The 144179-nt window shown below is 43.6% G+C and overlaps 2 protein-coding genes and 2 pseudogenes across 2 annotated transcripts in view; 2 read left to right on the forward strand and 2 right to left on the reverse strand.

The window, feature by feature from the left end:
- Positions 1-1735: 1735 nt before the first annotated feature.
- LOC116908542 lies at positions 1736-4003 on the forward strand (annotated as a pseudogene).
- A 7920-nt stretch (positions 4004-11923) lies between these two features.
- LOC116908618 lies at positions 11924-16513 on the reverse strand (annotated as a pseudogene).
- A 142-nt stretch (positions 16514-16655) lies between these two features.
- LOC116908678 (ubiquitin-conjugating enzyme E2 R2-like) lies at positions 16656-73163 on the forward strand. Its single transcript, XM_032912024.1, has 5 exons — positions 16656-16718; positions 17784-17960; positions 50023-50130; positions 63630-63727; positions 73010-73163. The coding sequence occupies exons 1-5, from the start codon at positions 16656-16658 to the stop codon at positions 73146-73148; spliced, it is 585 nt and encodes a 194-aa protein (XP_032767915.1). The 3' UTR covers positions 73149-73163.
- Positions 73164-142969: 69806 nt separating this feature from the next.
- Positions 142970-144179, reverse strand: part of LOC116907156 (putative sperm motility kinase W) — a 2037-nt gene continuing 827 nt past the window's right edge. Inside the window, exon 1 of the mRNA XM_032910117.1 lies at positions 142970-144179. This exon is cut by the window's right edge and continues 827 nt beyond it. Coding sequence (XP_032766008.1) covers positions 143065-144179 — 1115 coding nt within the window. The 3' untranslated portion in view covers positions 142970-143064.

Below are 144179 nucleotides of genomic sequence, written 5' to 3' on the forward strand. Positions count from 1 at the left end.
TAAAAAGGCAAACATCTTTGCTACATCCCTATTCTTCCCTGCACAGTCTTCCCAGACTAACCCTCACCTTAGTCCTGAATTTGTCTTCTGTGACTAGGTCCAGAACCCTTTCATTTTATTTCCTTTTCTCTGCTGTTAATTTAGATCAAGCTGCACTCACCCCAAATTCGGAGGCCCCTGGCCTTTCTCATGTTCTCTTGATTTTCTAATTTGTTGTCTGTACGTTATAATGTATATTTTGTGATAATTCTACAATGCCCGAGACCTTTGTGGCACAGCACCGTTTTCAGAATGAAGCTTCTGATCTTTAATACTCTGTGAAGAGCTTGGCATGGTTGTCCCCTGTCTGCCTACTTCATGTGTCACATGCCTTTCTTCTCCATACTTGGACATCAGAGTTTTTAAAAAGTCCTTCTAACCAGCTGCCTCCTCTCTTCCATTCTGTATGTTTCTTCCTTCTGGTTATTTTTCCTTGGCTCATGCCTATCCAGTTTTCAGATTTCTACAATGTTTAAAGTTTCTTCTTAACCCACCATTCCTTGTTGGTTTTCGTTTTTTTTGTTTGTTTGTTTTGTTTTGTTTTGTTTGTTTTTGTTTTTTTTTGTCCTTTTGTTTTTTGTTTTACATCACTGTGTTTACAGTGTGTTTTGTCTACATGCCATCCACATATGTAAAAACTCAACTTTTTCCTTTGTGTTTGGCAGATGCCATGCCTGGTACACAGCCACTCACTCTTGTCTTATTTGGTAACAGAATTCCCTGTTTAACAAGATGCATGACTTACGTGTGTCTCAGAGCTAAATGCAATGTGAGGTAACTAATGACCAAAGATGTGAAAATGAGAGTATGTCCATTCACAAAAATGTCTTCCTTCAGCCATTTCTCCTTCCCCAGATAGAATGACAGACTCTACGGCTAGACACTAGCTGTCAGTCTGGACCATAAAGTGGAAACTGCACCCTGGGGACAGTTGCACAGTATGTAAGATAGAAGATGAGTGCTGCGGCTGCAGGTACTATATCATTTTAGATTGTCTACATTGACATCAGAAATGACTTCTGTAAAAGGCATAAGACATCTTCACTTTGGTTTATTTATTGTAACTTGCCTGTGAAACTCATCCAAACTGATTCTGTGTAATTAGTGTCTCTGCCATCAGAACAGAAACTGTAGTGAGGGCTGGGACCATCTGTTTGGATGGTCTCTTTGTTTTCGTTTGTTTTAGAGACCAGAACTCACTGTGTAGTCTTGCCTATCCCTCAAAACTTCTAGGGCCCAATAGAGGCAAACATCAGATCAACACTTACATGAACATTTCTAGAAAAGAAAAACCGGGGAGGGGAGACCAAATACAGATAGCCTCCAGAATAGTGTAGTAATATAGAGTCCTTTTAATAATGCATCTGGCAGCCTTTGCTCCATAATCTGCACCTACTGTGCACATACACCCTGTCTGAACAGTGCACCTGGCAACATAGACCTTCATCTCACTATACATACACCCTCTCTGTAAACAATAGTTGAAGTTACTGTCTTCAACAACAACTAAATCTAGATAATTCCCATTCAAATATTCAGTGTACCCAGTGTAGCCAGTATGTAGGATACAAAGACTCACCTGGTCTGAATTAGTTGGAGAAATATGCCCAGTAAGTCAAACTGTGTCCTTCATGGGAATTTTTAGGGAGAATCCTCTTGAGAATCCCGGGCCAGCCCTGCCAGGGGACCTGGAGGCATGGCGCTCCTGCAGACTCCTAGCCCGGCTGCTACCACAAAGCCACAGTCTAGGCTCTCTCTGTATTTTTATTTTCCTCTTGTGGTAAGAGCAGTTCATATGACACCTAGGTTAGCTGTGATGCTTTGTATGTGCTTGGTCCAGGGAATGACACTCTTAGGAGGTAAGATCTTACTGGAGTAGTTGTGGCCTTGCTGCAATAGGTATGGCCTTGCTGGAGTAGGTGTGTCACTGTGGGTGTGGGCTTTAAGACCTTTGTTCTAGCTGCCTGGAAGCCAGTCTTCTCCTAGCTCACTTCAGAGGAAGAGGTGGAACTCTGAGCTCCTCTGGCCTCACATCTGCCTGGATGCTGCCACGCTCCTACCTTGATGAACCTCTGAACCTGTAAGCCAGCTCCAATTAAATGTCATCCTTTATAAGAGTTGCCTTGGTCATGGTGTCTGTTCACAGCAGTAAAACCCTACCTAAGACACTAGTCCACTGATAGCTTTGGAGTGCACAAAACTCTATTGTCAATGATAAATGCTCTATTGCATTGCACTCTGAAATGTTATATGTGTTGAGTTTCTTTTCCCATTCCCCACCTGGGGACGATATTTTCATTGTGTTCTCTGTTTCTGGGTTGACTCTAACAGACATAGCTCATACAATCAGGACTGTTGCCAGCATACCTGATGGCCCAGAATAGAGAAAGGGAAGAATATTGGCTGGGGCCTGGACCTTTTCAGTGCACCAGTCCTGCAACCTGGTGGCTGGGCGCCCAGAGGAAGGCACAATGCTTCAGGAAGGCAAAAAAGGAATCTACTCTTTGTCAACTGACTTCTCCCTTCCTACTGGCAAGTTCCACACATTTGCTAAGTGTGCCTTGGGACTCAAATTTCTACCATGAGAACAGAAGTGTTTGTCACAGAATGCTTGCTAACATACCCACCTATGGAAGGCTCAGAGGATAATGAGAAAGCAACAGATATACCACTGTAAATGCCTCTTGCAAGGTTTCAGTTGGCTTAAAAGTACTCACAACTTCCCATTTCAGGGCAGACCTCCAATCATGCCTGCTCCTGCAGACCCCTAGCCGGGTCACCGGTCTGGTCCTCAGGGACAACAAGCCGGATGGCCTGCCCCGCCAGAGTAGCATCATCCAGGCAGGTAGGAGACCCGTACCCATCCTTGGGCTCATTCTCCCTGCCCAGGGGAAGCAGTAGCAGAAGAAAGCAATGCAAAGTGAGCCCATTGTGAAGGGAAAGTGAGGGTTCAAGGATGTTTGGAGTGCTGAAGCAGGGATTGGAAAGCCTATGGCATTGGGAAAGAATGGAGAGGTGATCTGGAGTTTGCATGAGAGCTGTGCTCTGCTCTGACATCCCCAGAGCAACTTAGGGCTGTCACCTCTCTCCAGATTGACTTGGAATTAAATGGCCTTGTACCTGCCTCAGAGGCAGCTTAGCCTGGGGGCATACTCCCTGTAATGTTTCTATCCTATGATAAAGGACAGGGATCCTGTGAAAATATTTTCTTAAAACTGCAGGCAATGAAGGTATATTATTTATTAGATTTCTTCTGATCTACTTGTAATTGGTTGCCCCTTGCAAGTGATTGTACTTGGAGGATGTAAAATACCCCTCCTTCAATTACTCGGAGAAAGAGAACATAAAAGAAAGGGAGACATAGACGAAAAGATCTCCTGGGAAGAATACAAGCAGGCCATCTATGGCTACTACCTGGGAAACCCTGCTGAATTCCAAGATAGCTCTGGTCATCACACCTTTTAAAAGATGCTTCAACAAAATAAGAGGAGGTTTAAGGCTTCAGACCTTGATGGTGACCTGAGAGCTCCTCAGGAGGAGTTCTCTTCCTTTCTGCACCTATAACAGTTGGAACATATGAAGGAGATTGTAGTTCTAGAAACCCTGGAGGATATCGACAAGAACGGGGATCATTTGTGGACCAGGATGAGTACATCGCAGACATGTTTTCCCAGGAGGACAGTTGCCCTGAGCCAGATGAGGCTTTGTCTGAACAGGAGCAGTTCAAGGATTTCTGATATCCTAGCAAGGATGGGAACCTGGACAAGGATGAGATTCCCACCAGATTCTCCCTCAGGACTACAACCATACACAGGCTGAGGCCCAGCATCTGGTGCATGAGTCAGACAAAAACAAGGATGAGATGCTAATCAAGGAGGAGATTCTAGACAACAAGTACATGCTTATGAGAAGCCAAGCCACCAATTATGGGGATGATATTATCAAAAATCATGATGAACTTTGAAAGACACTCATCGGCATGTGGCCAACAATCTTGGGCTTTCTGCAGATGTTCTGGGTGATTGCAACAGTTGTCAACTGTATAGCAATTGTGTCCCTAAACCGTGAGATTATACCTCAGATTGGGGTAAAAATTATTTTTTACTCCATACTTACTGGAAAATAACCATCACTATTTATTCCAGTAGAATTTCCCCTGAAGCACATTAAACTCTTGCCAAATTGTAGTTCTCTGAGGGGATGCATTGCATGATCTCCTAGACTCGTTCCCTACTTATTTAATTAATGGACAAGAAATCCTGAAGGGGTTCTATAATTTAATGTGAGTGGTGGGGACACTGTGCAGAATAATCACTATGTATTTCAACTATTAAATTTTGCGATTTCTTAGTTGCCACTGTTAAATGTAAAGGTAAAGGCTTGAAGGAGTCAATGTTATATTGTCCTATGTCAGCCAACCTTGGAGCAGGCATGGTATTTCAAATTCTTTATATTGGAAGCTGCTATTGTAAATGGTATATACTTTGTGAATTTTCCTGTTTGGACCTACTAATGTACACAATAAACCCCAACATCTTTGTGGTTTTGTTTTGCTTTATTTTTTATTAAGAAGCAGAGTTCCACAGCAACCCATGGGAGAGAGGCTGGACCCTGAGAAGTGGGAGACTTCGAGAAATCAGTGGTAACAACATTCCAAACATTCCCTCTGCCCAAGAGAGAATTGTATGCCAACTGTACCCCACTGGATGCAAGGGACCCAGGAGCAATCACAGGGATTCCCTTGATTCCTGTCTCTGCACCTAAAAAAAAGGTGGCCACCAGGAACACCTACACACTTGAGTCACAGCACCTGTTCTCAGAACAGGTTGAAAGAAAACAAGAGGGTCAAGCCACTCTCAGAAAAAGCAAGACAAGCAAACACCAGAGACAACCCAATGGCTAGAGGCAAGTGCAGGAACCTAAACAACAGAAAGCAAGACTACTTGCCACCATCAGAGCCAAGTTCTCCCAACAAAGAAAATACTGGATGTAAACACACCAAAAAAGCAAGATTTAGATTTAAAAATCACATTTTATGATAATGATGGAGGACAAATAACTCCCTTAAAGAAATATAGGACAACACAGGTAAACAAATAGAAGCCCTTACAGAGGAAACACAAAAATGCCTGAATGAATTACAGGAAAACACACAAAAACAGGTGAAGGAATTGAACAAATCCGTCCAGGATTTAAAAATGGAAATAGAAACAATAAAGAAAGCACAAAAGGAGACAACCCTGGAGATAAAAAACCTAAGGAAGCGACAAGGAGTCATAGATACAAGCATCACCAACAAAATACAAGAGATAGAAGAGAGAATCTCAGGGGCAGAAGATACCATAGAAAACATCGACACAACCATCAAAGATAATGTACAACACCAAAAGCTCCTAGCCCAAAATCTCCAGGAAATCCAGGACACAATGAGAAGATCAAACCTAAGGATAATAGGTACAGAAGAGAGTGAAGATTCCCAACATAAAGGGCCAGTAAATATAGTCAACAAATTATAGAAGAAAACTTCCCTAACCTAAAGAAAGAAATGCCCGTAAACATACAAGAAGCCCACAGAACTCCAAACAGATTGGACCAGAAGAGAAATTCTTCCTGTCACATAATAATTAAAACACCAAATGCACAAAACAAAGAAAGAATATTAAAAGCAGTAAGGGAAAGGGTCAATTGACACATAAAAGCAAGCCTATCAAAATTACACCAGACTTCTCACCAGAGACAATGAAAGACAGAAGTTCCTGGAAAGTATGTCAGCAGACCCCAGAGACTACAAATGCCAGGTTAGGCTATCATATCCACAAAAACTCCTCTAATAAACATAGAGGAGAAAGCAAGATATTCCATGACAAACCAAATTTACACAATATCTTTCTTTGGCAAATCCAGTTTCAAAAAAGGATAATAGATGAAACTCCAACAGAAGGAGAGAACTATGCCATAGAGAAAGCAAGAATATAACTTTGCGACAGAAATGAAAATAGGGCATACAAACCTAACATCACCTCAACAATGAAAATAACAAGAAGTTACAATCACTATTCCTTAAGATTCTCAATATCATGGAATAAATTCCCAATAAAAGACATAGACTTAAAGACTGGATACCAAAGAGGGACCAGCACTTTGCTACAGCAGAAACAAAAATCTCAGAGACCAAGACAGACACTACTTCAGTGTACATGACTGAAAACAACTTTTTCAAGAAAATGGCCCAAAAGAAAAAGCTAGAAGCTGCCATTCTAATATTTAATAAAATTGACTTTAAACCAAAAAGTCATAAAAATGGTAAGTGAAGGACAATTTAGTCATCAAAACAAAAAAGTCCAACAAGATGAACTCAATCCTAAATAGCTATGCCCAAATGCAATAGCACCCCAACGCTATAAAGAGACCTTACTATTGCTCAAATCACATTGCACCTCACACAATAATAGTAGATTTCAAGACCCCACTCTCATCAATGGACAGATCATCAAAACAGAAATTAAACAGAGACATAGAGAAATTAACAGAAGTTATGAACCAAATGGACTTAACAGATATTTATAGGACATTGCATCCTAAAACAAAAGAATGTACCTTCTTCTCAGCCTCTCATGGCACCTTCTCCAAAATTGACCATATAATCAGTAAAAACACAGGCCTCAACAGACACAAGAAGATAGAAATAATCCCATGCATCCTATCAGATCACTATGGACTAATGCTGGCGTCCCATAACAAGAAAATGACAGAAAGCCCACATATACAGGGAAGTTAAACAACACTCTACTCAATGATAACATGGTCAAGGAAAAAAATGAAGACATTAACAACTTCTTAGAATTCAATAAAAAAGAAGGCACAATATACCCACACTTATGCAACACAATGAAAGCGGTGCTGAGGAAAATTATAGCTTTGAGAGTCTCCAAAAATAAACAAGAGAGAGCACAGATCAGCAGCTTGACACATACCTAAAATGCTCTATGAAAAAAAAGAAGCAAATACACTGAGGAGGGGTAGAAGGCAGGAAATCATCAACCCTGTGACTGAAATCAACCAAGTAGGAACAAAAAGGACTATAAAAGAATCAACAAAACAAGGAGCTGGTTCTTTGAGGAAATCAAGATACATAAACCCTTAGCCAAACTGACCATAGGAGATAGAGAGTGTATCCAAATTAACAAAATCAGGAATGAAAAGCAAGGCATAACAGCAAGAATCTGAGGAAATTAGCAATAATCAAGATCCACTTTCACAAAACCATATTCAACAAAACTGGAAAATCTCGAGGAAATGGACAATTTTCTGGACAAATATGAGGTAACAAAGTTAAATCAGGAACAGATAAACCATGTAAAAAACCCCACGACTCCAAAGTAAATAGAAGCAGTTATTAAAAGTCTCCCAACAAAAAGGAGCCCAGGATCAGATTGATTTAGTGGAAAATTCTATCACACCTTCATAGAAGACCTCATACCAATACTGTCCTAACTATTTCACAAAATAGAAACAAATGGAGCACGATCGAATTCCTTCTATGAAGCCACAATTATGCTTATCCTACAGCACACAAAGACCTGGACAAAGAAAGAGAACTTAAGAACAAATTTCATTAATATCAACCCAAAAAACACTACCAAAATTTCTGTGTTAAATCCTGAACACATCAAAAACCATCATCCATCTGGATTGGTATGTTTCATCTCTGCCCAAGAAAAGGCTCACTGCCCTAAACCCCATGGGAGAGAGAGCTCACCACTCGGACAGGTGAGCACTCCTGAGACTGCAGAGCAGAAGAGACCACCAACACTACCCACCCCTGCCCACATCCCTGGCCCAAGAGGAAAATGTATGCCCCACCTCGGAGATAAGAGCACAGAGCAGCAGGTCCCCGCGCCTGAGACACGCCGAACCTGAAGGACCATCGATAAATAGCTCTTATCTCCAGGAACCCATGGAGGAGAGCATAATTTTCCTTTGGGCCGGGGATGACACGGCTAAATTTAGGTGGGTAGTGTTGGTGGTCTCTTCTGCTCTGCAGTCTCAGGAGTGCTCACCTGTCCGAGTGGTGAGCTCTCTCTCCCATGGGGTTTGGGAGCAGTGAGCTGCCTGCGGGCCGGGGGGATGAAGCATACTTGATCAAGATGGATGATCGTTTTGATGTGTTCTAGGATTTAACTTGCAAGAATTTCATTGAGTGTTTTTGGGTTGATATTAATAAGGGAATTTGGTCTGAAGTTCTCTTTCTTTGTCAGGTCTTTGTGTGCTGTAGGATAAGCATAATTGTGGCTTCATAGAAGGAATTCGATCGTGCTCCATTTGTTTCTATTTTGTGAAATAGTTAGGACAGTATTGGTATGAGGTCTTCTATGAAGGTGTGATAGAATTTTCCACTAAATCAATCTGATCCTGGGCTCCTTTTTGTTGGGAGACTTTTAATAACTGCTTCTATTTACTTTGGAGTCGTGGGGTTTTTTACATGGTTTATCTGTTCCTGATTTAACTTTGTTACCTCATATTTGTCCAGAAAATTGTCCATTTCCTCGAGATTTTCCAGTTTTGTTGAATATAGGGTTTTGTAGTTGGATCTGATTATTGTTTTTAATTTCCTCAGATTCTGTTGTTATGCCTTGCTTTTCATTCCTGATTTTGTTAATTTGGATACACTCTCTATCTCCTATGGTCAGTTTGGCTAAGGGTTTATGTATCTTGATTTCCTCAAAGAACCAGCTCCTTGTTTTGTTGATTCTTTTATAGTCCTTTTTGTTCCTACTTGGTTGATTTCAGTCACAGGGTTGATGATTTCCTGCCTTCTACCCCTCCTCAGTGTATTTGCTTCTTTTTTTTCATAGAGCATTTTAGGTATGTGTCAAGCTGCTGATCTGTGCTCTCTCTTGTTTATTTTTGGAGACTCTCAAAGCTATAATTTTCCTCAGCACCGCTTTCATTGTGTTGCATAAGTGTGGGTATATTGTGCCTTCTTTTTTATTGAATTCTAAGAAGTTGTTAATGTCTTCATTTTTTTCCTTGACCATGTTATCATTGAGTAGAGTGTTGTTTAACTTCCCTGTATATGTGGGCTTTCTGTCATTTTCTTGTTATGGGACGCCAGCATTAGTCCATAGTGATCTGATAGGATGCATGGGATTATTTCTATCTTCTTGTGTCTGTTGAGGCCTGTGTTTTTACTGATTATATGGTCAATTTTGGAGAAGGTGCCATGAGAGGCTGAGAAGAAGGTACATTCTTTTGTTTTAGGATGCAATGTCCTATAAATATCTGTTAAGTCCATTTGGTTCATAACTTCTGTTAATTTCTCTATGTCTCTGTTTAATTTCTGTTTTGATGATCTGTCCATTGATGAGAGTGGGGTCTTGAAATCTACTATTATTGTGTGAGGTGCAATGTGTGATTTGAGCTTAGTAAGGTCTCTTTTATGAATTTAGGTGCTGTTGCATTTGGAGCATAGCTATTTAGGATTGAGAGTTCATCTTGGTGGACTTTTTGTTTGATGACTATGAAGTGTCCTTCCTTACCATTTTTATGACTTTTGGTTTAAAGTCAATTTTATTCGATATTAGAATGGCAACTACAGCTTTTTTCTTTGGGCCATTTGCTTGAAAAGTTGTTTTCCAGTCATGTACACTGAAGTAGTGTCTGTCTTGGTCTCTGAGGTTTGTTTCCTGTATGCAGCAAAGTGCTGGGTCCTCTTTAGGTATCCAGTCTTTAAGTCTATGTCTTTTTATTGGGGAATTTATTCCGTTGATATTGAGAGATATTAAGGAATAGTGATTGTCGCTTCTTGTTATTTTCATTGTTAGAGGTGATGTTAGGTTTGTGTGTCCCTGTTTTCATTTCATCGCAAAGAGATTATATTCTTGCTTTCTCTATGGCATAGTTTCTCTCCTTCTGTTGGAGTTTCACATCTATTATCCTTTTTAGGGCTGGATTTGTAGAAAGATATTGTGTAAATTTGGTTTTGTCATGGAATATCTTGCTTTCTCCCTCTATGTTTATTGAGAGTTTTGCTGGATATAGTAGCCTAACCTGGCATTTGTAGTCTCTTAGGGTCTGTATGACATCTTTCCAGGAACTTCTGTCTTTCATTGTCTCTGGTGAGAAGTCTGGTGTAATTTTGATAGGCTTGCTTTTATGTGTCAATTGACCCTTTCCCTTACTGCTTTTAATATTCTTTCTTTGTTTTGTGCATTTGGTGTTTTAATTATTATGACAGGAAGAATTTCTCTTCCTGGTCCAATCTGTTTGAGAGTTCTGTGGGGCTTCTTGTATGTTTACGGCATTCTTTCTTTAGGTTAGGAAGTTTTTTCTTCTATAATTTGTTGACTATATTTACTGGCCCTTTATGTTGGGAATCTTCACTCTCTTCTGTACCTATTATCCTTAGGTTTGATCTTCTCATTGTGTCCTGGATTTCCTGGAGATTTTGGGCTAGGAGCTTTTGGTGTTGTACATTATCTTTGATGGTTGTGTCGATGTTTTCTATGGTATCTTCTGCCCCTGAGATTCTCTCTTCTATCTCTTGTATTTTGTTGGTGATGCTTGTATCTATGACTCCTTGTCGCTTCCTTAGGTTTTTTATCTCCAGGGTTGTCTCCTTTTGTGCTTTCTTTATTGTTTCTATTTCCATTTTTAAATCCTGGACGGATTTGTTCAATTCCTTCACCTGTTTTTGTGTGTTTTCCTGTAATTCATTCAGGCATTTTTGTGTTTCCTCTGTAAGGGCTTCTATTTGTTTACCTGTGTTGTCCTATATTTCTTTAAGGGAGTTATTTGTCCTCCATCATTATCATAAAATGTGATTTTTAAATCTAAAATCTTGCTTTTTTGGTGTGTTTACATGCAGTATTTTCTTTGTTGGGAGAACTTGGCTCTGATGGTGGCAAGTAGTCTTGCTTTCTGTTGTTTAGGTTCCTGCACTTGCCTCTAGCCATTGGGTTGTCTCTGGTGTTTGCTTGTCTTGCTTTTTCTGAGAGTGGCTTGACCCTCTTGTTTTCTTTCAACCTGTTCTGAGAACAGGTGCTGTGACTCAAGTGTGTAGGTGTTCCTGGTGACCGTCTTTGACCTTTAGGTGCAGACAGGAATCAGAAGGATCCTGTCTGTGATTGCTCCTGGGTCCTTGCATCCAGTGGGCACAGTTGGCACTAGGCAATTCTCTCTTGGGCAGAGGGAATGTTGGAATGTTGTCACCACTGATTTCTCAGAAGTCTCCACACTTCTCAGGGTCCAGCTCTCTCTCCCATGGGATTTAGCTGCAGGGAACTCTGCTTCTTAATATTAAAAATAAAGCAAAACAAAACCACAAAGATGTGGGTTTATTGTGCACATTAGCAGGTCCAAACAGGAAAATTCACAAAAGTATATATACCATTTACAATAGCAGCTCCCAATATAAAGAATTTGAAATACCATGCCTGCTCCAAGGTTGGCTGACATAGGACAATATAACATTGACTCCTTCAAGCCTTTACCTTTACATTTAACAGTGGCAACTAAGAAATCGCAAAATTTAATAGTTGAAATACATAGTGATTATTCTGCACAGTGTCCCCACCACTCACATTAAATTATAGAACCCCTTCAGGATTTCTTGTCCATTAATTAAATAAGTAGGGAACGAGTCTAGGAGATCATGCAATGCATCCCCTCAGAGAACTACAATTTTGGCAAGGATTTAATGTGCTTCTTAGGGAAATTCTCTGGAATAAATAGTGATGGTTATTTTCAGTAAGTATGGAATAAAAATAATTTTTGCCCCAATCTGAGGTATAATCTCGGTTTTAGGGACACACCGCTATACAGTTGGACAACTGTTGCAATCACCAGAACATCTGCAGAAAGCCAAGATTGTTGGGCCATGATGTCAAGGAGTGTCTTTCAGTTCATCATGATTTTTGATAATATCATCCCCATAATTGGTGGCTTCTTGGCTTCTCAACTGTACTTGTTGTCTAGAATCTCCTCCCTGATTAGCATCTCATCCTTGATTTTTTGTCTGACTCCTTTTTACCAGGATGGGCCCAGCCTGTAGTTGGTTGTAGTCCTGAGGAGAATCTTGGGAATCTCATCCTTGTCCAGGTTCCATCCTTGCTAGGATATCAAGGAAATCCTTGAACTGCTCCTGTTCAGACAAAGCCTCATCTGGCTCAGGGCAACTGTCCTCCTGGGAAAACATGTCTGCGATGTACTCATCCTGGTCCACAAATGATCCCCGTTCTTGTCGATATCCTCCAGGGTTTCTAGAACTACAATCTCCTTCATATGTTCCAACTGTTATAGGTGCAGAAAGGAAGAGAACTCCTCCTGAGGAGCTCTCAGGTCACCATCAAGGTCTGAAGCCTTAAACCTCCTCTTATTTTGTTGAAGCATCTTTTAAAAGGTGTGATGACCAGAGCTATCTTGGAATTCAGCAGGGTTTCCCAGGTAGTAGCCATAGATGGCCTGCTTGTATTCTTCCCAGGAGATCTTTTCGTCTATGTCTCCCTTTCTTTTATGTTCTCTTTCTCCGAGTAATTGAAGGAGGGGTATTTTACATCCTCCAAGTACAATCACTTGCAAGGGGCAACCAATTACAAGTAGATCAGAAGAAATCTAATAAATAATATACCTTCATTGCCTGCAGTTTTAAGAAAATATTTTCACAGGATCCCTGTCCTTTATCATAGGATAGAAACATTACAGGGAGTATGCCCCCAGGCTAAGCTGCCTCTGAGGCAGGTACAAGGCCATTTAATTCCAAGTCAATCTGGAGAGAGGTGACAGCCCTAAGTTGCTCTGGGGATGTCAGAGCAGAGCACAGCTCTCATGCAAACTCCAGATCACCTCTCCATTCTTTCCCAATGCCATAGGCTTTCCAATCCCTGCTTCAGCACTCCAAACATCCTTGAACCCTCACTTTCCCTTCACAATGGGCTCACTTTGCATTGCTTTCTTCTGCTACTGCTTCCCCTGGGCAGGGAGAATGAGCCCAAGGATGGGTACGGGTCTCCTACCTGCCTGGATGATGCTACTCTGGCGGGGCAGGCCATCCGGCTTGTTGTCCCTGAGGACCAGACCGGTGACCCGGCTAGGGGTCTGCAGGAGCAGGCATGATTGGAGGTCTGCCCTGAAATGGGAAGTTGTGAGTACTTTTAAGCCAACTGAAACCTTGCAAGAGGCATTTACAGTGGTATATCTGTTGCTTTCTCATTATCCTCTGAGCCTTCCATAGGTGGGTATGTTAGCAAGCATTCTGTGACAAACACTTCTGTTCTCATGGTAGAAATTTGAGTCCCAAGGCACACTTAGCAAATGTGTGGAACTTGCCAGTAGGAAGGGAGAAGTCAGTTGACAAAGAGTAGATTCCTTTTTTGCCTTCCTGAAGCATTGTGCCTTCCTCTGGACGCCAGCCACCAGGTTGCAGGACTGGTACTGAAAGGTCCAGGCCACCAGCCAATATTCTTCCCTTTCTCTATTCTGGGCCATCAGGTATGCTGGCAACAGTCCTGATTGTATGAGCTATGTCTGTTAGAGTCAACCCAGAAACAGAGAACACAATGAAAATATCGTCCCCAGGTGGGGAATGGGAAAAGAAACTCAACACATATAACATTTCAGAGTGCAATGCAATAGAGCATTTATCATTGACAATAGAGTTTTGTGCACTCCAAAGCTATCAGTGGACTAGTGTCTTAGGTAGGGTTTTACTGCTGTGAACAGACACCATGACCAAGGCAACTCTTATAAAGGATGACATTTAATTGGAGCTGGCTTACAGGTTCAGAGGTTCATCAAGGTAGGAGCGTGGCAGCATCCAGGCAGATGTGAGGCCAGAGGAGCTCAGAGTTCCACCTCTTCCTCTGAAGTGAGCTAGGAGAAGACTGGCTTCCAGGCAGCTAGAACAAAGGTCTTAAAGCCCACCCCACAGTGGACACACCTACTCCAGCAAGGCCTTACCCTATTGCAGCAAGGCCACAACTACCCCAGTAAGATCTTGCCTCCCTAAGAGGTCATTCCCTGGACCAAGCACATACAAAGCATCACAGCTAACCTAGGTGTCATATGAACTGCTCTTACCACAAGAGGAAAATAAAAATACAGAGAGAGCCTAGACTGTGGCTTTGTGGTAGCAGCCGGGCTAGGAGTCTGCAGGAGCGCCATGCCTCCAGGTCCCCTGGCAGGGCTGGCCCGGGATTCTCAAGAGGATTCTCCCTAAAAATTCCCATGAAGGACACAGTTTGACTTACTGGGCATATTTCTCCAACTAATTCAGACCAGGTGAGTCTTTGTATCCTACATACTGGCTACACTGGGTACACTGAATATTTGAATGGGAATTATCTAGATTTAGTTATTGTTAGAGGAACAGTAACTTCAACTATTGTTTAGAGAGGGGTGTATGTATAGTGAGATGCAGAGAGGAGTCCTATGTTGCCAGGTGCACTGTTCAGACAGGGTGTATGTGTGCACAGTAGGTGCAGATTATGGAGCAAGGCTGCCAGATGCATTATTAAAAGGGACTCCTATATTACTACACTATTCCCTGAGGCTATCTGCTTCATTTGGTCTCCCCTCCCCGGTTTTTTCTTTCTAGAAATGTTCATGTAAGTGTTGATCTGATATTTGCCTCTCTATTGGGCCCTAGAAGTTTGAGATAGGCAAGACTACACAGTGAGTTCTGGTCTCTAAAACAAACGAAAACAAAGAGACCATCCAAACAGATGGTCCCAGCCCTCACTACAGTTTCTGTTCTGATGGCAGAGACACTAATTACACAGAATCAGTTTGGATGAGTTTCACAGGCAAGTTACAATAAATAAAACCAAAGTGAAGATGTCTTATGCCTTACAGAAGTCATTTCTGATGTCAATGTAGACAATCTAAAATGATATAGTACCTGCAGCCGCAGCACTCATCTTCTATCTTACATACTGTGCAACTGTCCCCAGGGTTTAAGTTTCCACTTTATGGTCCAGACTGACAGCTAGTGTTCAGCCGAGAGTCTCATTCATCTGGGAAGGAGAAATGGCTAAGATATGCCTGTCTCAAATGGCTAAGTTCAAAAACTCAGATGACAGCATATGCTGGCGAGGATGTGGAGAAAGAGGAACACTCCTCCATTGTTGGTGGGATTGCAGACTGGTACAACCATTCTGGAAATCAGTCTGGAGGTTCCTCAGAAAATTGGACATTGAACTACCTGAGGACTCAGCTATACCTCTCTTGGGCATATACCCAAAAGATGCCCCAACATGTCTTTACACATGCTCCACTATTTCATAGTAGTCTTATTTATAATACCCAGAAGCTGGTAAGAACCCAGATGCCCTTCAACAGAGGAATGGATACAGAAAATGTGGTACATCTACACAATGGAATACTACTCAGCTATCAACTACAATGACTTTGTGAAATTCATAGGCAAATGGATGGAACTGGAAAATATCATCCTGAGTGAGGTAACCCAATCACAGAAAAACACACATGGTATGCACTCATTGATAAGTAGCTATTAGCCCAAATGCTTGAATTGCCCTAGATGCACAGAACACATGAAATTGAAGAAGGATGACCAAAATGTGAATGCTTTATTCCTTCTTTAAAAGCATAACAAGAATACACTTAGGAGGGAATAGAGAGGCAAAGTTTAGAACAGAGGCTGAAGGAACACCCACTCAGAGCCTGCCCCACATGTGGCCAATACATGTACAGCCACCAAACTAGATAGATGGATGAAGCAAAGAAGTGCAGGCTGACAGGAACCGGATGTAGATCTCTCCTGAGAGACACACCTAGAATACAGCAAATACATAGGCAAATGCCAGCAGCAAACCACTGAACTGAGAACAGGACCCCCATTGAAGGAATCAGAGAAAAGACTGAAAGAGCTTGAAGGAGCTTGAGACTCCGTGTGAACAGCAATGCCAAGCAACTAGAGCTTCCAGGGACTAAGCCACTACCCAAAGACTATACATGGACTGACCCTGGGCTCCAACCTCATAGGTAGCAATGAATAACCTAGTAAGAGCACCAGTGGAAGGGGAAGCCCTTGGCCCTGCCAAGACTGAACCCCAGTGAACGTGATTGTTGTGGGGAGGGCGGTAATGGGGGGAGGATGGGGAGGGGAACACCCATAGAGAATGGGAGGGGGAGGGGTTAGGGGGATGTTGGCCCAGAAACCGGGAAAAGTTATAACAATCGAAATGTAAATAAGAAATATCCAAGTTAATAAAAATGGAGGAAAAGAAAAAAAGATATGCCTGTATCCACTCTTCTGTGTGTAGCACTATGTAGCCCTGGTTTCCAGAGATAGACTTCAGGTCCTCAAAGCAAGAACTTTATTTATTGAGCTTTTTCTCCAGCCTCCTAATGCACACATGGTACTTCAGTGGTTAAATATATGACTGTGTGAGAATCTTCATACCTGGTGCCCTGCTATTGGAACCTCCATGGTCCTGCTGGCATTGCCAATCATGCTGCATGCTGTCCTAAGCCAGCAGCAACTGTGTCCCCTTTTCCATTGCCGTTTTCTCTCACATGTAGCTAAGGGCTGGCTCACCATGACACCCCATTCTCCCTAATAATTCCAGCTGTATTGTAACAGAGCAGAAACTGACATGGTCTGGATTATCACCTATGTGAACTTGTTCTCCAAAATTGATATTTACCTGATTTCTAAGGTAATGTGTTGAGCTGAGTTTATGAGCCATGAACCCCAGGTACATGAAGTCAGGATCTCCCACTCATAGGTATAATTGGTAATTGAGGCCTGGAAATTCTTGTGTGGACTGTGCTGTGCATTGTAGTTTAATTGACAATACTGTGTAACCGTTTCCTCTGTGTCGAATATAGTCGTTGCCATCTTGATTCAGTATCATGACTCACAGAGACCCCCATGTGCCCTGTTAGCATGCTCTCCAGAGAGAGGTGAGTTCTTGGGGCTCCTGTGAGATCTTCAGGAGTAGCCTTTCCCCCCTGTGATTCCAGTCCTCACTCCATAGGGGTAAACGTGTGACCAGAATAAGGCTTCTCTGGGGGCATAGCTACCCAGAAGTTCCCTCAGGGTCTTCCCAGCAGTGTCACTGCCTTTGGGTCACTTATACTTCTATAAGTATCTCCCATAATTGGCTCACCAAACTGGACCTGAAGAGAAAATTCTTTGGTCTGACAGCTTCTTAAAAATCACAACAAGCCATATCGCTTGCCTCTACTCTTTACCTGCTGACAGTAGTCTGTCCTCCAGCTATTATGAGCATACATACAAAAAAAGGCTCCACTATATTCCCTCTGGGGAACAAAATCATTTCCATTATTGTGACACCTTTTTGATTTATCAGTGTCTCCAATATATAATTGAAACAGGAAGTGAAGTGAAAGTAGTTTGTGTGGGAAGTGACCTCAGTACAACAGTCTGAAGGACCAAGGAAGTATGTTTTTATTTTTCTTGTTCTAATAAATGAATAAATAAATAAATAAATAAATAAATAAATAAATAAATAAACCTGTCAAGAAGAAACGTAATGAAGGAATTTTCGCGACCACCCTGGCCAGCAAGGAAGACGCAACACTGTCGGATTCTTCTCAACAGCCTTTATTGCAGGACCACCTCATTGTTGATGTGGGGATCCCGAGCAGCAAGGGCACTCGCCTTATAAACATAACAGACTATGGTTGTATACTTGTCCTCCAGGGATTGGTGGAGCATGAAGCACCTCATTAGCATGAATATCGCCCCGGCCTGATAGCTGCCGGAGGTATGCCAACACATGTGCTGCACGGGTGTTTACCACAATCGAGTACCGGATGTTGGCGCCATCTTTTTAGACCACATCGCTCCCTACAAGGAATGTTATTTTGGCTTACAGTTTGTGGGAGCACAGTCCATCGTGTTGGTGAGGAAGGACAGTGGCAGGACGGAGAGGGTGCGGGGCACATTATATCCATAGTCAGGAAAGAGAAAAGGATGAGCAACCAACCGGTGAAGCCAGACTAATAAACCTTGAGGCGATCCCCCACATGAACCCACTTCCTCCTCCAAGCCACCACCTTCTGCAGATTTCACATCCTTCCTTAGAGAGCCTCCAGATGAAGACCAAGTCTTCAAACATGAAGGGCTGTGCAGGACATTTCACCTTTGACTCACAACAGGAGGGGAATCAGAAGAAGAAAGAAAGCTAACAAGCAGGTTGCTGTTGTGCATTGTGTAACATGAGGGCTGCCTTCCCGGGGACTTCTCCCTTGAGGAACATGATGTTTTCTTATTTCCACCAGGCAGCACAAGACCATAACCAGAAATTTGGAGCCACATTTAATTATTAAATACTATCTAGGACAATGGACAATGGTCAGATCCAAATTCAGGATTCCCAGAGTAGCCAGAACTACTTTATTCAGAGGCTTCTAGAGGCAAAACCCACAAGGCTATGTGCTTTCTGTCTTTGTCCAGCAGGGGCAAGCATACATCATGATGTACCTCCTGCCTACTTCTGATGAAGCACATGCTGTGCAGTTGGGCAACCAAGCTGGCTTAAAGAAGCAAGAACATGTGGTCTGTTATCTTACATGACCAACATCCCCCAGCACTCCAGGCACATAGAAGGAGAAAGAAATGTGAAAATTTTCTCACTTTTCATATGCCTTAAATCATTTTCTCTTCATACCTTTATAACTTACTTAAGCTTTTATATCCCCAGATATGAAATTACTTTCTTTGAGTCTCATAACTTTCATAAACTGTAAACCTTTTTTTCCTCTTTAACCATTTCCCATAAGACAGTTGTTGATTGCTGAGAGCAGTCCTTTATTGTGGGGATAATCTTCTTATGCATTGTGTAAAGGTTTCTTTGTATTATTCAAATGTTGATTTCTGTACCAGCAGATTGCTGAGTACAGTCTGAACATTGGTATCATTTTCATGAAGCATCACTTGTCTCAGTGTTTGCTTTAATAAAGAGCTGACAGCCTATGGCAGGGCAGGAGAGGAAAGGGGAACACCTGGGTAGAGAGAGAAACTCTGGGACAGAATAGTGTGTGTGTGTGTGTATGTGTGTGCGCGCGCGTGTGCGCGCGTGCGCGTGTGCGCGCGCGTGTGTGTGTGTCTCTGTGTGTGTGTGTGTGGGGTCTGTGTGTAAATGTCTGTCTATGTGTGTCTGTGTGTGTGTGTGTTTGTGTCTGTTTGTGTCTGTCTGTGTATGGGAGGGTGGGTCTGTGTTTGTATGCCTGTTTGTGTGTGTGTGTGTGTGTGTGAGTGTGTGTGTGAGTGTGTGTGTGAGTGTGTGTGTAGTATTCACTAGCCAGACACAGAGGAAGAAACAGTTGCCAGGACTGAAGGAGAGATAACAGGACACGTGGCAGAATGTAGATTAGAATAAATGGCTTGACTCAGTTATATGAGCTAGTTGGGGATGAACCTAAACTATAAGGTCTAACCTTAATAAATAATAGTAAGTCTCTGTGTCGTTATTGGAGGCTGGTGGGTTGAGGCTGCCAGGTTGAGACAGTCTGGAAATAATTTATTATTTCTTTAAATAAAGGAATAATAAAAAGTTACATCAGAAACCTGTTTATATTTTTATGAAGCCTGTTAGCAAGGTAAACCTGTCTACCTTTTCTGAACAAGAGATCTTGTTTTTGTGATGTCCTCACTCCCTTGCTTGTGCTTCTGAATAAATGACCTATAGACTAGCCTGTATCTGAGAATTTTCAGGGAGCCCATTTTAGGACAGATTATAAATACACATTTCACAGAAGGGGGAATAGGAGAGACCAACAGGCCTAGGGACAGAGGATCAACTTCAGTGCTCAGATATATTCAAACTACAGAGGGAAGCACCATTTTGTCTCAAAGTTTGGCAAAAAAAATTTTTGTGGTTGTGTTTTGAGATAAGGTTTCAGGTGGCGCAGGTCAGCCTCACACTGGCTCTGACCTCAAACTTTGGATCCTCTTGCTTTCAGTTCCTAAATGCTGGCTTAAGGCTATGATGGCCATTCTTGATTATTAGCTTGACTGTCTAGAATCAGCTAAAACTCAAAAATCCAGGACTCCAGCCCTACACAGCCATTGTTGATCTACTTGAACTACAGACTGCAAGCCACTCTAAGAAATCACACCAGCTCTGTCCCTGCAGTGAGTTGTGTAGGCTTAGGTTTTTCAAAATCTACTTTAATAAGAATCCTCAAATGCTTCGACCCGCTCCCCTTCTAGTCCACTGTCCAAAGGTTGGAGAGAAAAATGGTAAATAGGACAAGGGTATGTGGACCAGAATAGAAGTAGGTCTTTGGGGGTGATTCCAGTCTTTGTTGTTGAGATACCAGCAGTCCAATTTGGTAGTGGTAGGATATCAAATACAGATCAGCAGTGGAGGTATGATCTAGCAGAAACAGACAGTCCTCCACTATGGGAGTGACCAGAACCAGCTGGGGTGCCAGGAGAAACTCTCTGCCATACCTCTCTCAATGAAGTGAAGATCAGTGAAGACTGAAGACCAATGAAACATTGCAAGGCTAGCTGTGCAAGCACCCCATCACTGTCTGTTGAGTCCTGTGTATGTATACTCTCTCCAAACATCACCTGTCTTGCTGCAGGTCTTGCCTAAGCAAAATACCACATGAGTCTGCATCGCATGACACAAACAGAAACTTCCACTTCATAGCTGTGACTACTCTGCAGGCAGACTCCACAGTACCAGGTTCACGTGGTTTACTATAGGGATTGATCCCGGGACTTCAGTGTACCAGGCAACCACTGTACTGCCTGAGTAGGATCCACAGACTAGAACTGTGGACTGTCTAAGGCACTGGGAGGATGTGGAGAAACTAATGTTGTAGTTCTATGAATATGTCACCCAGCACGGTGCCCTGACATCTAAGCACAACTCCAGGGTCAGCAGTCCCCACTCACTCTCAACTCCATCCCACCTGACAGCTGAACAAGCTGTTCTTCAAGGCCTCTGGTGGCTTCCCTACCCTGGCCAGCTCTCTGCTCCCCTCCCTTCTCCTTTTGAACCTTTCTCCTGTAATCCATTCTTTTCCTGCCTTGCATTCAGTTGGCCACCTCTCTTACTGAATTGAGAATGTGAAAGGAAAACAATGTGCATGTGTTTCGTCTGTCTCAGTGAGGCAGTCCTCAGTGTGTGTCTGTGCATTCCACACCCCTACATGGCTTCCTTGCCTGTCTGCTCTCTAGGTTGCCTCTGTGCTGCCCATCTCTCCTACCCTGTAGTATCACTCACATCAATAAGTGTTGTAATCCGACACAAGAAACAATGGGAGGGGGGAGGGGAGGAAGAATAAATAAAGGAAAGAAAATGTCTTTGTTTGAACTTCTCTTTCTTTTTTTTTCCTTTTTTTTATTATTATTATTAACTTGAATATTTCTTTTATACATTTCGAATGTTATTCCCTTTCCCGGTTTCCGGGCAAACATCCCCTCCCCCTCCCTTCCTTATGGGTGTTCCCCTCCCCACCCTCCCCCCCTATTGCCGCCCTCCCCCAACTGTCTAGTTCACTGGGGTTCAGTCTTAGCAGGACCCAGGGCTTCCTCTTCCACTGGTGCTCTTACTAGGATATTCATTGCTACCTATGAGGTCAGAGTCCAGGGTCAGTCCATGTATAGTCTTTAGGTAGTGGCTTAGTCCCTGGAAGCTCTGGTTGCTTGGCATTGTTGTACATATGGGGTCTCGAGCCCCTTCAAGCTCTTCCAGTTCTTTCTCTGATTCCTTCAACGGGAATCCTATTCTCAGTTCAGTGGTTTGCTGCTGACATTCGCCTCTGTATTTGCTGTATTCTGGCTGTGTCTCTCAGGAGCGATCTACACTTCTGCACTTCTTTGCTTCATCCATCTTATCTAATTGGGTGGCTGTATATATATGGGCCACATGTGGGGCAGGCTCTGAATGGGTGTCCCTTCAGTCTCTGTTTTAATCTTTGCCTCTCTCATCCCTGCCAAGGGTATTCTTGTTCCCCTTTTAAAGAAGGAGTGAAGCATTCACATTTTGATCATCTGTCTTGAGTTTCATTTGTTCTAGGCATCTAGGGTAATTCAGGCATTTGGGCTAATAGCCACTTATCAATGAGTGCATACCATGTATGTCTTTCTGTGATTGGGTTAGCTCACTCAGGATGATATTTTCCAGTTCCAACCATTTGCCTACGAATTTCATAAAGTCGTTGTTTTTGATAGCTGAGTAATATTCCATTGTGTAGATGTACCACATTTTCTGTATCCATTCCTCTGTTGAAGGGCATCTGGGTTCTTTCCAGCTTCTGGCTATTATAAATAAGGCTGAGATGAACATAGTGGAGCACGTGTCTTTTTTATATGTTGGGGCATCTTTTGGGTATATGCCCAAGAGAGGTATAGCTGGATCCTCAGGCAGTTCAATGTCCAATTTTCTGAGGAACCTCCAGACTGATTTCCAGAATGGTTGTACCAGTCTGCAATCCCACCAACAATGGAGGAGTGTTCCTCTTTCTCCACATCCTCGCCAGCATTTGCTGTCACCTGAGTTTTTGATCTTAGCCATTCTCACTGGTGTGAGGTGAAATCTCAGGGTTGTTTTGATTTGCATTTCCCTGATGACTAAAGATGTTGAACATTTCTTTAGGTGTTTCTCAGCCATTCGGCATTCCTCAGCTGTGAATTCTTTGTTTAGCTCTGAACCCCATTTTTAATAGGGTTATTTGTCTCCCCTGCGGTCTAACTTTTTGAGTTCTTTGTATATTTTGGATATAAGGCCTCTATCTGTTGTAGGATTGGTAAAGATCTTTTCCCAATCTGTTGGTTGCCGTTTGTCCTAACCACAGTGTCCTTTGCCTTACAGAAGCTTTGCAGTTTTATGAGATCCCATTTGTCGATTCTTGATCTTAGAGCATAAGCCATTGGTGTTTTGTTCAGGAAATTTTTTCCAGTGCCCATGTGTTCCAGATGCTTCCCTATTTTTTCTTCTATTAGTTTGAGTGTGTCTGGTTTGATGTGGAGGTCCTTGATCCACTTGGACTTAAGCTTTGTACAGGGTGATAAGCATGGATCGATCTGCATTCTTCTACATGTTGACCTCCAGTTGAACCAGCACCATTTGCTGAATATGCTATCTTTTTTCCATTGGATGGATTTGGCTCCTTTGTCAAAAATCAAGTGACCATAGGTGTGTGGGTTCATTTCTGGGTCTTCAATTCTGTTCCATTGGTCTATCTGTCTGTCTCTGTACCAATACCATGCAGTTTTTATCACTATTGCTCTGTAATACTGCTTGAGTTCAGGGATAGTGATTCCCCCTGAAGTCCTTTTATTGTTGAGGATAGTTTTAGCTATCCTGGGTTTTTTGTTATTCCAGATGAATTTGCAAATTGTTCTGTCTAACTCTTTGAAGAATTGGATTGGTATTTTGATGGGGATTGCATTGAATCTGTAGATCGCTTTTGGTAAAATGGCCATTTTTACTATATTAATCCTGCCAATCCATGAGCATGGGAGATCTTTCCACCTTCTGAGGTCTTCTTCAATTTCTTTCTTCAGTGTCTTGAAGTTCTTATTGTACAGATCTTTTACTTGCTTGGTTAAAGTCACACCGAGGTACTTTATATTATTTGGGTCTATTATGAAGGGTGTCGTTTCCCTAATTTCTTTCTCGGCTTGTTTCTCTTTTGTGTAGAGTAAGGCTACTTGTTTATTTGAGTTAATTTTATACCCAGCCACTTTGCTGAAGTTGTTTATCAGCTTTAGTAGTTCTCTGGTGGAACTTATGGGATCACTTAAATATACTATCATATCATCTGCAAATAGTGATATTTTGACTTCTTCTTTTCCTATCTGTATCCCCTTGACCTCCTTTTGTTGTCTGATTGCTCTGGCTAGAACTTCAAGAACTATACTAAATAAGTAGGGAGAGAGTGGGCAGCCTTGTCTAGTCCCTGATTTTAGTGGGATTGCTTCAAGTTTCTCTCCATTTAGTTTAATGTGAGCCACTGGTTTGCTGTATATGGCTTTTACTATGTTTAGGTATGGGCCTTGAATTCCTATTCTTTCCAGGACTTTTATCATGAAGGGGTGTTGAATTTTGTCAAATGCTTTCTCAGCATCTAATGAAATGACCATGTGGTTTTGTTCTTTCAGTTTGTTTATATAATGGATCACGTTGATGGTTTTCCATATATTAAACCATCCCTGCATGCCTGGGATGAAGCCTACTTGATCATGGTGGATGATTGTTTTGATGTGCTCTTGGATTCGGTTTGCCAGAATTTTGTTGAGTATTTTTGCGTCGATGTTCATAAGGGAAATTGGTCTGAAGTTCTCTTTCTTTGTTGGGTCTTTGTGTGGTTTAGGTATAAGAGTAATTGTGGCTTCATAGAAGGAATTCGGTAGTGCTCCATCTGTTTCAATTTTGTGGAATAGTTTGGATAATATTGGTATGAGGTCTTCTATGAAGGTCTGATAGAATTCTGCACTAAACCCGTCTGGACCTGGGCTCTTTTTGGTTGGGAGACCTTTAATGACTGCTTCTATTTCCTTAGGAGTTATGGGGTTGTTTAACTGGTTTATCTGTTCCTGATTTAACTTCGGTACCTGGTATCTGTCTAGGAAGTTATCCATTTCCTGCAGATTTTCAAGTTTTGTTGAATATAGGCTTTTATAGTAAGATCTGATGATTTTTTGAATTTCCTCTGAATCTGTAGTTATGTCTCCCTTTTCATTTCTGATTTTGTTAATTTGGACACACTCTCTGTGTCCTCTCGTTAGTCTGGCTAGGGGTTTATCTATCTTGTTGATTTTCTCAAAGAACCAACTTTTGGTTCTGTTGATTCTTTCTATGGTCCTTTTTGTTTCTACTTGGCTGATTTCAGCTCTGAGTTTGATTATTTCCTGCCTTCTACTCCTCCTGGGTGTATTTGCTTCTTTTTGTTCTAGAGCTTTTAGGTGTGCTGTCAAGCTGCTGACATATGCTCTTTCCTGTTTCTTTCTGCAGGCACTCAGCGCTATGAGTTTTCCTCTTAGCACAGCTTTCATTGTGTCCCATAAGTTTGGGTATGTTGTACCTTCATTTTCATTAAATTCTAAAAAGTTTTTAATTTCTTTCTTTATTTCTTCCTTGACCAGGTTATCATTGAGTAGAGCATTGTTCAATTTCCACGTATATGTGGGCATTCTTCCCTTATTGTTATTGAAGACCAGCTTTAGGCCGTGGTGGTCCGATAGCACGCATGGGATTATTTCTATCTTTCTGTATCTGTTGAGACCTGTTTTTTGACCAATTATATGGTCAATTTTGGAGAAAGTACCATGAGGAGCTGAGAAGAAGGTATATCCTTTTGCTTTAGGGTAGAACGTTCTATAAATATCCGTTAAGTCCATTTGGCTCATGACTTCTCTTAGTCTGTCTACATCTCTGTTTAATTTCTGTTTCCATGATCTGTCCATTGATGAGAGTGGGGTGTTGAAATCTCGTACTATTATTGTGTGAGGTGCAATGTGTGTTTTGAGCTTTAGTAAGGTTTCTTTTACGTATGTAGGTGCCCTTGTATTTGGGGCATAGATATTTAGGATTGAGAGTTCATCTTGGTGGATTTTTCCTTTGATGAATATGAAGTGTCCTTCCTTATCTTTTTTGATGACTTTTAGTTGAAAATTGATTTTATTTGATATTAGAATGGCTACTCCAGCTTGCTTCTTCCGACCATTTGCTTGGAAAGTTGTTTCCCAGCCTTTCACTCTGAGGTAGTGTCTGTCTTTGTCTCTGAGGTGTGTTTCCTGTAGGCAGCAGAATGCAGGGTCCTCGTTGCGTATCCAGTTTGCTAATCTATGTCTTTTTATTGGGGAGTTGAGGCCATTGATGTTGAGAGATATTAAGGAATAGTGATTATTGCTTCCTGTTATATTCATATTTGGATGTGAGGTTGTGTTTGTGTGCTTTTCTTCTCTTTGTTTTGTTGCCAAGACGATTAGTTTCTTGCCTCTTCTAGGGTATAGCTTGCCTCCTTATGTTGGGCTTTACCATTTATTATCCTTTGTAGCGCTGGATTTGTAGAAAGATATTGTGTAAATTTGGTTTTGTCATGGAATATCTTGGTTTCTCCATCTATGTTAATTGAGAGTTTTGCAGGATACAGTAGCCTGGGCTGGCATTTGTGTTCTCTTAGGGTCTGTATGACATCAGTCCAGGATCTTCTGGCCTTCATAGTTTCTGGCGAGAAGTCTGGTGTGATTCTGATAGGTCTGCCTTTATATGTTACTTGACCTTTTTCCCTTACTGCTTTTAATATTCTTTCTTTATTTTGTGCGTTTAGTGTTTTGACTATTATGTGACGGGAGGTGTTTCTTTTCTGGTCCAATCTATTTGGAGTTCTGTAGGCTTCTTGTATGCCTATGGGTATCTCTTTTTTTAGGTTAGGGAAGTTTTCTTCTATGATTTTGTTGAAGATATTTACTGGTCCTTTGAGCTGGGAGTCTTCACTCTCTTCTATACCTATTATCCTTAGGTTTGATCTTCTCATTGAGTCCTGGATTTCCTGTATGTTTTGGACCAGTAGCTTTTTCCGCTTTACATTATCTTTGACAGTTGAGTCAATGATTTCTATGGAATCTTCTGCTCCTGAGATTCTCTCTTCCATCTCTTGTATTCTGTTGGTGAAGCTTGTATCTACAGCTCCTTGTCTCTTCTTTTGGTTTTCTATATCCAGGGTTATTTCCATGTGTTCTTTCTTGATTGCTTCTATTTCCATTTTTAATTCCTTCAACTGTTTGATTGTGTTTTCCTGGAATTCTTTCAGGGATTTTTTCGATTCCTCTCTGTAGGCTTCTACTTGTTCTCTAAGGGAGTTCTTCATGTCTTTCTTGAAGTCCTCCAGCATCATGATCAAATATGATTTTGAATCTAGATCTTGCTTTTCTGGTGTGTTTGGATATTCCATGCTTGTTTTGGTGGGAGAATTGGGCTCCGATGATGCCATGTAGTCTTGGTTTCTGTTGCTTGTGTTCCTGCACTTGCCTCTCGCCATCAGATTATCTCTATTCTTACTTTGTTCTGCTATTTCTGACAGTGGCTAGACTGTCCTATAAGCCTGTGTGTCAGGAGTGCTGTAGACCTGTTTTCCTGTTTTCTTTCAGCCAGTTATGGGGACAGAGTGTTCTGCTTTCGTGTGTGTAGTTTTGCCCCTCTACAGGTCTTCAGCTGTTCCTGTGGGCCTGTGTCTTGAGTTCACCAGGCAGGTCACTCGCAGCAGAAAAGTTGGTCTTACCTGTGGTCTCGAGGCTCAAGTTGGCTTGCGGGGTGCTGCCCACGGGCTCTCTGCGGTGGCAGCAACCGGGAAGATCTGCGCCGCCTCTTCCGGGAGCCTCCGTGCACCAGGGTTCCAGATGGCCTCCGGTGTTTTCCTCTGGAATCAGTAATGTGTGCAGAGAGCAGTCTCTTCTGGTTTCGCAGGCGTGTCTGCCTCTCTGAAGGTTTAGCTCTCCCTCCCACGGGATTTGGGTGCAGAGAACTGTTTATCCGGTCTGTTTCCTTCAGGTTCCGGCGGTGTCTCAGGCAGGGCTCCTGCCTCTCCTGGGCCCTCTCCCACGGGAGCCCAGAGGCCTTATACAGTTTCCTCTTGGGCCAGGGATGTGGGCAGGGGTGGGCAGTGTTGGTGGTCTCTTCCGCTCTGCAGCCTCAGGAGTGCCCACCTGACCAGGCGGTGAGGTCTCTCTCCCACGGGTTTTGGGAGCAGAGAGCTGCTGCGGGCCGGGATCCGCGGGTGTGGGACTTCCGGTAAACACAGGACGTGCCCGGTCCTAGAGGAATTCTGCCTCCGTGTGTCCCGAGATCACCAGGCCGCTTTCTTGCAGCAGGAAAGTTGGTCTTACCTGTGGTCCCGAGGCTCAAGTTCGCTCGCGGGGTGCTGCTCACGGGCTCTCTGCAGTGGCAGCAACCGGGAAGATCTGGGCCGCCTCTTCCGGGAGCCTCCGTGCACCAGGGTTCCAGATGGCCTCCGGTGTTTTCCTCTGGAATCAGTAATGTGTGCAGAGAGCAGTCTCTTCTGGTTTCGCAGGCGTGTCTGCCTCTCTGAAGGTTTAGCTCTCCCTCCCACGGGATTTGGGTGCAGAGAACTGTTTATCCGGTCTGTTTCCTTCAGGTTCCGGCGGTGTCTCAGGCAGGGCTCCTGCCGCTCCTGGGCCCTCTCCCACGGGAGCCCAGAGGCCTTATACTGTTTCCTCTTGGGCCAGGGATGTGGGCAGGGGTGGGCAGTGTTGGTGGTCTCTTCCGCTCTGCAGCCTCAGGAGTGCCCACCTCACCAGGCGGTGAGGTCTCTCTCCCACGGGTTTTGGGAGCAGAGAGCTGCTGCGGGCCGGGCTGAACTTCTCTTTCTATAGCTCATTTACAGCAGCATATCTCCAGGGAGTTGTTTATATTCTGCCTTCTTGTTGGGCCCATCAGCATTGACTGATGTCATCCTTCTTGAAGCCCTTGGAAAGCTTCTGTGTCTCTCGCTTGAGTCTTCCCTCGTGGCCTCCACTCTTCATTCAGCTATTTCCCCACCTTTCCAGTCACCTCATGTTTGTTTGGCCTGAGGCCCCAGCGCCTCTATCAGTTCTGCATGGACACATATCCCTTCTTCCATTTGCAGCAAGGCCACTGTCATGGCATCCTGTCTGGCCACTCCCTCTTTTCCTTGTTTCTCTGAAAGCTTCTCTCTACTGAACTGCTAGGGAGCGGGATCTTTAAAACAGCAATAACAAAAGCTCTGAGTCAGATCTCGTTCTTTTCTTTAAAATCTTTCCCACTCAAAACAGAACCCAAAGTTTCTGGGTGGTAGAGGAAATCCCATCTGATGGCTCCAGCTCCCTCCTGTTTCCTGTTTCTCCCTCCCTCCCTCCTTCTTCTCTCAGCTCCTCAATGCCATTTCCAGAACTGCCTTGTGTTTCCCATCTCAGGGTTCAGCTGATTCCTACCCCAGAATATTCCATTTCCTGATATCCACATGGCTACTCTCCCTCAATCTCATCTCTGTTCAAATGTCACTCCATTCTCAGAGAGTCTTCTGCTGAGCCCTCCATCTAAATAGAAACCTAGCCAGTCTCTGCCTTCCTATCCTGATTTATTTTCTTCTTTGCTTTATATAGAGCATTATATATTTATAGTGTCCTTTCTTCCCTTACTAAAACAGCGGGAAGCTGTATTTATTTTTGATTACACCCTGTTCCCATCCTCGTTGTATTTAGCACAGATAGGTATCCAGTAAATCTATGCTGAATGAAGGAAAGAATAGACTCAGATCTAAGCCAACAGCTTCATCGCAGAACTTTTCACTACAACAAAGTACTTGCAGCAATATTAATGCCCTTGTGTGAGGTCCTGGAGAAATAAAATGAATAAAATGCTTTATTCAATTATTATAAGAAATAAACTATTTATGTGTCCAGCTATCAGTTTGGGTAGATCTGAAGAACACAAGTTCAGGTGGAAGGAAACAAGAGACTGGGAATAAATGAGAGAATGTCCAAGTAAAATAGATAAGTAGTAAGATACACTCAGATCACATAAAGGCTCCTCCGCGAACTGTCCGTGATGGGGTTCTCTCAGCTGAGTTCAATTGTATGCTCAAGTTTTAAAAGTAAACCAAAACCACAAAGTCTGTGAGGAAGAGGAGTTGTTTCTTACTTAACTGGAGACTGTAGGACCTGACTCCTGCAAAGTGCAGGTGAGAGCCAGGGACTGGGCTCATGAAAGTGGTGTGACTCTGAAGGAGGCAAAGAATGAGAAAACTCAGTCCTCTACAAGAGGTTGAAGCAGGAGGAGGAGGTAAGCTACAAAAAGAAAAACTCCAGGACAATGCACAGAGGGCCCTACAGTGTGTAAAGCAGGAGGAGCGAAACCATCAGAGCCTTGAGCATGTCAGGCCAGGGTTCTACCTCTGAGCTACACTCTGCCCTCTGTAATTATACCTCCTTTTATTTAAATGAACAAGTATTATACAGAAGGTAGTCTTGATATTAAAAAACTTAATTTTGAAAAGAATGCTTTAGACTCTCCTCATAACCAAAACGGTAGAGCATTTACGTTCTAAAAATGAATAACCTTTTAAACAATGACTTTTATTTAAATCTGAAAAAGCACAGGAGATAGCCGAACAGTCAGTACTTCAAATGTGTAAGCAAGACTACAGTCTGGTCCTGTGAGCCTCAGTTGCATAGACATTCCAGTCTGTTCTGTGTGTTATCTTCAGGTAGGTTTTAGATTTCATAATGAATAGAAATGTGACGATCAAAGACACAAATCAAGAAATTCATTCCCACGTAGAAGTTACGCCAGGTGCAGCCATTTTGTGAACATTTATACATTCACATGAATCATACCTTACTTACCTTAGTTATCTGAGTCAATTTAGTCATAAAATGTAATTGTAGTACTATAAGGATGGCTACAATATCTAATACTTACACAGGCATTTTTTTCTCTGTTTTTTAACATGACATTGTTCATGAAACAGAGAGTGCAGCACAAAGGACCTGTTAGCCATGGGAATCCCAACTTTCCAGTCCCACCTTGTCTCCCTTAGATGTTCCAGAATTGTTCCTTGGCTTTTCTAGTGCCCCTCCCTCCCTTCCCACTTTCCAGAACTTTCAGAGTGAGCTCTCAACTTTTGACTGACTCACCCACCCACCTTAATACTCTGCCCATTGCTCCCTACCACTGCCCACAAAGCCTGGAAGACATACTTGCTGCTTCCCTTGACCACTTTTTACTTCCCTATCTCTGCCACAACGATCCCAGAATTCAGTTGTGATGACCACAGGGCCTTTGCCTATGCTTCTTCCACAAACAAGAACACTACTTCCGTCCTTCCTCCTGATAATGATATTTACCTCCAGCTTCCTAGCTCACAGGTCTCTCCATAGGTATGGTACTGATATTCCGGTATGTTTGAGTAGATAGAAAACGTTCCTTCTTTATGCATCAATATTCTAGTGAGAGCGTCACAGTAATGTATAAATGTGCAGCATGACATGGGCCTTGGAATGTGTGCTAAGAAGAGAAAGAGGCAGCACTGGAGGGGTAACCTTGGTGTAGATATGGAGTAAGGAAAGGGCGTCAGGGCAGAGCCGTGGAGGTAGGATTGACACTTGGGACAGGTGGACAGAAAAGACCTCTCAGTTAAGCGGCATTTGATTGCAGCCGGAAAGAAGAGAGAAATCAAGGGTTTAATGAGGCAAACCCAGCAGGCAGTGTGAGATTAAGCCCAAAGTCCTGACACTGGCTGTTCTTCACAGTTTCTGGAAGAACAAGAGGCCGGCTATAGAGCAGACTGAGCTGTGGACTGGGCAGCACAGTGGAGGAGCTGAGGTCTGGAGGCAGTGGGGAAGAGCTTACCTGATGTGGAGGCTGGGTGCTATACAAAGTAGTTTCCTGTGCAGAAGAAAGAGGGTAATGGTTGGGTCTGAAGGGATGAGATCCAGGATTCAAAGTATATTTCTGAAGAAGGACTCGGGCTGTTCGATGGGTCACAGCCAACAGTAGGCTCTGAGAGCCTGTGGGAGCCCACACCTCAAGAGTAAGGAATGGTGGAGGAGAAATGAGGGAATTCTAGGTTTTCACTGAGGGTAAAGCCAATGGGCTTCTTGGAGCCCTCTCTGGTCTGGGTCAGGCCCATTGTGTCCCTGCCTCAGATCTCCTCCAGGTCACAGGGTTGTGTCCTTTGTGTGGTTTTGAGATAAGAAACGTTGCAGCTGTTGATGGTCTTTCTGACCCAGAGAGGAATGAGATGGTCCAGGACAAGGAGGGTCCCTCTTCGGTCCTGCTTGGAGAACTACTGCAAGGCTAGAGGGATACACAGTGCAAATGGACAGAGTCACTGCTGGGTTTGCCCAGGTTAACGAGTGGGAAGGGAGGAGGACCCCTTGAGCTACACTCATGTTCTGTGCCACTGAGCCAAGGCCCAGAGGAGGAACATAGACACGGGGTTTCCATGTTGGGTTCTCATAACAAATAAGAGCTTGGCCTGGGGCAAGATCTGAGCGGAATGTGATGGCCTGAGAAGAAATGGGATCGCAGTGTGTGAGGACAGAGGTTTCATAAGGCACGTGGGACAGATCCCAGAAGCAGCACATGGCCCTAACTGTGTCTGCAATTCCATGGAATATTCCAAACCCCCGCTTTGTCTTCTGCTGGCTCTGTGGTCAATGAACACCTGAAACGTGCCTCTGTGGCCAAGAAATGAAAATTTGATTTGGGGTTTGTTTTTGTTGTTGTGGTCTTTGGTGTTCTGTTTGGTTTTGTTGTTTGTTGTTGTTTGTTTTGAAAGATTGACTGGACTTAAATGTAAAAATCCAATGTTGCTAGTGGTTGGTGCTGGGCACAGAAGTAGGAGATTTAGGCCAGAGACCAATGTTCTTTGTCTCATACAGCAGGGAAACTCTGAATTGTTTGTGTCCAGGAAGTTCCTGGAATAACCAAGAGGCCCAGACCCAGGAACTGTCCTCACAGGAGCTAGTGTGGGAAGGTAGAGACAGAGACCCGCTGCCCACTGCACCCTTGGCTTCACCCAGTTAAGACCACCACTCCCCCTGCCTTTAACACAACTGCTGGGTAATGAGGGTAGCTGAATAGACACTGCCCTGAAAACACAAACACAAACAAAAACACCTGGAGTGTTCTTAGCAAAGAAGGATTCTGATAACAGGCTAACAGCAAGAGTAATGGCTAGGTTTACATATTTAGCACCCAGTACCATGTGACTTTTAGGCATTTGTTTTGTTGTTTTGTTTTGAAACAGGGTCTCATAAAACCAGGAAGATCTCATGGGTAACCTTGAGTTTCTGATCCTTTCTGCCTCTTCCCCTGGGATTTCAGGCACACCTGATTTTAGAGTCTGGGTTTCAGAGCAGTTTAGGCAAGCTTCCTATCAACTGAGCTATACCCTAGCCAGCCATGGATATCTTAAATGGAAATTCAGTGACAGTTCAGAAAAACAGTGAGGGTGGCTAAAGCTGCCCTGTAATTCTTCCTTGGCACTGCTGGGGCCAACATGCTAGAGGCTCAAACTTCTTTAGAGAGCCACACTGTCATTTTGATACTACATGGCAACAGATCCCTTCTCAGCAGGTGAACTGGCTTGTGCTGGGTGGTACAGTGTGTAAGCAGTAGCACCTTTAAACAGAGGCTTCCTGTATTAGTTAGGGTTCTCTAGAGTAACAGAATCATAGAGAGAGTCTCTATCATCTATCTATCTATCTATCTATCTATCTATCTATCTATCTATCCATCTATCTATCATATGTATATATGTGCATACCTATATGAATAATACATATATCATTATTTATATAGTATATATTGTTATATATAATTATGCATATATGTATACATGTATTATATGTATACTATATGTGTATTATAGTATACATATGTACTTTATGTGTGTGTGCATGTATATTCTATATGTACATTATATGTGTATATGTATATTATATGTATATATTGCATATATATGATTTATCAGAATTACTTATAGGCTACAGTCCAGCTAATTCAACAACAGCTGGCTGTGAATGGAATGTCCAAGAATCCAGTTGTTGCTCAGTCCACAAGGCAGGATGTCTCATCATATCTGGTCTTCAGTATACACTGCAATCCTGAAGAAGGAGGTTCCAATACCAGTGAAGGGATGGGTATTCTAGCAAGGTGAGGGTAAGCAACCAAAGAGCAGAAGTCTATTCTGTCTGTCTTTTACGTAGTCTTCCAGCAGAAGGTTTGGCACAGATTAAAGGTTTTCTAATCTCAAGATCTGCATTAAAGATGTGTGTCTTCCTCAAAGGTCTGGACTAGAAGTGTACTCACCCACCTCAAACAAAGCAAAAAAATCTCTCATAGCTGTACCCTCCATTTCTGGATTACAGTTCACTCTGATTATAATCAAGTTGACCACCAATAACAGCCATTATGCTCACCAAAGCAAGAGGCTCAAGGAACCCACTCTATCTCAGCCCCAGCTCATTAAACACACAGGGGCACTCACTACTTGACCAGACCCCTGTGCTATGTAGCCCATGATACAGAGAGGCAGTGAGGAGTGAGTTCCCTGAGAGCCTTCCCCATCTGTGGCTAGTCAAGACCTTGGGCAATAATACTTCTCTGTGGCTCAGCTTCTAGGTGAAAAGGGACTGATGATGACACCAAATGTTTGTGTGAGAACGACCAGCTATTGGGCCCTGGCCGGTGCTCCTCATGCATCAACTTCTGCCTCTGCTATTCCTGTGTCCTGGTAACTCCTGAGAAAAGTGCATGAGGATGACTCCAGGGGCCAGTCAATCACCATTTCTTGAATTGATATTTTTAAAAAAATATCTAAAGCACTTTATTTAACCATGTGGCTAGTAGTCAATCCACAGTGGTGCTTAGTAATGTCACTTTAGGAAGTTTGAGCCTTAATTATGTCTTATGGGAAGAAAGGAATTAGAGGTGTAGAGGTTCTTGACACTTAAAGCTCCAGAATCCAGCTGTTACTAATGCAGATACTCACGCAGGGTTGTAGGTATGAATATTGGAAATTTAAGCCGATGAAATAGGAAGATTGGACTAAACTTTACAGGAAGGTTCCCTGAGGGGGTTAATAGGTGTCCTTAGGTAAATTTGGGAAACCTGGGGTCAAGTTAAGTGGATTATTGCTATCTGTCCCAGAGGTCTACCTTCATGAATAGCAGTGTCTTTTTTCCTCTCCTTGTGATGAACTCTGTAAGCACATAGGTTATTGTGTCCTTCTCACTCTGCCCTGAAGACACAGAGCAGGATGCAGCCTGTCCCTGTCTGTCCAACTGTCCATTCAGTGACTCACACACTATACCCATTTTCATCTCTGGTCCTCCTACGGTACGTTTAGAGTTTGTGGTCCAGCTCTTCCCCTCTCCTTGACCTCCTCTCCATCGCTTGGAGGTCAGCAGCAATGTGAGACCCACTGCAAGTCCTTCCTGGGCTTCTCTTTGAGCTGATGCCCAAGACACTGTGCTGGGAAGCCAGCCCAGGATGCACCCTGGGGTGGGTGTGGTTGGCCCAGAAGGAAGCTTCCCTGAAAGGTGGGAAGACCAAGTGCTGTCTTCCCCAGCATTCACATGGTTAAGGTTGTAATCCCTGATGTGATATCATTTGAGGGAAAGTTGAAGAGGTAAAGAGGGTGGGGCTCTGAGACCTCATGGTGGGACTAATGGCCTGATTTTTAAAAAGAGATCAAATATCAATATATATATATATTTCTTTGTGAACCTAGCCTTTCACAGCTGAACTATCTCTCCAGCCCTATACTTAACCAAGAAGCTATTTGCAATTAATGCCCACTTGTAAGGGGAAATTCAGGTTTCTCCAGTGAGGTGTCACTGGGCATATCAACCACACTTAAGAGCAGGTTCAGGAGTAGTTGTCCAACACAAAACAAACTCAGTGTTTGTATAGTTTCTGTTTTATTTTGGCCATTTTGTCTTGGTTTTGTTTGTTTCAATTTTCATCTTGTTGGGTGTTTCTTTTTGTTTTTCAGAGAGAGGAAGGGATGGAGGGAAGGAAGGAGTGAGGGAGGGAGGGAGGGAGGAAGGGAAGGGAGTGGGGGGGAGAAGAGAGAGGAAGAGAGGAATAGCAGTATTAAAAGGAGAATTAGTACCTATAGAAAGTTTAGGGCAGAGGAGGAGGTGGGAAGGGCTAGTATGCTCGCATGGACTGGGAAATATGGGATGGGTACTTGTTATACTGAAGGAGCCTGAAGGCCAGCGTGAGCATTGGTGTGCTGACAGATACCACAGGTAGCCATTTGTCTCTTTGCCTTTCATAGATAGCAATGAGTTTTACAATTCCTGAGGAATACTGGCTATTATCTAACCACCAGAAACCCTCCTGTAGTCCAGGCTGAGCTCATACCTGGATGTTTGGACTGCCTCTTGGAGTCAGGGGAATTGGAGTTTCCTTTGGCTCTGACATTGAACTTTATTTTGAACATGAATACAGTCAAGTCTTGTTTATCTATTTTGTTTTTGATACTGCAGTTTTGGAGTCACAGACAGGAAAACTGCCACATACAATGTCATGATAATTTACACCTATGTTTTAATGTGTGAGGTTTATAATGTTTGCTCTTTTTATGACTTAAAAAAAGCTTTATTTATTTTATAAGTATACTGTAGCTGTCTTCAGACACACCAGAAGAGGGCATCAGAACCCCATTACAGATGATTCTGAGCCACCATGTGTTTGCTGGGAATTGAACTCAGGACCTCTGGAAGAGCAGTCAGTGCTCTCAACCACTGAGGCATCTCTCCAGCCCATAACTTTAGCTCTTAACTTTGACTCAGTTACTTATTCTAAGTTAGTTATGTGTTTAAAGTGTGAGGTGTAGGTTACACGGTAAGCAATTTGACTTCATCCAAAAAGATAGCTAACTTCTTCTCTAACCTTGGTAGTCTATGCCATACATGATGGGAGTCTCGTATTTCAGTAGAAACTGACCACATTTAAAAGGCTAATCATGTGATTCCAAGTGGAGTCTGACCATTCCAGAAAACCAACTATGTAAACCAGACTGGGGACGATGAGCCATATGGTTCAGTTGATCTAGAGACCAGCTTCCATCATGTTACCAATTAGTCAGTCTTGTGCATGTAATAAAAACCCAGTACAGACTCTGAAAATGGAAGCTTATGTGTACTCTCTTGCCTGTGTGTGCTCTGTGATTTTTACTTGTTAGTGCCTGGAGTTGTTCATGTGCACTTACAGGAAGAAGAAAAACTTGTTTGGAACCTCCTCAGGAAGACTGTCCTGTGTTTTCCTACTTTGGCTGGTTTGGATCTGCACACTTTCTCCATGATAAATAGTGTGATTCAGTGATTATAGTGAACTGTAAGTATAGCAAATTATGAAAGTGGGATGTGGATTGAGGGAAGACTCTGAACTTGTAGGAGGTATCAGTAGTTAGGCTTCTCAGGTGTCTTGTACTTTCTAATCTTGTAGTTGGCTTTGAAAGACGACAGGTGGTGGCAGAAGCAGGATTTGTGAGCCCAAACCTGACTTGTTAGAGCACGCTAGAGGGAAAAAGAAACACGACCAGGCTGGTTTGGGAAATTTTGATTTCTGGGTGGATGCAGAGTTACTTGTGATGTGGAGGTGCAGTTTTCTGTGTCAGTTACTAGGAGACCTTTCCAGGGCAATTTTAAAGTGATACACCATAGTCCTAAGGAGCTGTCTCACTGCTTGCGTAGGAAATGAAGAGGAACAAGAAAGAAATGGGATGTATAGTCTCTTAGTCATTTTTATCTGTCATAGCTGGTGGATGGAAAGGAAAATGCTGGGGTCAATTCTGATGCTGACTAAGACTTAGCCTCTAGCTACTTTTATGTAAACTTTAATTTAAAATGTAATTTTATCACCTCCTCCCTCCCCTTTCCTTCTTCTAACACCTCACATGCCCACTTGGTCCATCTCAAATTCACATCATCTTTTTCTTTAATCAAAATTGTCATATGTGTGTACGTACGTATGTATGTATGTATAGATAGATAGATAGACATATGTATATATATATATATCATATGTTATATCATTGATCATTCATATATATGCAATATGATACATAAAACATATAAATATATAAATACAAGTAGCAGAATTGTTTTCTGTTATTTGTATGAATGTTTTCAGGGATAGCCACATGGTATTGGATAACCAATTAGGATTCTTGTCATGAGGAGGACTATTTTCTTCCACTCTCGGCTTTCCTTAGTTACCTGTAGTTCTTTGTCTAAGGATGATACCTTGTAAGGTTTCCCATGTCCACCTTAGCATGTCTATCGGTCTATTAGCTTGTGGAGCACCCTAACAAAGGATTCAGTTGAAATTAAACTAAGAGAATTGATCAACATAAGTCTTCATATTGGACTAATCTTAGGCCCATTCTGGTCTAAGAACTTCACGGCCTGTTCTAAAGGAAAATGCACTGTTGAACCCATTGTCAAGAAGCTTAGGATGTTTTACAAGACAGTGGATAAGCAAAGAGGAAAATAAATCGTAAAAATCATCCAGACAGGGTCAAAGGACATTATTAATAAATGGGATGCATAAAGAAACATGACTGGAGCCAAAATCAAAGCCACAGTGCTACAGCTCAGAAGGAAGCTAGACAGAGGCCACCTTCCAGGTCTCCATACAGAAAGGCTCTAATCAAATTAAGTTAGTTGTTGGTGTTAGGGAGAGAGTCAAAGGACCATCAGATGTAGGTGTACATGAGCCTTCTAACTGGGGCAAACCTCACTCTGTGATGAGCAGGGTAAGTAGTAAGGCTGGAGAATCACGTTACTAGACCAAGTAGCATAATAGGAGTCTACGTATTCAAAAAACTAAATCCATTTAAACTCCATAAATGAAACAATTAGGTTTCATTCAGATATAAGCAAGAATAACAGGAGATCATGTAAACCCTAAGCTAACCCTAGCTCTTTCTATTGATTGCATAATGGAGATACTAGTTGTTTCCTGTGGCTTTGTCTGTAGTGTAACCGTGGATACAAAGGTGGAGCAGCCTGAGCCAAGAGTGAAGCTAAATCACAGTTTGGGAGGGAGTGATAATTGTTGACTTCATGCTTTTCTGTTGTTGTTGTTTGTTTTTTTTCTTGAGTATCTTGTGATATGTTTCCTAGTAGGATGCAATCACCACTGTAGAGAACACCCACTGTCCATCTTGCAGTTTATAGGATTGTGAAAGAGCAGTGTCTCTCTACTGGGGTAATCATTTTCCTCCAGATAGATTGATCAAGATCTAGAGCTATTTTGTCACAGCTAACGTGAGAGTTGGGCAGTAATAGCTCAGTAAGTAAACACCAGGACACCTTTAAAGACCCTACAGTCCATGGGCCGTCTCCTTCCCCTCTGTCAAGTACAATTCCAGCTTACATTTTCAAGAGTGAAAAGTTTAACACCCTCCCCCACTGTCCTATGTTATCTGTGTAGCATTCTGCAAGGGCTGTCATTTTCTCTGAGTTAAAGTCAGCCTCAGTGCGGGATAGGAGGAATGAGGATCTTAAGACAGATCTGGTAGTGTAAGAGCAGGAAGGCCTATGAGAAGCCATGTACAGAAATTGGAACAGAAGTTTTAGTTGACCCAAAGATTACAGAACAAGGAGTAGGTGTCAACAGAACAACTAGGACTCATCAGTGCTGTGGTGGTCCCCGAGCAGCCCTGAAGGAGAGTCTGTCCAGACGTCCATCAGCTAAGGGAGTGAAAATGTACTATACGGTGGGGCCATTCCATGGATTATGACTCAGTGTAAGATAATCCATGCAAGCATTTACTTACTTACTCAAAATATCTGTGACACAATCACATTATGGGGAGAAAAACTGTTCATTTGTATCCTGGGTATGGAGATTTCCTATGATTGTGTTCCAATAGCCTTGGGCACGAAGCCAGTCAAGTTAAGGTAAAGAGAGCTGCTATTAGAAGAAGCTGCACACTTTGGGGCAAGTCTGAAACAGTGGCCAAGAACAAGAGTCTAATCCACCACCAACATACGATCCTTTGCTGGGAAACAAGCCTGCTCTACACAGCCTTGGGAACGAGCTAAGCCAGATTGGGGAATAAGGCAAGAACCATGATTCTATGTTGGTTTATGGGAGGACAGCACAACACTGACTGAGTTGTTTGTAGGCTATGCCTGCTATGTACACATCCCACTCAACATTTGTTTTTATGCCTTCAGAGAATCCTGGGGAGGGGTCTTTATATTAAGGATTTCCTCAGAAAGTAAACACTTGACTGCAATGTACTATGCTTATATTGTGTGAACACACACGTGTTGTGTGTTTGGGAGTGTGTATTAGTGTTTCTGTGTGTCTGTGTGTGTTTGTATGTGCACACAGGCACACATGCCTCCATTGACAGTACACTCATCTAATGACCAGAATAAGGAAGGATTAGAAGAAACAATGCAGGATGCTCTGAAGCAGAGAGAACTGATCACCCAGGAAAGTGACTTGGGAGAAACAGTGTAGAAGAATTGTGACATCTTTGAGATCAGGTAGGGACATAGGCTGCAGAAGCCAGTTGGATTTCCTGTCCTATATAACTATCCTTTGTGGGTGACTGACCACCTACGTAGTTTCAGCCTCAGTCAGCTAAAGAACTACTCAGAGTATTATTCTGGTACAGTTTATATGAGTTTTGTCCATGATGCCCGACATCATCTTAAGAAAGCATTTTATCTTCTGGAAAAATGGTTCAGAGGTTAGGAGCACTGACTGCTCTTCCAGAGGTCCTCAGTTCAATTCCCAGCAACCACATGGTGGCTCACAACCATCTGTAATGGGATCCAATGTTCTCTCCTGGTGTGTCTGAAGACATTGATGGAGTACTTATATACATAAAATAAATTTAAAAAAAAAGATGATGTCAATTTTTCTTTTAATTCCAGTGCTGGGGAGGCAGAGGCAGGCAAATGAACAAAACCACATAAAATTCCATATACTTATTTTTATGTAGAGTTGTCCCCCAATTTCCCCTTGATTCTTTTGGAGACAGAGTCTCTCTGTGTAGCCCTGGCTGTTCAGGAACTCATTTGGAACAGGCTGGCCTCCCTTCAGTGCTGGGGCTAAAAGCATACACCACCATGCTCAAATCCCTTTTTGTAGTTCAAATTTGTTTGAGACAGGGTATTTCTATATAGCCTTGGCGATTTGTAAACTCACTTTGTAGATGAGGTTGGCCTCGAACTCAACAGAGATCTGCCTGCTTCTGCCTCCCAAGTGCTGTACCACCACCACCTGGGATAAATTCTCTTTGTCTTTATAGACACACTTGGGAATGGATTTTTCTCAACATTCAGAATAGAAAAAAAATTCCCCTAAAAGCTATTTAGTTTCTGGTACTTTTGTTACATCAGTTCAAAAAGACTTATACTATACTACAAATATTATAAATGAAAACAGCTTTCACTTATGATGTTCTATTGTATTGTCCCCTGGAGCTGGAATTACAGGCAGTTGTGAGTTATCATGGCTACTTGGAACCAAACTTCTGTCTTCTGAGAGAGCAGCAAATGTTTTAACCGGGGAGCCACCTCTTCAGCTCCATTAAGCACATTTTCAAAGAAAATGCAGAACTCTGTAGCTCTGGCTGGCATGCCTTGAACTCAGAGATCCTGCCTCCCAAGTGCTGGGGTTGAAGATGTGTACCACCACTGCCTGGCTTAAAGGTACACGGCAAGTTTTGATAGCAAGCTTGTCCTGTTGGAATAAGTGCTGCAACAAATTAAAAATTAATGTAAGGGAAGCTATGGGGACAGTGAGATGGTTCAGCATGTGAGTGTAATGGCCTCCTAATCTGACAGCCTGGAGTTGGTTCGCCAAAGTGCCTTCTAATTCTGAAGTGTACTGACACTTATTCTCCCATGTGCACACACACTGTGTGTGTGTGTGTGTGTGTGTCTGTGTGTAAGTGTGTGTAAAAGAAATTTTCTTTAGACTAAAGGAGAATGCCTTATTTCAATAGTTGGAAGGAAAGATCTATGGGGTAGGGAATTTGATCAAACACAAAAGAATAATATTTTTGACACATGAACATTATATGAAATTTAAATTTCAGTGTCCATAAAAATTTTGCTAGAGCTTTGCATTCATTAATTCTCCAATGGCAAAGTTGAGTGGTTTCCACAGGAGACATATGGTGGTCTCTTCATGCTGCCATATGGCATATTACAAATCCCAGTAATGGAGTCAGCTGTGCTGGCTCACAGCTGTCACTCAACACCCCAGAGGCAGGGGCAGAGGCAGAGGCAGGAGGGTGACCACAGTTGAGGACCACTTGGTCTATGTAATGAGTTGTAGTCCCACCATGGCTTTGCAATGAGAACCCTGTCCCAAAAAAAGGAAAAACGATATTGATGTAGTGGTAGTTGTGTTGCTGGTATTGATTGGCATGTATATTTGCTGTATTTGGCATTTAAACTTTTATTTTAATCATTTCTTAACCCATTGGTGGCTCATGCTTATAATCTTAACACTCAGGAAGTTGGAGCAGAAGAATTGCCACAGGGTGAGGCTAGACCAGCTAGAGTGAGATCCTCTCTCAAACCAAAAAGAGAGAAAAATGAAAAGACAAAAGTTGATTTCAAATGGCAGACTCCAGGCACAATGGAGAATGTTATCATCAAATTAAGTGGCAAAGCATTGTTTCTGTTACACCATCACAGTGTAACTATGTGAGAGGAATAGACATTATCAGATTATATTCCTCATAAAAGTCTCGACTCACAGGGAAGTAGTTTTTAAAAATAACCTAGAAAATTGAGATCAAATATCTCATAAAAATTTCTTTATGAAATTAAAAGTGAGGGGGGGCTTGAGAGAAGGCTAAGAGCACTGTCTGCTCTTCTAGAGGTCCTGAGTTCAATTCCCAGCAACCACATGGTGGCTCACAACCATCTGTAATGAGATCTGGTGCCCAGTTCTGGCTTGCAGGCATACATGCAGGCAGAATGCTGTATACATAATAAATACGTTTTTAAAAAAATTAAAAATGAAAATGAAGGGCTGAAGAGATGGTTCGGTGGTTAAAAGCACTGGCTGTTCTTCCTGACAATCCGAGTTCAGTCCCCAGCAACCTATGTCTAACTCCAGTTCCAGGGGATCTGGCAGCTTCACACAGACACACATGCAGGCAAAACACCAATACCATAAAAAAACAAAACTGAAACTGCAACTAGATGGACAGCCATTGACCAGTAGTGAAGTGTGATTAGTGCTGAATCTGACACTGGGAAGGTACGCATGTTTAGGATGATTAGCTTTCCATGAGGACAGCTGAGGATGGCGACAGCAGCATCAGTCAATTGAGAAACACAAGTGATTGTTCTCTCTGGCTGTAGATGGGCGGGCATGTGTTATATGCTAAATTATACTGCTCACTTGCTGTCTATTTGACTAGTTGACAGAGTTTGAAGCTGCTGACGATTTATTTAGTTTGTGTAGGGACTACAGATGTAGCTCAGTTGGTTACAGCGTTTGTCTGCCATGCACAAAGCCCTGCCTTTGATCCCTAGCACTGAATGAAATAACCAGGCATGGTGACGTGCAGCCTATAATCCCCATACTCCTAGGTAGAGGCAAGGAGGATCAGAAGTTCAAGGCCAGCCTGAACTGGATGAGGCCAGATCTCAAAACTGAAACCAAAATAAAAAGAACTAATTTGTGTGAATGCTTGTTTTGGAAGAACTCTGGTCAAGAATTCAGGAGAGAGAGAGAGGGGGGGAGGGAGGGAGGGAGGGAGGGAAGGAGGGAGGGAGGGAGAGAGAGAGAGAGAGAGAGAGAGAGAGAGAGAGAGAGAGAGAGAGAGAGAGAGAGGAGAATTCAGTAGAACACCCAAGTGGAATCTACTAAGACCCATTATACCTGATGATGGTAAAAATGCATATGGAACAGAAAAAGGCAAATTAACAAAATGGTGAGCCCAGGAAATGTAGTAAATGTTCAAGCTTATGAATATTTATTGTATTATTCACTAGCAGATACTTTAAGAGTTGGATTGATTTTGTATAATGAGCCAGTAGTCATGAGGGGGATTTCATTCACTTTTGCATATTCCCAAAGAATGTCCCGAGATCCCTGCACGTGGCAGTTGAGTGGGACAACAGTAGCTGATGCCATAGTTCAGGCTAGTAACTCAGTGCATAGTCCAGATAGATTCATGTGACTCTTGACTTAAGTGCCCACTTGCCTGATTACAGGTATGAGCTACTGTACCTAATTATTGTGATTTTTATTCTTAAATCTCAGTGCCGAAACAGTTTTCCCAAGGCGAATTATAAGACCTACATGGCATTGGAAATTAACTTTTGCTGAGACTTTTTTAAAAAGTATTTTGTGTGAGAGCCTCAGCTGTGCATGCTTAACAGGTGGTTGTAAACTTGCATTGGGGTATGTGTCACAGTTTGTATATGCTCCTCCCAGGGAGTGGAACTATTAGAGGGTGTGGCCCTGTTGGAGTAGGGGTGTCACTGTGGGAGTGGGCTTTAAGATCCTATCTGCCTGGAAGCAGTATTCGGCTAGCAGCCCAGATAAAGATGTAGAACCCTCAGCTCCTCCTGCACCATGCCTGCCTGGGTGCTGCCATGCTCCTGCCTGGAAGATAATGGACTAAACCTAAATGTTGTTCTTTATAAGGCTTGCCTTGGTCATGGTGTCTGTTCACAGCAGTAAAACCCTAACCAAGATGGTAGGCATTTGGAAGGAGAGGACACATTTCGATGGTTCCTGCCTTCTGCCCTCTGCCTTGTCAGGGTTTCCTGTTTTTGCTGCTGTTGTTTATATAGCTAGCCATAGCACCTGTGGCAGCCTTAGGACAATTGTGGGTATTGTTCCAGTTGCTGTCCACTTGTTTTATTTATTTTTATTAGATATAAGAGGGAAAGAATAGGTTGGTTCTCAGAAGCCAACGTAGAATTATCTTTCAAGAAATAAGGTCTGGGGTTGGGGATTTAGCTCAGTGGTAGAGCGCTTGCCTAGCAACCGCAAGGCCCTGGGTTCAGTCCCCAGCTCCAAAAAAAAAAAAAAAGAAAAGAAAAGAAAAAAGAAATAAGGTCTGTTAGGAGAAAGGGCCTCAAGGGGAAAGCATTAGAAAGAAGAGGCATATAGGCCTGGTATTACAAGCCTTTAACCCTAGAAGAAGCAGGTGGTTCTCTGTGAGGTCAAGGCCAGCCTGGTCTATATGATGAGTTCCAGGACAGCCAGAGCTACATGATAAACCATGTCAGAAAGATGAGGCATAAAAGGTATAATGTTAATGTTATAATTGAGATAATTCCAAAAAGGGAAGGAGAAATTTTTTTAAAGATTTATTTATTTTATGTACATGAGTACACCATAGCTGTCTTCAGACACAGAGGAGGGCATCAGATCCCATTACAGATGGTTGTGAGCCACCATGTGGTTGCTGGAAATTGAACTCAGTACCTCTAGAAGAACAGTCTGTGCTCATAACCACTGAGCAATCTCTCCAGCCCAAGACTCTTTTCTTTAAAACTTGTGTCTAATGACATACCTCCTCCTGCCCCCTTCAAGACACGGTTCTCTGTCTATCCCTGGATGTCCTGGAATTTACTTTGTAGATGAGGCTGGCCTAAAAATCACAAGGATCCACCTTCTTCTCCTTCTACTTAGTGATGAACATTTAATGCTAGCACTTGAGAGGCAGAGGCAGGCAGATCTCTTGAGTTTGAGGCCAGCCTGGTGTACTGAGTGAATTCCAGGACAGTCAAGACTATAGAGAGAAACTGTCTTGAAAGACAAAAAAAATTAAGTAAACAAAACCTCCCTGTAAGAAAATTGTCTTATTTAATATAGAACAACAAAGATACAACTCTTGTTTGTTGTGAGACTAGCATTTCCCTGCCCTGCGATGGAATGGGCAGAACATTTGTTATCTGAGTTGCATCTTATATAAAGAGGAGAGAAAAATTTATATAAATAATATACAGACAGTTACTTAAATATGATCCTATATGAGTTCCTAAAGCTTTGTATTTATTTTCTTTATAATAAGGTTTTGATGATAACCCAGGCTTATTTTAGGAATTAAATGAGTTAACATATGTAATATATTATAGAAGTGTCCAGCACAGAGGAAATGCCCAGTGGATGTCAGTTTCTTATTTTGATTAATACATGCATTATTGTGTGTGGTGTAGGTCTGCATGTGTCTCTGGGTATGCTGTCATGTGCATGCTTGTGTAGAGGCCAGAGGCTGGAGTTGGGTTGTTCTCCAATGCTCTCTACGTTGTTTTTGAGACAGGGTCTTTCCCTGAAACTTGAGTTGGCCATTTCGTTCAGCCTGGCTGGTTAGCTGGAAGGACCCCAGAATCATCCTGGATCTGGCTTATCTACCAGCCGTACAGAGGTTCAGCTTGTGTGGCTGCTGGGGACCCTAATGCAGGTCCTCATGCTTGCACAGCAGGCACTGTACCCACTGAGCCGTCTTCCCATCCTATAACTTGGACAGCAATTTGGTGAGATTTCACTACCATAGTTCTATAAAGGGGGGTAAGGAGTAGAACTAAGGTTTGAAGGGAGTTTCAGAGACTTTCCCAGGGTTACACAGAGTAGCTTACATTCCTGGTTCTGTAGCTTATTAAGCTTGTGTGCCTTAACTCCATTTTGCCCTACTCAAAGCACATACTCAGATGTTCATCTGTTTGTCTGTTAGATGATTGTGTGGAAAGAGGTCCATAGAGATCCTCGGTTTGGGAGAAAGAATAGAGCCTACAGGAAGCACTTCCTATTCATGATGGACAGAAGCTGAATACACTTTACAACATTGGGGGCAGGTGGACAGTGCCAGGTTTTAGGTTGAAGGCCTTGTGTGTGCTAGCCAAGTGCACTTCCCACTGACCTAGCTACGCTTTGCTCAGTATATTCCAGAAGAAAAGTCAGAGGTGGAGTGCAGTCTAGTACCTGTGCTTGAGGAATGAGGTCACCAACTAGTAAATAGGCTGCTCAGCTTCGCACCAAAGCTAAGGGTCTGGACTATTAAAATGAAGTCAGAATCAACAGAACTGTCTGTCAGAATTAGGAGCATGCCATAGTAGGTGTGGCTTAAAGTGTCAGTAGGGCAAAGAGAAGTGCTACAAAGTGTCATTGGCTGCTCCAGTTTCCCTCCTCTGTAACCATTTATCTGGAGATGAAGCCAGCCACCTTGATAACCCCTGAGCTCCTGGACTCCGGCTCAGATACCCTTTGCAATACTAAGTGTCACTGTGTCCTGGTGGCTGGTAGCTGATGGCTTAACTGACCTGCTTGTCTGGATTCCTTAATTCTGGTTTTATTTTAACCTCTTAAACACTGTCAGTCCAGATTGCTCATTGCCTTCCCATAAGCACACCAGCTGACCAGGAGCAACATCTCCAGTTCCTTCAGAATGCAGTCTTTGACCTCCTCATAAAGCACACCTCAACGGGACACTGGCCCTACCTTCAGTCAAGGTTCAGTATTTAAAATCTTCTTGTAAAAATTGTTGTTTCTAGCATTGAGATCCTGATCTTACTTTCAGTTCACAGTTCCCTCACTCCATTTCTGAGATACTAGAGAAGGAACCAAGAGTCTGAAGCCAGAGATCTCTTGATCTCTATCCCAGGCCCCATGTTATGGTTCATTATGACCTTGGCTATTTTACGCTGCTGTTTGCTGGTCCCCATTCATTCATTTCTTTTTCTTCTGCTAATTCTGGCAACAATTCTAATATATTATATTCTTTATTAGGCACTTTAATTCTTAAAGAACTAAACACTTAAGCAGGGCCATGGTAGTACATGCCTTTAATCTCAGCACTTGGGAGGCAGAGGCAGGCTGGATCTCTGTGAGTTTGAGACCAGGGCTACAGAGAAAAACCCTGTCTCAAAGAAACCACGTGTGCACACGCACTCTGACTAGGGTATCTTTGAACATAATTTTAGGCAGTAATTTTCAGCAAAAGTCACAAGGAGAGCTGTTTACATGATGACCCTGCTTCAAATTAGATAAATAGACATCTCTCTGCAAGTAGAGGTTTTCAGAAAACTTGTAGAAGGAGCAGATAAATGACAGTTCTCAAGGGTGGGGTGTGGGTGTCATGTGGTTTGAGCAGGTTCTCTCCAGTGCCTGCCCGCTCACCCACATCCCGCCCCATCTTATTTTTTTACATTGAATTTATAAAATGTTTGTTGTAAAGCTTTTGCAATAGCAGATTGGAGTAGACTGAGTTGTTCTTTGGAAAGGCCTGCCTTCTTGTGACTAGCCTCTGGAAAGAAGGCCAGCCCTTCTGTCTTGACCTCCTGAGTGCTTGTGTCACAGATGTGTGCTGTCAGGCCTGGCGTTGGTTATTTCCTAGCCCTGTGAAGTAGCTGATCTTTATACAGCGTCTTCATTGCTTTTATGCTGGAACTCCTAAGGGTCCTTGCTTTGGATTTTTGAAAAAGATTTTTTTTTAATTTTTTTAAAAAATGTGCTTCTTCTTTGTTTGTTTGCTCTGCTGCACTTACACCTGCATGGCAGAAGAGGGCAACCTTACAGAGGGTTGGGAGCCACCATGTGCTTTCTGGGAATTGAACTCAGGACCTCTGGAAGAACGGCTAATCCTCTTAACCACTGAGCTATCTCACTAGCCCAGTTTATTTTATTTTATGTATATGAGGGTTTTACCTGCACGTATGTCTGAATGCAACACAAATGCAGTGAGGAAGTCTGGAGAGAATGTGAGATGCCCTGGAACTGAAGGTACAGACGGTGTGAGCCACCTGAGTGCTGGGTACTGAACCCTGGTCCTCTACAGAAGCCGTCAGCGCTCTAACCACTGAGCAGTCTCTCCAGGCCCTTATTTTATATTTCATAATATTTTAAATATGAATTCTGGCCAAGAACACATATTGTAAGATATTTACCATATCAAAAGAACAACAAATAACCTAATTATCCCAAGGTAAGAAATCCACTTTTTGAAAGAAAGAATTCCTGTGTGTGGGTGAATACCCATAATCCTAATTAGTACATGATGGGCAGGAGGACTGCACACTGGAGGCTAGCCTTGGCTACATAGCTAGCTATAGCCTGGTTCCAAAAAGGTTTCATCTGTGTGTGTGTAATCAGGTTATGTTAACATTGATAACCACACTCAGAACATTGCTCTATTTGTTATAAGATATGGACTACTTCATAAGCTGGGTATCTTTTTGGGAATGGGCCACATTAATCTATGCACAGTTCCAGTTTTATTAAGTAATCACTGCCCAAAAAAGTGCTTACTTTTCTGTAGTTTCTAAAGCAGCACCAGGCTGGCTTCAACTCACTGTGCCAAATGCTGGAGTTACAGATGTGTCCCACCCGGGCTAGCTTTTTGTGGTTTTGAGACAATCTTTTTTTTTTTTTTACCCCCACCTTTTTTTTGTTTTGAGACAATCTTAAGTAGCCCAGGCTGGCCAAGCATAAGAATATTTTATAATTAAAAAATGTTTATGATGTGATACAGGCAAAAACAATATAGAATTCAATATGTCTACATGCTAAAATTTCCTTTTGAGTCATCTTTTGTTAACATAAATGCACACATTGTGGTACATACATTGTTATACTTTGTTGGGTTTTGCCTCTCTATTACCCCCATGTCAAAATTTTCTTTTTGTCAGTTCTTGGAATTGAACTTAGGGCTAGGGAGTGAATGCTAGGGAAGTGTTCATTACTGAGCTGCATTCAGAGCCTGCTTTAAAGAAAGTGTTCAGAGTAGCCAGCTATTCAGTCGGCTCATGGTTAAGAGCACTCGTTGCTCCTGCAGAAGACCTAGGCTTGGTTCCCAGTTCCCATGAGGTGGCTCACAGCCATTCATAACTCCAGTTCCAGGGCCTACTCTCCCTCTCTGACATCCACAGCTACCAGGCTCACATGGTACACGTACACACAAACACCCAGTACATAGATATCACATTTACATGTAAGTTTTACAACCTTTATTTAGTGCTGGGAGATGCGTATGAGCTGGAACTATGAGCTTTGGAAGGTAAACTGGAGTCTCAAGGCTTGGTGGGGGAGGGGAAGTGTGTAATGAAAACCCCTGGAAGGAAAGGATGTCCAAAGGGGGCAGCAGCATTGTTTCTGAGTGGGGGGATAATGTTTGCATGATGGCAATAAAAAGAAAATGTATTGATTCTGTATTCTTTACTAGAAAACCGTATCAGTTGTTTTGTCTGGCATAAGAACAGTAGTCAGAGGATGAGGATGGGTGTTGCTGCAGAGTGCATGTAGGTGTGCCATGGTCTGGGTCCCTCCTTGCCTGGCAGCAGCAGCCTCAGCACTGGGCACAGCCTACCTTTCATTCTTCTGGGTTGGGGAGTTTAATATCAATATTTGATGAGATGCTAAAAGAACATGCTAGTAACTATGACATACTTTATTCTTATTAGAAAGGAATTTTGTTTATTTGGGATATAAAAGAATGAATTATTAGGCAAACAAATAACGACTTGTTTATTAGCATATCTTCTTTCTCTTTCAGGCACATATTAAATTTCCTATTGACTACCCATATTCACCACCTACCTTCAGATTCTTGACCAAAATGTGGCACCCCAACATCTATGAGGTAAGAGACATTGTCATAACTGTCTGGTTTTATTTTTTCAGATTAGTTCTTTAACAAGAGGCTAGGGCTTTACCAGTCAGGGCCCTGAGTCTGATCATCAGCACACAGAAAAGAAGTGGTTTGGAGTAGAGGGCGGGGCTTAGTCGTAGAGCATCTGCTTAGCATGCACAAGGATCTGGGCCCAGTCAGAACACCACAGCCCCGGCCCACCTCTAAAGTAGATTGGATATCTCAGTAAAGTGTGTTTTGCTCTAACCACAGGGAAATATTCATGATTTTTGCACTTCTACTTGGTAATGTCTGGTTTAATTATGATATGTAGTAATTATAATCCAGTTAAGGATGGAGCCTTAGCAGCTCACTGCTAAGATTATAATACTCATGTGTTAACATTTGCATTTGAAAAGTTTAATAAAGTCATATAAATGTATTTGTGTGCCTGTCCCCAGCCTTCATAACGAGGGTTACCTGTTGCTGTGCGCAGACTGGGCTTTTGGGGCGGGGAACTTATCCACTTGATTTGGACTGGCTTCCTGTCAGGGGTTACAGCTGAGCATTCGAGCCTCCTGGAATAAATCCAAGGTGAGGTTCTTCTGCAGACAAGCTAATGTGCTGAAGACAACATTTCTAGGAGAACTGGTGGTTGAAACATGAAACATACTTAGCTTCAGGCTGCATCCTGACAGTACTGGAGTAATCTGTGCATTAGCCTCTCCTGTGAGGTGTCTTCATTGCACTTCCTGGTTAATTTGCATTTGACACAGCTTTCCTGATGGATTTCAGGCTGTCTTTCATTGTCCTCGGGGCTTCCCAAGTGGGGTTCTGGGCATGCACAGTTTTGTTTTTGTTTCTCTAGCTAGAATACACATGAAAACGGTGATGTGTGGTTACCTCTCCAGAAACAGCTCCTGTGATATTCTCTTAGTATTTAACATAATCATAACACTAAGGCACTGCATGAAGGCTCAACCAGAACAGGCACCTGCCACAAAGCCTGGCAGCTTGAGTTTAGTGTCCAGAAGCTGCATGGTGGAGGGAGAGAACTGACTCTTCAGAGTTGTCCTCTGGTCTACACACACCATTGCACCTCTCCCCCAATAAATACAGATGTGTCAAACAGCAAAAGATGGAGTTCGAATTGTGGTACCCCCCCCCTCACACACACACATACACACTTAATCCCAGAACAGGCAGGTGGATCTCAATTGGAGACCAGTCTTGTCTACAGAGAGAGCTTTGGGATAGTCAGGGATACACAGAGAAACCCTGTATGGGGGTGTGTGGGGATCGAACTTTGATTATAGTTTATTAAGTACTGTTATGGCCGAAAAGGCTGTAAACTTTACTGTAATATTTGTGAATTTAATTCTTTTAAAAATACTATGTTTATGAAAGTTATAAAAATGAAGGAGAAACACAGAACAAAAAGAAATTTAGTTGGAGCCCTAGAGATGAGTCAGCAGTTAAGCGTGCACCCGGCTTTTGCAGAGGATCCAGGTGGAGTTCCTGTTGTTCTCGTTCGGTGTTCGAATCTCCAGGGCGGGTACTGCAATGTCTGTACCACCGGCAATCTCATGCTTAGAACCAATTCCTCTATCTGCAGAGTTAAAGATGGATTTTTAAATACAAAATAAATTCAATGTGCATTTGCCATCAGTGATTATACTACTCAGTATGATTCCTTTCTGCATAGGGCTGGAGAGATGACTCAGAGGCTAAGAGCACTGTCTGCTCTCCAGAGGTCCTGAGTTCAATTCCCAGCAACCATATGATGGCTCACAACCATCTGTAATGCTCTCTTCTGGAGGGGAAAAAAAAAGATTCCTTTCCATTTTGTACTGTTATTTACAGTTAAGAAGTGTATTGGTTGCAGGATATGCTGCTGTACACTATAATCCTAGCACTTGGAGGGCAGGTGAATCTCTGTGAATTTGAAGTTAGCCTGGTTTGCTTAGAGAGTTCCAGGCCAGATAGGGCTAGATAGTGAGACCCTGTCTTTTTTTTTCTTTTCTTTTTTTTTATTAAGTAGTTTTCTGGTTACATGTTTTACTGTGCTCAAAAGCATTCAACTGGAATCTACTTGGACTGATAATCACTGTTATGTTTATACAAATGACTACAAACCTTATAGATAGGATGACTTAAATAAAATATTCATTACCACCCCCACCCTACCCCACCCTACAACCTCAACTTACAGTGCATGGGAAAGCCTGGTATCATGAGAGCCTGAGCCCAGGACCTAAATGGTAGCTTGGACAAAACAAGCCAGGCATTTGCTGTCTGATAGTGGTGAGATATAATTGGAAAGGACATATATTTGAATCCTGGAACTGGCAAGTCGTTTGTGTTGACTTTTCCGTTCCCTCTCCCTTTCTCTCTGCTGTTACATTGCCAGTGCTGGACTTGAGCATCCCTGCCCTGCAGCAGCGGGCACATCCCTGGGCCCAGCCTTCGATCGGTGTTATTGGGGCAGCAAAGCTTCGAGTGTGAGACAGACGGAAGCACATTTCTGCTTCACTTCTTGATTGTTCTTGTTCACTGTGTTGGTTTTACTAAATCGAGTTATTCTCTGTGTGGAAGATAGAATTATCTTGTAGAATTTGTAATTTCTGTAATACTAGCTTTAATGATTTATCCTAAATAGGAATCAACTGACAAGACTAAAGATAATGCACTAGGATTTCATACACAGGTTATACTGTGGCAGTTTTATGACCTTATAAACCAGAGACGTTATTAACTATCTCATTGTTGTTAAACTCATGGACATGTGTAAATATAAAATTCTTAAAAAATTAAGATTTGGTGCAATATTTGAATGTTTTGTTTTCATTGTCCAAATGTTTTACCCACATTAAAAGCCATTGACATAAACTTTTAAAAATGATTTTTGCAGCAACTTTAGATTTTAAAAAGGTTACATGGGGCTAGAGGGATAGCTGAGTGGTTAGGAGCATTTGTTGCTCTTGCAGAAGATCCAGGTTTAGTTTCCAGCACTAACACAGTGTCTCACAGCCATCTGTCTGTAACTCCAGTTCCCGGGGATCCAGTGCCCTCTTCTGACATTATGGACACCGAGCACACATGTGCACCACAGATACACAGGAAGTCAAACACTCATAGACAAAGTTTAAAGGCTAAAGAGGTTTCAGAAACAGTTGACACTTTGGATATTTTGAGGCAGTGTCTCACTGCATCGCCCTGGGTAATGCACACCCTGGAGTCCTGGCTTAGTCTTTCCCAGTGGTGGGAGTTAAAGTATGTACCCCAACGCTGTATCCTCACATACCCCTTTTGTTTGGTGCTCCGGGTTTGGGGAGAGTAAGACTGAGACAGGGTCTTAGTAGCCCAGGTTGGTGTGAAGTCACTGTAGTCCTGCCTCTGCCTGTTCTTTCTGCCTTCCAGATCCTGAGAATTCGTAGGTGAGAGCACTGTACTCGGCTGTGGATCTTGGTCTTTTTATCTTTTTATGTTTATGGATGTCTGCTGTGTGGATGACTGTGTGCCACATATGGGCAATGCCTGTGGAGCCAGAAGAAAGGTGTGAGGTCCCTTGAGCTGCCGTGCGGGTACTGGTAATGAACCAGGGTTTTCGGAAGAGCAGCCAGTGCTTAAGGGCTGAGGCTTCTCGGCCTTGTTTTGAGAATGGCTGTTGAAAAAGCTCACTGTAGACCCTTAATGCTGTTTTCATTATCCTGCGTCACCCTGTGCACACGCATGCACCCATACACTCACACACACACACACACACACACACACACACACACACTCACAAACACTCATCACAAACTCATCACACACACACATGCACACACACACACTCATCACACACACGCACACATACACACACACAATCATCACACACACATGCACACACACACTCACCACACACAATCAGCACACACACATGCACAAACACTCATCACACACACTTGCACACACACTCATCACACACACTCCTCACACACACTCATCACACACTCATCACACACATGCACACACACTCAGCACACGCATGCACACAAACACTCATCACACACACGCACACACACTTATCACACACACTCGCACACTCACACACACATGCACACTGTGGCTTAGGCAGCTTCCATTCAGGACAGTCCTGCTTCAGCTCCCCAGTGATTGGCTTACACTTGTGTACCACATTCCTTGCCCTATTTATTATTTTATTTTCCCCCCAAAATTGTCATCACTGCCCAAGCTAGTTGCTTTCTATATTGCTGTGAAGAAAATATTTTACAGAAGAATCTACAGATGAGTCACAGTTTGAAGGTTTGAGGGTACAGCTCCCTGTGATGGGAGAACTCTCAGCTGTGGGGCTGCAGGTCTGTAGCTCACTCTGCTCTCCAAGGAGGCTGACATTTATCTTGTGTTCATTTTACTCTCTGGCCTTTAACAAGGACCATAAAAGGCTGGAGAGCTGGCTCAGCAGCTAAGAGCACCCGACTGCTCTTGCAGAGGCCTCTGGTCTGATTCCCAGCATCCATATGTAACTCAAACTTCAGGAGATACAATAAACTTACGTCTTCCGCAAGCACCAGCTGCACACCCAGCACACGGACATGAAACACTCATATACATGAGTACCGCCATGGATGGAGAACTGTGCACTGTTGTTGTCCTTGTTTCTCTGTGTAGCCCTGGCTGTCCTGGAACTCGTTTTGTAGACCAGGTTGGCCTCAATCTCACAGAGATCTGCCTGGCTCTGACTTCTGAGGGCTGGGATTCCTGGCTCAGAAAAGCTTTTTTCTTTCTTCAAAGGGACAAAAAGGTATCCTTCAAATACACATTTTTAAATTCTATTTATTTTAGCTGGAGAGCGATAGTGCATCTCTTATCTCTTTAGTTTCCAGCACTCAGGAGTCAGGTGGATCTGAGTTTGAGATCAGTCTACTCTACCAAGAGAGTACCAGGATGTCCAGGACCAAACAGAGACCCTGCCTTGGGTCATTTTTATTTTATGTATGTGAGTGTTTTGCCTGCATATAAGCTTATAGACCATGTTCGTGCAGACATGTTAGGGCATCAGATCCCCTAAAACCAGAGAGGTGTGAGGCTCTTTGTGTGTGTTGTGAGAGAAACTCAGGTCTTCTACAGTAACTGGCATTAAGTATTCATTTTTTTCCTTATTTTGGTAAAGATTTATTTATTCATTTTACGTAAGTGTTCTATCTGCATGTACCCCTGTGTGCCAGAAGAGGGCATCAGCTCACATCGTAGTTGGTTGTGAGCCACCATGTGGTGGCTGGGGATTAAACTCAGAATTTATGGAAGAGCAGTCAGTGCTCTTTTAACTGTGGCACCATCTCTCCAGCTCCACATCAAACATTCTAAACTACCAAGAGATGTCTGTAGCCCCATACATGTACATTTTTATCACATAATCAGAACTTTTTATTTTTTGAGATAGGGTTGTAGTATTCACCTTCGCTAGCCTGGGATTCTATATAGAGTGCAGGCTGGCCTTCAACTCATACAGTCCCACCTGTCTCTGCCTCCCAAGTACTGGGAGTAAAGGTGTATACCACCATGTCCTGCCCAGACATAATATAACAAGACTCCCATACACATAAACTTTTAAAGAGACAGGAAGGGGAAAAGGAGAAAAAGCAACTCGTATGGTTGTTGGTTGGGCATGTGCGTTGGTGTAAAAATTAACATGGACGTTCCTCAAAAAATTGGACTGTGATGTGAGCTAGTTGCTTGCTATGTACCCAGGAAACTCAGGGTAAATATATTTGGGATTCCTGCCTGCCTACACTTCCCTTAACCCTATTCACAACAGTCAAGGTACATAACCAGGTTAGATGCCCATTAGTTGCCAACGCCACATAAACTGGACCCAGTAGGACATTTCTGTTGTCACAGCACTTTGATGGAATCAAGAGGATTCTATCCTGGGCTTACCAAGTTACCCAGGTCACATAGGGCTTTCTGTCTCAAACACACAGCAAGGTGTAAGCCCTAGCACTGAGAAGCAGAGGCAGCAGGTCAGTGCCAGTTCCAGGCGTGGTGGTGCACACATTTAATCTCACTGCACCTCTGAAGGTGGAGGCAGAGGCAGAGGGAGAGGTGGGATAGCTCTGAATAGAGGCCACGTGATCTACTTGTAGAGGTCTAGGTCAGCCAGGACTATGTAGTGAGATCCTATTCCAAACAGACAGACAGCAGAAACATACATGGGGAAAAGAAGATGTACTATATACTCACAACAGAATATTATCTAGCCAAAAAAAAAAAAAAAAGTAAAGCCCTGTCATTTGTAGGAAAATGAGCAGAAATGAGTAAACAAAATAGGCCCAATTCAGAAAGACAAACACTTTGTTTTCTTGAGCCACTGCCGTGCTGTACACCTTTAATTCCCAGCACTCGAGGCAGAGGCAGGCAGATCTCTGTGAGCCAGCCTGGTCTACAAAGTGAGTCCAAGACAGCCAGGGCTATACAAAGAAACCTTGTCTTGAAAAACAAAAATAAAACAAAAATTTTCTCTTACATATCCAAATCTTAAAAATAGAATCAATAAACAAGCAAGAGACAGACAGACATAAAATTAGAATGGGGACTTCTGGAAATAGGAAGGGCACCAGCATTAGGGAAAAGAAGAAAGGGTGTAGGGGGTGAATATGATCCTAGAATTAGGGTCTCTCTATGGGGCCTGAGTATTGCCAACTGCTTAAGGGTGGCTGATCAGCCAGCCCCAGGGATACACCTTTCTCTATATCAGCCCTGGGGTTGCAGGGGTACCATGACACTCAACTCAGTTCATGTATTTATTTTTTATTTTATCTAATAATGACACTTAGATATTTCTTTTCTTTGTTCAAAAGATTTCTCTGGGTAGCCCTAACTATCCTGGAGACCAGGCTGGCCTTGAACTTGTTCCTTCTGAGTGCTGGGATTAAAGTTGTGCATTAGCACTACCTCACCACACCCAGCAACAGTCAGCGTTTCGTGTGCTCGCTAGGGACTGAATTTAGGCTTTCACGATGTCACAGCTAGTGCTTCAGCAGCTGAGCTCCTAATAAAAGACAACTGTAAGAGGGCAGAGAGTATTTGGCATAAATGATCCATAAATCTCCAATCAAAGTAAGTCAGTGTCTGTCTGTCTGTCTTTCTCTCTCTCTCTCTCTCTCTCTCTCTCTCTCTCTCTCTCTCTCTCTCTCTCTCTCTCAGCAAGATGCCCATAAAATTTATAGAGAAATGAGATCTAGAGGTAGGGCCAAATCGACATCGAGAGAGAAGTAGAGTGGATTGAGAACGTGTGTAATTACTGGAGTAGAGTGTGAGAACGTGTGTGATTACTGGAGTTTTTGGCCTGGAACCCACACTGGCCTCTAACTCACACTCTTCCTTCCTCAGTTTCCCAAGGGTTGACATTGTAGGCAGGAACTGTGATGCCCGGTCATGACACCACGCTCGTTGAGTGGTGTACTTGCTATGGCTTCTGTTGTGATAAACCACCACAGATACCTATGAGAAGGTTTATTTGGCTTGCATCTTCTGGGTCACTGTCCAGAGAGGGAAGCCAAGGCAGGAACTGATTGATGCAGAGGTCATGGGGAAAGTCTTTCTGGCTTATATCTCAGGGCCTGCTCAGCCAGCCTTCTTAACAACCAAGGACAACCTGCCCAGGGGTGATTCCCCTTCCCCTCCAACATCCACATTAGTCAATCCTTGTCCACAGAGCAGTTGACCTCTTCCCTGTTAAGATTAGCACAAGTGGGAAGTAACACACTTATAATAGTTGCATTTCCATGAACAACAACAACAGATGATAAAAATGTTCAAAAGCTGCTCAGAAATAAACTCTAGAGGCAGAGGCAAGAGGGCTCCTGCAGTTGAGGCCAGCTCAGTCTGTAAAGATCTTTAAGGAATTTCAAAAAACTCAGTAGTAAGAGGATTAACCTAGTTGAAAAGTAGCCAAAGTTAGCCACAAATGTATACTCAGGCTGAGGTAAGAGGATTAGGCCCAACTGGGCAACAACCTGTAGGAAAATACAAGGAGAACCTGACAATTAATGAATGAACTGAAGGACACATCACACCAGCCTAGGCTACCTGCATCTGAGGAACAAGGACTGGAGATGCCACACACTGCTGGTAATGCACAGAACAGTGGACGTGCTCTTAGAAAAAGGTAAACACGGGTCTCACATCTAACCCCACAGTTCTGCTGTAAGGGAGACAAAGCATACACTCTGTAGGCGAGCACACAAGTGTAGAGCTCAGCACTGTGCACACCAGTGTCCCCACAGCACCAGCTCACCACATCCACGCAGGGGGTCACTGTCAAGCACCAGCCACAAAGGAGAGGCAACTGAAACATACAGGAAAGTGAAAGAAGTCAGAGAAAGGCTTGCATATCGTATGGTTACATTTGTATTTAAGGTCCAGGTATTCAACAGAAGAGCAAGATGGTAGTGAGAAGCCTAGGGAGATAAGGAGTGGGGAAAACACCAAGCAGAGTATTTTAAACTGGTGTGATAGAACTTGAAAGCTTCTAAAAATGTTAATTCATAGTCCTGTGAATGTACAAGCACCACTGGAGTGTGGTTTTTGTGGTGCTGGGGAATATTAATACTGAGTTCTACTTCCAGCCCAGCATCTCCCAGCCTTCTCTGACTTTCTGTTTGCTTTTTTGAGTTTACTTAAACAGTTTACTGTAGTGATTGCAGACAGATCTGTATCTCACTGTGTAAACTAGGCTGGCATGAACTTAGAGCCATTCACCTGCTTCTGCTTTTCAAGTGTTGGGATTGCAAATGTGTGCCTCCATGTCCAACCCAGTCACTCTAGCCAGCCATTGTAACATAGAATTTTAATCCCAGCACTCAGTAGGCAGAGATGAATGGATCCCAAGGAGTTCAGGTCCAGTCTAGTGTATATAGAGCTCCAAGCTAGCCAAGGCATGATGATAAGACCAAAGTTTAGTAAGTAAGTAAAATTCATCTAAAGATTTTTTTCAAGATTTATTTATTTTATGTATGTGAGTACACTGTGCTGTCTTCAGACACACCAGAAGAGGGCATTGGATCCCTTTACAGATGGTTGTGAGCCACCATGTGGTTGCTGGGATTTGAACTCAGGACCTCCAGAAGAGCAATCAGTGCTCTTAACTGCTGAGCCATCTCTCTAGACCTAATTTTTTTTTAAAGGGATACGTTCTTGCTTCTACAAAAGTAGTTTTGTTGCTGGGGGTAATGATGCACACTTTTAATCCTAGCACCCACTAAGGAGGCAGAGGCAGGTGGATCTCTGTGAGTTTTAGGCCAGCCTGGTCCACAAAGTGAGTCCAGGATAGAAATCCTGTCTCGAAAAAACCAACCAACTAACCAAAGAGTAGGTTTGTGAGTTTGAGGACAGAAAGAGACCATGTCTCAAAGAACAATACAAAACAAAACAAAAAACCAAAAAAGTATTAACTATACAGAATGGGTTTCATACATTTCATACACGGATATAATTTTTTATCATATTCCTTCCATTACTCCCTCTTGTCCCACTTTGATTCTCTCATTCTTTTCCTCTTTCCAGCTGCTCCTCTTTCTACCCTGTCCAGTTTTTCTTGCTATTGTTGCTGCCTTGTTTTTGTTTTGGTAAATGGGTTGCATATGGTTGTTGACAGTGTCTGGGCACCTTACTAGTGACACCAGGATTTTAGCATTGAAGAAACTCTTCCTCCCTAACAGCCATTAACTATAAGCTCAAGGAAGGGTGGGGCTTGTTGAGTTTCTGTCCTTTGAGTGACAGGATGTTGGCAGGTGTTTTCCTGTAGGGCACATGAAAGTATTCACAGCTGCTGTGAGTGCCCGAGAACACCTGCTCCTCATGTGCAGTAGTCAGCTCCAGGCTCCCAAGACTGCTTACCGCCTTGCTGACCTGTGGCTGCTGAGCACTTGAGGAGGGGGATGTAGATGCCCTGTTTGTGACTGAGGCGGCAAGTTATGAGCCTACTGCAGAAGGGAGCTTTTCTGACCAAAGCTGACAGCAGCAGCAGTCTGGGGCATAACTATGGTTACCTGGGAGGCAGCCTGACAGGCAGTATGTCCTCTTAACAAAGCAGCAGAGTAGCTTCCTTAGGAGGACTTAGAACTGCCTCAGCCTCAGGCTTTCGACCACATACAGCAGGTGGTCTGGTTATTTGCTTGTTTGTAATTTCTGGAGCTGGGAAGACATTCAGCAGTTAAGAGCATGTACTGCTCTTCTGGATGACCTGAATTCAGTTCCCAGCACCCACACACTAGCTCACAGCCAGCTGTATGTGACTTCTACACCCTTTTATAGCTTCTATGGGCATTATACACATGTGGTAAACAGATGTTCATGAAGGCAGAACACATAAAAGTAAAATGAAATTTAAAAAAAATTTTACTCTGTGTGTGTGTACACCTGTGTGTGTGTTCACCTGTGTGTGCAAGTGTGTGAACACCTGTGTGTACGTGTGTATACCTGTGTGTACATGTGTACACCTGTGTGTGTACACCTGTGTGTGTGTATTAGATGTGTGTGTACATCTGTGTGTGTACATGTGTGTACATCTGTGTGTGTACATGTGTGTACACCTGTGTGTGTAATCCTGTGTGTGTACACGTGTGTATACCTGTATCTGTGTACATCTGTGTGTATGTGTGTACACCTGTGTGTGTGTGTACGTGTGAAGACCTGTATGTGTGCGTGTATACACCTGTGTGTTTGTGTGTGTGTACACCTGTGTGTGTGCGTGTATACACCTGTGTGTTCATGTGTACACCTTTGTGTGTGTGTGTGTTTGTGTGTGTTCGTGTGTACACCTGTGTGTGTTCGTGTGTACACATTTGTGTGGTGTGTGTGTGTGTGTGTGTGTGTACGTGTGTATACCTGTGTGTGCAGCTCTGCAGAAGACAATGACATCAGACCTACTGGAGCTACAGGTGGTTGTGAGCTGCATGATGCGGGTCCTGGGAACTGAACTTAGGTCCTATATCAAAGCCATTTCTCCATGTTATTTTTTGTCTTAAAGATTTGATTGCTGGACACTGTAGGACAGTGGACTGTGAGAGGAAGCCTAGTAAGATCAAGCTGGGCTTGAAGACCCAGGGACCCACAAGGGACAAACATTAGGAGCTTCGCCTGCTCCTGTCACCAGGCCCTGGTCTCATAGCCACAGCCTACCATGGAGAGAAATGTGGCCATCAGTCACGGAGGGGCAGTGCCTCCACATAGAGATGAGGCGTCCCTAACATTTCAGACCAAGCAAATAGCAATAAAGATGTGTGAGAATTACTCCATTGTCTGAGAGCATCTGTCACACAAGAGCTGTAACACTGCCTGGGAAGAGAACGCTCTCCAGAAGCTTTTGCCACTAGAAGCCCCTCTGCACGTCACTGTCTAGCCAGCCTTCTACTGTCTCATCTCTGCTCAGCTCCCAGAGGCTATGGACGTGCAGTGGCCCCAGAGTGGCAGTCAGGCTGGGCCTGGTGTGCAGGGCACCCTTGATGGGAAAGGCCCAGTTCGCTGTGTGGTGGGTGACTGGTGCACCTGGGTTCCATAAGAAAGCAGGCTAAGCAAGTCATGAGGAACAAACCAGTTAAGAAGCACCACTCCATGCCTCAGCACCAGCTCCTGCCTCCTTTGAGTTCCTGTCCTGACTTCCTCGAAGAGTGAGAAGGAAGTATAAGTCAAATAAGCCCTTTCCAGTTGCTTTTGGTCATGGTGTTCCATCACAGCAATAGTAAGACCAGCTGGTTTACAGACATTTTCATAAAAAGAAACATTTTCCCTCTCATACAATGCATCCCAACTACAGTTTTACCTCCCTCTGTTCCTCCCAGTACGTACATATAATTTAAGAAATCCAAAACACACACACACACACACACACACACACACACACACACACACACACACACACACTTGAAAGTGTTTTGCACTTGGGTGATGCCTCAGGAAAGTGATTACTGTGAAGATATGAGGGCTGAGCTCCCTTCCCCAGCTCCTGTGAGAAGCCAAGTGTGACAGTGCAGTGCAGACCTAATTCCAGTGCGGTGTAGGCAGAGGCAGGAGGATTCCTAGCTAAGCCGTGTAGTTGACTATCTCAGTGCTCAAAAAAAGAAGGCAGAGAGGAAATGACATGGTGGTCACCACTGACTCCCTCACACAGGCTACTCAAACATACAAAGAAGTAGTTTGTTTAGTTTTTCTACACAGGCTTTCTCTGTGTATCCCTGGCTGTCCTCGATCTCAGAGATCCCCCTGCCTCTACAAGTGCTAGAATAAAAAGCTTATGCTACCACTGTCTAGCCGTCTGCATGTATTTTAATTTGATTATATATAATAATTTTTATACCTCACATTATATATATATACATATATATATACATACATACATACATACATACATATATACATATATTATCAGTTCGAAAACTTTTAACTCTTATCTCCATCCTTGAGATTTAAAAAACAAATAACTTGCCGGGCAGTGGTGGCCACGCCTGTAATCCCAGCACTCCGGAGGCAGAGGCAAGTGGGTCTCTTGAGTTTGAGCTCAGCCTGGTCTACAGAGTTCCAGGACAGCCTGGGCTACACAGAGAAACCTGTCTTGAAAAAACAACAGGAAAAAGGAAGGTAGGGGGAGAAAAGAAACAAATGACTGTTTTACTGACCTGTTTTCTATTGAGTATGTATATTTAGATACCTCCCTGTGGCTGTGTGTTTGACGTATTGACTGTGCTTGTTAGATCCGCTCTTACAGTGCTTATGCATTATACAGATCGTATAGCACAGCGGTCAGTTGGTAACCGTATACTTAGCAGGTACCATGCTTGCTTGCTTGTTCTGTTTGCTTCAGAAAGATGATGCTACAGACAGGACAGACATCTATCTTGGAGACTACCCCATATGTTTTGTTCTGCTTGAGGAATAATAGCCCTAGGTGGCCTGGAACATAGTATGTATATAGATCACGCTGTCTCAAACTTGGAGTGACCATCCTGCCTCTTGTCTCCTTGAGTGCTGACATGTGCCACCATACCAGGTCCAAATAAAATTTTATAATATTTAATTGTTCTTCAACTTAGAAATTGAGCAGGGAGAAATTTTAATAAAAAACTTCATCACATTTCTGGGTTTTTGGTTCTGTTTTATTAGAGTCAGATTCTTACCATGTAGCCCTAGCTGGTTTGGAATTTGCTGTATAGCCCAGGCTGTCCTCAAACTCTCATATCTACCAAGTCAGGGGGTTAAAGCACACATGTGTGTGTGCGTGCGTGCATGTGTGTGTGTGTGTGTGTGTGTGTGTGTGTGTGTGTGTGTGTGTGTGTGTGAGAGAGAGAGAGAGAGAGAGAGAGAGAGAGAGAGAGAGAGAGAGAGAGAGAGAGACTGAGACTGTATAGTAGCCCAGCTGGGCCTCATACCTGGGTTGCAGATGTGTGGGGTTGCACCTTGCTTGTATCAGTCTCTTACATTTTACTGAACATTGTATCATTGTCTTGTAGAATGGAGATGTATGCATTTCAATCCTTCATCTGCCTGTAGATGACCCACAGAGTGGAGAGCTGCCCTCTGAAAGGTGGAATCCTCCTCAGAATGTGAGGTAAGGTGTTCTATGGAGTGGACTGTGTTGTGCTTTGCTTTCATTTATTTGCTGGTTAGTTGGTGGGTTCATTTTTTGAGACAGGGTTTCTTTCTCTCTGTAGCCCTGTGGCTGTCCTGGAACTCAGAGATCCCACCTGCCTCTGCCTTCTCAGTGCTGGGATTAAAAGTGTGTTCCACCACTAACCTGGCTATTTTTTGAGACCATCCTCAAATTCCTGGACTCAAGTAAATCTCTCACCTCAACCTCCCAAACACACAGGGAGCACAGACATCTGCTCCTTGAATCTTCGTTTGGGCGTATATGTGGTGTGTCTCATTCTGTTTGAATCTGTGAACAGAATCTTTCCTGCGTTTGTGACTTTCTCTCTTCTATTGCATGGGGGTGTGTTGGACGGCTTTCAAGGTAAAAGTGTATCCTGGTGACCAGCACGCTAAGGAATACTGCAGAATTCACATCATGCAACAGACCTCACACAACAGATTTATTGGAGCGTTGGGGGACGTGAAAGGTGATGGCCTTTGAGTGGGGATAAGAGAGAGAGCAGCTGTGACGGCTCAGGTTTATAGGAGGGCATGGGGCGTGGGCGTAGGGAGGATGTGCACAGTGCTGGCACTGGCCTCATGACATCGGCCTGTAGTGACGGTGACTGAAGGTGGAGTTGGGATAGGGGAGCACCTGATTCTGGAAGGTGTGCAGTTCCTAGTTGACTGACACATGCACCTGCATCAGTCTGAAGTGACTGACACATGCACCTGCATCAGTCTGAAGTGTTGGCTCCCTGAGCAGTGCTGGTTGGGGCTCTGATTTTCCTCATCAGCTTCTTATTTATTTATTTATTTATTTTAGATTTATTTATTTATATATATAAGGACACTTTAGCTGTCTTCATGCACACCAGAAGAGAGCATCAGATCTCATTACAGATGGTTGTGAGCCACCACGTGGTTGCTGGGATTTGAACTCAGGACCTCTGGAAGAGCAATCAGTGCTCTTAACCACTGAGCCATCTCTCCAGCCCCTGCTTCTTCCTCTTACATTAGAATTTACTCCTTATTAGATCCCTTAACTTTTGTGTTTAAATTGTGAGATATATATATGGAGAGAGAGAGAGACAGACAGACAGACAGACAGACCTGAGGTGCTGAGATCTGAGACCAGAGCTATGGAAATCAGTTCTCTCTTTCCATCAAGAACCAATTCTGTTGATCAAGTAGCAGGTTCCTTTTTTCCATCCAACTTGCCAACCCCACCTGGGTGATTCTGAGGAGCTTAGGCAGCCCAACTAGTTATGGTTTTGATGTAGTAAGAAATATACTTCGTGGACAGTGTCGTGGTGCACGCCTTTAACCCCAGCATTCTGGAGGTAGAGGCAGGAGGATCTCGGTGAGTTTGAGGCCAACTTGGTCTATATAATACATGTGCAGCCAGCACTACACAGGAAGAGCTTGTCTTGGGGGGTGGGGTGCAGACAAAGAGAAGATAAAGACTTGTTGCTTCCATGAGGCGCAGTCTCTGTTATACTCCCCTGGTGCTGAAAGTCCTGAGTCAATGAGGAAGCAGAGCGGCTCCACAGCACCTGTCAGTGAGCTGCCTGGGGCCCTGTGTGCTGTGAGGTGGGGGATGACTATTTGCTTCCCCTGCCGGAGGGCAGAATAGCTGCCAGTTGCATGCATGCGTCACCCCAGTCCGCTCCACATGGCACATCTAATCTGAATGCTGAGTACATGAAAAATATTTTAAACATTTTGTTTAAATGCATTCTACTTCTTTGCTTTGAGAAGAACCCTGTATAGCAAAGGCTTTGAATTAGGGACTATGGTAACAGACTCTTAAGTATGGAAAGTTTCATTTATTCCACTCTAAGGTCATCACGTGTCTAGGAGGCGGCCTGAGAGGGCCGTGTTCTGCTTCCCAGGCTACCATGAGCTGCAGGTGAGCAGACAGTGTACTTTGCTTTCCATTACGTTAGTTTCCCATGGTCAGCTGTGGTCTGAAAGGATTGAGAAAGTCTAGCAACAAAACAGCTTACAAGTTTGAAATTGTGCTCCCCGCTTGTGTCCTGACTGTGTATTGCACACCCCTTAGTCACTTAGCAGCTGTCGTCCTCACCAGGGCAGCATCACTTTGTTCTCCTTGGCCCCAGTGCAAGGGTAGTTAGGAGGCAAAGCTTAAAGGAAGTGTTGCAGGAACCAGGCCGGTGGAGCACACAGGCCTGCTTTCCTCAGAGGCCGGAAGGACGATGGCTGGCTACCCAGAATCCTGGAGTGAGAGAAACAGAGGCCCCTGCTATCCTGTTAGGAACCAGCCTCCACCCAAATCCTCAGAGTGTGTTAGGCTCTAATCCTGGGCTTTGCCTTCAGTGAGGAGGACTCATCCTTACGAAAGAAACCCAAGTACCCTGCGTTCTCCACCGTGAGAATCCACCCTATGGTTATTACTAATCCTCTCTGGGCCTGAGCCCCATGTCCTGTTCCCAGTCGGGAGCCTTGATCCTCAGAGTGAAGGTCTCAGGTGCTCTGCCGAGGTCGGGCATCTGTAAAGGAGATTTTATGTAGCTGTCCCCAAGGCTTTGCTGTGAGACTTGTCATGTGGAGACCACACCCCAACCCCTGGTTTACATCAGGTTTTACTGTGTTTAACTGTGTAAGAAGATTAAGCCACAGGATCAGCCTTTGTGGAAGTTTTGGTCCAGCATCACTGACTAAGTAAGGTTGTAGTGAGTTTTCATCCTCACCTCCTTGAGGTTCAGTTTCCACCATCTGTGATACCTGCAGGGACTCCCCAACAGAAGTGATGCTATGAACCAGATGGCCCTGAACTCACACACATCCACCTGCCTCTGCCCCCCAGTGCTGGGATTGCAGGGATGCGGCCATGCCTGCTTCTGTTGTGTTTCCCGCACCTAGTGTAGGGATGAACACTGTAGGTCGCTCTTACATTTCCAGTCTGGTCCTGTGGAGTTTGAGGTATCCTGAGGATAAGTCTTTAAGAGTTCATTTAAAGTTGGTCACACACCCCCACCCTGGTTATCCCTTGAAGTGTGAGTGTGGTGCTTATTTCTCAGGCAGGGCTGGAGCACACCCTGGCTTTGAGGAAGTCGTCTCCCTATATTGGTGGTGCTTCTTTTTAGAGGCTGAGTGTTGACTCCATGTCTCTGATTCTTTACTTTGGGGAATAAGCCTCTGCCCTGATAGAAAGCCTGGAACGAGATTTTTAATCATTACATCCCTTCCTGGATGCTGCTGTATTCCTCCTGTTTACCAGGAAGTCACACTATTTTTCCTTGGTTACTTGTGGTGGCAAATACTTTTAATCGTAGCCCTCAAGAGGTAGAGATTGTAGATTGTGAGTTCAAGGCCAGCCCAGTCTACATAATGAAGATAAGACAACAGTAAGATCCTCTCTGTTGGGAAGGGAGAGAGGGGAGGAGAGCTCTTTATCCTAACAGGGAGGTGTGTTCTGCTCTCACCAGGCTGTTTTGTTGTTGGGCAGCTCTGGAGTCATGCCCTAGGGTGCTTCGGCCTTTGTCCCTTTGCTTTAGAACTGGTTACTCTCTCAAGTCTTGTGTCTCTGTGCTGCATGATGTTGGTTGTTACTTCAGTCTGAAACTGCCTTGTCTGCCCGGCACTACCTGGTGGTCTTTGGGAGCCAAGTCAGGAACGTGCCACAATGGCGAATCTTTCTCTCTTTTTTTTTTTGTTTCTGTTATTTGTTGAGACAAAGGTTTTGTTTTGTTGTTGTTTGTTTTGTTTGTTTAAAAAAAACCCAGGGATTTACTGTTAGCCTAGCTGACCTTGATCTGGGGCCTCCATCTCCTGCATGCTGGGATTACAGGCACGCACCAGCACGCTTTGGAGGTTCTCTCTCTTTTAAAGGTTTTTTAAAGATTTATTTTATGTATCAGTACATTGTAGCTGTACTTCAGACACACCAGAAGAGAGCACCAGATCTCATTACAGATGGTTGTGAGCCACCATGTGGTTGCTGGGATTGGAACTCAGGACCTCTGGAAGAGCAGTCGGTGCTCTTAACCCCTGAGCCATCTCTCCAGCCCTGGAGGTTCTTTCTAAGGATGGTAAATTGCTAGATTTGTTTGAGGGTTACTTGTGGAAGTGCTATGTCCCCTGTGTAGCTCTGGCTGGCCAAGCATTTGTTCTGCAGACCGCTTTGCCATGTATTTGCTGCCTCTGCGTCCCAAATGTTCAGCAGGTGTAATGATGCCACCCGTGGAAGACAGTCAGATGGACAGGTGATCTTCCTATCAGCACTGCTGCTGAACCGTCAGCGTTTAGCAGCCTGCCTGACCGAGGCACTGTCAGTAAACTCTGAATCCGGTCTAGTTGTGCCCACATCTGTACTGTTGGAATGTGAGTGGGTGAATCCCTAAGGAAGAGTTGTGTGCAAGGGTTTTTGTCACCTAAAGAGTATGTGGAACCTTTTAAGAGCTGGAGTCCATACGGTTGTGGGAATTGAGTAGAGCAATAAACAAGAAAAAAAAATCCAATTGTTATCTACTGAAGTTTGATGGTTTTGCCATCTCTGAAGGACTGAAGTCCAGGAACCCCATGAGGACAATGCTGGTGAGTGGTCCTTTGTCTTCTGTTTGTGGGAAACGGCCAGAAACCGACTCTAGTTCTTGCCGTGGCCTGACCTGACAGCTGCTTTCTCTGAGGTCCTCTCCAGAAGTACCTGTCATCTCTCCTTTTCCTTAAAGGTGAAAAGTGGTCTTGGTAGGTGCGAATGGGGGGACCCGGTCCAGCAGCCACAGATGCGGGTATGAGTTTCTTGTCTGGTCTTCTACAACCTGTTGAAAGGGAGAGATCCAGGGTCTGCTGCAAGCATTTGTCAGCAAAATGGGCACAGCGAAGGGGTTTTGTTTTGTTTTTGGAGAGACAGGGTAGGTTGTTCAGGTTGCTCTGTCTGTGTAGCTCGTGTCAACTTTGGAGTTTGCGCTCCTTATTGTCCTGCCTTCCTCCATCTGCTTGGTGTGTGCCGCCCCCGTGCTTAGCTCCGTGAGTAAAGGCCCTGCCTTGTAAACCTGGAGATCTGAGCTCCATCCCCAGCGCCCACAGAAAGGTGGAAGGAGAAGATGGTTCCACATAGACACCTTCATACCTATGTGACGTGTGTGCACACGCATGCACACAACACTTCATACACTCATGCAAATTTTTAAGTTCCTTTTTTGCTTACCTGCCTTGCGTGAAAGCTGTTTGATCTCCAGAGGCCTCCCCAATCTTAGGGGGCTTTTGTGGTTGCTGCTGATGTTGTTTCGGAGACAGGGTCTTTCTACATAGCTCTGGCTATCCTAGAACTTACTGTGTAGACCAGGCTGGCCTTTCAGTCTTAGTTTTTAGACTTTGCACTTTTGTGCATTTCACCAGGGAATCCTTGTTTTTCCGTTATGTCCTGGGAACATCAGCAACAGCGTCCCAGCACTGCTCAGCCGACACCATTAAAATGTCACAGTTGCTTTAGCAGCATAAAGAGAAAGACCCAATATGTCAACCATTGAAACTACTTTTTTTTACCATGTGTTGTTGCTCTGTTCTCCCAGTTAGAACTGGATTCTTTCCCTGATGTCCTCTCTAAATATCTTTTCCATGTTGAAATATACAATAAGGACAGTATTAACTGGGTTATCTTTTGGTATTACTGTCTGCCTTTTCAAAGATCCTTCTAATTAGCAGAGTCAGGGTAGAATATAGAGCTGATGTCAGTGATAGCAGCACTGTGTGGAGTTTACCTCTGACAGATTATACTAAACCTGTAAATCCCATCCACCAATCCCTGGGTTACGCTCAGGTTTTTAAGAACGAGCTCTTTTTGCTTTCTCAATGCTCTTCGGGGTGGGTGGGTATGGCCTGGGGAGGGAAACACAAGGCCAGGCTGTTTTCTGTTTATTTGTTTAGTTCACTCGCTTACTTATGTATTTAAATATTTATTTAGAAACAAGGTCTCACTATATGGCCTTGACTGGCTAAGAACTTGCTGTGTAGACCAGGCTGGCCTCAAATCAGACATGCCATTCCCTCTCTCCCTTGTGACTCCCTTGGTTTCTGTGAGAGCCAGGCACTCACTCTGGCTCCTGCACCTCAGGTGTGCTGAGACTGCACACATCGACTCCTCCCTGCCTGCTTGGTGGCTTAGCCAGCTGATTGCTGGAAAACAGGTTTTTTAAAAAATCTATTTGATTTTAATTATGCATTTGTGTATCTGTCTGTGGGTATGTGCATGTGACCAAAAAGACCAGAGGTTTCAGATCCTTAGGAGCTGGAGTTAAGCGACTGTGTGAGTGCCTAATGTGGGATTGTGTGTGTTGGGTGCTACATAGCAGATTTGGGTCTAGAACAACAGTACTTGCTCTTAGCCACTGCGTCCTCTCTCTATCCCCGAAACATATTTGAGAATTTCTTTTTGTAATTTATTCTCTCTCTCTGTCTCTCTCTCTGTCTCTCTCTGTGTGTCTCTGTCTCTCTCTCTCACACACACACCCCTCTCTCTGTCTCTCACTCTCTCTCTCACTCTCTCTCTCTCTCTCTCTCTCTCTCTCTCTCTCTCTCACACACACACACACACACACACACACACACACAGGCCTGTATACACTGTCTCTCTCTCTCACACACACACACACACACAGAGATACCCCTCTCTCTGTCTCGGTCTCTCTGTCTCTGTCTCTGTCTCTCTGTCTCTCTCTCACATACACACACACACACATACACACACACACACACACACACACACACACATACACACAAACACACACAGACACCTCTCTCCTCAGAGTAAGACCAGACGTCCCAAGTACATCGGCTGAACGTAGCTAACAAGCCACAGTGAGACCAGGCACAAACCCTCCTTGCAGCCCAGTGGGAGGATCACCGTCCCAGGAGCAGGCAAGAGAGTCAGAGATGAGACCCACAAGAACACTGAGCTACACAGCCATAACATACAGAGAACCTGGCACATACCCACGCAGACTGTAATTGTCACTTCCCTCTCTCAGCCTCTATGTATGTTTCTGTGGGCTGTGTTCTCCTGGTGTCCTTGACCCCTCTGGCTCCCATATTTCCTTCTCCCCCATTTCTATGGGGTTCGTGAGGGAGGAGCCTGATGGAGACCTCCAGCCTGGACTAGCACTCCCCTTAGTGTCTGGCCGTGAGCCTCTGTATCAGTCCCCTCTGCTGCCAAGAAGCCTCTTTGATGACAGGTAGGTGAGACATCATTAGGAACCATTTGTTTTTTGTTTTGTTTTCCTACCATAGGTCTCTGGGCTGTCCAGTTAGTGTCAGGCATAGGCTTCCTCTTGTGGGGTTGGCCTCAAAGAAGACCAGTCATTGGTTGGCCACTCCCACCAGTTCTGTGCCACCTTTACCCAGGTGCATCTGCAGGAAGAACAGATTGTAGGTGGAAGGTCTTGTGGCTGGGTTGGTGTCCTAGGCCCACCACTGGTTACAGCCTTGGTTACAGAAGACGGTCTGTTCAGGCTCCGTATCCTCCGTTACTAGGAGTCCTCCCTAAAGTCATCCTCGTGGGTTCCGGGGAGCTTGCACTACACTAGGTTTCCACATCACCCCATAAATGCTCTCCAGTTCCTGCAGTCTCTCCTTGTGTTCTCTGTGTCCCCCACCTTGCCCTGATCCCTCTATTTCCCTCCTCCTCAGCAGAATCTACTCCCTTCCTATTTCCCTTCCTAGAGAGAGCCCTACTTGTTACTTAGCCAGCCTCTTGGGTCTGTGGACGTTAGCATATTTGCCCTTGACAGCTCATATGCACTTCTTGATGAGTATGTTCCATGTTGTCTTTCTGGGTCTGGGTTACCCCACTTGGGATTATCTTTTCTAGTTCCATTCATTTGCCTGCAAATTCCATGATATCATTTTCTTAACAGCTGAGTAATACTCCATTATATAAAGGTATCACATTTTCTTTATTTATTCCTCAATTCAGGGACATCTGGGTTGTTTCCCACTTCTGGCTATTATGAATAAAGCTGTGGACATAGTTGAGCATGTGTCCTTTTGGAAGGATGGAGCCCCAAGAGTGGTATAGCTGGGTCTTGAGGTAGATCTAGTCCCAGTTTCTGAGGAACTGTCATACATGTTTGCACTCCCCCCAGCAATGGAGGAGCACGCCCCTTGCTCCTCATCTTCACCAGCCTGAGCCATCCCTTGTGGTTTTGATCTCGGCCATTCTGACAGGTGTGAGGTGGACTCTCAGGGTCATTTTGATTTGCATCTCTCAGATGGCTGAGATGCTGGAACATTTCTTTAGGTGCGTCTCAGCCATTTGGGATTCTTCTATTGAGAATCCTGCTTACATCTGTGTCCTGGAGTTGGATTATATGGTTTGTTGATGCCTAGTTTCTTGAGTTCTTTATATAATTTTGGATATTGGCCCACTGTTGGATGTGGAGTTAGTGAAAATCTTTTCTATTCTTGTAGGCTGCCGTCTTGTCCTATTGAAAGTGTCCCTTTTCTTACAGAAGATTTTCAGATTCATGAGGTCCCATTTACTAATTGTCGATCTCAGCGCCCTTGGTATTGGTGCTGTGTTGAGGAAGTTGTCTCCTACGGCTCTCCCCACTGTCCCCTCTGTCAGGTTCAGTGCGTCTGGCTTTATGTTGAGGTCTTTGATCCACTTAGACTTTGGTCTGGTGGTAGCTATGGACGTATATGCATTCTTCTATGCAGACGTCCAGTTAGAGCACAGCATTTGATTTCTGAGTTTGTCTTTGTTGGATGGGTATTTTGTTTCTTGGTTTCTGTTATTTGTGGCCTGTGTTGAACTGGGGTTCTCCACTAGAGTTCAGGGCTGAGTTCTCGAGCCTCTGATACAGCAGGGATGTGCTGGGGACACAGAGTAGTCCTGTGTGGGTGGCCTACCTGGAGTTCTGGTGGTTGAAGTGGCTTCTGGTCCTAAGGGAAAAAAATTTAAAAAAAAAAATGACATTTACTGTGTGTATTTATATTTGCGTGTTGTGGCGTGGGAGCATAAAGCAACTGTGGGGCGTTCTTGTCCTCTGTCCTTTTCACTCAATGATCCACGCATAGCATCAGGCTTGGTGGCAAGTTCCTTTACCTGCTGGGCCATCACACTGGCCCCTGAAAACAAAATTGCATAATCCACTTTTCATAAGTCTTCAAATATTATGACTCAAATTTGCATCAGAAATTTTTTAAGGGGAAAAACTTTAAAACTGTAGTTTCTTAAAAACTGCTGGTGGACACGACGGACGTGGAGCTTCACTGTGGGTTCTTCTTTCCTTCTCAGGACTATCGTGCTGAGTGTAATCTCCCTGCTTAATGAGCCCAACACCTTTTCTCCAGCCAATGTGGATGCTTCAGTCATGTTCAGGAAATGGAGGGACAGCAAAGGAAAGGACCAGGAGTACGCTGAGATCATTAGGTAAGGCATTCTGGATCTAAGGGGTTAAGTTCAAACTTCAATATTCTGTGTACTTTAGAACAATTCTCAGTTGTATTTATGGAGTAGTAACCTGATGAATTTAGCTATTGAAAGAGAACCCAAAACAGAAACAAAACACAGTAAAAAAAAAATTGTTGTGCCCGCCTCGGCCGACAAGGAAGGCGCAACACAGTCGTATTTTTCTCAACAGCCTTTATCGTAGGACCACCTCTTTGCTGATATGGGGACCTCGAGCGGAAAAAGCACTCGCCTTATATACACAGCAGGCTGAGGCTATGTTAATTGTCCTTCAGGGATTGGCGGAGCATGAATCCCTCATTAGCATATTAACGTCCCACCCAACTGACGCCAGGTGCAAAACCCGCGCATGCGCGGTACCATTGTTCACCACAGGTGGGTGCCAGATCACCTCATTATCCTACGGCTGCCCTGGCAAGGGGACAAGCCTGCGCATGCGCGATGAGTTGTTTACTACCAGAGGGGACTGGATGTCAGCGCCATCTTTGTTTTACCGCGCCGCTCCCTACAAAAAATAAATAAAGAGAATTCACTGGACAGGAGTGTAGAACTTCTGGGCTTGTTTTGGTTATGTGTGTATCTGTGTGTGTGTGTGTGTGTGTGTGTGTGTGTGTGTGTGTGTGTACATGCGTGCGTGCGTGGCCGCTGTTGGGAGAGGGTGGATCCCAGGTTTTTATTTAAGTAGCCACCTTTAATTACTCAGTATTAATCCTCGGTGCATGTGTTAAGATTTTGGTTTTCATTGAGCTGCTCATCTTGATAGTGATAATTGTGGATGTGTGCAACCTGGGAATGGTTGTCTTCCTCATTGGATATGGTCTGGACTTCCTGCTCCTTTCAATGTACTTGGGCCAAGGAGTGCAAGCAGAGGTGGTTCATGGAGCTTCCCTGGGCTCCTGGCACTTGGGCTTTGTTCCCAGGTGTCAATCATGCGGCTCCCTGCAGCTTCATCCCAGACTTGAAAGAGGGTTTTGTTTAGCAACTGTGAAACCAGACTTCCAGAAGGATGGGGGTTGAGATTCTTGTGTGCCAGGGTCCTTCCTTATCCTCAGATCACAGCTCAGAAAGAACCAAAGGGCAGATGGGACCTGGGAAGGCCTGACCCTCCATACGTAGACTATGCTTCCTCCTTCCATGGTTCCCCTTCCTTTCTGATCTCAGGGTTTTTTCATTCTCTCTTCACACTGCTCAATGAATGCGATTTCTCAGCAGTTCCTGGCCTCTTAAGTTTCGTCTGTTACTAAATGAGAATGTTTACTGTTGAACACGTGAGCATTGAAATTTAGAGAAATTATCTCCACAGGCTGTACCCGAGTCTCCTGACTCAGGACCACAGCTGCTGTGCTGAACAGGGCCACGGCAAAGAGACACTTCCAGCTTTTGCTCCCAGATAGCCTGCAGATCTACAAATACTTTTTGATCTCTCCCCAGAGGCCACCCCTAGCCAACTGTTTGGTCTATACTCTCTTGGCACCCTAAAACTAAGCCTTCTGATCCTAAAGCACCTAAGCCCAGGGCTTGCACCTTGCATTTGGCACTGTGGGAGGTGCCCTGCTGGCCTGAGGGGCCTGTTGACTCGGGCAGCCACAGAGGCAAGTGGGAGTGGACCACTCAGCCTTTGGTGGGGGTGTGGTGTGGTCAGTTCCAAGGCCATGTGGACTCTGGCAGCCAGATGCTGTAGTCTAAACTGACTTAACATGCTGGTCCGGACTTAGGTTCCCAAGAAGCTGTCCTGTGGAAAAGTCTCGAGTGTTAATTTTTCCTTTTGGGAGTAGTTTTTGGGTGCAAGTAGAAATGTTGAGCACAGTGGTGCTGTCTACTTGGCCTGAGAAGAACAGGATTCCTTTGGGGTCCAGCGAAGGCTCTGAGTGAATGCTCTGCTCGATCATGATTCCGTTGCTCTTCCTCTTGGTCTCCCAGCTCTTACCATTCCAGATTCTATTAGCCTCACTCCTTTTGTAATCACTTCTTAGCCCTCTTCTCCTGGCCACTGTTGCTGGTTCCCTTATGTTTGATCCTGTCCATTGGAAGGGGAATTGGGCCTCTCCCCAGCCCTCAAGGAGGTTTACATTTACATCTGAAAAGATTCAGATGCAACTTCAACTGAAACCAGCAGATACCCTGACTTTAATAGTTTTCTTAGCTAAAATTGTAGATGGCTTTTCAGTTTAAATTATGAGAAGTTTTTCTGATGCATTTTGTTGGCTTCCCCTTTAGTGGTTTGTCTTTTTCTGCCCACCTGTCTACTAATAAAAATGTGAAATAAAAAAAATACCTGTATTCCTACTTCACCATGGGTTGACCCCATCTCCTTGTTTTAAAAAATGCACCTCATTGTCACCTTGACAATTGCCAGGTCTCTGCTAAAACTGTTCTTTGGGCTCCACCAGACCTTTTCTGAGCAGCTAACTACCAGAGACCCTTGAGGGCAAGGACATTTGTTTAATTTGCCTGAAGGGCGTTGCCACCCTGGGCCAGCAGAGTTGTGTTCACCCACCTTGTGCTAGAGCACAGCAGGCAGCAGCACCATGGTGCTCAGTCCAGCATTCAGGTCAGAGAAGGAGCAACAGGTTAGACATTTGCCTTTTCTTCTGGCTCCAGCTAGGGTCCAAAGCTATGGGCCAAAAGCTTTAAGTGTTTGATGGCTTGACCACTAACTGTATAGCCATGTTCCATATCATGATCTCCAAATCTCCAACACTTGAGAACATTAATCAAAAAAAAAAAAAAACTGCTTTTAAAAAAAGGGTCCCACATGTAGCTATGGCCAGTTGCAAACTCTGCCTAGACTAAGGAGCTCACCTAAAGCATTTTGAATATGGTACACTCCCTTTTATCTCTCTTTAGCCTGCTCTGAAACAGTGGAGAGCCCCAACACAGGGTACTCTACATTGCCTGTCGCCAACCCCTGACTTAACCAACAGTCATAGACAGTGAATGGCAGGAGGATCGGTGACTGTCCGGGTCTGGCAGCCCACCAGCTTTGAGTGCAGGCACTTGGCTTCTTAGCAGACGAGCAGTTGGGGTTTGGACAGCACTATCCTGGCACTCCTGTTCTCTGGGCCTTATCATCTTTATATGATGGCCCGTGGTCCTGAGGCTTACTAAGAGGTGGCCAGAAAAGGGACATGAACTTGCCAAGGCACAGATGAGGCCCTGAAGAAGGTGACAGCAATTCAAGTGGCCACCCCTGTGAGATAGTGCCTCTCCCAAGCAATCTCCCTTAGCCACAGCACACAGAGACGCATGCTCTCAGAACTTTATTAGGTGGAGTTTGGGCGAGAGAAAACCCTGAAACAGTTGCCCACCTAGCTCAGGACAGCTGGTATAGAGGAGCCTTTGTTTGGAGACAGGCTTTCACTGAGATGGGAGCAGATCTTTGATTTCTTTATAAAGGAGCCGACTGGCTGAACATCTCTGAAATGTAGTTCAGATTTTTTTTTCAATGGTTGGTCAGAAAAGACAAGTCTCTGGAGCAGGACCAGACCCAAAGCAGAAGCCCCTGCTGTGCACAGACATACAGGCACCAGGCTTATGCTGGACAGGGGTCACTTCTATTTCCAGATTAAGATTTGTTGGAAGGGGGACCATGACAAATGACAAATGGATCAGTTTTTCAAAAACAAGTATGAAGTAATTACAGAGGGAAAAACAGCATGGTTCACAGGGAGTGAGATAAGTCGTGAGTCTTCATTGGTACTGACCTGGCCGCAAACCATGAGTCCTTCAGTGGCACACCCAGCAGCCCACTGAGCTGGGGTCACATAGAAAGACTGCAGGCAGAAAAGTCAGGCCTACTTGGCTATAGTAACGGTGTCCAGACCGGGAGAGCACACTTGTATGCTACCCGTCGCCACAGCCCAGCTCTTCCAGGCTTCTGTCACATTTACAAATACATACATAAATACATTACATACAGTAGTGGGTCTGGGAGGCAGGCTTCCCATAGAGAGGCTCAGCTGACGGTTATGTCTCAGGATTCTTGGCCTAATAACTGCTTCAAAAATAAGGCTTATTAAAAATAATGGCCTATGGTTAGTGGAAGAATATTAAATTTCCAAACACCGCAATTTTCAGTTATTTTGCACCACTAAATTGTAGACTTCTTTTATCCTTTATCACGTGTTCATTTCATTGATTCCCCTCTTAGTGGAAGTGTTTGATTAAGGTCAAAGTTGCTGAATACACAATAATAAAAGCAATTAAAAACAAGGAGCATACTGGGGAAATATTATATTAACAATCAAGAACGCATGGCGGTTAAGTGTTCTGATTTAAAGCTTCTCATTTGAGACTGGAGAGGTGGCTCAGTGGGTAGAGAATGTGCTGCTCTTGCAGAGGACCCAGAATCTATTCTCAGCAACCACATGGCAGCTCACAAATATTTATAACTCCAGTTCCAGAGTATCTGATGCCCTCTTCTTCCCCCTACAGGTACCAGGCATACATGTGGCACACATACATACTACATACAAACAGGGCACTCATACTCATAAGATTCAAATAACTACATCTTAGAATATTTCATTTCATTATCAGATGATGTGTCTCAATTTTAAGCTTTAAGAAGTATAATCACTGCAGCCGCGGAGAGCTCATAAGCAACACCCCACGAGCAAACTTGAGCCTCAGGACCTCAGCTCACTGCTCCCAAACCCTGTGGGAGAGAGAGCTCACCGCTGAGACAGGTGGGCACTCCTGAGACTGCAGAACGGAAGAGACCACCAACACTGCCCACCCCTGCCCACATCCCTGGCCCAAGAGGAAACTGTATATGGCCTCTGGGTTCCCTTGGATAAGGGCACAGGAGCAGGAAATCCGCTGCGTCTGAGACACCGCCAGAACCTGAAGGGACCGACCAAATAAACAGTTCTCTGCACCCAAATCCCATGGGAGGGAGAGCTAAATCTTCAGAGAGGCAGACACGCCTGGGAAACCAGAAGGGATTACACTCTGCCCACATCTGTGACTCCAGAGGAAAACACCAAATGCCATCTGGAACCCTGGTGCATGGAAGCTCCCGGAAAGGGCGGCGCAGATCTTGCTGGTTGCTGCCCCCACGGAGAGCTCATAAGCAACACCCTACGAGCAAACTTGAGCCTCGGGACCACAGGTAAGACAAACCTTCCAGCTCCAAGGGACCTGCCTGGTGAACTCAAGACACAGGCCTACAGGAACAGCTGAAGACCTGTAGATAGGAAAAACTACACGCCCGAAAGCAAAACACTCTGTGCCCATAACTGGCTGAAAGAAAACAGGAAAACAGTTCTACAGCACTCCTGACACACAGGATTACAGGACAGTCTAGCCACTGTCAGAAATAGCAGAACAAAGTAACACTAGAGATAATCTGATGGCGAGAGGCAAGCACAGGAACCGAAGCAACAGAAACCAAGACTACATGGCATCATCGGAGCCCAATTCTCCCACCAAAGCAAACACAGAATATCCAAACACACCAGAAAAGCAAGATCTAGTTTCAAAATCATATTTCGTCATGATGCTGGAGGACTTCAAGAAAGACATGAAGAACTCCCTTAGAGAAACACAGGAAAACATAAATAAACAAGTAGAAGCCTATAGAGAGAAAATCCCTGAAAGAATGCCAGGAAAAAATAATCAAACAATTGAAGGAATTAAAAATGGAAATAGAAGCAATCAAGAAAGAACACATGGAAACAACCCTGGATATAGAAAACCAAAGGAAGAGACAAGGAGCCGTAGATACAAGCATCACCATCAGAATACAAGAGATAGAAGAGAGAATCTCAGGAGCAGAAGATTCCATAGAAATCATCGACTCAACAGTCAAAGATAATATAAAGCAGAAAAAGCTACTGGTCCAAAAAATATAGGAAATCCAGGACTCAATGAGAAGATCAAACCTAAGGATGATAGGTATAGAAGAGAGTGAAGACTCCCAGCTCAAAGGACCAGTAAATATCTTCAACAAAATCATAGAAGAAAACTTCCCTAACCTAAAAAAAAGAGATACCCATAGGCATACAAGAAGCCTACAGAACTCCAAATAGATTGGACCAGAAAAGAAACACCTCCCAACACATAATACTCAAAACACCAAATGCACAAAATAAAGAAAGAATATTAAAAGCCGTAAGGGAAAAAGGTAACGTAACATGTAAAGGCAGACCTATCAGAATCACACCAGACTTTTCGCCAGAGACTATGAAAGCCAGAAGATCCTGGACAGAAGTCATACAGACCCTATAGAACACAAATGCAAGCCCAGGTTACTGTATCCTGCAAAACTCTCAATTAACATAGATGAAGAAACCAAGATATTCCATGAGAAAATCAAATTTACACAATATCTTTCTACAAATCCAGCACTACAAAGGATAATAAATGGTAAAGCCCAACATAAGGAGGCAAGCTACTACACCTTAGAAGAAGCAAGAAACTAATCGTCTTAGCAACAAAACAAAGAGAAGAAAAGCACACAAACATAACCACACATCCAAATATGAATATAACAGGAAGCAATAATCACTATTCCTTAATATCTCTCAACATCAATGGTCTCAACTCCCCAATAAAAAGAAATACATTAACAAACTGGATACGCAACGAGGACCCTCCATTCTGCTGCCTACAGGAAACACACCTCAAAGACAAAGACAGACACTACCTCAGAGTGAAAGGCTGGAAATCAACTTTCCAAGCAAATGGTCGGAAGAAGCAAGCTGGAGTAGCCATTCTAATATCAAATAAAATCAATTTTCAACTAAAAGTCATCAAAAAAGATAAGGAAGGACACTTCATATTCATCAAAGGAAAAATCCACCAAGATGAACTCTCCATCCTATTTAGATATTTGTCTATGCCCCAAATAAAAGGCCACCTACATATGTAAAAGAAACCTTACTAAAGCTCAAAATACACATTGAACCTCACAAAAAAATAGTAGGAGATTTCAACACCCCACTCTCATCAATGGACAGATCATGGAAACAGAAATTAAACAGAGACATAGACAGACTAATAGAAGTCATGAACCAAATGGACTTAACAGATATTTATAGAACATTCCATCCTAAAGCAAAAGGATATACATTCTTCTCAGCTCGTCATGGTACTTTCTCCAAAATTGACCATATAGTTGGTCAAAAAATGGGCCTCAACAGGTACACAAAGATAGAAATAATCCTATGCGTGCTATCAGACCACCACGGCCTATAGCTGGTCTTCAATAACAATAAGGGAAGAACACCCACATATATGTGGAAGTTGAACAATGCTCTACTCAACGATAACCTGGTCAAGGAAGAAATAAAAAAAGAAATTAAAGACTTCTTAGAATTTAATGAAAATGAAGGTACAACATACACAAACTTATGGAACACAATGAAAGCTGTGCTAAGAGGAAAACTCAGAGCTCTGAGTGCATGCAGAAAGAAACAGGAGAGAGCATATGTCAGCAGCTTGACAGCACACCTAAAAGCTCTAGAACAAAAATAAGCAAATACACCCAGGAGGAGTAGAAGACAGGAAATAATCAAACTCAGAGCTGAAATCAGCCAAGTAGAAACAAAAAGGACCATAGAAAGAATCAACAGAACCAAAAGTTGGTTCTTTGAGAAAATCAAAAAGATAGATAAACCCTTAGCCAGACTAACGAGAGGACACAGAGAGTGTGTCCAAATTAACAAAATCAGAAATGAAAAGGGAGACATAACTACAGAATCAGAGGAAATTCAAAAGATCATCAGATCTTACTATAAAAGCCTATTTTCAACCAAACTTGAAAATCTGCAGGAAATGGACAATTTCCTAGACAGATACCAGGTACCGAAGTTAAATCAGGAACAGATAAACCAGTAAAACAACCCCATAACTCCTAAGGAAATAGAAGCAGTCATTAAAGGTCTCCCAACCAAAAAGAGCCCAGGTCCAGACGGGTTTAGTGCAGAATTCTATCAGACCTTCATAGAAGACGTCATACCAATACTATCCAAACTATTCCAGAAAATTGAAACAGATGGAGCACTACCGAATTCCTTCTATGAAGCCACAATTACTCTTATACCTAAACCACACAAAGACCCAACAAAGAAAGAGAACTTCAGATCAATTTCCCTTATGAATATCGACCCAAAAATACTCAATAAATTTCTGGCAAACCGAATCCAAGAGCACATCAAAACAATCATCCAACATGATCAAGTAGGCTTCATCCCAGGCATGCAGGGATGGTTTAATGTATGGAAAACCATCAACGTGATCCATTATATAAACAAAGTGAAAGAACAAAACCACATGATCATTTCATTAGATGCTCAGAAAGCATTTGACAAAATTCAACACTCCTTCATGATAAAAGTCCTGGAAAGAAGAGGAATTCAAGGCCCATACCTAAACATAGTAAAAACCATATACAGCAAACCAGTTGCTAACATTAAACTAAATGGAGAGAAACTTGAAGCAATCCCACTAAAATCAGGGACTAGACAAGGCTGCCCACTCTCTCCCTACTTATTCAATATAGTTCTTGAAGTTCTAGCCAGAGCAGTCAGACCACAAAAGGAGATCAAGGGTATACAGATCAGAAAAGAAGAAGTCAAAATATCACTATTTGCAGATGATATGATAGTATATTTAAGTGATCCCAAAAGTTCCAACAGAGAACTACTAAAGTTGATAAACAACTTCAGCAAAGTGGCTGGGTATAAAATTAACTCAAATAAATCAGTAGCCTTCCTCTACACAAAAGAGAAACAAGCCGAGAAAGAAATTAGGGAAACGACACCCTTCATAATAGACCCAAACAATATAAAGTACCTTGCTGTGACTTTAACCAAGCAAGTAAAAGATCTGTACAATCAGAACTTCAAGACTCTGAAGAAAGAAATTGAAGAAGACCTCAGAAGATGGAAAGATCTCCCATGCTCATGGATTGGCAGGATTAATATAGTAAAAATGGCCATTTTACCAAAAGCGATCTACAGATTCAATGCAATCCCCATCAAAATACCAATCCAATTCTTCAAAGAGTTAGACAGAACAATTTGCAAATTCATCTGGAATAACAAAAAACCCAGGATAGCTAAAACTATTCTCAACTATAAAAGGACTTCAGGGGGAATCACTATCCCTGAACTCAAGCTATATTACAGAGCAATAGTGATTAAAAACTTCATGGTATTGGTACAGAGACAGACAGAAAGACCAATGGAACAGAATTGAAGACCCAGAAATGAACCCACACACCTATGGTCACTTGATTTTTGACAAAGGAGCCAAAACCATCCAATGGAAAAAAGATAGCATTTTCAGCAAATGGTGCTGCTTCAACTGGAGGTCAACAGGTAGAAGAATGTAAATCGATACATGCTCATCACCCTGTACAAAGCTTAAGTCCAAGTGGATCAAGGACCTCCACATCAAACCAGATACATTCAAACTAATAGAAGAAAAACTAGGGCAGCACCTCGAACACATGGGCACTGGAAAAAATTTTCTGAACAAAACACCAATGGCTTATGCTCTAAGATCAAGAATCGACAAATGGGATCTCATAAAACTGCAAAGCTTCTGTAAGGCAAAGGACACTGTGGTTAGGACAAAACGGCAACCGACAGATTGGGAAAAGATCTTTACCAATCCTACAACAGATACAGGGCTTATATCCAAAATATACAAAGAACTCAAGAAGTTAGACCGCAGGGAGACAAATAACCCTATTAAAAAATGGGGTTCAGAGCTAAACAAAGAATTCACAGCTGAGGAATGCTGAATGGCTGAGAAACACCTAAAGAAGTGTTCAACATCTTTAGTCATAAGGGAAATGCAAATCAAAACAACCAACCCTGAGATTTCACCTCACACCAGTGAGAATGGCTAAGATCAAAAACTCAGGTGACAACAAATGCTGTCGAGGATGTGGAGAAAGAGGAACACTCCTCCATTGTTGGTGGGACTGCAGACTGGTAAAACCATTCTGGAAATCAGTTTGGAGTTTCCTCAGAAAATTGGACATTGCACTTCCTGAGGATCCAGCTATACCTCTCTTGGGCATATACCCAAAAGATGCCCCAACATATAAAAAAGACACGTGCTTTACTATGTTCATAGCAGCCTTATTTATAATAATATAATATATATTTAATTATTTATTTATTATATATAATTATATATATAATTATATATTATATATAATTATTTATTTATTATATATAATTCATAATAATATAATATAATAATATAATATAATAGCCAGAAGCTGGAAAGAACCCAGATGCCCTTCAACAGAGGAATGGATACAGAAAATGTGGTACATCTACACAATGGAATATTACTCAGCTATCAAAAACAATGCCTTTATGAAATTCATAGACAAATGGTTGGAACTGGAAAATATCATCCTGAGTGAGGTAACCCAATCACAGAAAAACACACATGGTATGCACTCATTGATAAGTGGCTATTAGCCCAAATGCTTGAATTACCCTAGATGCATAGAATGCATGAAACTGAAGACGGATGAACAAAATGTGAATGCTTCACTCCTTCTTTAAAATGGGGAGCAAGAATACCCTTGGCAGGGAATACAGAGGCAAAGATTAAAACAGAGACAGAAGGAACACCCATTCAGAGCCTGCCCCACATGTGGCCCATACATATGCCGCCACCCAATTAGACAAGATGCATAAAGCAAAGAAGTGCAGGCAGACAGGATCCGGATGTAGATCTCTCCTGAGAGACACAGCCAGAATACAGCAAATACAGGGGCGAATGCCAACAGCAAACCACTGAACTGAGAACAGGACCCCCGTTGAAGGAATCAGAGAAAGAACTGGAAGAGCTTAAAGGGACTCGAGACCCCATATGAACAACAATGCCAAGCAACTAGAGCTTCCAGGGACTAAGCCACTACCTAAAGACCATACATGGACTGACCCTGGACTCTGACCTCATAGGTAGCAATGAATATCCTAGTAAGATCACCAGTGGAAGGGGAAGCCCTTGGTCTTGCTAAGACTGAACCCCCAGTGAACATGATTGTTGGGGGAAGGGCGGCAATGGGGGGAGGGTGGGGAGGGGAACAACCATAAAGAAGGGGAGGGGGAGGGAATATGGGGATGTTTGCCCGGAAACCGGGAAAGGGAATAACATTCGAAATGTAAATAAGAAATACTCAAGTTAATAAAAAAAAGTAGTATAATCACAATAAAAATGTAGAATTTTTGTTGTTTTCTGAAACATTCTCATTTAGTCCAAGCAAGCCTTCAACTTGCTCTATAGTTCAAAAGATGACCTTGAACTCCCGATTCTCTCGGCTGCAACCTTCCAAGTGCCGGGATAATAGGTGTGTGAGACCATATTGGACAACAAATACAGAATACTTTTAGCTCCCAAAGCATTCTGTGTCATCACCAAACGTGTATGCTTCTTCTTACATGGGCCTCATAGTCTGCCTGTACCGCTCTCCATGCAAATCATTTGCAAATAATTCCTATCAGACCTCACAGGCTGTTCTTTTAAACACACACACACACACACACACACACACACACACACACACACACACACATTTATTTATTTTTAAGTGTGTTGTCGTTTTACCTGCATGTGTTTCTGTGTGAGAGTGTCGGATTCCCCAGAACTGGAGTTAGGGATGGTTGTCAGCTGCCTTGTGGGGAGCAGGGAATTGAACACTTGTCTAACCTACAGCTCTCCCCAGTTGGAGTCACATCCATCTTACCTCAGTCAAACTGGAAACAGCTCAAGTGTCCTGAAGCTTCTGCAGTGTAAAGTATATCAGGAGATTTAAAAAGCTGATGCTGGAATAGGTTTCTGGCCCACTGGATGCTGAACTCGCTCTCTCTCTCTCTCTCTCTCTCTTCTCTCTCTCTCTCTCTCTCTCTCTCTCTCTCTCTCTTCAGTCTCAAAATAGAACAGACATCATCAAAGTCCCTGCAGGGTGGGCATCCAGGGGCTGCTCTGAATGCTGCTGACGGCTCTTTTGAGGGGTGTGCCAGAGAGCATGACGATGAAGTAGTTCTCCCCGGCAGTCAGGACACAGAGAGCCACCGAAGCCCTCCAGAGACTGGGAAATCAGGCCACTGTTTAAGAGTAATATTATGGAGATTTAGAATAGGCTTTCTTAGTGCCTCGTTAATCTTAATTGTCAATTTGGCACCGGGGCAGAAGGAACCTCTACTAAAGAATTGTCTCCATCCAATTGGCTTGCGGGCCTGTCTGCGGGATACTTTGCTGATTGACTCAGGAGCTCTCTGATGTGTTCTGACTTCTGCGGGTACCTGCAGCACAGACAGGCCTGAGCTGATTTGAAAAGCTAGCTGAGCAGCAATCCTTCATGGTTCCTAATTCAGTTCCTGCCTCCAGGTTCCTGCCTGGAGCTCCTTCCTGCCTGGCCTCCCTCTAAGATGGTCTAGAACCTGCGAGCTGAAATAGACCTTTCTCCCCCAAGTTGCTTTTGGTCATGATGTTTATCACGGCAACAGGAAGGAAGTTAGGATAAGCAGCACACGTCTAGACTAATATTTGGGAGGCAGCTCTAGAAAGAGGCAGAACTGAGTTCAAATCCTGAGTTTCACTTACTTTCTATGTAATGGAGAATCAATTGTTTCTTTCTTTGTTTTTTTAAAGCTCCAGAACATTTTGTGAGTATGAAATCTGCCATTAACATGTTGGCGGTTAGGGGCTGGAGAGATGGCTCAGGAATTAACCTTGTCTCATAGACAGGAGGAAGGGTTTGGTCCCAGTGCTGGCATCTAGTCGCTAACAATTACTTGACACTCTAGTTCCAGGGTATCTGACTCTCTCTTCTAGACTCCGTGGGTGCCTATAATGACCATGGTCCCATTAAAAAAAACAAGAACAAAAAAACCCTGCATAGACATTTAATTAAAAATTAAAATATGGCCTGGGAGAGATGGTTGAGGATTAGAACACTCGCTGCTCTTGCGAAGGACCCAGGTCTGGTTCCAGCATCTATATGATAGCTTACAGCACCTGTAACAACCAGTTCCAGGAAATTCAACAGCCTGCTCTGTCTCCTGCAGGCTCCAGGCATGCATGGAGTCCTCCTATATACGTGCAGTCAAAGCATTCCTACACATGAATAAGAATAAAATCTGTAAAAAGATTAGTAAACTTCTAAAAAAAAAAAGAAGTTGGGAGTTAATATTTCAAACTCTCAGATACCTTGAGAAAGGGGTGTTTCCTTGTGGGCTGTTCTGAGCGTTATGGCTCCTGAACTCTGTTAACTCCACCGTCAGCTGATACAGGTGCCTTATAGTTCTTTGAGATAAATACCTTGAGATGGTATTTTTTTTTATGTCTGTGTGTGCGGAAATAGTATTAAACCACGTACTACCACAACAAACAAACCAGCAAATGCTCTACTACTGACCTACATTCCTAGTCTACCTATGTATGTAACAGGACCTCACTATGTACCCTAGGCTGACATTGGATTTATGATTCCTGAATCAACCAAGGTGCTAGTGTTATGGGTGTGTGTCAACACTCCTGGTTCTAAAGCATATTTAATAGCTCCCAAATTGGAGGATCACTGGACTGGAAGAACAAGATAAATGACACGTTCTTCTGCACCACACACACACACACACACACACACACACACACACACACACACACACACACTTCTTCCCTTTTGTTTTCTATCTCTGTCTACACATACATACACACACACACATACACACACACACACTTCTTCCCTTTTGTTTTCTTTCTATCTCTGTCTACACATACATACACACACATGCACACACACATTGACACACTCACACACACACTGACATAGTCGCACACACATTTCTTCCCTTCTCCTTTTCTACACATACACACACACCATTTCTCTTTTGTTTTCTATCTCTGTCTACACATACATACACACACATGCACACACACACATTGACACACTCACACACACACTGACATAGTCGCACACACATTTCTTCCCTTTTGTTTTCTCTCGATCTCTGTCTACACATACATACACACACCACACACACACACACACACACACACTTCTTCCCTTTTGTTTTCTCTCTATCTCTGTCTATACATGCACACCCACCCCTTCTTCCCCCCACCCACACTTGCACACTCACAAATAAAATAAAATAACAATTGGGCTGGAGAGATGGTTACTTGGTTAAGAGCACTGACTGCTCTTCTAGAGGATCTGGGTTCAATTCTCAGCACCCATATGGTGGCTCAGAACCATGTGTAACTCGAGTTCTAGGAAATCTGACACCTTCTTCTGGCCTCCAAAAGAATCAGGCATGCACATAGGGCCCAGACATACATGCAAGCAAAACACCCCTTACAATACAATAAAAATATTTTAATATAAAACATAATAAAAATGGCTTAATATAAAAATAACTAACAAATAACCTGCTGACCATATAAACCAAATTTAAAAAAAAATTCTGCCTTATCTTCAAGTTGAAGATTTACTAAAGTGATTTAAGCACGGGAATTTCATAAGCTCTACTTAAACCATGTATATTCAATGATCACAGAGTAAAACTAAAAGACAAGGATTGCAGGAGAGATGTTTGTTAGACCATTAAATGCCAAATTCAGCAGAATATTGAGATTGAGCGGGGACATAGTCTATTGCTTACTTTCCCAATGAGTCTGTTTGATATTCAATCCTGAATCTACCCTTCCCCCACAGCGTCTCCCTCAATTCCTGAGAGTGCCTAGATGGCTTAAGATACAGAGTACGTTCTATCCCCACCTTTTCCTCCCACCCCGTACCCTGGCTATTGATTGGGGCGATCATGTGACCTAAATTGATCAGCCAGAAAAAATCTCAGGACTTCTTCAGAAGGCTGTGAAGAAGCCGACTCTCTAGTACAATTTCCTGTGAGGATACAAAACAGGGCCTGCAACTGCCCACAGACTGCTACCCCAGGCACTGCCACACCTAGAGGGGCCACATTAGGAGGACATGGGGATCAGAATAGATGTAGATGGACTTGTGGGGAGGGGGTTAACAGGTACGTGTTTACTAAGAGAAGCCTGACTATTTGAGAACAACTCGGGGGACTCACATGATGGAAGGAGGGACCATTCCTGGAGTTGTTTTCCAACCTTCGCATGTCCACCATAAATGAGTATGTGCTCTGACACACACACACACACACACTCACTTGCTAAATGTAACAAAGTTATATTTTTCTATTTTTTGATCGTGCACTTATTTAATTGGTATAGGTGTTTTGCCTGTGTGTGCCTGGTGCCTGAGGCGGTCAAAAAACAGCACCATCAGATCCCCTGAACTAGTTACAGATGGTTGTGGGCCATGATGTGGGTGCTGGGCCCACTGAGCCTGGGTCCCCTGGAACAGCAGCCAGTACTCTTAACTGCGGAGCCCTCTCTCCAGTCCCTATAATAATTTTATTTTTTAGATGTAAACGAACGTGCTGATGGGAGTCAAGCCTGTTTTCTTCCCCTTCAGGTAAGACTTTTTCAACAAGTAAGTCTATAAATAGGATTTCTTTTTATTTTTCTCCAATACCAAGGACTGAACCCATGATTGAACCAATGAGCTACACTTCAGCATGTAGTCCTGTTTAAGTCAGTTTGAGCAGACTTTTCTCTTTATACTGAAACAGTACATATATATGTATATATGAGACAGGGCTAGCTATGATTTTAAGGAATTCATTCTAAAAAAATTATAATGGCTAGCCTGAGAAAGTTTTAAAAGTGTTATAGCTATTACATTGCTGGAAGCATTAGTCATTAAGTGAGAGTATAGCAGGTACCATATCTACTTAACGATGGGCTGTTAATAAGACACAGAAAGACAAAAGAGGAGGAATCCATTACTCCCTGCATTGTAAGAGGAATACATGCTTCTTATAGAAAATATAATATATTGAGAAGACTAAAGCAACTGTTTTAATCCTATTATCCAGAAAAATTAACATGTTGTCTTATTTTCTTCTAATCTACCTTAAATGCACAATTACAATTACTATATGTTTGCAATTTACATTACATTATCTTTCTTGGTATGGTGACTACTCCTATAATCGTAGCACTAAGAGGCAGAAGCAGGAGGAACAGACAGCTTGAGTTTTATGGTAAGTTCAGGGACAGCCTGGTTCCACAGCAGGACTTGTGTCTCAGGGAAACCAAGGACTACGAAGAAGGCAGTGGAAACGCATAGGGCATGCTGATCTCTGGGCTGTGTCTTCAACTTCAAAGTATGTAAGTAAATAACTAATCCCTCAAATGCATTTAAAATACTTATTGTCAGCCTAGGTTATTTTCCTAGGAATGAAGTAACTGAGCTGTACAGGGTCCATATGAATATGAAACCAGAGAATGTATACAAAGGAAATTTGTAAATTTAAAAATCGCTGCTCAGATGAGCTACTATTGTCCTATTGCCATCTCTGGTCCCTTTTTTCTACTTTCCCAATGATCCTACCATTCTGTACCAGGCACTTACTTAAGGACTGTGTACTGAGCTAAACACATGTAGCTAAAATTCCTTCCCTTGGGTCGTGGTAAACAAGGTCTATCCCCCACTTCCAAAGTCACAATGACAAACTGAGGTATGAGGCCAGAGTTCACTGTGGGGCCTCAGGGAGTTTATTGCACTTCCTTACAGAGGGTAGAAAAGGGGTTACTAACTGGTGGTGTGTGAGCTCTTTCCCCAGCAGGCTACAGTTGGAGACCTTTGACCCCAAAAAAATTAATGCTTCCCTGAAAAAGCTGTAGCAGTGAAGATCGAGCCTTCCCCCCTGTAGGGTAACAGGAGGGTAGATTGAAACATTGTATCCTTTGGGAAAGCTCCTTCAGCAATTTAAAACAATTTCAGGATATCCTTGAAACTGATTCACTAAGCCCCTCCTAACTGTCCGGACCTCCCAACAATTCATCCTGTTTTTAATTAAAACATTTTCCAGAAGCTCCAAAGAGGGCTGTACCCAAAGGAATCGGAAAAATATCCCGCAGGGACGGGGGAGTGGGGCGTGCCTGAATCCCGAGGCTGAAGGTGGATGATGTAGAGCCACCCCAATAGATAACCAGGCAGGAGCCTCAGGCCTTAGGAACAGTGGTCCATGGTCTGCCCCCAATACTCCTGATTCCCCAGCCTTGAGTCCAGAGCGGGGGCGGGGCTGTCGTGTCTTGGGGCGGGGCCATGCGGGGGCACGCGCTGGGCAGGGAGGGGAGACGGTGCATCCATGCTCTGATTGGGCCTTGGTTAAACAAGGGGCGGCAAGTTAGGCTAGTTATGCCGGCTTGTATTGGATCCTGTTGAAGAAGGGCGTGGTTTTGTGAAGTCTGTTGAAGTCGGTTAAAACCCACCAAGGCGGTGAGGAGCCGGCTTCAGACGGTTTTTGATGCTGGTATGGAGACGCTCTGGTCCGGCTGTGCATGAGTGTAGGAGAGCCCAGGCCATGGCGACCCGGCCAGGGATGGCGGCCACCGGCAAGCTACCTGTCCTGCTGCTACTCAGGCTCTGGGCGCCCGTTGTTCTTCTGGCTGGCTACATCAAGGTGAGAACCAGGCGAGCTCCGGTGCGACATCGCCTCCCATAGTCCGGGAGCTCCATCTGTGGGCGGGCATGAGACTGTGGTCGGGGGTGCGGCTTGAAGTTAGGCACAGAGGCAGGTGGCCTCTCCTTCAACCTTCCCATGAGCCTCAGCTTTGCACTGAGAGTAGCGCTGAGGTCGGGCTGACTCAGTTGCCTGAGAGGCCAAATGAAAGGCGTGTGGGCGTCGGGGCTGCGAGGCCGCCCAAGTTCCCCTACCTGTGGCGGCGCAGCAGCGCGGCCTCATCCTCTAGGACACCGCACTGCGCGCCCTCCCTCCCCGGTGGCCCTGCACGCCAAGGCCGTGCGCCCTGCGGTCCTGTGGTGCTCTAAGTGGGCGGGTCCGCACAGGGTCCCTGGTGCCTGCAGCGGTCTGGGGGGCCTGGGCTTCGGGTTCACCTGACGGTTGGCGCGCAGCCTTCTTTGCCCAGTGGATTTGGCAGCAGGGTTGCAGCTCCAGCCCTGGCGAGTGGCCGAGATGCCGAGACGGGAGAAGAGGGGCCGCCAGGGCAGCGGGGCGCTCTGCACCCTCCCCTGACTCCCAGCCCTTTGCACAAGTCTGGCAAACTAGGGAACCCCGCTTTCCTGCTCCCGAGGAACATTCAGCCTTTAGGGAAGCTATGCACCAGTACATTTGGAAAACCTTTCAGGGTTACTTTACTTGTGTCAGGATCACAGTGGTTTCTCTGCACCAGAGGTCACGCCCCCCATCCCACCCGTGTTAACCTGGTGAAGTTGTCCAGTGTCCCTGGTGGGTGTCAGGAATTCAGGCAACTGGAAGAGGCAGAATGTTGGGTGTGGAACCTGTATTGGGGCATACTCTGCACCTAGCCTCCCCGCAAGAACCCTCTGTTGCCTAGGGAGACGTGGGACTTTATTTTCACTTACTTTTCTCGAAATAGTGCTTGAACTGTAGGACTGGAATGTGTGTTCTGGTGTAGTTTATTTCTTCTTGTGCCTGCTCGTATTAAAAAAGAAAAAAAGCACCGTGGCTTTCTGTAGGTTGAGCTTGTGTCAGAGATTGCATTTGATTAAATAGGCATTACCTGAGAATGTTCTCGTTAAAAAAAAAAAAATCCTTGCTCAGAATGAATTCATTCTACAGAATGTGTAAATATTTCTTCTGGTAAAAAGATCTAATGAGGAAAAAAAATCCTCTGGATGGAACAGCTCAAAACAATCTTAGTATTTGTCTTGCTTAAAACTTTTTGACTGAGGTGGGAAAAAAGGTGAGTCCTTAGTAGAAACAGCGAATGTTTACACCTGAACTTTTAGATTCTTTCACCTTCCACGCAGTTGGTAGGGCAGTGTCTGTGACCCCTGGTAAGAAGATGCTGGGAAACAGCTACAGTGAGCAGGATAAGAAGAGAAGGGACTGAAGTGGGGAAACTGAGGTTTATTTATTGGGTGGGACTTAATGGGTCAGTGTCAAAAACCATTGTTCACACCAACCTCACTTCCCAGTGGTGTGAGAGAGTTAGGTGCTAGTAAATTCACAACAAAGGATTCTTCAGTCTTGAAGACTCCATTTAACATTTAATGCCTCCAGGTGGGGAACTACCAATATCAGAATTAGTTGTTATGGATTAATTTTGACCGTTTGCCACACTGTACAATTGAAAAGTTTGGCTAAACAACATGAAAAACATTTTTTGCCGTATTCTTTTAAAATGGAGTTTTGTGGACACCTCACTTCCTTGGAACAGTATTTTTGTTCACATTGTCATTGTCTCAAGTGCTCTTTCCTTTTGCTGAGTGGCAGAAAATTATTCACATGTGTATTCTTTGTTTATTTGCTGTCAAACAAAGGATTGCTAAAGCCGTAATTCAGATGAGAATGGCTTAAATCATGATGTCTTTGAGAAGGCCTTATTGACATTAGCCAAGGGGATTCTGGCCAAATCCCTGATCAAGTTGCTTGGCACAGAATTATTGATTGGTGGATCTTTAGTGTTGACTAAATTAATCTTTTGCACCTTTTTTTTTTTTTAAACACCTCTCTGCTCTGGGCACTTCCAGGGCCTTTTCTCTTGTGTGCAAGTCCCAAGTGTGTGCCTAATCTGCTCCGTTTCCTAAGGATGTTTAAGCTTCTGAAAGCCAGAACTTGAATCTCCTCTGCTATGTCTGAAAGTGATCTTTTGATGGTCAGTATCCAGGAAACTCAAGAGTGACAACTGAGGCGGAAACTGCTTTCTGAGATCCTTGTGAAAGGTAGAGTTGTGTCGGAGTAATGTTTCTATTACAAGTGCATTTTTAAAGACACTGCTGGCAACAGAGAAACTAAACTAAGTGTTACCAGTCTGGTCCTCTTCTGTAGAAGAATTTCTTTCATTCCCATCTAAACTAAGCAGTCAGCATAATGGGACTTAAATGGTTGAGGAAGAAATTCTTCATTGACGTTTATATTTGAAAGTTGGGGGAAGCCTTTAAAATATTTTAAAAGATGTATTTTATTATCTATGCGTGTGTGTATATCTGTGTTGAGTGTATGGCATGTGGGTGCCCTGGGAGCCATAAGAGGTTTTGGATTCTCTGGAGCTGGAACTACAAGGGACTGTGAGCCACTAGATGTAGATTATGGGCTCCAGACTCAGGTCCCACTTTGGAAGAGTGAGAAGAGCTTTCATACACTGAGCCTCTCCAGCTCCCTCTGTAAAATATTTTAAAGAGATATTCCTTTATTTATTTGTATATCGAGGCCACTGTGGTGGTCATGGACAAAGTATAAAGCATCGAGTCACTTCTCTCCTTCCACCCTGTAGGCCCTGTAGAGCAAACTCAAGGGGTCAGGCATGGCAACAGTGCCTTTGTCCATTGCAGCGCTGGGGAAACAAACTCTGAAGTAACTTAAGCTTTTGAATCTGTTTTGTGTGCTTTGTTTTGTTTTGTTTTGTTTTGCAGACAGGGATTCTCTGTAGACCAGGCTGCGTGAAACTCAGAGAGCCACCCGCCTCTGCCTCCTTAGTGCAGGGCCTAAGGGTACATGCCGCCAACCAGTCTAGAATCTTTTTTTAAAGTCTATTTTTTTAGATTAAGTGCCAATCAAGTATTGTTCTTTGAAAACGTGGCTTCTGAATTGAGATGTGCTATGAAGTGTACCATACACAGCAGGATGTGAAGATAGTATGAAAAAATAAAGGATCTTAACTTTTATATTGGTGCAGTGGCTACCATGCCTTTATATTATTTTTCAGTCTCTTTGTGCTCCGGTCTGGCTGCTAGAGAATTGAATAAGCACCACCTATGTAAGCCTTTGTATTTCTCGGGCACACATTTGCTCACTGACGGTCCTACATGCATTGTTAGCACCATTTTTGAGTATATTGACATGTTATACTGTCATGTTTCCCCCCAAAAGTCTGGCTTCAAGTTGTTGACAGGAGACCTAATTTTGTTTGTGTTATTTTTTGGGTGGAAAGAGGTGAATGGTGCTGGAGGCCTTTTTTTCCCCCCTTTAAAGCACAGTTTTTAATGTTATTTTTTCCTTGTTAGCTTTTTCTTCAGTTCAAATTGTTTTAGAAATGATTTCAAGCCTACAGAAATGCAAAGCTGTTCAAACGACTCTGGTGGCATTTCCCTGCACTCAGCATTGACATTTGAATGTTTAGAATTGGCTTCTATGTGTCTGGGGTGTACTCAGTGCAGAGTGCCCAGCACCCTGGAGTGGGGAAAGCATTAATCATTTGCTCCGTTACCATTATTGTATTTGTTGCTGATCTGCCTGGAAGTCAGTTGTGTACACCACCCTCGTTGCCCCTGAAGACCCACAGCAAAGGCATTCTCTTATGTAACATCAGGACAGTTATGATCTGGGAGATTTAAAATTGATATATTATTCTGTGTTGTGTCTGTGCATCAGTCAGTTAGTTGATCTTGTCCATTTTGTAAAAAAAAAAAAAAAGTAATATGCTTTTGAGCTATTGGCATTAGTATGTGAAAGGTTATATAATTTTTCCAAATATAAAGATCAGATTTTTTTTAATTACCTGATAGTTTCAACTTTAGAAAATCAAAACATAACTTTTCAAGATTCTTAATGTACTGAGTTCTCAGGATGTCACACTTCTTGCGTATTTGAGATGTGTGGTCTTGTATTCCAGGCTGGGCAAATGTCATGGTTTCTTCTACCACCCCCACCCCACTTGGGGCTGCTGAGTGCTGGGACTGCCAGCCTGTCACCACCACAACCGGCTTGCATCTTTTCCCTTTCAAAGGAACACAAGAGAAATTGTGTAGGTAATGCATAGTTAGTCATTGTAAGATGTAAAAAACAAAACAAAAATAAATGAGAAATAGCTTGAAATTATATCATTCAAAGAGGCCTGGACAACATTCTGGTGAGGCTTCAATTTCCAGATGTAGGATGTGTAGAAGTTTTGTAAAAGTGGCACACACTGTGTATTGACGCCGATATCAGCACTTGTTAATTCTCTTAAAATGAACTACTCACAGAAAATAACATTTCTGTGTGACTCAAAGCAGGGGCGAATCTTAGTTCAGATTGCAGTTGCTATGGAGGGACCAGTTGAGAAGAGGATTCTAAATCGCCTCTAATTCAATTTTCATGTTGTTTTTTAGTGAGATAAACTAGATCACTTGAAAACCTAATTGACTTTAGTATAGTGGACCTTGATTTATAGCTTAAATTGGAAAGTAGACCATGTAGCTTCAGATAGAAGGGATTCCAGTCCTGTACATCAAGCATAACAAACAATTTCTTTTCTGTCCTTTTGTTTTGAGAAGTGAGGTTTTTTGTTTTTGAGGCAGGTTCTCACTATGTACCGTATAGCTTTGGCTAGGCTGGAGCCTTGCTATGTAGACCAGGCTGGCCTTAAACTCCCAGAGCTCTGTCTGAAGGCATGCTACTACAGCCAGCTGAGGAGAATCTTAAGAATATGTAAAAACATACTAAACAAGCATTCTACTCCTCATGTGCATCTCTAGCTGAAGCTGTTTTTAAAATGAGGTTGTCTTAAATACGACTGTAATCTATTGTTTTTATTATTATTACTATTGCCATGTGTGTATGGTAGTGCCTGAATGTATGTCTGTACCACATGTGCTCCTGTACTCGAAGATGCCACATTAGGGTGCCAGATCCCTGGGAACTGGGTGGCTGTGCGTCACTCAGTGTGTGCTAGGTATTGAACCTGGGTCCTCCCGAAGAGTGACCAATGCTCTTAATTAACCACGAGTCACCTCTCCAGCCCCTGTAACCTATTTTAAAAAGGGAGATTAGGAAGCTGATGGTTCATTTCCTATTTGTCCAGCTAGTGCTAACCTTATTGGTTCGGTACGGAATGCCAGATGGTGCAGTGGTGGGAGCTGCATCGGTTGCTTCCTGCCGTCCAGGCGTACTCCATGTGACTAAGGACTTCAGTGGCCGCATCAGGGATGCTGTTTCCAAAAGCTCCTCAGGCTCCTGAGGTATAGAGAAGAAAGTAGCAGAGGAGTGTTGCTCCCACACCAGGGTAGTCTGGTGAAATCGTTGTTCTTACTGCCCCCAAAAAGTGCGGCCAGTAGATGAATCTTCTTATTCCAAGTTCACTGCTCTTTTCATTCTTCTCAGGGAGTCTCCTGTTGTTATTGGCTGTAGGTTTCTGTAAATTCAAGCAATTTATGTTGTGGCCTGGTTCACACCAAACTTACCTCTTTGAAGTCATTGTCACAGTACTGAAGACTGTACCACATTACATTTTCCACTGATTATAAAGACCTTTTAGTACAAGCTCCCTTTAATAGTAAGCTCATTTTATCTTTGTGTTTTTAAAGATTTATTTACTTATATATCTATGTTCTCTGTTTGCATGTATGCCTGCATGACAAGAGGGCATCAGATCCCATTATAGATGGTTGTGAGCCACTATGTGGTTTCTGGGAATTGCACTCAGGACCTCTAGAAAAGCAGCCAGTGTACTTAACCACTGAGCCCTCTCTCTAGCCCTTTGTATTCCTTCAGCCCTTATCTTTGTATTCTAACAATAAGAAAATAACTAAGACATAATCCCATGTCGGGGGTTGTATCAGAATTGGAGTTATGCCACTATTCTGAGAAGAGGCTGCCAGATTTTTACAGATCTTCATCAGTGTGCTGTGTAATTAGTAGACTGAGGTTCAGAAAAAAAGTTACTTAGATTTTGATAAGGGACAGCAGTAAGGCTAGCTTATTAACTGAGCAACTCACCACCAACCTTTTCAGTTGGCCTTCCTGAGACTCACTTCTCTGAGGATGGTAATGTCCACAGGAAGAGCACATTGCCTTGTATATCTCCTTTCGTGCTGAGGAAACATTTCCTAGTCGGGTGGCACAAGACTCTGAGCAATGCGAGGCTCCTCTGTGGAGGAGGGATAGTCCCACTTCAATGTCTCAGGTCCCTAGGAGCTGCCATGGAGGAGAATGGAGCAGGCTTGAATCAAGTTGGGCTTGGTTTGAAGAGATATTGTTGGTAGAAACCCAGTGCCTGTCTGTTACTAGAGCTCTCTCCACTTGGGAAGCTCTGTACATGAGTTGGCTTAAAGAGAAACAAGTAATTCCTACCTACTGAGTTATTCTGGGTTAAAAGTTATCTGATGAGCTTTATCATGTTCCACTTCCTTTTACATACAAGTGGGGGGGGGCGGGGTGTGTTGTGTGGTGTGGAAGCCAGAGGACAGCATCAGGAATTTTCCTGATGGTGCGGTCTCCAATACCTCAACAAAGAGACATTTCCTTAAAATCTTTTAGAAGCCTGGTTTCTAGGATAAGATTTCCATAAAAATATTATCCCAATTTAGACCTGTTTCCCTAGATTGGCTCATGCCACATGTTGTCTAGAACGATTCCATCCAAATTTACCAGTTTTATGTCAACTTTCTGTTACCAATATTACATTTTTTAACCATATCCAATAACTTAAAAGCCAATAGTCCATAACCAAGGCATGTAGAGAATATTTATACATTTAAAACCAATCAGAAACAAAATTGAAGTGGCTACACATATCTTTAATATTTAAACCAATCACCATTTTTACTTTTTCTAGCTGTAGTTTTAAGAGAAACACCTCATCACCTGTTGAGTCCAATAATCACGGTCAAAGATTTTTCTATGAGAAACAGCCATCAGTTCCATTACCTTAGAAACTGTGAAGCTCCTGGTGTCTTTAGGATCGGCTAGTATAAACATTTAGCCAGCCCCCTGGGGAGCCTGTCCAGGCGACTTAGGCTTCTAGCTACAGATGCAGGCTCCAAAAGCCAATTGAAACTTTTTATTTATTTGTTCCTTTCTTGAAAGGAGTTAAAGCTACATCAATGGGTGAATCAACCATCATTTAAAATTTTAACCTTTTCTTTTAAACATGAAACACAAAACATTCAAGCAACGAGAAGCAAAACCCAGACATAAATTGACATACATGGACAGCTTGGTGCACCAAGGACAGACAATAGACACAGAGGAAAAGAACTAGATGGTGTTCCACCAAAGGGACCCAGACATCCTACCTAAAGAACCCAGAACGAGAAATAAGCACTTCTCCAATAGGAACCAGCAGGAAGGCAAGACGTCTCCCACCTCCTTCTGTTCCCAGGAGATCTTCAACAAACTTAAGTTCATTTCCTTCTTTTGTCAAAGCATCTGTGGAGAGTTCGGGAGGACTGTTTTTCTCAACCCCATTCTCTCTCTTGTCTAGGGTGTAAACTGTCTCTAGTCAGGGTCCAAAGACTAAAAGCATCTATGAGAATCGACTTTGCTTCTCTAGATTTTAACATAACTCTAAGAGAACACATACACAAAAACATTTTACCGTTATTACCTTGTCCCCTTTTGACCACTACCACTACCCCAAATCTTTATCTTTGTACATGCTTTCCATTTCTGCGATCCTTCTGAATTCTGCTTACTGGGGCCTTTAAAATCTGTACCCACCACCTGAGTTCCCATTCGAGGGGTCAATACGAGTCTGGTGGTGGAACTGAGGTCGAGTCCTGCGCTTCCTTTTGTTGCTCTGCGGGGCGGCCCCAGACCCAATGGTTCCACCTTTAGTTTCACTTTCTCTAAGCTGTCGGCAATGCTTTCTAGATTGTCTGACATTTCTAAGGTCAAGGCTTTTAAAGAAGAATATATCTTATTTGTCTCCTGGTCCTGATTATCCTCTTTTTTTTTTTTAATCTCTGCCTTCTCTCTGTACCTTTTATCTCCTTTTCTTTTCTTTTTTTCTTTCGAGACCTTTTCTCCCTCCGACATACTTTCTTGTTGCTCTGCAAGGACCCTCTGACCTGTCCTAAGGGCTTCCCACACAAAGAAAAAAAATAAACAAAATTACAAGCCTTACCCACAAAGGATCCATTGGAAACAACATTGCCTTAGTTTACAAACTTTCGGCCTCTATACCAGGGCTTTCATCTTCTCTGCTTACAAAACTTTTGGCCTCTATACCAAGGCTTTCATCGTCTCCTCCAGAGAACTTTATTCATCGTCTCTGCTTACCTCCAGAGAACTTTATCGTCCCTTACCGGGAACTTTCCGACGTCGCCGTCCTGGAACTGAAGAGTTCAGAAATCCACGGGGATGTCCACAGGTCCCCGAGCAGGCCACCACTTGTCACGCCCACCTCGGCCGGCAAGGAAGACGCAACACGGTCTGATTCTTCTCAACAGCCTTTACTGCAGGACCACTTCATTGTTGACACAGGGACCATGAGCGGCAAAGTCGCTCGCCTTATATACACAACAGTATGCTAATAATCTTTCAGGGATTGGTGTAGCACGAGTCACCCCACTATCACCCCACTATCATCCCAGCTACTTGTCCTCCAGAGATTTGCACAGCATGAACCACCCCATTAGCATAGTACCGCCCCAGCCAGACTGTCGCCAGGTGCAAAACCCGCGCATGCGCAGTACTGTTGTTCACCATAGGAGGGCGCCGGATCACCTCATTATCCTATGGCCGCCCTAGCAAGGGGACAAGTCTGCGCATGTAAATTGTTTACATTCAGACAGGGCTGGATGTCGGCACCATATTTGCTTTACCGCGCCGCTCCCTACACCTACCAAATGTGTTTTTCTGTGACTGAGTTACCTCACTTAGGATGATATTTTCTAGTTCATTCCATTGTCCTATGAATTTCATGAAATCATTGTTTTTGATAGCTGAGTAGTACTCCATTGTGTAGCTGTACCACAATGGCAACCCCAACAGTACCCACTGGGTCCTGAGAGAAAGAAGGATAAGCCCAGGTAAGGCAGAAGTTCTCACAGGGACCTGGCATAGAAAGTGAGCAGAGGTGCTCTAGGCGACTCCCTAAAGGCTCTCCCCAGTGATAAGATAGAGGTCACAGCTTCCAGTACAGTGAGAGGAAAGATTAGAAGCAAGCATCACATGGCAGCATCTCCCTGCCTGAATTCATGCCCAGAAGCCAGGGTTACAGGGCCCTGGCCAGATAGTCAGCCTTAACTGGCCAGAGTCCTGCTACTCAAGTTGCCCAAAATGTAGCTGTTTACAGCTTCCTAGCTTGTAGATACCAGCCTCCATCACTGTCCACAGGACCAGCAGAGTGGCTGTTGGACTAACTGGAATTATTTCCCAGCCTCCTTCATCGTAGGATAAGAGATTCTAAGTTCTGCGTCTTCCTTTCTTTTGCTCCAATAAGACTTCATGACCAAGGCAACAAATTTATAAAACATAACGTATAATTCAGACTCATGCTTACAGAACAAGTCCACTGTGGTACAGCAAAGGCATAGTGAGAGGAACAGCTGAGAGTCTCTAGGGCCACAAGTGGAGGCAGATTGGGAATCACTTGGGCTTTTGAAAACTATAAAACCAACCTTAGGAACACTCTCTTCCCCAAGAAGCAGTGACTTATCCTTCTGAAACAGGTTTACCAACTGAAGCACCCACCTTGACCAGCAAGAAAGACGCAACCCTGTTGGATTCTTCTCAACAGCCTTTATTGCAGGAACACCTCATTCTTGATACGGGGGACCACAAGGAACAAAGGCACCAGCCTTATATACAAGACAGGCTGTGGCTGTAAACTTGTCCTCTGGGGATTGGTGGAGTATGAAATACCTTATTAGCATGAATATCACTCCAGTCTGATACCTGCCAGAGAAATGCCAACACATGCGCATTGCAGGTGTTTATCACCAACGACCACCGGATGTCGGCACCATGTTTAGCCGCTCCCTACAACCAACTAGGAACAAATACTGAATCACATAACATAAACATTCTAGACTTCATGGAGCTCTAGACCAATGCACATTTTGGCTAGCAACTCCACCTTGCACTATATGTCCTTACTGCAAGTCCTGGTTCTACTTGATAATTTGCTGCTTCATTAGCTTCTTAGATTCTGGCTTCTTCAATTCTTTCATCTGTATATAAAAAGTCTACCGGGAATTCTTCTGTCCCTCATGCCTCTGCCTCCACAGTTTTCAGGCTGGAAACTCTGCAGTCACTGCATCTCTGTATTGAATAGAGACTTCCCAGTCTTTCAGGCTACATCAGGACCCACCCACCTCTTGCAGTTTGCACAACACCTCACTGCAATCCCTCTTATTCTGTCATTCCTGTTAGGCCCCAGGAACTCCTGGGATTCCTTTTAGGCCCCTACAGATGAGCATAGTGTCTGGCCTACACCCAAGTAAATCATGAATAAATAACCAGGTCTCTCTATCGGTGTTAGTCTGTGTTCCTAGTCTGGCCAGGAAAATGCTCCAAGGTTTCTTCCTTTGCTCCTGGATAGCTGGAAACAGAAGACTGCATAACAGATCTGAGCCCCAGACCCAAGGCAACAGGTCCTGAGGGACCAGCACACAGCAGGTGCAGGGATCCAGTGCAGATCACCAACACCTGCTGTGGTCTCAGTTTTCCAGAGGAAGCTTTTCCTGGGAACAGATCTGGATGCTGGGTTAAAAACCTCAGAAGTCATAGCTTTGTGAGCCCCGGGGCTCTGGAGCTCTGCAGGGAATAGAGCTAGAGCCAGGCAGCAGCAGCCTGGGACCTGAGGGTGGGATTCTGGGCCCAGGGAGAACCTGCATCCTGCCAACATGTACTATCAACATTCTTCTAACAAAAGAGCAAGTTTATAGGGACGTGGCACCAAGCGAGGGCCCGCCTGCAGCTCGGATTCGAGGTTGAGTGCTCTTTATGGCCAGAAAACCCACGTAGTCGACTTTGCTGTGGCTTACGAATCATGCCAACTATGGTGGCCCGTGTTTACCTCGGATTGGCAAAGCCAAATACAGGATCAGCAGAAATCTGCAGCCTCAGAGCTCTGTCTCTGCCCTGCACAGTATGAGAGCGCCTCCACTGGGCAGCCTGGTCTCCTTATGCTGGAAAGGCCATTGGCTGGGGCAACAAGGGCCCTGCACCCAGGCCCGCCCCTCTAGCCCCTCCTTTCTCACCCTGTGGGCTTTCCCTCTGCAGCCAGGTAGGGAAAGTTGCTACAGTGTATATGTTTTGCTCTTCTTGTCCCAGAGTGGCCAAATGATGGTTTTTCTCCATCCCCAGAGGGGTGAGATGCCTCTCAGGAGTGGGAATAATGCAGTTCAGTATTTTAGGAAACCAGCTTGGAGAATGTCACCTGACTTCCCTGGGCCTTAGTAGGGGCTTCTGAGAGACCAGTGAGGCAGCTGTGAGCAAAAGTCACAGGAGTACAAGCACAAGGTCAACAAAGAGCTAAGATCTTACTCTGGCATGGGGATGGCATGGGAGTTGGTTACATACAAGACACAAACAAAAGATAATATCAATGAGAGGGATGTGTAGTATGAACACAAAAGGGATGCCAGGACCATGACAGGACTCTGTACAGAGGAGATTTGTGAGATTTGAATTAAGACTACAAGGTTAAAAGAAATTCCGGATTGGAAAACAAGGCAATTGGAAAGCTTATCCAGAACAGAGTAGGAGGACATTTGACAGGGCCCTGTCTCCTGTGTCATTTCTATGTCTCAGGGCCAAAAGCGGATCTCCCTCAAGGTTCCTCTGTCCTCCAGTATTTTGTTTGACTTTAGAGACAGGATTTATCCATGTAGCTATTTGGCCTGGATCTCACTATGTAGACCAGGCTGGACTCAAATTCATACAGATCCACCTACCTATGTCTCTTGAGTTCGGAGTTAAAAGGCACGTGCCTCCACATCCACCTCTAACTTCAATATCTGGACCTTTAAATAGAGTTATTTGTAAAAACACTACTGGTGTTCAAAATGAGTAGTTAAAATGCTGGGGAAAACTGGAAGGGGGATTCTTGCCAGAACAGGTAATTCTAAAGAACCTTACATTTCTAAGGATAGAAGGAATGGGGCAAAGGTTTAGATGAGAAGCCAGGCAAATTCCTGCACAAGTATTCATGTTTAATTGCACTATAAATCTAAAAGGTAGAGATTAGATGTAGCAGCATGTGGTGGTTTGCATTGAATTATCAATGTATGGTGGCCAGTGTTCAGTACACATAACAAAGTGTTTTGCATTAATGCTATTCTTCCATTATGCACCGGAGGTCAGTTACATCTAGAATTTTTATCTTTATCTACTAAACTCAAATAAGGAAAGGGGTCTGCAAACAGTAATCACCATCAGAAGAAACAATCCTTTTATTCCTACCGTTCTCACCTGACAGGGTGTTTAAATGTGGAGAAACAGCAGATTTCATAAATCACTGGGTTTGGACCTGTAGGTTGTACAAGGACTTCTGAGGTAGAAGAGGACAAGTCATTGTTTCTGAAACTTTGTCAGCAGGAAAAAGAGCACTAGTTAAAAGATGGCTTTCTAGAAAATGTCACTTATATTTTATTTCCATATGTTTTACAAAGGAGATTTAGTTATTTTTAATTATGTGTATGTAGGCTTCTGAACCTGAGTATAGGTTCCTGCAGAGACCAGAGGAAGGGAGTTCCCTGGAGCAGGGGTTACAGGCCATTGTAAGCCACCACACTTGGGTGCTAGAACTGAACTCAGGGCCTCTGCAAGAGCTGTATGGACTCTTAACCACTGAACTGTATCAGCAGTCCCTGTACCTCCACATCTTCTTGAGGGTCAATTTTCAGTGTGTGAAAGACTGGCAATTCCCAATGGGACAGAACCCTCCACAGTTTGCCCATCTACCATTCACATCCAATCCACAGGAACAGAATGATAGCTCAACCAATAGTAACAAAAGAGGGAGAGAGATTGGACATGAGGATACTCAGGGTGACAGTGACAGCTGCAGCATTCTAAAGAGACTGGACCATGTAGTCCAGAATCATGGTGGCCAGACCCAGTGCTCCCATGATTCCTGCCTGTTTCTCTACGTTCATCCTTCTGGCTACCCCTGTTCCTCACAGTACAGTTGTTGTTTGTTTCTTTGTTTGATTGATTGATATTTTGAATCTCCATCCATGCTTGCATCCACTTTCTTGCATTAGTCACCCAATCATTTCTGTTGCTTTGTTCCAAGACCTTGATGGATTCAGGAAAGAAAGATTGCCTCATACAATAGCAAATGAACAGTTTAGAACAGGGATCTGTGCACAGGCAAATGCCTACCTGGTAACAGGTGTACACATCCCATCCTCACTCCATAAAAAAATCACACCCCAAAAGATGGTGGTAGCAGTAGCATTTGAAAAGGAGAGTTATATTTGAAAAGAACCCAAAAACTGTGCTTAGCAGGTCTAAAAAGTGAGCTGGCTCTTTAACTACAAACTATTCCAGACACGAGCTCTCTAGTGTAAGGTTTACAGCTTGCAAGTGTTTCACATTTCATATGCACAGCTTGCAATTGACAGAGCTGTGACTGGAGCCTGGGTTCTAACTCCCGACAGCTCTGGGTTTACTGGGCTATAGCTTGGCTTTGCTTGTCAGCAAGGGTAGGACTGTTCTGTTTTCTATACATGGCAAGAGTTTTAAGATGATAGGAAGGTTTTATTTTTCAATATTTATTTTAAAGATCTACATGACTACAGATGAATTATGGGATGGGGAATTGCGTCATTGCACTTGCATGAGGACTTGGATCAGCATCCTCAGAACTCAGGTAAAAATTCAGGCTCGGTAGCACTCCTGCAATCCCAGGTCTTCAAAGGCAAGATGTGAGGTAGAGACAGAAGCAGACCCAGAATCTAGCCTATGTTAGGCAGCAAAAAACAAAGAGACCTTATTCAAACAAGGAAGAAGGAGAATATGGGCCGACACCTTAGGTTATCCCCTAAACTCCATGTATCGCCCCTAACATGCACACTGTAGTGTGTGTCCATACCGACACAGGGAATTAAATAAAACTCAAATTGAGAGCTTGGAAAACAGTGAGATTAGGAACAAACCTGGTCAGGATTCTGGGGGATTAAGAGTTGCTTTAGCAATTGGAGGGATACAGAAACCAGGAGCTTTGGAGTCTATACAAGGAGGATCAGTGGTGCAAGAACTTTTCAATTCCATCTGCCCCCATGCCTGTTCCAGCTGGATAGGCGGTTACAGTGTTTCACTTCTGAGCCCTAGTAAGAGGAGGGTATAGCAAAGAATCCCAGAGTGTGTGGTTATTTTGTTGCATTTCAGAGTCAAGGCTCCGCAATACAATGCTTGAGGCTAGGGATGAGAGAGATTCTGAGCTGAAGACTTGGGGGAGGCTTCTACTAGCTTGTGTGTCTTGTGGAGTATTTCTGCTGACCCTGCAAAGAATTGCCATGGCAACCAGTAAAATAAGTTTCTGAATTCTTGCAGTCTCCCTCAAGGGAGGCAGATGCCAGTGGGTGTGGCTGTATCATTAAGGGTGCTAGGAAGTCTCAGATGATCATGTCCCTCTGAAGGTCTAATAAATTGTCCTCCAGGTCTCAGGCAGAAGCAGCTCCAGCATGGTAAATAGGGGAGTCCAAGGCTATGGGACAGGAGATGGAAATAGTTTACCAGAGATTCATTCCCATGGTAGGCTGCACATGTCAACCACCTTCCAGTTTAAAATGCAAGATGCATGGACTCCTCATTTCCTTACATCCAAATAAATAAACTGACAGGGGTGTGGCCAGGACATCAGCAGGTAAATATTTTATCAGAGTCAGTCGCTTTTCTGTTGCTGTGAAGGGACAACACAACCAAGGTAATTTATAGAAGGAAGAGTTATTGGGGAATACAGTTCCATAGGATTAGAGTCCAGGGCCATCATGGTGGAGAGAATCCCAGCAGCAAGGCAGACAGAGATGGTGCTGGAGCAGTAGCTGAGGGCTAAAACCTTCTCCACAGTTGCAAGGCAGAGGAAGGTCACGCGGAACTGTATGGTCCTTGGGAACCTACAAAGCGCATTGTAAGAAGCCATACTGCCTCCAACAAGGCCACACCTCCTAATCCTTCCCATATAGTTCCACTGATAGGTGAGTGACTGTTCAAACACATGAGGTTACAGAAGCCATTCTCATTCAGTCTACCACAATCAGTATTATGTAATCAATGTTGAGGAACCCCGAGCGAGAGAGTCCATATCCAGAGCTTACTGTGTCGCTGTGTCGTCTTGGGCTAATGTTCATCACTTCTCCAGGCTTTGGGTCCTTTACCTGCAAAGTAATATCCTTGTGATGTGCCATCAGCCTTGTCACCTGACACAACACAGAATCACCCAAGAAGGACAGCATGCCAGTGAGGGATTGGGTCCATTGATTTATCCTTTAAGCGTGACTTAAGGGGATTGTTTTAATGAAATTAATTGTGTAGGAAGATCCGTCCCGTTGAGGGTAGCAACGTTCTCTAGGCAAGGGCTACTGAACTACGTAAGTCAAGAGGTTGCACTGAGCACAGTCAAGCCAATGCGCAACTGAGCACACACAAATCCATTTGTCTGTTCTTGGCTGTGAATGAGACATGGCCAACTGTCTCAAGCCCTTGCTACTAAGACTTTGCCACAAGGATGGACTTTAACCTAGAATTGTTAGTGAAAACAAACCCTTTCTCTCCCAAGTCTCTTTTTGTCAAGATATTTTATCATAGTAAGACAGAAGGCACTAGGACAATCATCCAACTCACTGTGACTCTTAAGCACAACATTCCACCCACCACCTATCATGCCCTCTGTCAGTTATGCTCTGGATCAACCCACTGTCATGTACAGACCCTACCTCTCAAGACTCACTGTCTGCTTGTATCCTTCCTCTTGATGGTGAGTCTGTTTTTGACGTCCTGTAATTCTTCTTAGTTCAGACTAGTATTTTGCCTCTGTGATCCTTCGCTTTCTGTGTCTCTCTTCTGCAACTGGGCATTTCCACTTCACAGGAACCTTCTTATAGCCCTGGCACTTTTATCAAAGGAGTGCTTCTCTCACGGGATTCTTAGATCCTGTTGTAGGAATATAAGGCTTATATTTTGAGGTAGGACGAAGGGCACGAATCAAATTCTTTTCTTTGTACACAAGCTTATGGCACTTCTGGCATGATTTTCAATTCCCATCTGTGTTTGTGAATGTGGCATTATTTAATCAAGAAAATATTTTCTCTCATTTCCACTTTGCTAAGAACAAGTTTGTCAGGAGAAACCCCCAAGAGATGAGGAGGAACCAAGATCATTTTGAGCCCATGGCAGCCTGGGAAATGCTTGCAGCTCATCCCCCATCTAGTTTATCTCTAGGAGTCTTATTAAATGGCAGGGTCAGTGATGTGCTGAAGTATGTGTGCCTGCGGTAAGGACTTACTTTGTAGTGCTGTTTTAAACCATCTCTGTTCATGGTTGTTAGAATGGATGAGTGGGCAATAGCAGGTCCATGCCTGTGCAGTAATATAAACCTGAAAAGGATGCAGTTGATTCCTATGTACTAATAGGTATTGGATCATCTTGCAGTGCATATGGTACATTTTATAAAAAGTAAAGGAAAGTGCTACAAAAGATTGTCCTCAAGGGTAGCAAGGAGAGACTTACTGTGTGTGTATTTGCATAGGTGGGTTTCAAAATTCTTTAGCTTTATCCATTACACTTAAGTGGTTATGAGATTGTGTCAATTTTATTGATATAATTAAAGTTTACTTCATCTAATCAAAGCTTCAAACTCTTGGATTTCTCTTAATTATGACAGTGAAATATTTATAAACAGAAACCTGAAAATGGTGCAATGTAGAAGGAACACTAGGTTGAGAGACCTCTGCTATCTTGGATATCTTCGTGGATTCTCAGTGGCTTCTCTTCGAAATGAGAAGTTATCTGTCCATATATACAATTCCGTGAGCCTACCCTGAGATAGATCAACGGTCATTGTAATGTGTGTGTGTGTGTGTGTGTGTGTGTGTGTGTGTGTGTGTGTGTGTGTGTGTGCGTGCGTGTGTGTGTGTGCATGTGTGCGTGCGTGTGTGCGTGCATGCGTGTTGGTGGGAAGAAGCACCTTGGCAGGACATCTCTAACTTGTCACTCATCCTCTGCACTAACACTGTCTGCCCGATATCCTGTCATATAACTCTCACTGGGATCCCCGTGTTGGACTCTAGAGACATGGATGTTTCCTGCCTTTAGTGTTGAGTAGAACAAACATGAAGAACATTCAGGCCACTGATCCTTCTGATCACTTTATGAGGTTTGAGTCCAGTAACTGTCACAGTCACCTTTCCCATCAGCTCCAAAGATGGAGTTTCTTCTTTTGAATCTCATGCCCTTGGCAGAACAGAGCCTGACATCTAATTTCCAGAAGCAGACATTTTTCCCTCCATTAACAATTTCCATCTGGATATTAGAGCCTGGACCATCCCTTGCATGCCTGGCAAAGTGCTGCTTGGCTGTCAAAGTCTGGTGTGGTTCTGATAGGTCTGCTTTATATGTGACTTGTCCTTTGTCCCTTACTACTTTTAATATTCTTTATTTGTTTAGTGCATTTGGAGTTTAGAGCAATTTTTATGGTCCAATTTATTAGGAGTTCTGTAGGTTTCTTGTATGCTTATGGGCATTTCTTTGGTTTTGGTAGGGAAATTTTTTCTATAATTTTCTCGAAGATATTTACTGGCTCTTGAAGTTGGGAAACTTCACTCTTCTACACCTATTATCCTTAGGTTTGATCTTCTCATTGTGTTCTGAATTACCTGGATGTATTGGCTTAGGATATTTTTGTGTTTTGCATTTTCTTTGACTGCTGTGTTAATGTTTTCTATGGTTTCTTCTGTACCCAAAGTTCTCTGTTCTATCTCTCACTTTCTATTGTGATGCTTACGTCTATGACTCCTCATCTCTGTCCTAGGTTTTCTATCTCCAGGGTTGTCTCCCTTTGTGATTTCCTTATTGTTTCTATTTCCATTTTTAGATCCTGAGTGGTTTTGCTCAATTCCTTAACATGTTTGGTTGTGTATTCCTGTCTTGCTTTAAGGAATTTTGGTATTTCCTCTTTAAAGTCTTCTACCTGTTTACCTGTATTGTCCTGTATTTCTTTAAAGGAATTATTTATATCCTTCTTAAAGTCTTCTAACTTCATCACGAGGTGTGATTTGAAATCAGAATCTTGCTTTTCCACTGTGTTTGTGTATCCAGGCTTTCTGTGGTGGGAGAACTGGGTTCTCATGATGCCAAGTGGCCTTGGTTTCTGCTGCTTAGGTCCTTACACTTGTCTGGCCATCTGGTTATCTCTTGTGTTAGCTGGTCTTGCTGTCTGTGACAGTGGCTTGGCCCTCCTCTAAGCCTGTGTGTCAGCACTCCTGGGAGACCAGCTGTTTCCCGGTAGGATCTGGGTACAGAGAGCTCTGGCACAGGGTCAGCTCCAGCTGCAGACTGCAATTTCATTTTGAATAAAACTTGCATTCTGAACAGGTGTCAAAGGTTCACTTCCCAAGCTCTTCCTGAATGAGTGTCATCTTGGTTGGCAAGTTGAGATACGAATGCTGGGCAAACCACTCTCCCGCAGTTGAGCAAGCCAACCAATGAGACAAGCATAAATGTACCACGAAGAAATGTTGCTAGTACAGTCCTGATTGACAGACAATGGAACTCTAACGTGGCACATATGATTACAGCCGATGTTGATATTTGATTAAAAATTCTATAACATTCTGACTCAGGGTCAGGGTTTATCTCCAGATTCCTGTCTGCATCTCTGCAGTGGCTTATTACAATAAACTTTTCTGCATTAACTTTATGATTACATTATGTTAGATACAAGGGGACACCATAACAATACTGGTTTGGTAAGTTGGGGCATATGTAGGACCGGAGACTAGCTGGAGAAAACAGGAATCTTGGAGGATAGACTTTGAGTTATAACCTGGCTCTGATGCCAACTTGAGCCTTCTGCTTCCTAAACAAGCCTCAGGTAAACAATCTCCTATGCTTTGGTTCCCATCATCACAGGCCACATGCTCTAACCACTGTGTCTTCCCTGACACAGTACTGAACCTTTTGAAACTGTGAAGCAAAATAAATCCTTCCTCATTAAGGCGCTTTTGTCATATACCTTGTGATAGGGATAAGAAAAGCAGGCAACACTGACTGAAGGACTCCAGAGTCATTGTATAAAGCTGCCTGTTTCTGAAAACACTTCTCGGGAAGTGCCGATATGAAGCATGACTTGATAGGTGCTGGCCTGCTGTTGGTGGGCTCTCGCTAAACAGCCATGTGAACTGCTATCACCTCAGTTTTCATCAGTGTAGCATCGACTCTCTTCATGTTAATTCCTAACTCTTGTTCAGCATCGCCCATCCCAGGCTGTATTTAATAATCCACAAAGACTATAATCTGTTGACTCAACCCTCAACAGGCCAAGCACTAAATACTGTTCAAGAGAGCCCTGGGTCTGGACCGTTTTCAGCTGAACTCCCTGACAGTACTCTACACAGACATTTCTGGACATAGAAGATAATCAGATTTTCCCCCCTGCAGCGGTCTCAAGGGATCTGTACTCACTGCCATTAGAGTTCATATTTTTGCCACTGGTGGGAGCATGATGTCAAGTCTCATCAGATTGAAACAGGTCATCTTCTAACCAGCACTTTGCCCCACAGGATATAAAATTTGTGGTGAAATGCCTCCTACGCCTGTCAGGAAACAGCTGAGTATTTGGGTATATTCTCCTTAAATTTTCTTCCTGAAGCTTAAATAAACATTCCTGACCCTTTTGCTGTTTTCTTTCAATAACAGAGGAGAGAGACAAGTGTCTCCATCTCTGTTATCAAGCAAACTGGGCAGATATCCTAAAGGGCACCACACATAAGAATCCCTGAGGAGAGAACCTGAACCAATAGACTCCTCTTGGCTCTTTTTGTTTCTTTTTCTTCTAGAGCTTTCAGGTGTGCCCTTACATTGCTAGTATGAGATCTCTCCATTTTCCGTATGAAGGCACACAGTGCTATTACTGTTCCTCTTAACCATTCTTCTTACTGTGTGCCGTAAGTTTGGGTATATTGTGATTTCATTTTCATTGGATTCTGAAAAGTCTTTCATTTTTTAATTTTTTCTCTAACCAAATGATCATTGGATAGAGAGCCGTTCAGTTACCCTGGTGTGTGTGTTTTTGCTGTTTCTGTTGTTGTTGACGTCCACACTCAATCTGTGCTGATCTGGTAGAATGCATGGGGTTATTTTAATCTTGTGTCTATGGAGGTTCCTTTTATGCTCAATATATTGTCAATTTTGGAAAGGTTCTGTGAGTGATGAGAAGAAGGTATATTCCATTATGTTCAGGTGAAATATCCTGTAGATATTTTTTTTAAATCCATTAGGTTTATAGTCTCTGTAATTTTCATTGTTTCTCTGTTTCACTGACCTGTCTATTGATGAGAGTGGTGTGTTGAAGTTCCCTGTTATTATTGTGTGGTGGTCAGTGTATATTTGAGCTTTAGTAAAGTGTCTTTTATGAATCTGGCTGCCTTTGCAATTGGGCATAGATGTTCAGAATTGAGATTTCATCTTGGTAGATTTTTCCTTTGAAGAGTATGGAGTGTCTTTCCTCCTCTCCTTTGATTATATTTCATTGGAAATCTATTTTATTACATATTACAATAGCAATTCCATCATATTTCTCAGGTCCACTTGCCTGGAAAATCATCTTATAGCTTTATACTCTGATATAGTGTCCACTGTTTTGCTGCGTTTTGTTTCATGTATGCAGTAGAATGCTCAATCTTGTTTTAGGTTTCAGTCTGTTAGTCTGTGTCTATTTTTATTGGTGATTTAACATTGAGGGATGTTAAGGACCAATGATGGTTAGTTGCTATTATTTTGATATTGATGTTGGGGGTGTTAGTGTGTGTATGTAATTCTCTTCTCTCTCTCTCTCTCTCTCTCTCTCTCTCTCTCTGTCTCTCTCTGTGTGTGTATGTGATAATTAATCTCTTGTATTTTCTCAGGTGTAGTTATCCTCGTGTGTTGGAGTTTTACTTCTAGTACACTCTTTAGGACTGGAATAGTAGAAAGATATTGTTTAAAATTTGTTTTGTCATGGAATTTCTTGGTTTCTATATCTATGGTGATTGAGTGTTTTGCTGAGTATTGTATTTTGGGGTGGCTCCTGCCTTCTCTTAGGATCAGCAAGAAATATGTCCCTAATTTTTATCTTTTAGAGTCTCTTTGGAGAAGTCAAGTGAAATTCTGATACTGTTATTGCCTACTTGTCCTTGGTCCTTTGCAGCTTTGAGTACTCTTCCTTTGTTCTATCCATTTAGTGTTTTGATTATTATGTGGTGGAAGGACTTTCCTTTCTGGTACAATTTCTTCCTTTAGTTTGGGAATGTTTTTTCTAGGATTTTGTTAAAGATATCTTCTGGCAGTTGATATTGAGAATCTTCATCTCTTCTACTCGTATGATTCTTTGTTTGATCTTTCCAAAGTGTCCCAAATTTCCTGGATGTTTTGAGCTAGGAACTTTTTTGTTAACATTTATTTATGTATTTATTTACTTACTTACTTAATATGTATACATCATACAGCTTTCTGCCTGCATGTATGCCTGCAGGCCAGAAGAGGGCACCAGACCTGATTACAGATGGTTGTGAGCCACCAAGTGGTTGCTGGGAATTGAACTCAGGACCTCTGGAAGAGCAGACAGTGCTCTTAACCCCTGAGCCATCTCTCCAGCCCCAGAGCTAGGAACCTTTTACATTTGGTGTTTTCCTTTACTAATCTATCATTTATTTAGTATCTTGTATGCCTGCGGTTCTCTATTGCATCTCTTGTATTCTGTTGCTGATGCTTGTATCTGTACGTCCAGTTCTCTTTTCTAGGTTTTCTGTCTCCAAAGTTGCCTCCATTTCTATTTTCTTTACTGCTTCTATTTCCATTTTTAGATCCTGGACCATTTTATTCATTTCCCTTCCCTGTTTATTTATATTTTCCTGTATTTTTAAGGGATTTATTTGTTTTCTCTTTATAGGCTTACACCTCTTTTTGCTTTCCTGTATTTTTTTAAAGAATTCTTTTTATCTCCATTAAAGGCCTCTATCATCTTCATGACATGGGGTTTATGGTTATAGTCTTGCTCTTCAGGGATGTTAGGATATTCAGGGCTTGATGAAGTAGGAGAATTGTGTTCCAGTGGTGGCATATTGCAGTGGCTTCTGTGGATTATTTTCCTGAACTTGCCTGTTTCTCTCTGGTTGTCTCTGTTGGTGGCTGAACTTGGTGTTTTGGATTGGAGCAGACCTCCGGGTATGCATAGGAAACTGTGGACTGGGTCTTTGTGCACTGCTGTATAGCTGCAGGTACAGAGGTTAGAGGTCATTCACTGGGAATCAGTTCTCTCCTTTTGTCTGAGACCTGGGAATTGAAGTCATGTCTTCAGGCTTTGTAAGAAGTGAATGTCTTTGTGTGATGAACCATCTCATTAATCCAAGTATTTTAGGGTTTGGCGATGTTGTTTTCTGGTACTGGGAACTGAATTTACGGCCTCATATATATTAAGCAAGCCGCCTACCACCAATCTATGCTCCTAGCTCTATATCCTTTATATTCCTTTGAGTTTGCATAATAAATCTACAAGAAGTGCGACCACAAGTCAAACTTCAAAAATTCTGGACAAATTTTTTTTAAAAAAAGAAAAAGAAAAAAAGAAGAAAAGATTTATTTTTCTTACAATGCAAGTTAGAAAATATAAAAACTGACCCCACAGTATACTTATTAGGTATTGCCTCCTTTGTGTGTGTGTGTGTGTGTGTCAGGAGTGCAGTGTGAGCATCACAGAACATAGCCCTCAGACTGCCAGGCCAACAATGTTCCCCCAACCTTCATAGGGCAGCACTGACTACTTCCATTCCTGTTAGGAGCTTCTTTCATTGTCTACCTTCCTACTCCCTCTTAAAGTTCGTCCCAACCATTATCTAAAACTGTGGTGAGTCATATTGTGTATCTATGCAGGGAAATGATGTCACCAGGGACTGAATGTGTCTCGTTGAATCCTCTGAGGTTGAACTTAGCACATGAAAATGCTGGAAGAGAGTACATGCTTGGGCTGCATGCCCCTGTACTCATGTACTCAGTCTTCATCCTTGTATCCAGAAAATCCTGCTCTTTCAATAGGACCCTTGTCTACCTCTTTCTTCTCCAGGAAATTGCAGGGTTTCATGCATCATTGCAGTGTGGAATAAGAATATTGACATGATTTTTCCAATGGATATTATCAGAATAGATGGACAATTATGCAAGACACTGTTCAATAGCAAGTAGATCTACAGAAATGATGCTTCCTCTCGGGAAAATAAAATTTATGCTTTTTTCAATGGTCTGATTTGGTGCTATGGTATACCAGATAACATTCTAAGCAGTTTTTCTCAACTTCACTTTTAATAAACAAAACCTCCTTGTAAAATTATTTATAATATTCTGGTCCATCAATGTGGCATTTCAGGCTTGGAGCTCTTTTTTTTTTTTTATTAACTTGAATATTTCTTATATACATTTCGAGTGTTATTCCCTTTCCCGGTTTCCGGGCAAACATCCCCCCCCCCCCCCCTTCCTTATGGGTGTTCCCCTCCCCACCCTCCCCCTATTGCCGCCCTCCCCCAACAGTCTAGTTCACTGGGGTTCAGTCTTAGCAGGACCCAGGGCTTCCCCTTCCACTGGTGCTCTTACTAGGATATTCATTGCTACCTATGAGGTCAGAGTCCAGGGTCAGTCCATGTATAGTCTTTAGGTAGTGGCTTAGTCCCTGGAAGCTCTGGTTGCTTGGCATTGTTGTACATATGGGGTCTCGAGCCCCTTCAAGCTCTTCCAGTTCTTTCTCTGATTCCTTCAACGGGGGTCCTATTCTCAGTTCAGTGGTTTGCTGCTGACATTCGCCTCTATATTTGCTGTATTCTGGCTGTGTCTCTCAGGAGCGATCTACACTTCTACACTTCTTTGCTTCATCCATCTTATCTAATTGGGTGGCTGTATATATATGGGCCACATGTGGGGCAGGCTCTGAATGGGTGTCCCTTCAGTCTCTGTTTTAATCTTTGCCTCTCTCTTCCCTGCAAAGGGTATTCTTGTTCCCCTTTTAAAGAAGGAGTGAAGCATTCACATTTTGATCATCCGTCTTGAGTTTCATTTGTTCTAGGCATCTAGGGTAATTCAGGCATTTGGGCTAATAGCCACTTATCAATGAGTGCATACCATGTATGTCTTTCTGTGATTGGGTTAGGTCACTCAGGATGATATTTTCCAGTTCCAACCATTTGCCTACAATTTCATAAAGTCGTTGTTTTTGATAGCTGAGTAATATTCCATTGTGTAGATGTACCACATTTTCTGTATCCATTCCTCTGTTGAAGGGCATCTGGGTTCTTTCCAGCTTCTGGCTATTATAAATAAGGCTGCGATGAACATAGTGGAGCACGTGTCTTTTTTTATGTTGGGGCATCTTTTGGGTATATGCCCAAGAGAGGTATAGCTGGGTCCTCAGGCAGTTCAATGTCCAATTTTCTGAGGAACCTCCACACTGATTTCCAGAATGGTTGTACCAGTCTGCAATCCCACCAACAATGGAGGAGTGTTCCTCTTTCTCCACATCCTCGCCAGCATTTGCTGTCACCTGAGTTTTTGATCTTAGCCATTCTCACTGGTGTGAGGTGAAATCTCAGGGTTGTTTTGATTTGCATTTCCCTGATGACTAAAGATGTTGAACATTTCTTTAGGTGTTTCTCAGCCATTCGGCATTCCTCAGCTGTGAATTCTTTGTTTAGCTCTGAACCCCATTTTTTAATAGGGTTATTTGTCTCCCTGCGTCTAACTTTTTGAGTTCTTTGTATATTTTGGATATAAGGCCTCTATCTGTTGTAGGATTGGTAAAGATCTTTTCCCAATCTGTTGGTTGCCGTTTTTGTCCTAACCACAGTGTCCTTTGTCAGGTTTGGAGCTCTTACATAACAGTTAGTTAATTTTTTAATTGATGTAATAAAATCCCTGACAAAAGAAAACTCAGGGTTTCTTTGGGTTTACAACATTACTATACATTTTATATCTCAGGGAAGGATATGTTGGCCAGACAAGGAGGTAGTTGCTTCTACTGTGTCTGCAGTCAGGAAGCAGAAAGATAAATCTACTTACTTTCCCCTTTCCTTCAGTCTGGGACCCTGTTCCATGGAATGGTGCCTTTGCATTCTATCTAGACGTTTCTATTTCAGGCAAACACTTTTGAATACAAATTCACGAATATGTTCAGAGGTCAGGCTCTGACTCAGTTACTTTAGCATTGTTATAATATGGCACTATGACCTCGGCAATTTAAATAAGAAGGAGTTTCTTTGTGGCTAATAGTTTTGGAGAGTAGTACCTGACCATCTTGTCAGGGTGTATGGCTACAGGAAGGCAGTTATGGCATGTGAACAGTAGCTAACAAATTATTTCTTGAAGCACAAGCTAACTGGGAAAGATTTAGGCTTTAAAAACTTTTCAACTGGCTCCTAATGACACACCTCCTCCAACAAGGCCACCCTTCTGATTTAATTCTAAACAGTTCTACTGCCTGGAGACCAACTATTCAAACATGTGAGCCTTTATGGGCTGTTCTCATTCAAATAACTACAGCTATTATTTTATCTGAAACCTTAGTATAATTAACCATCTCAAATAACTTTTCCCAAATGACTCAGATGAGTGTTGGAACTAGAATTTCCATTTAGACCATGAATGAACCTGTCTTATTAACCAGTACAAAATACCTTCAGTATTAATCCATGTAGTATATTGATTATATCAAAATAGTGGTTACAATATCTTGTGACTAAGCTGTCTCTTTATAATCTAGAAATGATAGCCAAGCAAGACGAGAAACATGGTAGCTGATATATGACAGTGATAGTGTTGAAACCAGATTCCACTCCACATACTTAGATCTTAAACGATAGGAGAGTTGGAAAATTTCATTAAAATGACAAAGAAAATTCTGTCTGCCTATATGGAGATTTCCTTCATTCTTTTTTCCCCTCAGAAATGTGTCCAGCTCTTTTAGTTGACTTTCATTTTTAGACTCCCATTATATGACACCATGTAATGTCAAATAGTCTTGTTATTCCTCAAAATGTCTCAGTGAGGTTCCTCAGCATATGAATAGGGTCACCAAAGCTTAGAACTATCAGTAACTTTTTATGATTATGTAGCTAATAGGCGTTAGAATCAAAATGATTACTGAAGGGATCTTAAAGAAAACATACTTCAAAAGAGAGTCCCTTGGAAAGGCTTACAACGATTAGTGTCATAAACGTGGATGTGCATGATTAAATATATGTCATACCTTTTCTTTTCCAAAGATACCTCTCATGACTGCTTTAATGGATGTACCAGAGCTGTGAAGCAAATGGAAAATTTCCTTCTGTGAACTCTGGGTATTCTCCCCCTAAAATATACCACCCAGACAGGATGATATCAACCAGATTACACAGGTTCACAGAGAATGCTTGACATGCTCACTTTGAGTGAATCACCTTCCTCTGGATGGCAGAATCAGGCAGGATCAAATCCAATAAGCATTGAAAGGCAAGAAAGAATGCTGAGGTGTGTAATGAGGTTAGACAGGTTCAATGCCTAGGGCAACTTGGATATTTTTCTCCTTTAATCAACCTTGTGACTTTATCTTATAACATTAGTGAATTAACAAAAATGCAGGAAGTAGGAAACAATAATAACATGGGGGGATATATCTAGTAGTAGAGTTTAAATGATTGCCTTATAACATTAGTGAATTAACAAAAATGCAGGAAATAGGAAACAATAATAACATGGGGGGATATATCTCGTAGTAGAGCTTAAATGATTGCCTTATTTCTTCATTTACCCTGTCTTAAGAACTATAACAAAAATGCCATTGTCTTCCAGGTATAGCCAGTGTGTCCCTGCATGATGTCAATCATGCAATCATTTTTCAGGCAGATGAGCTCAAGAACTTGATTCATGGCTTCAAATGTGGCTCTGTGGATGCAATTCTCTCTCATAAAAGCTAGCATTTCTGTAGGAAAATGTTTTTTTTTGTTTATCGGTATTTATTTTGTTCATAAGTATAAATTGCTTTGCCAGTTAACAGGTTTATAGATCTCCTTGGTCCCTAAATATTTTGAATTATTTATCTTACTAGTTCCTGCCAGTCATATCGGCATCTTCAGAAACTTGGACAGGCTCCACCAGCCTCAAGAAAGTTTCCTTTTTCCCCTTTAGTGAAAATTGTAAAGATCTGTTTCTTCAAGATATGAAAACAGGGACTGGAGAGGTGGACAAATGGCTGAGAGCACTGACTGCTCTTCCAGAGTTCCCTAGTTCAATTGCCAGCAACCACATTGAGGCTCACAACCATCTGTTATGGAACACGACACCTTATTCTGTTATGTCTTAAAACGTCAGCGTACATTGTTCTTTCATGAAACAAATATATACATATATATATATATGTAAGTTTTTGTAAAAAAAAAAATGTAAAGACATACATGCATGTGTGCTCCCCTCACATCAACTTAACAGTCAAAAATTCTTAAACAGTGTACCAGAAGTGACCCAAGAAAAGTCCCCAAATAGAGTCAGGAACCTCCCATATAAACAAGAACTTCCCGAGAGTCACAACATAGTTTTAGAGATTTAGGACTTGTTCCCATCACGCCACATAATTTCCATGAACTTTTCCATACAGTAACAAGATATGTGGACTTCTTCCCATGTGGGTATCCAATAAACAGAACTGCTTCTCCTGATGTGTCATTATATCCAATGTTTCTCATGTGGATTCCAATAACAATGCTACTTCCCATACGGGTACATGTTCATCTACAACATGCAGGAATTTTTGGTATGTGGATTTGTAATATCTAGGAGTATCGCACACACACACACACACACACACACACACACACACACACACACACACACACACGATATAAACAACTTCTTCCTATTCAAGTAGCAAACATCCAAGACTGTTTCTTATGTGGGTCCCTGATATGCAGGAATTCTTTCCATGTTGGAATATGATATCCAGTGCCTCTTGCCATGAACGTATAGTATTTCCAGGACTTTTTTCACTGTGGGTGAGTGAGATCCAAGACTTAATTTCATGCAAGTAAAATGTATACAGGACTTTATCATTTTGGGTTTGAAATAAACAGGATTGTGCCCCACCTTTGTTGATGATATCTATTGCTTCCTTCCATGAGAGTACCATATCCAGGATTTTTTTTTTACATATGTGCATAATATCCACGGCTTTTCCTATGTAGGACCGTGATATCCCAAGTTTTTTCCATATACGTTCCAAATTTCCAAGACCTCTTTTCTTTCCATTGCAGGTACATGATACATAGTATTGCATGAATTCTTCCCATGCACTCCTTACCATGCATGTACCAATATTGAGGAATGATTCTCACACAGTAACATGATATCTGCAATTACTTCCCATGTGAGTGCATAAATTTGAGGACAGCTTGCCTTATTAATCCAACATATCCAGAGCTGTTTCTTATGAACGTATATGATATCCATGACTGTTTCCAATGCTTATACATGACATATAGATCTTTGTCCTATGCAGTTGTGTAACATCCTGGACTTCTGACCATACACATACACTATAAGCTCTCAGAGGCCAGCCCTGATGATGACCAGGTCCCACAGAGGAGGTAAGGAGTCAGAGAGAAAGAAGTGAGTCAGTCGTGGTGGTTTGGAGGAATCTTGCAGCCTGACTGATTGGCGGTCTGGTTGCTTCTTTATTTATAGAGAACTCAGTAGGCAAGGATAGATTCACATTCCAAAACATAGAAAATATCATTTTTGTCCCCAAACACGTTTTCTCTCTCTTTTCGCCAGAAGTTAGGCAACATTCATAAATCATGACAGAGCAGAGTTATTTTTTACAATTATCGTCCCTCCTTAACCCCAGAACCCAACAGTTAGGATATTGTGGATTCCAGAGCACTGGACAGAACATCATCGATGCCGGCCTGGGTGTCATGTCCTGAGCAGTGGAGCAGGGTGCTAATTGTCATTAGGCTCAAGAAAAACTTCGAGCCAAAGCTAATGCAATTATTATTCAATTTCCAACGTAGTACGATGTTTATATTTATTTGTAGAATTTATTCATATGTACAATCTTGTTCTTTGGACATAGGACACCACTTCATGAGAAAAGTTTTCTAAGAAATGGAGGTTTTGACACCTCAGTATCCTATCATTTTTTTCAAACCATCCTTTGTGAGAAGAAGCTGGAGATGACTCCAGGCAATCTAACTTTCTTGCTGGATGATTTCCTGCAGTCTTGGTATATGTGGCCACAAATACTCTATGCCACATAAGTGCCTGAGGGTATAGTAGTGAGAGGCTTTTGCCTGTTCTGCTGCTAAATTTTCTAGTCCACTGAATCTTGTTCACCTTTTTAAGTTTAGTTTGCTCTGATTACCTTGCTGCTGAGTAATACAGGGCAAATGTTCCAAGAATATCTATGAGCCAGAGACCCACTACGGGATCTCTGGTGTCTTTGAGTTACAACCTTCAGAGGGCAAGGATATCTTTCCAGTAGGGCCAGATAAGGCTAGCTCCCTAAAAACAGTAGTAATATTCTCAGGACTGTTGTGGGAAATCTTAGAAACAACTGAGATGTTCCTCAACAGAGGAATGGATACAGAAAATGCAGTACATTTACACAATGGAGTACTATTCAGCTATTAAAAACAATGACAATGAAAGTTGCAGGCAAATGGAAGGAACCAGAAAATATTATCCTATGTGAGGTAAACCAGTCACAAAAGATCACATGCGTGTTCAGTAAGTGGATATTAGGAGAAAAAGCTTGGAATACCAATGAGACAGCTACCAGACCATGTGAAGCTCAAAAGGAAGGGGGATTAAAGTATGGATTCTTCATTCCTACATAGAAGGGGTAACAAAATAATCACAGGAGGTAGAGAGAGGTAGGCACTTAAGAGCGAGAGGGAGGGGGTGGGGAAAAGGGGAGCAGGATCCGGTGTGAAGAGAGACAGGGAGAAATACAGAGGATCAGAAAATTAAAAGAATGTGTCCAGCAATGCAGAGTGGGGAACTAGGGTAGCCACCAGAAAGTTGAGATTCTAGCAAAGCAAGAGGCTCCCAGGACGCATGGGGATCACATTAGTTGAAACAGCCAACAGTGGGTTGCGAGATCCTGTAGAGATCATATCCAGAGGTTAAGCATGGTTCGCGCCTCGGGTATGGGGCCACCCACTCATCTCAAAAATATTAACACGGAATTAATTGTTCCTATCTGAAGGAAATGCAGGGACAAAGAATGGAGCAGAGCCCTGTGTTCCCTAAGTACCTTGCAGGGATCCCTGCCCCTAGTTGAGAACACTGTCCTGTATCAAGGCTGAACTGCAGATACATGCCACAGAGCTATTCCACCTAAGTCTGGGGTACTCATCCAGTGGGTTCACAGGAGCTCCATGCTGAAGTATGCACATGGAGTCAATTATGAGAAGGAGTGACTCAAGGGCTGCTGATGTCCAAATGCCTGACCCAGCTCTGGCTTCACCTTAGAAAATCTGTATTTCTGGAGCCTCAGGTACCCGGATATTAGCCATGCTGGTCATTGTTTTGGCTCATAGGCATCTCAGATGGCTAGGACTAGGCATCGCCTCTCTCTTCAGCTACCTACTGTTCATCAGTCTGAAATGAGATGATAAACTCAACAGCAAAGGACACTGAAGTACCTACAGGCTTTGACTCAATGAGTAAATGTCAGCCTGCTTGACCCATGAAAGCAAGAGCTTCTAGTTCTGCATCTTCCTTTCCTTTGCTCCTTAAGACTCCATGACCAAGGAAGAAATTTATAAAAGATAGTGTGTGATTCAGACTCACGTTTACAGAACTAGTCCATTGTGGCACAGCAAAGGCATAGTGAGAGGAACAGCTGAGAGCTCTCTGGGCCACAAGTGGGAGGCAGATTAGGAATCACTGGTAGTGACTTGGGCTTTTGAAATCTATAAAACGAACCCTAGGGACACAGCTCTTCCCCAAGAAGCACTGCCTTATCCTTCTGAAACAGGTTTACCCACTAGGAACCAAGTACTGAATCACATGGTTCTATGGGCACCAAACCCCTAAAGAGATCCTTAGCATCATCAGAAGGAAGGAAAAGGCCCTGACGCAAAAGTCAAGACCGACACTGTGAAGATGTGCTGAGGGCACTGTCCATTTCATGTTCACATGGAGCATTTTTGCAGAAGTTATAAGGGAAAAGGAACACCATGTATAGAAGTCTGCAGTCTGGGTTGGGGTTTTATCCCTATTGTCCAGGGAGCTGTTTTTTGCATCCAAAGGACTCCTAGTACCAGTCTTGGTTTAATTTCTAGTCTATGTGTCAGGACTTTCCCTGGACCTGTCAGCAGAGGCCAAGGAAAGTACTCAACCTCGCTGCATGGCCAGCCTCTTCAGAAAGACAAACCTCAGGAGTAATCACAGCTCCCTGGGCTTGACATTGTAACGTAGCCTGTCCTGGCCTTGCAGGGACCTGACAGGCATAATCCTACCACCCTGGAAACACAGAGGAGCATCAGTACTACATTTGTTTCGATATTGCTGTTCTCCAAAAGTAAGAGCATCCAAATTTAATGTTCACATTCCACGTCGTGATGACATCTGTATTTTATTTTAATCTTTGAATGCTCCTCCTGGGAAAAGATTCTTGCCACGTCTGTGAAGAACATGTCCAGAAAGTATCTGAATAGAACCTAACATCAAATAATGCCCCCAAATAAAGCCCAAACCACTTATTAAATGCAGGAAACAGTGGACACTTACTAGAGCAGTAAGGAATGGACCAGTTCTGAGAGGGGAAGACAAGAGATATTGTGGCCAAAATCAGTAGGCATAGTATCTAATGTTTATGACACAAGGTTAGAGTGAGGAATGGATGGAGACCCACAAATCAGTGTCAGGAAAATAAACAGGCCATGGGTAAGAGAAAGCAAATAAGACACATTGCATGCACAAGTGCATTCACAGAAGCTTGCACAGACACACACGCACACACAGACACACACACACACAGACACACACACACACACACACAGAGAGAGAGGGAGAGAGAGAGAGACAGACAGACAGACAGACAGACAGACAGAGTCTCTCTAAACAGGACATTAATGGGGTGTCATCCTGGCTGGTTCCTTTTCTGAGCTATAGTGAACAGTGCAACAATGATGCTGCATGTCTGAGGATCCCTGCATCACATCGATGGATCAGACAGCCGTCCTATTTTACTCGTTCTGAGGGACAAAATGGCTGGCAGCCAGTGGGGTGGCCCCAGTTTCACTTCCCACTATCAGTGTGTAAGCAACCATGATTTTCCTTGTCCTACCCATTGTTGACATTGGTTTCCTTGTTACCTGTCATGGTGGACAGGGCACAGGTCACATAAAGCACTTTAAATTCCTCTTCCAGGATGAGGAGGATGGGGAACACTTGTTTAAGTATCTACCTTTGAGGGTCTTCTTTGGAGGACCATGTCTTTAGTTTTCTAGCCCCTGTATTCATTTGATGACAGGGTGTGTGTGTGTGTGTGTGTGTGTGTGTGTGTGTGTGTGTGTGTCCACATGCACACTCACGTATGTAGTTTTATGTGGGTCAGTGGTGTCTGTCACAAGACAGAAGAGCTGGCATGGATGAAATAGGTTTAAAAAATTCCAAGAATTCTCCTAATTGAAAAGTGTAGGCATTAGTTACAACTCAGGCCTACTGGTCTCAGAACAAGTGACATGACATTTCACCAGGATGATGATGTCACTTAGGGACAACACCTGAGTTCCTCCCCCTGCAAATGAAGCATCCTAACTTCTCAGATTGAGCCAAAGGGCAGCCTTCTTCCCTGGATCTCACCTCACCTCACCCCATGATGCTTTTAAGTTCCCTGTTCACAAGTAATAAGGTCCATGAGTTATTTCACCGAGAATCGTGAGAGCATCCATTTACTGGGCTGCAATTCTCCCAGGAAGAGTCTTCTCTTAGGAAGTGTTCCTTACTGGATCTTGGCACCATCCAGCAGTCTGGGTTTGAGGTTTCTCTGCAGGTTCTTAGCTTGCTACCGAAGATTCCGTTGGCTATTAATTTCACACTATATACTGCCCCTGACTTTGTGACTCTGGCTCTGGTCCTGGGGATCCATATAATGTGTAAAACACTCACTGGACAAGCACTGTCGAGTCAGGGGCCAAACTCCTGGCCTATGTCAGCTTTGATAGACTTTTCTTTGTGGTGTAACCCATGTGTGTCCTCTTGAGCAGCTCTCAGGTCAGTCTTAAGTGCCTCTCAGGGTGTGAACTCAGGATGCAGGCTTAGGGTGACTTTGAGGTCCATGCTTAGCACCCTGGTGCTCTTCACCACCACAGAGGAAGGGACTGAACAGGAAATAGGCAGTAGAAGGGTTGAGTAAGAGGCCTGGCTTAGATGAATCCCAGAGTATCATTCTTGATAAGACTCCCGGACTGAGAGGTTTATTTTGGCCTCTAAGAGCAGGAAATCCAAGGTTAAATATTTCCCTGATACACAATGGGAATGGTCAGAAGTCCAGGCCTAGGGATCTGATCTCCTGTCCCTAGTCCAGCACATAGATAGGAGGAGAATACATTCTTGCCTGCCCTGTCTTTAACGTGAACAAAGACCATGTGATATCGGGAACCAAGGCAGTTGCCTCATGATGCTTGTGACTTGCAAGAGAAAGAAGCAGCTAGAGCCAAGGTACAGATGGAGGCTGAGGCAGGCCCTGCTTTGGTTCTGCTTCAGTCAGAGCAAGAAAGCCCATCAGGCCAGCTGTGTGGCTCCATAGGTCATGATACCTGGCACTTGACCTCAGTGTGTGTCCTACACTTCTGCTAGCTTGTCAGCCATCTTGTGTGGTACTCAACCAATCCTGTGTATTCCAGAGACTTCCCCTATGCCCTTGGTGTGCCAGTTCCTATAAGGACAAGCTATCTTGTGGCTGTTCTGGTGTAGTGCAAGATGTCACGTAAAGGACTTGCCTCTTGCGAGCACTGAATCCTCTGTTCCCGGTCACATTGCTGACCTGAATCCCCCATACAGAGGCAGATGTGCTCTTCCAGACTGGTAGCTGACACCTAGGCTGCTTTGGGCCATGAATACAATCACACCCTCCCTCCCGTGTTCCTCTTCCTTTCATTCTAGATGTAGAGGGTGGTGTGATGTCAGTATCTCCTGGAACCACCCACGACACCAGCCTAGGGCCACTGTACTGCTCTGCTGCCCTGCACTGCTTTTCTACTAATGGTGACCTCCTGTGGAGTTTGACAGAGAGCATGGCAGTCACAGCACTGTGGGTCATGGAGGCCATTACATGTCAGTAAGAGTCTCCCATGGGTCATTTCTGTGAATGGCAGCTCCCAAATTCTAACGGTGGAATCCCTGAATGATTCCACGTAGGTGTAGTGTTGCTGAGTCCTGGACCTTTAAATAAATCTGTAAGATTCTCATGTCAGACACCTTGTCCTTGGATTCATTTCTGAGTGGCATCTGTACTGCTTTGAGCTGTGGGTTTCTGAATTTATAGGGGTGAATCTTGGAAATATCAGGCTCTGAGCCTTGTTCCCAGTCAAACAAGTTTTAAAAGGGCCAATAACCACAAAGGACAGAACTTCAATTTTAATGGTAACTGTGAGTCCAGTCTATTTCCAGCCCATTAAAGGGGTAAAAATCTTTCTTGGACGATATATCAAGTGAGATACCATCAGCACCCAACACTTCCAAAGTCAGGACTTGCAAAATTATACCAAGGAATGTGTGAAAAAAGGCCTGTGGATACCTGGGCACAAGATTCCTAAATCTGCTATCCACAGACACAAGTTTCACAATCATAGTCCTGGTTGCAAAGCATCAGCCACAGGCTTCTCCTGTGGAGTGGGGCCTTCTTCATGATCTAGGCTTCAGACGTAACCTTTGACCTGAGTCTGTCAGACCCTCTGTATGCTGGAAAGTCTAAGGAGACTTTGGTCCTTGCACCTTTATCCTGTGCACAAATGCTTTTCAAATATTTCTTAAAGATGTGACTTGGCCTTAGATGGGCCAGGCTTCTTGGATGCAGTCCATCTTCTAGGCCTGGGCTCATCAGGTAGAACAATCTCTTCAGTATCAAGAAGCTGAATGTGGAGAACAAAGCAAAGGAGACTGTGTAAATGGAGGGGATATTTTTTCAGAAGATATGTTCCCAGCTCTTTCCCAATAGTTTTTGAACATACCAGACATTCTAGCACTCTACTAATGAATAAGAAAACCCTCATTGCCATTCCTGTCCCTCTAACCTGATGTCTGAAGGATCAGAAGCTCTGAAATGTTAGCCAAGGAGACATGCAGGAGCTGAAGGAGTCAGACAGGGAGCTTGTGTGTGCTCCATCCACTGTGTCAGCAGCAGCCTTTTTTTTTTTTTTTGGAAAGAGTTGATTTCTGCCATGCTGCCTGTCCAGAGGCTTGCTAGACATCCTGTAGAAAATGACAGGGTCAAGCACTCAGAAGTTCTGCTGTTGGTTGCCCAGTTTTCTTCTGCATGGCCTGTACTAGGGAACAACATGACATCTCCAGGTTTTTGTTCTCCTCCCTACAATGGGGTAAAAACTGGAAACATCCAGTCAGGGGTGTCCTCAAGTACACATCAAATGCCTGGTCACTTGTGGACAGACCATGACTGGGGGTCAAGTTTTACAAAACTTTGAGAATGGGGTGAGCACAGAGAACATGAAGAACCTGGGTACTGAAACGGAGAAACACAACTACACCTTCAGGGACCTATGCCGAGTTATAGAAAGCATCACCTGTGCTATCAATGTACAGAAGACAGTCAAGGAGACCCACTGCACATCCTGCAGTAACATGACCAAGATTCCCCCTGGAGACTCAAAAGCTCAAGGTCTGCGACACAAATATAAACACATCCAGAGGTGAAGATGATGGACAAAGGGTTCTTTCTCCATAGCTGAAAAATGTCCAAATGGTACTTCTGAAGAGTGCCCACTCTACTGTGCACAGCACAACAGTCATACAACAGAGTTTATATTTTAATGTGACTGTGTGCTCTCTCTATTTCCTGTTCTCATAGGAGCATCGTGACGATGTAGGGACACATTGCAGATATGCCACTGTCCAGAGTTTTCTTCGCAGACCAGTACCTTGCTAAAGACGCAAGCAGGGCCCTAATGGCCCAAAAGACTTCAGTAGACTTCGTATGCCTTTTGTGCAAATGTGGGGGAGGAGAGTAAAATAAACTTTCTGAGCACTTACTTAACAAACAAAGGGTCTAGATCACCTTATTACACTTGATAAAAGTCACCTGGAAATCAGAGAAAGAACTGGAAGAGCTTGAAGGGGCTCGAGACCCCATATGTATAACAATGCCAAGCAACCAGAGCTTCCAGGGACTAAGCTACTACTTAAAGACTATACATGGACTGACCCTGGACTCTGACCTCATAGGTAGCAATGAATATCCTAGTAAGAGCACCAGTGGAAGGGGAAGCCCTGGGTCCTGCTAAGACTGAACCCCCAGTGAACTATATTGTTGGGGGGAGGGCGTCAAGGGGGGGAGGATGGGGAGGGGAACACCCATAAAGAAGGGGAGGGTGGAGGGGGATGTTTGCCCGGAAACCGGGAAAGGGAATAACACTCGAAATGTATATAAGAAATACTCAAGTTAATTAAAAAAAAAAAGTCGCCTGGAATCTGCTCATCATGAACTAGAAGAGACTCTTTCCTCCAATGACTGACAGATCTCTACTCTCCACCAGGATTGGCTTATGAGGGCCCAAAGATGTGATTGCCATCCAACGATGATCTACTTTCTGGAAAATGAATTCTCAGAGCTGGATGGAAGGTTTATACATGATGATAAATGTTGGGAAGAAGTCTGGAGGGATCACATGACTTGGTGATGCCAAAGGCATGGCTCAAAATGGAGGCACACAATGGTCTACAAAACAGTATCCGTTGAGAATCCTAACTCATCAACCAACCCATAGAGAGAAACTTATCACACACTAGACTGTGCCTTGATCAGAACCAGTGTGGTCCAAGATGAAAATCTGTGAGAGAGTAGTGAGGAGCAAGCCAGCTAAGCGTCCAGTTCTCATTCTGTACTGCCACCCACAGTAGAGCAGTGTACACATAAAGCTTGACCGGTGATTCCAGACTGTGGGTACCTGTCCTGCCTCACTCTGCTCAGGTACCTTGAACTCAGGAAAACCCCACAACTCACTCAGCTTCTACTTAGGGCATATGCCAGCCGACCCCTCATTGCAACATCATCCAAACTTTGTAATGTACCAGATTATGGGAAGGCTGGTACTTCAAAGAAGGGAACATGACATAGTCTCAGAGACAGCAAGGACACATGACAGATTAGGAGGATAAAACCCTAAAAGATGACAGTTACCTACAATAAAAGGATCATTTGTGACATCCAGTAGGACCATCTGTCTTTACACGGTTGTGGGAATGCCAAAGGCTTTTAGTAGATTTGTCTTTCAGTACTGGAGTACAACTGTTTGGACTCTGCCTGGCTATGCCTGAGCCTAGCCTTTTAGAAAGGACTATTTAGGATCCACACTAACAAATGAGTTCTCCAAATTTTAAGCACCATCTTGAGCATCGCATATTTGAACACATCACAGGGAATTTGATAGAATTTCACAGTTTTTTTCTTTACCCACGTCAGTCTCATGTCTTCGAGTTTCCTTGACAATTAAGCCCATGACCACAACATTGCAAGTGGTCTTTTCAACTGCTTCTTGCAAGCTATGTTATACTAACTGCACATCAGACAATACAAGTGAGAGGGTCTTCACAACAACCATCTGAGAAAAAGGACATAGTCTGCCAGCCTAAAGCAGCAGGGTCATTGCTAGGTACCAGGAGGAGACATCCCCAGGAAACACTGGCCAGATGCAACAGAGCCAATCTTGGGGGTATGATAACTAGTAGGGTTGGAGCAGGGGTTCAGGGGTATAATGGCTTAGAAAAACAGCATTTACTGTTTTTTAATACATCTTGTATGTAGAGTTTTGTGTTGATTTTCATGAATGCTCATATGTACCAAACAATAGTAAAAACATTTAATGGCATTATGAAGAGCACATGGCATTTCAGGATGCAACCTCCAAAAAAAGTGGTAGTACCAAGCCAGATTGAGTCCACCCTTGAGACTGGGAAAGCTTAGAGTACAGCGTAGCATTCTGTGAACCCAGAGAGCATGGTTGCAGTGTAGCCACAATGTCAGCAAATGGAGGCACAGCGACATTAGAGACCACACTGACCTGTATCCCAGTGGCTGCCTATGTTAAACTCAGAGGATCCTGGGATTTCCAGGGACCAGAATGAATCAGATATGTGATCCACGGATCCATCTTGGGACAGAAGAAATTGACAACCCTGCTCACATCTATGGGAGAAGGAGCCCACCTCTCCCGCGAGTTTTAAATAGACAGAACACTGCTATGAAGAGTATGGGCCGTTGCCCCTTTAGAGACATCCCAATGTCAATGCTTCATGTCCTGAGAGGATATGTTGCTCACAAAGGTCGGCTTGCAGTCATGGTCTCCCTCTATTTTGGTCTTAATAGCTAAATTCTCTGAGGATCATCATGAGAGGATCTGTCACCTCTGCATTCCCTTCAAGTGCCAGGTCATCATCTGGACCTCAGAGAATTGAGAGATGGATTAAATGCTCTAAATAGTCTGGAGGTGAGATCTGGGCCATGTCCGGAAAGAATGGGGTGTGAGTTACTGTCTTTTGCAATGGATGGAATTGCTGCTTTGGCTCACCTCAAAAGGCCAAGGACATGATGGAGAAGGTGTGAAGACTTACATGGTGGAGGGATATCCTGAGATATCATTCCCTTGTCTACTATACAAGGAAACCATACAGAAGGAAGAAGATGTCCACATGGCTCACAGTAAAGCCTGCTGTGACAGGCCTAGTGGTGAAGTGAAGTGGGCTCATTCTAGAGTTGTTAGGACACTGGGCATAGCCAACATCTGCCCATGTTACACAAGAACGAAGCCTGCTGTGACAGGTCTACATGTGCAGTAAAGCAGGCTTACTCTAGAATTGTTAGGACACTGGGCATGGCCAACATCTGCCCATGTTACACAAGAACGATGCCTGCTGTGACAGGTCTAAGTGTGCAGTAAAGCAGGCTTACTCTAGAATTGTTAGGACACTGGGCATGGCCAACATCTGCCCATGTTACACAAGAACGATGCCTGCTGTGACAGGTCTAAGTGTGCAGTAAAGCAGGCTTACTCTAGAATTGTTAGGACACTGGGCATGGCCAAGAACCTTCCATGTTACACAAAGAGGGTGGGATGAGTAGGAAGATATGGAAACTGTGTCAAGGTCATGGCTGTGAGAATGACTGAAATGGCTGTGTCTGGGGAGGAGACTGTTTTACAAAATAAGCCAGGAGGAAGGAAAGGTCCTGAGTCTGTGGCCTGTCAAGCAGGGATTCAAATGTGGCCCTTTCCTGTGAGACTTGATGAGTTTCTCTGTTGTTGGGGCAGTCACTGTCAGGAGAGACCTCAGAAGGGCCTTGGTTTCCCCTTCACACAAGGACACAGTGTATTACTTAACTCAGTCATGGACAGACATGGGTACATTTACCAAGACACAACCAATACCATGTCCTTCCATATATCAATAATTTAGAATCATTGAGTTGCAATTCTAGTTAGAGTATCTAACTCACCCCTGCATCACATAGGATAAAGATGTACAGGGAACATCCCTTACAACAGTTGCAGGGAGAGTGGTGGCTCTTGTCATTTGCAACAACGTTTCCAACCTCACTTGCTTAGGATGTGGTACAATCAAAGACTCTGCTCTAAGTACAGCGACCTCAGACTGCTTGTACCAGTTTCTTTTTACATGAAATAGATACATGTCCTCCATGCCTCCTGAGAACAGAACCTCAGGACATCAGCTATGTGTGGTATGAGAGGCAGGACTGAGTTCAACTTTGTACCCTCTCCTCTCATAGTTGTTTGGAATCCCAGTATCTCAGCAGCAAAGACTAGGTTTCCTAAGATGATCATCTTATCTGCATCTAATAGATGAGGTCCACAGAGATAGTCAATTCTGATTCTAAGGGGAGACTATGGAAAGGCCATAAGAATGGCAATCTCAATCTTGTCCTTCAGATTTGTGGCGAACCTCTGAGTGCCTCATGTCAACAGTCATCCTAACTGTAACACCTTCACTCATCTTCTGGGACGTAGGACTATATAGATTTGTTAGTGATGCCTAGAAGACAGAATTGGAAGTGTTATGGTGTTAGACCTCAGACCCGTTTCCTTCTGTGGACTCCCTTCTACCTTGTTGTCCTCATGTCAGAGGCACATTGATCCTTGAACAGGTTGTTGGTTATTTACAGTAGATGGAGGTCCCAGCGAGAAGTCAAGTGTTTTTCCAAGCATCAGTTGTCCATCTCAAACTCTCTGTAACAGTCAGAGCTTGGCCTTCACTCTTTTGACACTTGCTCCAACTTCTTCACTGAGTGCAGCACACTAGAATAGGCATGACCTTTGGAGAGATGTGGTATATTAAATGTTAAAGGTGGAGGTGGAAGACAGAAAACCCAACATGGGTCAAGATCATGTGAGAAAATCCCGCCCTTTGCTTTCTGGACTCCCAACCTCTTCAGAAATTGTGAATGATACTAACAAGAAAGGAATGAAAACAAGTCCTGTTCTGAGTTTTAAGTTCCTTCTCACCACTGAGTTAAGATTGGTGTTACTGGCTTGGACTTCTCACAGGTAAATAAGAGCACATTGTGTATGGGCTCTGGGTACCCTCGTGTGGGCTTACCCATCATAAAATGTTACAGAAGGAATGTCTTACCCATAGAAAGTTCTGGAAAAATAAAGGTAGAAAGAACAGTGGCAAATAAAGTACTATGCTAAGAGTCGATATGACTTAACGTTAGAGAACTAAGCTGAGAGATTGAGGATCTCCAAATCTACAACCAAGACAACTCCAGTAGACAGAGAAGGTTGTGTTGTTGCGACGGGTATCCAAAGAAGGAGAACAGCACATCTGTGGGCCAATGCCTAGGCTCCTACTCCCGAGTCCAGTCAAGTATTTCTCCAGCATGTACTGGCACAGCCTCAGATCCTTCAGGTTCTTCACCTACAAAAACTTTTCCAATAATAGGTAGTAGAGTTCAGTTACTGGGTCCTTTATGAGTTTGAGAAAGACCTCACTTGAGTTAAACTTTGACCTTCACAGGCTCTCCAGGAAATATACATGCTACCTGCCCCCACATGCATGGACACACACACACACACACACACACACACACACACACACACACACACACACACAGAGAGAGGGGGGGGGAAGAGAGAGGAAGAGAGAGAGAGACAGAGAAAGAGGCAGAGATAGAGCAAGGGAGAGACAGATGGATAGACAGACAAAGAGGCAGCTAGGCAGTAAGAAAGAGAACGGAGAGGGTCAGAAACAGATGCAAAGAATGAGAAAGAGATGGAACAAAAGATATAAAAACCAGAGAACAGATAGAAGAGACAGACTACAGACAGGATGTAGGAGAGAATAGGTAAATGAGAAAATATGTAAATAATTTAAAATGCTTTGCAGGGCTACATGGTCTCAGTGCCCACACCATCTGTTTAAATTAGGGTAAGGTGTATAAGCATCACACATACCTAGTAGCACTGATTTGGACTTACTCAAAGAAGCACAATCTAGCTGCCATAAATGCCATGAAAGCCCGACAAGTTGCTAACCTTTATTGGTGGGAGGGGCTCCACAACTGTCAAACGACCTGGCAGAGGAAACAGAAAAAGAAAAAGATCAACCTGAAGGCCAACAAGTCTGCTGTGAAATTTTTATCTCTGCCTAGAAAGTACTAGTCAATGACACAGTACATACATCCTAGTGTTGAGCTGATGGCTGAATGGAAACACTGTCAGGTATAATATGGGGAGAAACTGAGAGGGCCAGAAAGGACATTCTACAAGATGTCAGCTTTGACCCTAGGTACAATGAGAAGCTAAAGCCTCTAGTCACATGTCTGACAGTTTTCAATGTTGGGCGTCGAGGTGGCCACTGGGAGAAATTCATGATCTTTATTTATAACTGTCAATTAGTACAGGAAACGTGACCTGGAGGGAGAGTCTTCACAAAGGAATCCTCTAGATGAAGTTCTCCTGTGAGCAAGTCTGTAGAGAATCGATTTCATGATCTTAAATGACATGGGAAGTAACAAGAACTTTAGCAGTGCCATTCCCTAGGCTTAGGGAAAGACTTCATAAGAGCAGAGGCCTTTAGATGAGCACTAGCAAGCAAGCCTACATGCATGCATTAATTTCTCACACTCCTACCTGTGGATAGAACATGGGTAGCCCCTTTGTAGTGCCTTGGCTACACTGTGCTAATGCAGTATACCAGGAAGTGTTAAGTCACTGGATTGAAATGAAACTAAAAATATTTTGTTTCAGATAATCACTGACACTTAAAAACAACAACTCAGACAACAGTTATCTGGTGGTTCTCTTAGTCAGTCAAATTTATCAAACGGTAGCTCCCAACTCCTGCTCGGTGGGACCAGGTGGGCATGGCTTCACTCCCTATGAATGTCTGATCTCCATTCATATTCTAAGAACCGCATTCAGGGCGTCCTCTCAAGGGTTAGAGAGACTCTGTCAGTGCCTGTCATATGTCAGACGACAGCAGAGAGGAGTTGTCAGAACTCTGAACATCTCTCCACTAATGACCTTCTAGGAAGTACCAATAATGTCAAGAGGCATTCTGATAATAAGCTCATTGCTTCCTGTGTGCCACCATGTCGCTGAGAGACAATTAGTGAGCAGCGTCCTTCCTAAAGCATGGGGGAAGAGCAAGAGAAGAAGGCACTCTGCAACAGTTGGACACACAGATTTCCCACATTTAAGGAATAACCAATAACACAAAACGCCATCGCATCTGCACTTGGACCTTTCCCAAGCCCTAACCAGCAGAGGAATTCTAGGTCTTGGCCCTGAAATGGATGACCTATATGACACTTGATGGTGGCAACCAGGGAAGGGAGGGGCCATACCATGTTGACCAGATATCCACACTGCGGATGCTTGTGACGATGCAGATGAGGTTGCTTGACACATTGTTGGTGCCCTCCTGTCTGCAGAGAGAGGCTTATGTTTGGCCTGGTAGCCACACTGAGCAACTTCTTGTGGGAAAGCACCAGGATCTGCAAGGGACAATTGAGAGTATGGAATACCATGGGATGATAAGGACAGAGCCCCCACTACGTTGGTCATGATGCATCCATAGCTTCTTCACATAATGACACTGTACTGAGACTCTGGAGAGAAGATGTGTAAATAGACGAGAGGGTGAACATCCCAGGAAGACAGTAACAGGGATCAAGTGCCCAGAAGTAGAGGACAGCAGAGGGTGTGTATATGGTAGAACTTTAGAGGATATTCCCATGTTCCTACACAATCAGGTCAGTTCTGGTATTGAGTATTTAGTTCTAGTATTTAGAAAAGAATAAGAAAAGATTTAATCAAAGAAAAGTGGTTTTCTGTGCTGATAACTAATCACAAATTCTATGGTGCTGAAGGATACAGGGATGACTGTGTCCAGTGGCTCCATCTTGTGCTGCTTCTAGGCATTACAGAAGACCAGCTATTCAACACACTGTGTTAGTCAGATTCCTGTTTTACAGCACTAAGCACCCTCTATAGAAAAGGAAGCTGGATCCCAGAAGTCAATCAGAGTGGGAGAACTTTCCTGAAGTGGTAGGCAGGACTGCAAACTGACCAGTGAATATCGGAGTGTTCAGGGAGAGCATTCATAACCTATGATGTTCAAAGAGTGACGAGAAATCGGCCCACACCAACGACCCTGAAGGGTCTGTTCATGGGACGTGCCACCCAGGGAGCCCTCAGTCTCTATCAGCACTTCAGGGCTCTATTCATCCTAGGCCTACTAATTTGATGCTGGAACTAAAGGAACTTTGGGAAGTGGGTTGAGATCAATCACATAGTTAGAAATCCACATGGGACCTCCTCATCTTCCTCACCTGGTCTTTCCTTTGAAGTGTAGACACGGTCCTCTCTGAGAAAGAATGTTCCAGGAGATTGAAAAGTGTATTTTTTCACATATTGAACTAGATTTTTAAATCAATAGCAGCATTAGCTACAATTGCAGTTCAAAATCAGAGGTCAAGTGGTTTTGCCTTCACTGAGAGATCAGGTCCAGACTTTCAGGTCAGACTCTGCTCACCAGTGACAAACAGGGAAGGACTTTGGTGCACAGCTTCGGGATTTGGGCTCCAGGCTGTGTTGCTTCAGTCATAAAAGCATCATGGCCCTCGACTGCTTCATTGGATGTCAGAGTCATAGTTGGTGATATCTAAAAAGAGGACAGGGACAGAATGTAAGAGAACAGAGGATTCGGCTAGGTCATTCGACCTGTAACAACCCAGTGTGTTATTTGTACAGCTAAGAAAATTCCTGGACAGTAAGAGGGTGTGCTGAGGGAGACTGAGTGTCTGCATGGGAGATAAAGCCAACTACAGTGCTGGTGTACAACCAAGGTTCAGGATTACCTCTCGTGACAGTTTTTATCTGCACTCCTTACCGGCTTAGAAACTGACATGCAAAATCAACAATGGTTAGCCACATGCAGCAACATGGGCTGTTGTTCCTGGGATTCCTACACTGTCTCTCTATCAGGATGGCCTCCTCATCTTCTGACAATCCCACCACCAGCACAACAGTAGTGCACACTTCAGGCCTTTGGCAGGTAGCAATACCCAACACTCCCAGGGTCTGTGATCTGCGTGGAGAACAGCACTTCACTAAGAGATGAAACACAATAAATTTCCTTTTAGGGTGTCCATAAATATCTATCACAGTATCAGAGACACTCATCAGGTCCAGTCATTCATGATGGCTGCCTGTCACATGGCTGCTGTCATTGCCTTCCTTCTCATGCCTTCTTTCTCTCCAGGCTCAGCTCTACAGAGCTGTCTTCTCAGGGACAGTGTTTCCCAACAACCTGTACAAGGATGGGAACTGACAGCTTTATTACTGTTTTTACCTGTTTTGATGCAGACTTACCTCACCACCTCTGTCTTCCTGGATGTCCTGGACTCTGCCAGAGTGTCAGCTCCTTGGGCACAGCTTGGTCGTCACACTAATGCCACTGGGATCTGGCTTCTCCTGAGAGCCTTACACATCACAATGCTTACTGAATGGCAACTGACAAAAGGACAGATGACACCAATTCACATAGACAGTTTAGAAGCTGTGCTCACATCTAGAGTGAATCTACATCCTTACTCCTTGTGGGTAAGAATGACAGGACTGTGAAGAGTAATGGCTTCCATGATAGTACTTGAGGACTGGAGCAGGCAAAGTCCAGGACGTGAGGAACAGATTGCATAGCAAAAACGTGGAACCCAGCTTTCTCAGACATCCCACAATTTGAACACCCTCCCAAGTAAAAGCAGTGGTAGTGGTCAATGGTCCAGAGCCAGTGACTGACCTACAGAGGCCCTCCTCTGTGCTCTTCAAGTCTCACGACTGGGAAGCAAGGCTGGGGAAGAGTCAGGGAGAAGTTGTTGTCATTGGCTAGCAGGGCTGTCACTAGGAAGACACTAGAATAGAATGAAGGTCTGAACAGGGCCTCAGGGATTGTACCATGTAGCTTCCAGGTACAGTTGTGGCCCCACATCACTTTTGCCTGCAGCCTCCCACGGTCGCATTCCTCCATTGCTTTCTGTTTCCTTGGTGACAGAAGGCTAGGTCTCCTACATGCACAATCATCATATGAGCTTGAAGGGTAGAACAGCCTTGTCAAGGATAGTTTCCGGGACATGGGCTTAAAGAGGAGATGGTGACAACATTGCAGCCTGAACTGAAGGCAAACAGATCCAGCTACACTGTTCATGTCCACGTTCACTCACACAGGCATTAGAGTGTTCAGCAGCCTCCCTTGTCTTCGGCCTCCACATCATGGCACCCTGTGTTGTATATGTACTCGGGCGTTCCTCTTGTATCTTTTTGTCCTAATGAGGACAAACTTCATTCCTTAGACCCCAGAGTCCATCCAAGGTACTGCACATTCTCGCACACTGAAGTCCTCCAGAGCTTGATTCTGGACAGAATTCCTGGAGAGGCCTCAGAAATCTCTGTACAGTCTTGGCTTCTGATCACCGGAATATTTATTTGATTGGATCAGAGTTCCAAATATCTGTTTTCTTCTCTTGACTCAGTTGAAGAGTATGGGAAACAGAATTAGCAGAGTGTTCCAGGCAGTTTAAGAAGTCTGTAGGAGCTAACCTGTTCATGCTCCCTTGAAAGACAATGACAATGGGAAGGAGGAGGCCTCCTTGGCTTTCCTGTCTGCAGGGTTTCTCAACAGGGTTTCTCGGGAGTGACTTTCACTGATAAAGGTTATGTTTGGTTTAGCAGGAGGTGACCCTTGGGGCTCCTGATGGGGTTACAGGTCACCAGAACACCTGTCTCTTTATCCATCATAACTTTTGGCCTCTAGTGGTTTGGCAGTGTCCCATGCTCTCAGGATGTGTTCTAGTACTTGCAGACAGCATGTTTCACAGTGATTCAGGCCTTTGATGTTCTCTTTCAAACTGGGTGCCCTTCAAGAGTTCAACATATGTGCATGCTCTGGGCCTCTTCCTTCCTGATAAAATTCTCTACTCAGGAAAGATTCTGGTACAGGCAGACATCCTATTTCACAGTCTTTGGAGCTCAGAGGTTCTCTCAGAAACAGCATGACTTTTAAGTGGTCAGGATATATACACTATTTTTCTTATTTGGACACCGATGTCCACATAGACAAGACTATTTCATTTCCTGGGTAATTACACAGAGTGAGGGATCTTTCAATGCACCCCGGAAACTTACTACTCCCCTCTTCCTGTCAGATGCATAGTCCATCCAAACCTGGTGGATTCCTGCGTGCTGGTGTTGACTCATATCCAGAAGGAACACTCAGCTCTCACCCTTGCAGTCGACCTCCTTTGAGGCCTGAGATTCTTAGTCAGTATTAAAAGGGAATTCAATTTTTTTTTTGCACCCAGCATCCGACCCTCATAGTCCTCATGTCCTTAGTGTTCCTGCAGCGACATTAGCAAAGTGTTGGGGCAGGCAGGTTGGTTCACATGGAGGTAGGGGAATCCTCACATCATTGTTAAGGGCAGAATGGCACTGTTAGATAGTCTATTGGCTCAAGTGCTTCTGCCATAGATATGGACAAACACAGCTGCTCAGCCCATCCTGCAGCTGGCACAGGATCTTCCAGAGACTGTCCATCCTGAAGGTCCATACAGACAATGAGGACATGGAGGTTCAGATCGACTTTTCAAATGTGTTCCATGAATTGCGGAACAAGATTCAGATCAGAGCATCGGAAGGAAATGTCTCCATCCAGATAGGAGATAGAAGGAATTGGAGAATGAAGATAAACGAGGACCAGCTTATGTATACTATTAGAATGAGTGTTATTTGGTCTTGAGGTACAGGGATCGAAGGCTTCTCACATCTTCTCGCCTGATTTCAGATGGTTTGGGTGGCTACCAAAGAGGCCCTGTTCTTGTGAATCAAGTTTGTGTGGATAATCCTCTGTCATTATGTACATACCTCATTAGGGGATAGGCTGTTGTTTTACTGTTTGGGCGTACGGAACTAAAGTGTGGGAACCAGTCTCTCCCTGGTCTACAGATGCTGGTGTCCATTCTTGGCAGATGCTCCACAGTGATACAGGAATCACAGAGCTCAGGCCATTGGTGTTCTTCTGAGATGCAGGGAGACTTTGAGGGGGCCCATTAGATAGTTGACCATTGTTCCTCTGCCAGGCATAGATTATCACTATAGATTCTATATGGACACTTGTCCCTGTGAACAACAGTCTCTCGTTTATTCTGCATACCTTGCTCAGGTAGGAGGATTTTAGTTTGTGTTTTCAGTCCAGTGTTGCTAATTTGAGTTGGGATCCTTAGCAACAATGAGCCACTGTCCTTGTACTCAGGAATCCATGACTGTCCTGACCTCAAATGTACCATTATCTGCAGGAGGGAAGCTGAAGGAGGGAAAGAAATTAGTTGTGAGGGGGACTTAAACCCAGGTGCCCAGGACAATGGCAGAATCATCCTTTCTCAGAACCTCCGACTGAATGAGACCTCCCTTTGTAGATTATAACTAGGGGAACTGCGAAAGCACTCAGGAGGGAAGGACACGAGAGCAAGTACAGAGAAGGGAGAAGTTATGGATCCTTTCCCTTTTCCTGAATGACTAAAGACTGCACTTGAGAGAGCCAGTGGCCATTAAGAACTGCTAAGGCCATTGACTGCTGGATGTCAGCATGTTGTGTATCAGGAAGCTAATGGATCAGCATGTCCTTTAGGGTGAGAGGGAAGAGTCCACATGTGTTGTTGGGCTTTGTCTCATGCTGACTCTGGGATACAGAGAGTGCAGACACTCTATGTACTGTCTGAATTTAGGTTCCAGAGGGACTCTATTGACCATCATCTGCAGATAAACACAGCAGCTACAAATCCTAGAACTTAAACAAATGGAGGATAGAATTGATGAGGAGATGGTGAGTGGCTGAGACACCTAATAGATACCTGAGTGAAAGTGTGACAAAAGACAAGTTCAAGTTTTCCACAGATCCAAGTAACAAGACAAGTGCACACCCTGAAGTGACTGGCATGCCAGAAAGGGATTGCCCCTCCCCATATGGGTTGGACACTTTCCTGGAAATTTGGTCAACTTTAGGCCATTTGGGATGGAAACGTTTGTTTACATTATGCCACTGTCAGATTGTCCACTGCATTTATAGTACATTTTCATGATTAATGACTAAGTGTTTAAGGAAGTTATGGATGGTAGCTCATCTGGCAATAGGAAAGAGGTCAAGGAAATCATTGTGAAGAAGCCAGTAAAGAGCACTGGTCATGACCTCTATTCTTGTTTCTGCCTCTAAATATCTACCTTCAGTTACTATGACTTCCCTCATAATATTTACATACATCAGTTTTAAATTACACAACACTTTCCTCAACAGCCAAGCAAGACCCACTGCTCTCTCTGTTCCTGGCAGCAATGAAGGCAAAAACATTTGGTGAATACTTGTTGGACTGTGGCTCCGGCTCACGGCAGCCTAATCCCAGAAGACTCATAGTAGCTTCCTAACTTATTGAAAAATCTCAGCTGGAGAAATCTAAGGAGACCAGGGATAGATGGTGAAACGTGAGAGAAAAAGTCAAGTCAGTATAACTGGGCCCCTTTTCAGCTATACTTTAGAGTAGAAAGATATTCCTATAACACTGAAAATGTTGTCTCGTGGTTATGGAGCCTTTGATTTGGATAGGAAGCACGAACACACACACACACACACACACACACACACACACACACACACACACACACACACACACAGATCCATAGAGGTGCCTGGTGACACTTTCTACTTAGAACCACCACTGAGTTTGAAACACCTACAGGTGCATGTGAAGGAAGGTTGGGGCCTCTAGACTCTGGGATGCCACCATGAGCCCCATTTCTATTTGGCTCTGTTCTTTCCCACTGTTCTCTTCACTATCTTGCCCTTTCCAATCCTCAGGACTCAGGAGAGTGCACCCCTCAGGTCTTTTCCATGTGTGGACCTTCAAGACTGCGAGAGCCTGAATGTCAAGAGGAATTTCAGGATTTTCACCTAAAGGCGAAACTCACAGTTTATTCTTAAGTGACTCAAAACACTGCACTATCAGAAAAAGACACCATCATATGCATGATATACAGAGATTGATGCTGGCTGTAGGTCACACAGCTTCCACCATGGCCCTCTGTGCCTTCTATTAGTTTCTTCCAGGGTCCCTCCTGCTGTAACTGTCACAAAAGGGTCTCTTCTGATGCCCTGGACTACCATGCATGCTCTTTTGTCTCTTACCAAGTTAGTTGTTTGCATGCAGAACTACACCATCATTTTTGTCTTCCTGATTTTCCTGGATTCTTCCAGGTTATCTGCTGCTTGGGGACAGATAGGTCTTCAGGCCTAAAGATCCCTGGACCCAGCAGTGAGTGAAGGCTTTGGACAGAGCACGTTTTTATTCAATGACTTCTGACTGGATAACTGATCATAGCATGACACAGAGTAAACCTAGAGCACAGGATTGAATCTCAGATCTCATTTTCACACTGGAAGACTTGTTCCAGTTAGGAAAGAATGACGTGAGGCCTATGAAAGAAGACTTAACTCTAGCAATGAACTGGACACACAGATGCTGTAGGGGAAGAACTTGAACAGGCTCCGCCCAGAATGCAAAGAGCAAGCTGGATGGCTAGGACACTGAACCCTAACCATGACGAAGAGCCCACACCCCATGGAGCCAAAATCCCATGGAAATGCAGGGACATATGTCATGAGGCTAACCTCTGACAAATGAGGAGAGTCCCAGCTCCAGGCTCTTCAGATGTGGAAGAGGACTGAGTGTCAGAAAGATGGCAAATGCTTAGGGAGCAACCCTTCTAGTTTCCCAGGCTTAGCCGCTTCGAGGTTCACTCACAAGTTTTGCATCTTTCTTGGACACAGTGAGAGAGATGCGCTGGGTGCCTACTCTTATCCTTCTCACAGGAGAGCAGGTCACACAGGCTGAGTGATCTCCATGATAGAAGCACTGTGTTTTGTTCTCTAAACCTCAGTGTGGCATCCTTCAGCCCAGCACTGAGACTCACACCAGACATGGTAGACAGAAGCCTGGACTTTCCAAAGCTGGAGCACTTTTGGAATGTGGTGCACGATCACATCCTGGAGGCAATTAAGCTCTCACACCTGAAGCCCACTTCCCAGTCCCTCAAGTCTGCTGCTGTCTGCTGCATGCAGTGCCCCAAGCCTACCACAGTAGATTCTCAAGAGGAAGGCTAGTTCAAAGAAATTCGAGCTTTAGAGTGAGACCGCAGTGAGCTTGGTTTGTATGAGATACTGGGAAGGTGTGTCCTAGGTATGTAGCACGTGTGGGAATGTGCATAGATGTCACTTTGAATGCCCAGTGGCCTGACCAGGAGCTGACCAAGCCAGCACATGCACTGAATGCCTAGCGAAAGCAGCAAGAACAGAGCTGTGGACTGAAACTTCCCATTTCTGCTCCTTGTGAACTCTGGAGCAGGCATTTGCTGTACTAACAGGGAGCATAGGTCTCCTTGTTGGTAGCATAGCAAATGATGGGAGGAAAGGAAACCTAGGAGCCCACGGGTCAGTGTCCCGGGACATTCAGTTTGAGGTTTAGTAGCCTTGAGCCTGGTAACAAGGAAGATGCTCTACCGGCTATTCAGCCCTGGTTAGTAGAGGGTAAGAAAGACTAGCATGACACTGTACGACCAGTCTCTGAATGCCAGATTGGAACTTCTGGTGACACTGACCCCTCTCTGCTGCATGCAGGATACATAAGAACTGGGTATCCACAGCTGAATCCCAATGTATGTATTCAAGCAGAATTGTCAGACCTCACAGGACTCTACACTCCACCTGTCCAGTTCAATTGTAGGGAGACATGGAGGTGGCCCCTTAGTACTTTGACCACTGTCACTCTGCCAGGCACTAGGTCCCCAAGCAGAGTCTCTATCTGAATATGTTCCCCATAAAGAACAGCCTTACATGCCCCCTTTCAGACTGGCTGTACCCACAATCACTTGCTGATTATTGCTAGTTCAGTTATATCAGACACCACCTAGGCATTCTCCAAAAATATTTCTTCCTCAGATGGTAAGGAAATGAGCAGGGTTTTATCCAGCTGGAATAGACATACTTCTCCCTAACCCAAGAGACCCCATGTATACTCTTCTGATATTTCCAGTGAGAATACATGAATAAAGACAGAGACAATAAAATTCCGAGTGGAGATGCACCCTCCCACATTAGCTTACCTTTTTATATGGTACTGCTTGCTGCCTTTTTCAGGGGGGCCACTCTCTTGGAGGATCTATGCTGGGTTTTTTTCTTTGGAGCCCTTGGGAGGCAGCAAAGTCTTGAGAGACAGTCCCTTATTCCTTTGCGGAATCTCTTAAACCATCCCATCGTCTGAGGGGGAGATGACGTATTATTCATCTCAATGTCCTGCTTAGGTGGCAGGATTATTTCAACTCCCAACATGTTGTTGTAGACGCATGGGGAAGCCACAGGTCTTGAGTGGAGGGCACGGGTAGAAGTGCTTTTCTGCTTCTTAGGATAGTATACTGCAATGGGAGGCATGGAGACACACCTGCCCATATTGAGTCCTGATAGAATCAGGTCAAGAGGATTCTGTTCTCTTGAGGGCTGTCTGTGGAGGAGGCCAAAGTTGGGCTCACTGGCTCTTCTCCTGAGAGGAAGGCCAAAGACAGAGGCATGTGCTGGTGATGGGGGTGGCGGAGGGCACGGATCCCCAGGCTTGGCTGGAGTGATAGATGCAAGATCATACCCTTCGCTTACATGATTTTTTAAGCTCAAATATGCCCCCATTGGTTCATCGTATCTTTTCTTTTGGAGGGATTCCAAGATGTCATTGGCCTTATACCCCATGCCACAGAGCATTTCTATAATTTTGTAATCTGGGTCAGTCATGGGCGGGATTTTTAACTCACATTTCTTGATCCATGGGTGATTTTCAATTTCCTCTACAGAGGGCCTCATCTCTGGAGATACCGTGAATATTTGATGTATGAGGTTTTCGAGTTGTCCAGACAGGTGATGTGGAATGGTATAGGTCCCCGTTGTAATCTTTTGCTCAATCTCATCGATGGTGTTTCCTCTGAAGGGAAAGAAGCCAGTGGTGATGAAGTATAGGAGTACACCCAAACTCCACACATCAGAACTCTTGCCATCATATGGCTGCCTTAATACCAGTTCTGGGGCATTAAAGCCCCTGGTTCCACAGTGCCTACTCAGTAATGTACCAGGTCTGCATTTGACTGCCAGGCCAAAGTCGATCAGCTTAACATTGCCCTCTCCATCTATCAGTATATTCTGTGGCTTGATGTCGCGATGGGCAATGTCCAGACTATGGC

The sequence above is a fragment of the Rattus rattus genome, chromosome 1 (assembly GCF_011064425.1).
Source record: "Rattus rattus isolate New Zealand chromosome 1, Rrattus_CSIRO_v1, whole genome shotgun sequence".
In the NCBI taxonomy this organism is placed as follows: Eukaryota; Metazoa; Chordata; class Mammalia; order Rodentia; family Muridae; genus Rattus; species Rattus rattus.

What these genes read in the sequence shown, in the direction of transcription:
- LOC116908678 (XM_032912024.1), top strand. Translation starts at nt 16,656, where the DNA reads ATGGTCTGGATTATCACCTATGTGAACTTGTTCTCCAAAATTGATATT. An exon ending in ATATTTACCTGATTTCTAAG is followed by an intron (nt 16,719 to 17,783) that starts GTAATGTGTTGA and finishes CCGGCCTGATAG; the next exon opens with CTGCCGGAGGTATGCCAACA. An exon ending in GGCACCCCAACATCTATGAG is followed by an intron (nt 50,131 to 63,629) that starts GTAAGAGACATT and finishes ATTGTCTTGTAG; the next exon opens with AATGGAGATGTATGCATTTC.